This window comes from Mesoplodon bidens, assembly GCF_964165515.1.
Source record: "Mesoplodon bidens genome assembly, chromosome: 10".
In the NCBI taxonomy this organism is placed as follows: domain Eukaryota; kingdom Metazoa; phylum Chordata; class Mammalia; order Artiodactyla; family Ziphiidae; genus Mesoplodon; species Mesoplodon bidens.
The window spans coordinates 3,002,012-3,145,249 of record NC_138172.1 but is presented as its reverse complement, the minus strand read 5'-3'; the positions used below and the strand labels follow the sequence as shown (position 1 = coordinate 3,145,249).

Sequence of the window (143,238 nt, the reverse complement as noted above, 5' to 3'; positions counted from 1 at the left end):
AGGATAAACCCAAGATTATTCACACAAAAATACTTAACAAACAAACTCCTGAAAACTAAAGGCAAAGAAAATATTGTGAAGTCAGTCAGAGGAAAATGATGCATTTTGTGTAGGGGAAACAATATTCAAATTACAGTACATTTGTAATCCAAAACCATGAGGCTCAGAAGAAATTGGAACCACATTTATAAAGTGTTGGGGAAAAACCTCGCAATCCAGAATTTTAATTCTGGCAAAACATTATTTGGAAATGAAGATGAAATAAAGACATTCTCATATGAAGGAAAACTAAGAGACTTCATTGTCACCAGGCTGAGTCTAAAAGAATTGCTAAAGGGAGTTCTTCAGAAGGAAGGGAAATGATATCAAAAGAATATTTGGAACATGAAGAAAGAAGAAGAAAAGATTCAGAAATGGTACATATTGGTAAACTTAATAGACTATTCTTCTCTAGAATTTTTCAAAACATGTTTGATGGGGGAAAGCAAAAATTATAGCATTATCTGATAGGTTTTTCCATGTACATGGATGTAAGACTGAAGACAACTACAACATAAGGAGAGAAGTTAAAGTGACCCATACAGTGATAAGTTTTCTTCATTCCACTTAAAGTGGTAAAATACTGATTTTAAATAGACTCTGAAAACTCAATAATGTATACTATAATCTCTAGAAAATCTACAAGAACAACTATATAAATATGGTCAAAGACAGTGGTAGATAAATCAATATGGAATACGAAAAAAATGTAGAAATAACACAAAAGGGGACAGGACAGAGGAAACAAGAGGAACAAGAAGTAAGAGGAACAAACAAACAAAAAACAAATGAAAAAACATAAACCCTAGCATATCATTAATTACAATAAATATCAATTGTCTAAAAACACCATTTAAAAACAAAGATTGTCAGAATAAAACAAACATGATCCAAATAATGCTGTCTACAAGAAACTGACTTCAAATAAAATTATATATATATGTATGTGTGTGTGTGTGTGTGTGTATATATATATATATATATATATATATATAGTGAAAGGATGGAAAAAGATATACCATTCAAATACTAATCAAAAGAAAGCTAGATTCAACATACATTTGTAATAACAACTCTCAACAAAGTGAGTATAGAGGGAATATACCTGAACATAATAAAGGCCATATATGACAAGCCCACAGCTAAAATCATACAAAATGGTAAAAAGCTGAAAGCTATTCCTCTGTATCAGGAACAGACAAGGATGCCCAGTCACCACTTTTGTTCCACATAGTATTGGAAATCCTTGCCAAAGCAAGTAGGCAAGAAAAAGAAATAAAAGGCATCCAAATGAAAAGGGAAGAAGTGGAACTGTCCCTATTTGTAGATGACAATATATTATGTATAGAAAACCCTAAAGACTCCACCAAAATACTGTTAGAACTAATAAATGAATTCAGTAAAGTTGTAGGACACAAAACCATTATACAAAAATCAGTTGTGTTTTTATACACTAACAACAAACTATTAGAAAGAGAAATTATGAAAACAATTCCACTTACAATTACATCAAAAAGCAGAAAATACCTAGAAATGAATTTAACTAAGGAGGTGAAAGATCTGCACACTGAAAATTACAAGACATTGATGAAAGAAACTGAAGACACAAATAAATGGAAAGATATTGTGTGCTCTTAAGTTGGAAGAATTATATTGCTAAAACGTCCATATTACCCAAAGCAGTGTACATATTCAATGCAATCCCTATCAAAATTCCAATGGTATTTTCCACAGAAATAGAACAAAAAAAATCCTACAAATTGTATGGAACCACAAAACATTCCAAATAGCCAAAGCAATCTGGAGAAAAAACAAAGATGGAGACATCATGTTTTCTGATTTCAAACTATATTAGAAAGCTATAGTAACCAAAACAGTCTGGTTTTGTTATTAAAAATAAACACATAGCTCAATGGAACAGAATATAGAGCTCAGAAATAAACTCATGCATATGTTGTCAATTAATTTACAGCAAAGGAGACAAGAATTTATAGTGGAAAAAGGATAGTTTCTTCAAAATGACGTTGGGAAACTGGACAGCCACATGTAAAAGGATGAAACTGGACCACTACCTTACACCACACACAAAAATCAACTCAAAATGGACTAAAGACTTGAACATTAGACCTGAAACAATAAAACTCCTAGAAGAAAACATAGTGGTAAGCTACCTGACATTGGTCTTGGTGATTTTTTAGATATGACACCAAAAGCAACAAAAGCAAAAATAAACAAGTGGGACTATATCAAAGTAAAAAGCTTCTGCACAGTAAAGGAAACCATCTACATAATGAAGAGGCAACCTATGGACTGAGATAATATATTTGCAAATCATATATCTGATAAGGGGTTAATACACAAAATATATAAAGAACTCATACAACTCAATAGCAAAAAAAAAAGCAAACAATCCAATTAAAAAATGGGCAGAAGATTTGAATAGACATTTTTCCAAAGAAGACATACATATGGCCAATAGGTACATGAAAAGATGCTCAACATCACTAATCATCTAGGAAATGTAAATCAAAACCACCATGGGATATCATCTCACACTTACTAGAATGGCTATTATCAAAAGGACAAGAAATAACAAATGCTGGCAAGGATGTGGAGTAAAGGGAACCTTTGTGCACTGTTCGTGGGAAGGTAAATTGGTACAGCCACTATGGAAACAGTATAGAGGTTCCTCAAAAAATTAAAAGTAGAACTGTATGATCTAGCAATTACTCTTCTGGGTATTTATCTGAGGGCAATGAAAACACTAACTTAAAAAGATATTTGCATCTCCATGTTCATTGCAGCATTGTTTACAATAGCCAAGACATGGAAACAACCTAAGTGTCCAGTCATGGATGAATGGATAAATAAATGTCATATATATCTATAATTTATATATATTATATGTATTATATATATATATATATTATTCATCCATAAAAAAGAAGGAAATGCTGCCATTTTTGACTACATGGATGGACTTTGAGGGCATTATGCTAAGTGAAATAAGTCAAACAGAGAAAGACAAACAAACACTGTATGATGTCACTTATATGTGGAATCTAAAACAAAAACAAACGGGAGCACATAGATACAGCAAGCAGATTGGTGGTTGCCAGAGGCAGGGGTGGAGGGGGGGCAAAATGCTTGAAGGGGTCAAAAGGGACAGACTTTCAGTTTTAAGGTAAACAGGTCCTGGGGATGTGAGGTACAGCATGGTGACTCTAGCTAATAATACTGTGCTGCATATTTGAAAGCTGCTAAGACAGTAGGTCTTAGAAGTCCTCATCACAAGAAAAAACTTTTATAACTATGTGTGGTGATGGATGTTAACTGGACTTATTGTGGTAATCATTTCACAATAGATACAAATATCAAATCATTAAATTGTATACCTGAAACTAATATAATGTTATATGGCAATTATACCTCAATAAAAAAAGGTAGACCTGGATTAGTTGCAAATGTATATTGCAAACTCTAAGGCAACCACTAAAAAAGTGTAACTGATATGCTAAAAAAGGAGAGAAAATAGAATCATATAAAATGCTCAGTGAAAACCAAAAAAAGGCAGAAAAAGTGCGGAAGACAAAAATAGAAACAAAGAACAAGGGCAACAAATAGAAAACAGTAACAAGTACAGGAGATATTAATCCAACAGTATCAATAATCACTTCGAATGTTAATAGTCTGAATATACCAGTTAAACAACAGCGATTGGATCAAAAAACAAAACCCAATTAATTACATGTTGTTGACAAGAAATCTACTTTAATTACAGAGACACATATAGATTAAAAGTAAATGGATGGGGACTTCCCTGGTGGTGCAGTGGTTGAGAATCCGCCTGCCAATGCAGGGGACATGGGTTCGAGCCCTGGTCCGGGAAGATCCCACGTGCCGTGGAGCAACTAAGCTCGTGCACCACAACTACTGAAGCCCGTGTGCCTAGAGCCCGTGCTCCACAAGAGAAGCCACCACAATGAGAAGCCCGCACACCGCAATGAAGAGTAGCCCCTGCTCACCGCAACTAGAGAAGGCCCACCCACAGCAACGAAGACCCAACACAGCCGAAAATAAATAAATAAATAAACTTATTAAAAAAAAAAAAAGTAAATGGATGGAGAAAAACATACCACGCTAACACTAATCAAAAGAAAGCAGGAGTAGCTGTATTAATTTCAGATAGAGCAGACTTCAAAGCAAGGAAAGTTATCAGGGATAAAGAAGGCATTACATAATGATAAAGGGATCATTTCTCCAAGAAGTCTCAACAATTCTTAATGCCAGGTACCTAAAAATGGAGCATCAAGTTACATGCAGCAAAAACTGGTAGGGCTGCAAGGAGAAACAGATGAATCCTGCATAATAGTTGGAGACTTCAACACCCCCTTATTAGAAGTAGACAGATCCAGCAGGCAGAAAATCAGTTAGGACACAGTTAAACCCATCAATACTCAATCAACAGGATATAATTGACATCTATTGCTTCCATTGCCCATCTGTTCTTACAAATTGTCTACTTTATCCACTAGAGCCCTTAGCATATAAGTCATAGTTGTTTTAAATTCCCAGTCTAATTCCAACATCTCTGCCAGGTATGCTTCTGATGCCTGATTTGTCCCTTCAAATTATGTTTTGATATGCCATGTAATTTTTCTTTGATAGCTGGACTAGATGTACCTGATAAAAGGAACTGCTGTGGAGGAAAAACAGCATCTTTGGCAGTGTGAGTTTTTCCTTTTTTTCTCTCCCCCCAATTTACAACTAACTGGATGTCCATAACCAAACCAAAGTGCCTCTGCACATTACGCCAGGACATCCAGGAGTTTCTACCACCTGTGCATCCAGCATGGCAGACAGGCCTTCAGTGGGGCTGTGGGTCCACGGGAGTTGGTGAGCCTGCCCCACACCCACTTTTCACACCAGGAAAAGGGAAACCTGGAGAGTGTAACACAGGGCACCATTCGTGGGAGATATCGAGAATCTGTGGAGGTCCATCCAACCCGATGGGAGAAAGTGGTGTGCCATGAGAGCAGGACAGAGATGAGTTTGGAGGAAGAGAAGACAGAGGAACTCACCAAGCAGGTCCCCCTCCCCAGGGTGCCACTGTGAGGTACTGCGCATTTTGCTGGTAACGGGGACAGCCGTGACCTCCCTGGCAGAGGAGTCGGATGCAAAAGCGGTGAGTGACTCAATGCCCGACTGAACACGCTGCAGCTGAAGGGACCCGTTTCTCTACAGCAGCACCTGGATTGCTGAGGAGAGACCTCTGTGAGGGGGATGGGGGTGGGGGAGTGAGAGAAGAGGGAAGGAGGCAGACAAGAATATCAAAGCGCACTGAAGGAATGCATTTCGTGCTGCCTGCTCCAGGATTTCAGCAGGAGGTCTGCCTATGCACCTCTGGAGTCTCCCGTTCGATCCCCCAGCAGAGCCAGGGCACCCACAGCCCCAGGTGCTAAGGCCACACCTCCCTCCCCTCTGCTGCCACCTCTTCCTGCACGCCCAGGAGTACTGCTCTGAAAGCCAGAGCCAGTGAGAGAAACCAAAAACGTGAGCTACAGTGCCACCTTCTGAAATACAAAAGAAAGCTTTCTAATTGCCAGCCTGCTGAACTGTAACAGCTAAAAAAGCCCAAATCCTTGCCAAGGGGAGTGTTTGCTACTTCGAATGTGAAAGCAGAAGTGCATATCCTAAAACACTATGAAGAATCAGGGTAATACGTCATCAAAAAAGAAAATGATCATTCTCCAACCGTTGAATTCAAAGGCATGGAGTACTGCAATCAAACTGATAAAGAATTCAGAATAGCTGTTATGAAGAAATTCACTGAGCTACAAGCAAACTCAGAACGGAATTCAATAAACTCAGAAATAAAATCAATGAGCAGAGGAGTTCTCTACTAAAGAGACTGAAATTTTAAAAAAGGAACCAAGCAGAAATTCTGGAGCTGAAGAATTCAGCGATTGAGATGATGCATACATTAGAGATCATAGGTAATGCAGAACAGATGGAAAAAAAAATAAGTGACTTATGGGAATTTAGAAATGATTCAGTTGGAAGAGGAGAGAAAACTAAGATTTTTAAAAAGTGAAGAAATTTTATGAGCACTATCAGATTCAATCAGAAAAGAAAACATAAGAATAACTGGTGTACCAAAGGAGAAGATAGGGGGAAGGGGGCAGAGAGTTTACCTAAAGAAATTTTTTAAAATAAATAAATATATAGAAGAAATAATAGCTGAGAACTTCCCAACCTGGAACATACAGGTCCACAAAACCAACAGAATACTCTATTACCTCAATGTAGAAAGATCTTCTCCAAGACATAATATAACGTAGTATAACTGTCAAAAATCAATGGTCAATAAAGAATCTTAAAGGCAGCCAGGGGAAAAAAGAAAGTAACCTATAAGGCAACCCTCATGAAGCTATCAGCAAATTTCTCAGCAGAAGCTCTACAGTTCACGAGAGAATGCAATGACAAATCCAAAATGTTGAAAGATAAAAATTGCCATCAGTAATTCTTCATCTCACAAAGTTATCCTTCAGATATGTTTCCAGACAAACAAAACGTTTGGGAGTTCACCACCTCTACACCTGCCTTGCAAGAAATGCTAAAAGGAGCTCTTCAAAACAATGTGAAAAGACATTAATTAGTGACACAAAGCATATGAATGTAAACAACATGCTGGTTAAGGTGAAAAATAGACACTTAGTATTAGAAAAAGTAACTCCATTAGAATACTGTGTTAACCACTTAATTATAGTATAAAGTTTAAAGAAAAAGAACACTGAAAATAATTACAGTTATGATAATTTTAAAAATTCACAGCATAAAAAGAGGTAAATTGTGACATCAAAAATAAAAGGAGGGGGGCCTCCCTGGTGGCGCAGTGGTTGAGAGTCCGCCTGCCGATGCAGGGGATACGGGTTCGTGCCCCGGTCTGGGAGGATCCCATATGCCGCGGAGCGGCTGGGCCCGTGAGCCATGGCCGCTGGGCCTGCGCATCCGGAGCCTGTGCTCCGCAACGGGAGAGGCCACAACAGTGAGAGGCCCGCATACCGCAAAAAAAATAAATAAATAAATAAGTAAATAAAAGGAGGGCTTCCCTGGTGGCGCACTGGTTGAGAGTCCACCTGCCGATGCAGGGGACACGGGTTCATGCCCCGGTCCGGGAAGATCCCACATGCCGTGGAGCGCCTGGGCCCGTGAGCCATGGCTGCTGAGCCTGCGCGTCTGGAGCCTGTGCTCTGCAACGGGAGAGGCCACAACAGTGAGAGGCCTGCGTATTGCACAAAAAAAAAAAAGGAGTAAAAAGGTGGAGTCTTTATAGATGAATGAAGATAAGCTGCTATCAGTTAAAAAGGGACTGTTTTATCAATGAGAAGTTTAATGTAAGCCTCATGGTAACCACAAAGCAAAAATCTAGAGTAGATTCACAAAACATAGAAAAAGGGGAAACTGAGCATATCACTACAAAACACCACCAATTACAAAGGTAGGCAAAAACAGAGGAGAAAAGAAATGGTGGAGACACAAAACAACCAGAAGTCAAATGATAAGATGGCAAAAGTCAGTCCTTACATACCAATAATCACTTTAAGTGTAAATGGATTGAATTTACCAATCAAAAGGCATGGAGTGGCTGAATGAATCAGAAAAATAAGAACCCACTATATGATGTCTATGGGAGACTCATTACAGCTGTCAAGACATACATAGGCTCAAAGTGAGAGAATGGAAGAAGACATCCTAGCCAGTGGGAACCAAAAGAAAGTGGGGACAGCCATAGTAATATCAGACAAAATAGACTTCAAATTGATAGTAGTAACAAGAGACAAAGAAAGTCATTACATAATGATAAAAGGGTCAATATGTCAAGAACATATATCAACCATAAATATATATGCACCCAACATTAGAGTACCAAAATATATTAAGCAAATACTAACAGATCTGATGGAGAAATAAACAACAATACAATAACAGTAGAGGACTTCAATATCCTACTGTCAGCAATGGATGAATCATCCATACAAAAAATCAACAAGGAAACCTTGGAATTGAACCATGTTTTAGACCAACTGGACTTCACAGATATATATAGAGTATTCCAACCAGCAGCAGCAGAATACACATTCCTTTCAAGTACACATGAAACATTCTCCAGGATACAGCATACGATAGGACACAAAATAAATCTTAGCAAACTTAAGACTGAAATCATACCAACTATCTTTTCTGACCACAATGGGTATGAAACTAGAAATCAACAGCAAGAGAAAAGTTGGAAAATCTACAAATATGTGGAAATGAATAACACGCTTCTGAACAAATAATAGGTCAATAAAGAAATCAAAAGAAAAATAAAATATCTTGAAACAAATGAAAATGGAAACACAACATATCAAAACTTACAAGATGCAGCAAAAGCAGTTTAGAGATGAAAGTTTATAGAGATAAATGCATATACTGATATATTCGAAAGACCTCAAATAAACAACTTAACTTCACATCTTATAACAATAGAAAAAGAAGAACAAATTAAGCCCAAAGTTAGCAGAAGGAAGGAAATAATAAAGATCATAAAGGAAATAAATAAAATAGAGACCGAGAAAAAAGACCAATGAAACTAAGAGTGGTTTTTTTGAAAAGATAAACAAAATTGGAAAACCTTTAGTTAGACTCACCAAGTAAAAAAGAAGACTCAAATAAATGAAATCAAAAATGAAAGAGGAGGGCTTCCCTGGTGGCGCAGTGGTTGAGAGTCCGCCTGCCGATGCAGGGGACACGGGTTCGTGCCCCTATCCCGGAAGATCCCACATGCCGCGCAGCGGCTGGGCCCGCGAGCCATGGCCGCGGAGCCTGTGTGTCCGGAGCCTGTGCTCCGCAACGGGAGAGGCCACAGCAGTGAGAGGCCCGCGTACAGCAAAAAAAAAAAAAAAAAAAAAAAAAAAAAAAATGAAAGAGGAGACATTACAACTGATACTGTAGAAATACATAGGGTCATAAGAGACTACTATGAACAATTATATGCCAATAAATTAGATAACCTAGAGGAAATGGATAAATTTCTAGAAACACACAACCTACCAAGTCTGAATCAGGAGGAAATAGAAAATCTGAACAGATCTATAATGAGTAAAGACATTGACTCAGTAATCAAAAACCTCCCCACAAAGAACCCCAGGACCAGATGGCTTCACTGGTTAATTCTACACAACATTTAAAGAGGAATTAACACGAATTCTTTTCAAAAACTTCTGAAAAATTGAGGGGGAGGGAACAATTTCAAACTCATTCTACAAGGCCAGCACTATCCTGATATCAAAGCCAGATAATAACACAAAAGAAAAAAAAACTATAAACCAATATCCCTGATGAATATAGATGCGAAAATTCTCAGAAAATATTAGCAAACTGAATTGAAGACTACATTGAAAGTGTTACACACCACGACCAAATGGAATTTATCCCTGCGATGCAAGAATGTTTCAACATATGAAAATTAATAAATGTAGTATATCACATTAATAACATGAAAGATAAAAATCACATAATCATTTTGATAGATGCAGATAAGGCACCTGACAAAATACAACATCTTTCGTGATTAAAAACCCTCAAAGAGGGCTTCCCTGGTGGCGCAGTGGCTAAGAATCTGCCTGCCGGTGCAGGGGACATGGGTTCGAGCCCTGGTCTGGGAAGATAGCACATGCTGCGGAGCAACTAAGCCTGTACGCCACAACTACTGAGCCTGCGCTCTAGAGCCCAAGAGCCACTACTACTGAAGCCCGAATGCCTGGAGCCCGCGCTCCGCAACAAGAGAAGTCACCGCAATGAGAAGTCCGCACACCACAATGAAGAGTAGCCTCTGCTCGCCGCAACTAGAGAAAGCCCGCATGCAGCAATGAAGACCCAATGCAGCCCAAAATAAAAAATTAATTAATTTAAAAATTTACTATATGATCTCACTTGTACGTGTAATCTAAAAAAAAAAAAACAACGAAACAAACAAACAAACAGAAACCAAGACCTCAGCTTACAGATACAGAGAACAGATTGGTGATTACCTGAAGCGGGGTGGGGGGCAAAAATGGGTGAAGGCCTTCCTACATTTATTACACTTATAGGATTCTTTCCACTATTAATCTCTTGAGGTCTTACAAGGTTTGTTATGACTGAAGGTTTTCCCACACTGACTACATCCCAAAAGTTTTCCTGCTGCACAGGTTCAGCTATTGTAGAGTACTTTCCCTCACTCATTAAGTTCATGGGAGTTCACACTAGCACAGGTTCTCTCAACTTTGCCTAAACTACATGAGAAATGCCCGCAAACAACTATGGGATATTTTTCTTAGAGGAATAAACTCTGAGCTTACATGAAATTGGCTTCCAATTTTACTACATTCGTTTCCTTCCTCCACCACAGTCAATGCTTTACTGAAAATGAATGTGACTGGTTGAGATCTCCTTTTTAAATAAATAACACAAATAACTATTCTTTGTGAATATTCTTATAATCTACCTAGGTGTATCCTTGGTCAGAAGTGTCCTATTGTGTGTATGACATTCTGGTTTCGTGTCTACTTTTCCAGAACCAAAGAAAGCTTAAGTGCAAATAATCCTTTCCCTATCTGAAAAAATACCTGACAAAAGACAATCGGTACAAAAAAATTTTGGACAATTTGGGGAGGAGAACATATGAATTACTTCACATATGAACTTATATTATGCAGAAAACCCATAAAGTACACACAAGAAGTAAGCAGAAAAGAGTAAAAGAGAAAATGCACAGATTGGAGAGTTACTAGAAACTAAGGAGCTAGGGAGACATCAGGGGGATGACATAGTAAGTGCCCCCAACATACCCTGCTTCATAAAAGTGATGACAACACCAGCAAAAATAGTCAAAATCAACTCTTTCAGAACTCTTGACATTAACAAGGCTTGTAACAATCAGGAGAGCATTTATTCAAGAAAGGTAAGAACAGCCAGCTTTGTGGCATTTAAATTGCTCTAGGGCTTCCCTGGTGGCGCAGTGGTTAAGAATACACCTGCCAATGCAGGAGACGTGGGTTTGAGCCCTGGTCCAGGAAGATTCCACACATCATGGAGCAACTAAGCCCGTGAGCCACAACTACTGAGCCTGTGTGCCACAACTACTGAAGCCCACATGCCTAGAGCCCGTGCTTGGCAACAAGAGAAGCCACTGCAATGAGAAGCCCGTGCACCGCAACAGAGTAGCCCCCACTCGCCGCAACTAGAGAAAGCCCGCGCACAGCAACCAAGACCCAACGCAGCCAAAAATAAAAACAAACAAATACATAAATATCTCTAAATAAATAAATATCTCCCTTTACTCCACCTGTGGGTATCTTTGAAAATCAAGAGCCAGCAATCAGGGTGAAAATCTACAGTCCAGCAGCCACTGAAGGGGAAGGACTGGGCTGGAACACATTCAAAGCCCCGTTCCAAGAGAACTGTTATTATTTCACCTGCCTGGAAGTTCCCGAGATAACCCCACTCAAGGGCCTTCTCTTATTTTACCTTACTCAGAATCACCCACTGTGAAAAGCATTTTCTCCAGGTGCATCTGTCAAAAAAAATCAGCAGCAATTGAGCTAGCTGAGATGGTGATAACAGGGTAAAAAACAAGCTAACCAAAAACTTTAAAAAAGTAAAATCTGGAGAATGAGCTGTTCCTAGGGGGCTTTGAATTCCTGGGGGATATAAAAGGCCACAAGCACACACACGGTAGTGAGCGTACTCAGGGCTGTAGGTATGCTAGAAAAGACATTTTGCACAAACAGGAAGCAAAGACTAAAAGTTATAAACTGCCTCACCATGTTGAAGGCATGTCCCAACACACAGAGCGCGTCTAAACTACAAGACATATTAGCTCCCTGTTTTTAAGCAAATCTCTCTCCAGTTATGAGCTGACCAATATGCTAACACAGCAGAGATTTCAGTGGCCACAAATGAGGAAAAAAATGCAGATTTTACAAAATTACGTGAATCCCACAGCTCCAAGATCAACAATGTTAACACCCTGGGCGGGTATCCTTTTACCTCTTCTCCTTCATCAGAAAAATATCACGTGTTGCCTTCATGTCCTCCACCCACATTCTCCCATCAACTCACCCAACTGGCTTCTGCTCCCAACACCTGAAGGACACTGGTTCCATCGAGAGCATCCGTAACCTCGTTGGTGCCAAATCTAATGGTCTCCTCTCCATCTCCCTCTGCCCGCTCCCAGTGGTCCTGGGCTTGAGGTGGCCCCACCTGTCTTCCTGAAATCATCTCTTCTCTGAAATCCATGCCATTACGCTTACTTGGTGTGTCATCTACTGACCGAACGTCCGTTCTCTGTCTCTTTCAGAGACTTCTCTGTCTCTAAGTGTCCTGTGCCCCCGGATTCAGGGCGAGGCTCCCCAAGCTTCTCTAATTGGTCACCCTGTGTTGACCCTTGAACAATGCAGGGAGTTAGGGGTACCGACCATCCACACAGTCGAAAATCCACATGTAATTTAATAGTCGGCCCTCCCTATAAGTGGTTCCTCCCTATTCGACATGCAGCCTCTGGGGATTCAACCAACCAGGGATCATGCAGTACTGCAGAATTTACTATGAAAACAATCCAAGTAGAAGTGGACCCATATGGTTCAAACCTGTGTTGTTCAAGGGTCCACTGTAAATATTATCCAATGCCCGTGACTTCCTGCCGCCCCGCTGACCTGCAGTCCTGGCCACACGGATATCTAATAGTATCTCAAACTTAACAGTGCAAACACAGAACTCTCCAACCCCAGGAAAAACCAATAATATTTTTCCTGCCCCAAGTCTCCTCCCCTCTCTGTCCAGTATCAGGTGGCATGAACCACCTGTGTTGCCCAAACCAAAAACTCAGGAATCAACTTTAGTTTCTCTTATCCCTTATTGGTCACATCCATCTCTCAGCAAACCCTGCCTAATCTAGAGCCAAAATAATCTATATCCCAGATCCAACCACTCTTATTCTTCTCTCCGCTAGTCATGCCGTCACAGAATACAATATATATTCTACTGATACCCAGGACTATTCTGGCGAGATCTGCTGGATGCTCACAAATCCCCCCCACCGCCCAGATTTCATTCCCAGTCTCTCTTGCTATTACTTTAGACCATATGACTGAGTTCAGGCTGCTGGAATCTGGGGAAGGAAGTAGCATCAACTGCCTCCAGCCTGGCCCCTAAAATGTCCCCCTCAATCTTCCTTCCACAGGACAATTTCTCTCTGGAGAAAAACCACCTAAAAAAGGATGGCATGGGGCTTCCCTGGTGGCGCAGTGGTTGAGAGTCCGCCTGCCGATGCAGGGGACGCGGGTTCGTGCCCGGGTCCGGGAGGATCCCACATGCCGCAGAGCGGCTGGGCCCGTGAGCCATGGCCGCTGGGCCTGTGCGTCCGGAGCCTATGCTCCACAACGGGAGAGGCCGCAGCAGTGAGAGGCCTGCGTACCGCAAAAAAAAAAAAAAAAAAAACAGAGCCGGACAAAGAGAAGGGAATGTCCCCAACCTTGGCCCAAGTTCCCTAAATCATCCTGGCAACGGAAGGTGCGGGAAGAGGCTGTGAGTTCGGACTGCGGGCCAGGTTCTGAGTACAATTACATGGCTCGCTCTCCGAGGGCTTTGTGATGGTACTGAAACAGTATGGGCAGGTAAGCTGTATAATACTCCCATCTCTGTTTATCTCTGGAAAATTAATTAGATACATAAAATTCATTGACAGCTGTGCTAAAAATATATAAGCTGTTAATAAAACAAGTTTTAAGTGGCTTCCTAAAAGGTCCAACAACCAAGCCAGTTTCCAGGAAGCCCATGCTCAACGGCCACTAGAGAAAGCCTTGAGTACAGTTCTGGCGCCATCTCGTGTCAGTATTGAGCTCAGCACTTCTAAACAAGAACAAACAAACAAACAAACAACCCAGAGCAAAGGGATATAGCAAAGCGTTCCTGAAAATTTGCGGAGGGAAAGGAGGTGCCACGGGAGAGGTAGGCTGGGGGAGCCCTGAGGGAGGCCTTTATCTCATAGCACTGAAGGGCTCTTAGCACCTAAGGGACATGATCAGATGTGTGTTTTAGAACAATTCAGGTGTAGGAATACAGGCTGGGACTGCGAGAAGGGATCAGATGCCTACGGGGACAGCGTATCCAAGACTATGCTTCTGCCTGAATTTGGGGGCCAGACCACAGGAATAGTTGCCTCCTACCAGGATACAAGCAGGGATTACTGACTTGTTTGTTCGCGTCTGTGTCCTCACTGCTTAGAACAGTGCCTGGTACATAAGAGTTTTTATTAAAAATCAAAAGGGGTGGTATTTTACTATATAAAAGACCACAGGATAATACTGTCAAAATCCTGATCCCCTACCCCAATCATCCCCAAAGCTCCTTTCTGAAAATTCCGAAGTTAGCTCCGGGCTGCACACCAGCCTGAGAGGCAGGGGTGTCTCCTCACCTTGCAGGCGAAAACTGAGGCTCGGGGCGGCTGCCCACACCTGGGACTCTTTTACCGCCCAGACCCCAGGGAGCGCCTCCTGCTTCATGTCAAAACGCCGGCCTTTGGGCGCAGCCCAGGCTCAGCTGGTGTCGGCTGTGTCCCACTCCCTGCTCCGGACCGGGGACAGTACCCGCCGCACGACGAGGCGAGGACACGCTCTCCGAGCAACGTGACGGAGAATTTCTGCCCCAGAGAACCAGTCTTTTAAGCGACATCCCCAGAACCCTTCCCAGGTTAACTGGACCCAAGGGACCCCACCGAGAGAGGTGACAGCCAGTCCCACCAGAAAATGGGAAAGGTCTACACCATCCCGTGAGTCGGAGAGAGGCTGAGCCCCCAGCGGCTTCCGCCCCCATCCACGGCCTCAGCTGTGCAAACGGGGAAACTGAGGCCTCCACAGGAAAAGACTCCTCTGAGGTTACCTCGCAGGCTTGGCAAACGAAATGCCCTGCTTTCCCTGTTTAGCCTGAAAAGACGGGGTCTAAATGCGAAGGACCACAGGACTTCCAGAGCAGCCTCACCTCTACCGGTAAACTCCCGCTGCCTCCGCAAGGCGGGACCCTTTCACCCTCCTGGCGGTCATCAGCTCTGCTCCGCGGGACGAGCTCGGCCCCGCTCGACCCCGCTCGGCCCCGCTCGGCCCCGCTCGCCTCCGCTCGGCTCCACTCGGCCCCGCTCGGCTCTGCCCGACAGTCTCTGTCCACGGACTCGGTCCCGCTCGGCTCCACTCGGCCCCGCTCGCCTCCTCCCGACAGGCTCCGTCCACGTGCTCGGCCCAACTCGGCCCACGTGCTCGGCCCACGTGCTCTGCTGCTCTCCAACCATAGGACAAATTCGATTTGCACGCTTGCCACGCTGGGCCTTACGGTCGTGGCTGGGTCCGGCTCGGTTCTCTTCGGCCCCCCTCGGGTTGTGTCCCGCACAGCCGCCTCCACCCGCAGCCTTGCCCCCTTCTCCAGTCACCTGAGAAGCCCCCCGGCACCTTCCCACCAGTCACCGACCCGGCCGCTCCGGGGGAGCCTGTCGCACAGGACCCGCAGGGTTCCCCTGGCTTTACATCGTCGCTGAGGCCGCGTGGGCTGAGGGGTGGCCCTGGGTTCTGGACCATCGCAGACTCGACCCACATCGCAACTGGATGACCCTGGGGCCTCTGAATCTCCGTCTCTCCTTATGCAAAATGAAGCTGCTGATAACCCCGCTCTCCCGGGGCTCGTGGCGGGGCTCGTGGGGGAGCAGTGAGTACGTGTTGCGCGCTGTCGGTGTTTCACGCCGAGGGTGGACGCAGGAGAGAGCCTGGGACAAGAGAGCGAGAGGCCTGGCCCTGAATGCAGAGAGGCGCACGGAGACCTGGCCCTCTAAGCCTGTCCATAGCTGTGTGGCTTCGAGCACGTTGCTCAGATGCACTGAGCCCAGTTTCCTCTCAGTAAAGGCCTAACTCCTGGGCAAGCAAGAACTATCTGTGTGCGCCCTGCCTCCAGCCCCAGACGTCACAGAATGAGGCTGCACAGGTGTCAATCCCATTCGTCGTCCTTCAGGAGGTTGGGTTGACGGAAGGACAGCCTCTTACAATGACTTCACTGTGACTGAGTTTCACCCACAAACCTTTAATAGCCTGGAACTCAATGTTGGGGAGACAGGGCAACAGTTGGGTACTTGAATTGCAAGCTGCAGAAACTGACCTTAGGAATTTAAATGAAAACAATTGTTGAAAGGATAGTCAAGAGATAAGGAATTAAGGGAGGCCTGAAAACAAGCGTCAACAAGGCAGCAGCTGGGCTGCCCCAGGTGGTCTCAGTACCCCAAACCTCTCAACAGTCACCCCTGGACACTGGGCTGCCACTGTTCAGACTATGTGTCCAGAGAGAGGACCTGATTAATGTGGTGTCAGGAAATTCTTCACACTGGAGTAGCTTTTGAAGGATAATAGAAATTTGCCAAAGGGAGAGGGAAGGCCTTCCAGGTAGGAGAAGCAGGTCCAGGGCATGTCCATGAGAGGGCAGGGATCTTGGGGCCATCGCAGAATTCTGCTTGCCACACTATGCCAGATGCTTTCCTGGCCCTCTTGTTCAGTGCTCACAAGACCCGACAAAAATAGGTGCTATTAATTTTGGGGAAAATGATTTTATTTTCTCTATAAAATTGCTAAATGCTTTCAAGCTTTACAGCAAAAATGCTGCAAAAACGAGGGGTGGAGAATCACTGCGAATATTAGTACCCCAACTATCCAGTATTAATATTAGCAGCGTCCTTCCAGATATCTTTCTAGGCATGTATATGACAGGAGGCAAGGAGGAGAGAAGAAAGGAGGAAGGCTGTGTGGAAGGGAGGGAGGGAAAGTAAAAGGAAGCAAGGAAAAGAAAGAATTCTATAAAGTGGGATCACACTCTATTTGGTAAATTTCAAAATACATGGAGCTTATTTATACTTGAATGTAACAAAATAAAAAGAATTTAAATGACCTGAAGGCAGTTGCTAATCTTACTTATTGTTTGTCACCGTGACATGTTATTTCCTACAAGACTCCCCCAAGATTATGAAGAACATTGAGAGGTTGGGGCTCATTTATTTTCTTAAACTACATGTTTCGCTCTTGGCTCAGTTTTTCCCTACTGTGGAGGATGAGAAAAGTAAGTCTCTCACATTCTCTTCCGTGCCCACGCCCGACATTCTGCCGTTGGGCTATTGTTTTCATAATGCCAAGGTCTTCAATATCTACATGTACTCTGCCACCTCCCTTCCCTGGGATGTTTAGTCCTAGTTCTGGGTTTATTTGGAAGCATTACTCACTTCTATCCCTGTTACCTTGGCTCTTCCCTCTCCGAGTTCCGTGTTTAGATTTATCTCTTGGTGGCCATAGCCTCAACTGACAAATGTGAACATCGCGATTTGTTCAAAGACACTTTGCCCACGGCAGATCAGTGCAGGAGTCAGTCCAGTGCAGGATTCAAGAGCCTGAGCTAGATTTTCCTGACTCCAGAGACTGCTCAGGAGATGGGAGCTTTTGGTATGAGGCTGGCCTCTGGGGAATGAGACAGTCACTCTCTCTTCCTGAACCTTCTGGGAGGCCAGAGGAGTCTGGACAGGACACAGGGCTAACTCTGCCCAAGGGGTCAGATTTGGGGCAGGGCTCCAGGGGTTTGAGGAGGGAATTAGTGACATCGGCTGCTGATCTCGTCCTACATTTACCTGGAGGCTGAGGACTGTGGGCAGAAAGTAGGACAATGAGGAAGTTCAAAGCATCTGTTTTCCTTCTACTAGAAACAAAAATTCCCAACCAGGGGTCTAAACAATGACAAGTTTCTTTCACTTGGGGGGGAAAAAAATAAAGCCCAGAGGTGGGCAGTCTGGGCTGCTGTGGCAGCTCAGCCATGTCCCCAGATCCTTCTTGTTTTCCATTCTGGCCTCCTTCTCAAGATGGCGGCCAGAGGTTGGGGAGGAAGACAGAACCCCAGGGACTAGGAGCCCGGAGACTTGAGTCTCATTGGCCAGAGCAGAGGCCTGCAGAGGATGCTGGGAAATGTAGGTTTTTAGGTCAAAAGACAGAAGCCTTATCTTCATGATAACTGATATTTCATCATCACTTTTTTTTGTGTGTGTGTGGTATGGGCCTCTCACTGTTGTGGCCTCTCCCGCTGTGGAGCACAGGCTCCGGACACACAGGCTCAGCGGCCATGGCTCACGGGTCCAGCCGCTCCGCGGCATGTGGGATCTTCCCGGAACGGGGCACGAACCCGTGTCCGCTGCATCGGCAGGCGGACTCCCAACCACTGCGCCACCAGGGAAGCCCTCATCATCACTTTTTAATATACAGTAACGACAACAGCTGCATTTATTCACTCATAGATGTTTGTTTGAAGTGCCAGCCGTGGGTCAGGCACAGAGCCAGCTGTTGGGTATATAGTGGTGACTAGACAAGGGTCTGTCCGCACACGGGTCACTTGGGGGCTGTGTGCTGAGCACCTGATAGTGATTCCTCCCTTTAATTCTCCCGGTAGCAATGGGAAGTAAGCACTATTTTCCCCATCTTATGGACAAGTAAACGGAGTCTCTGAGAAGCTAACGGTCTATTCAAGGCTCCGTAATTATATAACAGAGTCAGAATTCAAACCCATGTTGGTTTACTTTAAAACTTCGGCTCGGGCCTCCCTGGTGGCGCAGTGGTTGAGAGTCCCCCTGCCGATGCAGGGGATACGGGTTCGTGCCCCGGTCTGGGAGGATCCCATATGCCGCGGAGCGGCTGGGCCCGTGAGCCATGGCCGCTGGGCCTGCGCATCCGGAGCCTGTGTTCCGCAACGGGAGAGGCCACAAGAGTGAGAGGCCCGCATACCGCAAAAAGAAAAAAAAAAAAAAAAAACAACTTCGGCTCTTTACAATTTTTCCATTCCTTGCTGTGCCCAGTGCCTGGGACCTGCCCCTCAGAAATGCTGACTTAATTGGTTGGAGGGGTAGAGCCTGCGCATCAGTGTACTTGTATTACCTCATTTAGCCCTCACAGCAACTGGAGATGGTATTTTTGTCTCTGTTTAAAATTGGGGAAACTAAGATCCAGAGAGGTAGACTCACTTGCCCAAAGTCACACAGCAAGTTCACGGTGGAACTGGGATGTGTGTCCACATCTCTTTACCTTCTCCAAAGAGCTGTCCTTGGCTCCAGAAGAAGATTGCTTCCATAAAGTTGGGGGGTACACTGGCCAACCCCTCTGCCCCAGCCAGCCCAGAAACCTCCCTGGGAATGTGTGTGCCCGAGGGGCAGGGCACCACGTGGCAGCCGGGTGATAAAGGGCCGGGCCAGGCCAGGATGTGCAGCGGAAGCCCAGCCCGCTGAAGGCAGAGGTGTGGCTGGGCCCAGGTCGGGCCGGACGTGGGGATGCACTTTTTCCCCAGCACAACAAGCTGTGGGCTTCCTCCTCCCTAGCTGAGCCCTGCCTGATATGTCAGGCCCAGAATGGGTTCCCTAGTGAGGGAGTGGAGGGCTGGCAGGCGGGCAGGGGCCCAGGGCCAGTCCCCGGAGGAAGTCACGTGGTGGGGGTCACAGGCCTGACCCAGGAACGGTGGAGGGAGGGAGATATTTCAGGCCTGAGAGGAAGGGCCCAGCCCACGAGATGAATCACCAGGGACAGATTATCCTGAGGAAGACCTTGGGGGTGGAATTGTGATAAGCACCCTCCTCCCAAGGTGACCAGAGCCCACGTCAGCCGCCAGTGATCAGTGAGGCCACGTGTGGCTCGAGCACTCAGCTGTGTCTAAGAATAGTTCCAGGTGCTTTCCAGAAGAGGCTTCTCAGTGACCTTACACCATGAGGATGAACACCTCCACGTTTGAGGTGAGGAAAAAAAAAAAAACAGAGACTTGGGGATAAGTCACTCGTTCAAGGTCACATGGGCAGAGATGGGATCTGAAGTGGGAGTCTGCCTATCTGTTGCCACCAGCTCCTCCCAAAGCAGGGAGCTCCTGCCCTCCCGTTCCCGCCGCTCCCGGCCTGGATGTGAAGTCTCACAAATAAAACCACAAGCTCTAGACTCCTCATGGCAAACCAGGCCTCGAGTCTTATGCTTGCTTCTAGAAGAGGCACTAGACTTGTCCAAACCCCTTGACGTCCACATGGGAAGGGTAGAGTCCAGAGGGGGCAAAGGGGATTCTGATGCCACTGAACTCCAAGCTCCCCATTCTCCCACCCACACTATAGTTAGTGTGAAATGGCCAAGTTCAGTGGAAAATCCCATGTGATGACCCACCTACAGGCTCACAAACCATGACGGTCCTTGGAAACCAACAGGGACAGTGTTTCTTCTCGAATTTGAGAAAGCTGTCTGTGTGCTCCTCCCCTGGACCAAATGGTGGTTTGACCAATTTTTATTACAGGCATACCTCGTTTTATTATGCTTTGCAGATATTGTTTTTGTTTTGTTTTTACAAGTTGAAGGTCTGTGGCAACCACGCGTTGAGTAAATCTGTCAGCGCCAGTTTTCCAACTACATTTGCTCACTTTGTGTCTCCGTGCTACATTTTGGTAATTCTCGAAATATTTCAACTTTATTATTATATTTGTTAAGGTAATCTCCGGTGCGTGATCATCGGTGTTATGGTTGCAAAAAGCTCATGACTCACTGAAGTCTCGGTTGATGGTTAGCATTTTTCAGCAGTAAAGTATTTTTAAATTAAGGTGTGTACTTTTTTTAGACATAATGCTATTGTACACTTAACAGACTATAGTATAGTGTAAACATAGCTTTTATATGCACTGGGAAAGCAAAAAATTCTTGTGACTCGCTTTATTGCGATATTTGCCTTACTGTCTGGATTTTCAGTGGTCTGGAACCGAACCCACAATAACTCAGAAGTCTGCCCGTATTCCATTGTTTAATATACACTATCATAAAACTAAGTATAGGCTCTTCTAAAATCAGCAAGTTCCAGATTAAATATAGACAACTACAATCAACACAGAGACAAACTCAAGCAGGGAACTCAGCAGACGGTGGCCCTCAGTCAGAAAGCTGTCATCCCGATCGTCCAAGATACGTGGATGTTAGATTCACATTGAATTGAAACGACAATTTTAAAATTCTCACGCTTGGAGCCTTGAGCCTGTCTCTGGAAAGCGAAGGGCCTGCAGAAGTCCCTTTTGGGGAGATGCAGACTTGGGGCAGCCACAGCTGGCCCCATGTCTGAGCTGGAAAAATCAAGGCCCAGAGAAGGTGGGGACCCACTCTTCCCTTCCCTGATCCCTCTGACCCCCATCAGCTGCTTTCCCGTTGGTTTGATGAAGAACCGTGAACCCGCCACTGCTGTCCTCGAATGCCAGGCGCTCACCTGAAGTGAAGTAAGCTGCACTCCCTGAGAGAGGTCTGAGCACAGTGGCCGCCACTCAGTAGGGATGGCACTGAGGGAGGATGGGCGCCGCGTTAGGACTGGGCGCAGCAGGGCTCCCGAAGGCCCAGCTCCCCAGACGTGGCCGGCACCTGGGGAGCTGGTTATAACCAGAGAGGTGACGACCTCCGCCAGGAGGGGGACCTGGGCATCTTTTTATTTTTGTAACTAAGTTATTCTGATGCCACGGAAGTTTGAGAAATACTGACTTAGATGACCTTTAAGATTCCTGAAGGTCCTTAAGGGCTGGATTCCAATATGCATGTTACCCCCGAAATCATCATCATCTTCTTCACCTGCATTGTTACCATCATTATCGTCATCAAGTAGCTGTCATATGTCGCACGCATGGTATATAACACACTCTGCTAAATGCTTCACACATACGACTGCATGTAATTCATGAGGTAGCCTTATTATCATCATCCCAGTTTACGGAGGAGGAAGCTGAGGCTGAGGGAGGTTAATCACTTTCCTGAGGTCACACAGCAAGTGGCGGAGCCAGGACTCAAGGCTGGCCTGCCGCCCCAATGCCCTCAGCAGCGTCTCACATCTGACCCTGCCTCAAGCTGGCCATGTGTCTTCGGAGCCTCCTGTAGCGGCTTCAGTATTCAGTCTCCTCAAGTATGGGTTGGACCGTCTCTTGCATCCTTTGTGCTCCACGATCTCTGTCCCAAATCTGCAAACAGGCCTTTTGGGTTTTCTGCCTAGGTGGGCAGTCAACAGGACTTTGGCAGCAGGAGTGAGGCGCTGCTTTTCCACGTTCCAACTCCTCCTGGCCAGGATGCTTGTGCCCTATCGTCCTGGCCCCCTGTGCTCAGCACTGAATCACTCACCGGAGAGTGGGAGGGCTGGGATGTGGATGAAAACGGCGTGGAGGCCCCCATTCCTGGTAGGGGTGGGGAGATGGGGAGGGGGAGACAGGAAGGGAATTGACAGTTAGCTATTAAGCACTGACTGTGTGCTGGGCACCCAGCTAGGTGCTGGGCAAGGGACTTAGCCACTCAGCAGCTCAGTGTTCTCTCCTGGAAAATGAGGGTGTTATAAGGAGTAAATGCGATCCTCTCAATTACTAACTTTCCAGTGATCATCCAGTGAGGTCTGACCACGTGCCAGCCATCGTTCTGGGAAATGCAGCAGTGAAGTGACAAATATGCCTACCTCACAGGGCCAGTAGCGCAGGAGAAAACAGACAAAAATGTCAACAAATAAACATACCATGTAAAGTTGGGGGTGGTGACAATGAATGCTAGGAAGAGAAATAAAGCCAGGGTAAGAGGTGTCTAGAAAGTGCCATGAGGGGCAGGATGGATGCTCGGGGACTAGTTGGATGGAGTGACCACTGATAAAACTATCTGGGAGAAGAGTGTTTCCAGGGGGCAAAGACACAGAAAGGGTCCACTGGCGGGGGCCTGGCACGTAGCAGGGGCTCAGGAAACGGCGCTGGCCTAGCTCTGAGGGAGGGGCGGCTCCTTATCGTATCAGATGGCCCATCTCTGTTGCGGCCGCTCCCAGCTGTGGGAGTGTGGCCTGCAGGCCCCCTTCTCGTCGCATGTGCTCCCATCCTGGAAGAGAGGACCTGGGGGGGAATCCACAGCCCTGAGACAGGAGAAGAGGGAGGAAGAGCTTCCATGGGAGGGGCTGCCCCACACCCACCGGTCTGACCCACAGCGGGGGCTCCCCCAGCAGAGACTGCTGTGTCAGTCCCAAGGGGGCCAGGTGCCAGGCAGCCACAAACCAACGGAGGCTTGCTTGCTCGGAAAACCCACACGGGACTGTCACTGCCCTCCCTGCTCACGTACAGCTGACATGGACGAGGAAGAAACAAGGGGCCCAGAACGGAAGGCAGGGCCCCTGCAGCAGCCAGCGCTGTGAAGGAGCCGGACGGGCAAAGGGATAGAAGGAGGCTGGTGAGGAGGCCACTTGAGGCTGAGTGGCCTGGGCAGGTGGCTCTGAGGAGGTGACATGTAGCGACTCCCTTGAAGCCATGCAGAGTAGTGACAAAGGAGAATGTCACTCTCTTGGCTCCCACACGGGAGCTCTGCCCCACACCCCACGGCCCTGTGCTCCTTCACGCTGAAAAGGCCCGCACTTTCACGACAGGCTGCCCCAGGCAGCAGGTCACTGGGGGCCTGGCTCTCAGGAACCTCCATGCACTCCCCCCTGTTCCCAGCTGCTCCAAATACAGCAGCCATGCAAGCCTCCCCTCTGATTTGGGTTGCTGACATTTTCCTATAAGCCCAAATGAAGGCAGAGACTGCCTTAAACACGATGTCCTTTCCTGATCGGTGGTGTCACCAAGGGGTGGCTGTGACCTCCCTATTAACTGAATGTCCCAAATGCATCCACGGCCCTCACCGTGCTCCAGGCAGCCTTCTAAGCACTTTACCTTAGCATCTGAAACCTCACAGCCACCCTCGGAGGTAGAATCTGTTACCACCCCCAGTTTACAGACGAGGCAAGGAGACATGTAAGGAGCTCTCCCAAGGTCACAGAGATAAACGTGGACCCAGCTTAGAGCCCACACTTAGAGCAGGGTCTGGCAAGCAGCCGACCCAGTGTGTTAATACCGGCTAATGCCAGCCTTGGGATCCAAGCAGCCGCTCTCTGCGTCCAGCAGGGGGCACCAAAGCCCCCAGCCCCAAGCCCTGCCCCAGGCCCGCTAGGGGTGGCTGAAAGGGAAAGCCGCCGAAGAGAGGATCTTTGAACGCCAGGGAGCTGAGTGTGTTCCCTTCTCAGTCCTTGCCTCCCCTGCAGGGTCTGACCCTGCAAGCCCCTTGCGCCTCCCCTGCTTCCCTCAGGGGCTCCCAACCGGTTCCCGAAGCTCCGGCTCCCAGCTTGCTCTTTACACCACGCTCAGCCCCTGTGGCTCCCGCACAGCACCCCATCCCCGCCTTGGCTTGACGACTGCCCGCTTCTAGCTGCGGAGACCCCGGGCACCCTCCCTCCTGCGTGCCCGGCACACACGTCCACCTGTCGCTTCTGTGACCCACAGACACACCCAACTCGGCACCTCCAAAACCAAGTCCATGGGCCTCAGACCAGCTTCCCCTGGGTTGTCCTCATCAGCCACACTGATCCTGTCCTGGGGCTTCCTCACTGTCTACCCTGCCTTCAGACCACCTCCGGTCCCCCCACTTCTCCCCTTGACTCTTGTCCGGGCCGGGCCTTTTCTCCCTGGATAACTGTTAAGACCTCTGCCTCACTTCTGCCCCCTTCTACTGGTCCCATAACAGCTGCCATGAGCCTTCTGAAACACAAATCAGGTGCCGTCACCCACCTGCGTCCCTTTCTGAGAAGGCCCAAACTTATGAATACACTCTGAGTGTATCCCCAGACCCTCTCTTGGGCCTCATCTCTGCAACCCTCCCCCACTCCGTTCCTCCATTCTCTAGGCCTGCTTCCCCTGGCTCCAAAAACTCTACCTGGTTCACACCAACACATTTCTTCCGGATCCCCGTTTAGGTATACCTCCTCCAGGAAGCCTTCCCTGACCCCCCATGCTGGATTTGGAGCCCCCTTCTCTGTGTTCCCACAGTTCTCTGTGTGTCCCCCATCTTGAGGCCCGATACCATTTCTATTGCAATGGCCCAAGTCTCTCTTCTCCAGGAGATGGGCAGCATAATTGAGGGGCTAAGAGCAGACGCTAAAGCTAAAAACTCTCCAGGTTCAAATCCCAGCTGTGCCATGTACTGGCTGTGGGAGTTTGGGAGTATATTCAATCCCTCCACGATTCATTTTTCCCATACTGTAAAATGATGATAATTCTGACAATCATTGTATTAGCTAGAAGACTAACACCTATCTCATAGTATTGTTAGAGGACTAAATGAGTTAATACACTGACGCTCTTAATGACAGCAGCTGGCACGTAGCACTTGCTACCTATGTAACTGATCATTAAATTGGTCCTCAAACTAGTTGCTTCTGGAGGGCGGACCCTGAATTTATTTGATCCACTGTTATGTCTCCGGCACCTGCTCCAACGTCCTGGTCGTGAACATCCCCTAACATTTGTGACGTGAGCACATCTTTGGCCTAAGAATGACAGCGCATGTAGAGTAGAAAGAGCACATGTGAGTGACGTTCTGGAGGCAGACTGCTCAGGGCTGGGAGAAAGACAGGAGGCAGGAGATGGCCAGGACAGACCTGTGACTTCTTCTCCAAATCCTGGTGGCTCCGTCCCCGCCCCAGTCACTCACTGCCGCCTCTCTCCACGCAGGCACCCCAGCCAGCATGGAGGACACTGCTGCTTCCTCGCTTCTCTCTCTCTCTCCCTCTGCCCCTCCCCACTGACTCCTTCCAAGTCCCATCAGAGCTGCTCGTGTGCCAGCCTCCTCCCTCCTATCTGCACCCCATGTCCACCCTAGTTGTTCCAGTTACAATTGCTATGCAACAAGGGACCCCAAGACACAGTGGCATAAAATAACCATTTCATTATACTCCCAGGTTATGGGGCTCGGAGCTTGGGCAGGGCACACTGGGATGACCACAGAAGCCACTGTCCGCAGTGCCTCTGCCGGGAAGATGGGAAGACACGATGGCTGGTGGCTGGGCTCTCCTAGAGGCTCCTTCACCCACACGTCTGGCGCCTGGGCTGGGGTAATTCCAAGGCGAACCTCAACGTGGATGGGGGACTGGAACGCCCCCCACAGCCTCTGCATGTGCCTGGGCTTCCTCACAACATGGCAGCCTACAGATTCTTCCCCTGGTGGCTCAGGGCTGCAGAGCAGTGTTCCAGGCAACAAGACAGAAGGGGCCTTGTGGTGTCACTCTGTCACCTTACTGGGCCAAGCCCTCACTGGCCCGCCCAGACTCAAGCAGGGAGACACGGAGGACCCACCTCTCACTGAGAGGCCACACAAAGTGAAGCCACCCATGTCTGGTACCTGGACCACAGGGTAGCCTCCTCTCTGGTCTGTCCCACTTTGCCCAGCCCTCTTCATGCCCCCTGTGGACTCTCCACAGGGCAGCCTTTGAACACACAAGTCACATGAGTCCCCCTTTCTTTGATCTCTCCAACGTCTTCCCACCAAACTCTGTGCTGAAAGCTGAGCTCCGCACGTGCCCACACAGCTCCGGGGGATCCGCATGCCCCCACCTCCTCCCTAGGGCCCGCTGCGCTTCCTTCTCTTTCTGGAGCAGCCCCTGGCCCTCCTGGGGCCCCGCCCACCTCTGAGCCTTTGCACTGCCTCCTCGTCGTGTGCTGCTGGGCCTGTGGCTCCCGTGTCCTTCAGGCCACCTCCTCACATCTAAAATCAACCCTCCAGCCCCAGCAGTGCCTCTCCCATCACTCTGCTTTATTGTCTGCACTTGCGCCTGTGATGTCTCAAATGATACATTTGTTTACTTCTGGTCTGCCTCTTCCACCAGCTCCGAGAGCAGGACGTTGTCCTTGTCCCTCATTGTATCCATGGTGCGCACCCTGGTGCGTGGCACAGAGATCTGTGGAATGGGAATGAAGGCAAGAATAGTGGTTTTCAGGGAACGTGTATGATTTTCTTTTTTTTTTTTTTCCGGCTGTGCCATGCGGTTGTAGGATCTTAGTTCCCCAGACTGCGAGATTTTGGTTCCCCCAACCAGGGATCGAACCCGAGCCTCCAGCAGTGAAAGAGCGGAGTCCTAACCACTGGACCGCCAGGGAAGTCCCCACGTGTGTGTAATTTAGAAAAGCAATTCAGAAGTAATAGCCCTGGGGAGGGGGCTGTTAACTACAGTCAGGCACGCCTTGTTTCCAATCTAGCGCTGCCATTCACCAGCTGGTGACTGTGGGAAAACACCTTTGCGCCCCTGAGCCTCGATTTCTTCAGCTGAAACTTGAGTCCAACCGCCCCCTAGCTCACTGGACTGGGGTGTCTCTCACAGGAAAGGATCAGGACCTCTGGTCAGCCTGGACGCTGTCCCCGGGAGCGAGGCGGAGCTGCACCGCCCGTCGCGCCCGCCAGGTGTCGCCGCGAGAGCGCGCTGAACAGCCGGCTGCGCCCGGAGCCTTACGGCTACTCGGGCGCCCCACGTCTGGGTTGCGTGCGGGGCATCCAGGCCTCAGCCCGACTCCGACTTTCCTCTAGGAGCGGGACTCCAGAGGAGGCTGTCTCACCTGGGCACCCACCTGCCTCCCCGCCTCGAATAGACGGGGGCGGGGAGGAGTACTCTGAGCCAGTCGTCCCCGCACCACCAGTAGCCCTGCGTAAGGGGGCGCCCTCCCCTGAAGTTGGGCTGGAAGCCAAGGGAGGGAGGAACCTGGGTGCGCCCTAACACCCCACAGCTCCGAGCGCTCGGCCGGGCCGCGGGGACGGGGACGCAGGCCAGGGCGAGAGGGTTCTCGGCTGAGCCCCGATTCCCGCCAACCTGAGGGCAGTCCCTGAGCCTCCGCTCGCCCCGCAATTTACGAGTTAGCGTCGGGTGGAGCCCCTCCGGACTCCCACTGCCCCGGACCAGCTCCGCGCCCCGGAGCCAGGAGGGGGCGCCGCGGGAGCGGGTGGGGCAAGCGCGAGCGCGCTTGGAGCAGGCGGCCCTGTCCCGCGGGCGCGGGGGCGCGGGGCGGGCGCTCCGGGGAGGCGGGTGGGGGAGGGGCGGGGGAGGGACGGGAGAAAGGAGGGAAGGAGGGAGGGGCGGGGGCGGGAGGCTGCAGCGCCCCCGCACTCTCCGCGCCTCGCACACTTGCACCGGCCGCTCGCGCGCAGCCCGGCGTCGCCCCGTGCCGCGCTCGCTCCTCCCTCCCTCCTCCCGCTCCGTGGCTCCCGCGCTCCCGGCGAGGCTCAGGCGCCGAGCGCGCGGACGGGCGCACGACAGACGGCCCCGGGAAGCCTCGGCCCGCGCCTCCCGGGCGGGCTATGTTGATTGCCCCGCCAGGGCCGGCCCGCGGGATCAGCACAGCCCGGCCCGCGGCCCCGGAGGCCAGCGGGGACTATGAACCGGAAAGCGCGGCGCTGCCTGGGCCACCTCTTTCTCAGCCTGGGCATGGTCTACCTCCGGATCGGGTAAGGGCCGCTCGCACCTCCTGCACGCGCGTCCCGGCAAAGTTGGCGTGGCTTGGGGAGGGGTTGCGCCGCCCGCGAGCCGCCGCCGGTCGCCAACTTCCTTGGCTCCTCAGAGACGCCGGGTGGGCGCGGTGCGGGAGCGGTGGGCGCACAAAGGCCCCCCTCGGGCGGGAGCCCCAGGGGCGCGCACAGCTCCAGAGACACGGGCAAGGGGACCGGCCGTTCTGAGAACGCCTGAGGCTGGAAGCCCCCCAAACCAAGGACAGCCAATAGGGACGCTCCAGCTTGGGGGACTCTGAAGAGGGCTAGCCGCTGCAAAGGTCAGCGTCTCCCAAGGAGCCTTCAGACCAGGGCATGGGAACAGCAGGTCCAGCGGGAACACCCAGCCAGGACCACAGCCGCTCGCAGGGAGCTCAGCCCCCAGAGCCCGAAAGGAACTCTGTACACAGAGGCGCGGGCACAGCCGCTCCTAGTACAGGGCAGTCCCCGGGCGGCAGGCGGGGCCGGTCCATGAACTGGGAACAGGTACCCGGAGGGAGGGACGTTCGCTGGCAAAAACACAAAACGCTCCTCAGAGCCTTGGCACCACCCGGTTCCCAAGGACCCTCAGACTCCCGGAGCCCCATCCCAGGCGAAGGGGACAGCGCCAACCACCCTAACAGACGCACACAAAGGTAGAACTAGAGATGGCCCGAGACACCCAGGGAGACAAGCTCGCAGAGCCAGCGCCAGAGAGAGGCGGGGCACCCCGCCCCCTAAAACTGGGCACCCGAGGCGGCCGGCTCGCCCGCGGAGCAGCCCTCCCTGCCTCACACCAGCCTTTCTAGGAGGTGGGGCCGGGGCGGCGCGCTGGCTGGAAGGTGGGAGGGGGCGGCTCGGGACGCGTCTTGGAGCTGCATTTGCGCGGCCAGTCACCCTTTGTACTTCGGAGATAACGCGCGTGAAGCACAGGAGGTGGGGGCGGGGGCTTTAGGGATGGGTAGAGGTTCTGACGCTCAAGGGCCACCTTGGCAGGTTTCACTCAACCTGCTCCCCCAGCTCCGCTCGGGTAGAGGTCGGACTGCAGGGGCTGCGGCGATGGTGTGTGTGTGTGGTGGATCCTTTGTGTTTTGTCACTACCACTCCTCCGCTTCCCCACCCCGCGGCTCTGACGTGGGGATTTCTTAAGTTGACCGGCCGTGGCGGCCAGCAGGTGCGCACAGAGCGGACCAAGCGGCTGCCAGCTCTGACCGCGGGCCGAGACGCGACCGCGGGCGGAGAGGCGGCTGCGAGGCTCGCGCGCTGCCTGCCTGCCGGTGTGTTTTAAGTGTTATTGATTCGCCCGCATCTGGGTGGCTTTTCTTTTTTTCCCCCTGCTTTAATCTTCATCTTGGCCCGCGCCCCGCCGTCCCGCGCGCATCCAGCATCCAGGAAGCCGGTCGGGCTGATTGGCGCTGGCCGCGTGCGGCTTTATCTCCTTTTTAATTAGAAACGGGGCGGAGGGACCCGGGAGGGGAGAGAGAAAGGGAAAACAACAGAAAATAACCTCCCCTGGCCGCCCCGCCCGCCCGACCTCCCGCCGGCGGCGCCGAGACCTCATAGTCCCCGCAGGGGCCCATCTGCCCGGAGGGAGGGCGCCGGCCTTCCGCCCCGCTGCCGCCCTTTGGGGTGGGGAGAGGGCCAGGTCGGGAGGAGTTGCAGGGTGGTTTGGGGCCAGGCCCTGCTGCTGCTCTCTGCACCTAGGGTTATCCATCTGTAAAATGGGCATGGGAGGCCTTTCGGTTCCTTGGATGGATGGTAGGGCACCTGTGGTGTTCTTATTTTATTTGGATAATTCAAGTGACTCAAGCACTAGCCTTTTTGTAACAATCAGATGCAATAATAACAACTACCACAGCAGCTCACTTATTGAGTACTCACTGTGTGCCTGACACCTTCGGGGCACTTCCCATGTTTTGACACATTTAATTTTTCAGCAGCCCTATGAGGTGAGGTCTAGTTAATATCCTCATTTTAGCGATGGGAAAACGGAAGTACAGAGAGTGTATGTAACTTGCCCAAGGTCACACAGCTACTAGGTGAAGGAAGCTTAGATGGCACCCTAGACCTGAGCTCTTAGCTGAGAGACTATGGTGCCTGTGCATTTTTTACCCCAATATATAGTTTCACTCTCTGCCGGTGTAGGGATTTCCTGGTGGTCAACTAGGTGTCGAGAGGTTCCTCCTGACTTGTGGCCAGAGCATCTCCACTTGACCTCCTCTTTCTGTGCTGCGTCTTCCTGAAACATTTAAAATGTCCTAGCTCCGTGTTAGACTCCCTTTGAGTGGCTGAGACGAATGACCGAGAGCTCTTGCTAGGGTCCTGTTTTAGAACCATCACCTGCTAGCCTCCAGGCCTCAACCTCGGTGAGCCTTGGTTCTCAGCTACGCAAAGTGGAGATGTGAAATGGAGATGGTGATTCTTGCCCTATAGGGCTGTTTAGAAAGGCCGAGTGGTCTAGAGTTAGTGGTAGGACCTGCCATACTGCATTTGCATATAACAGGGCTGCTGCAGAAGTTCCCGGGTGCATTCAAGGCATAACTAGGGGCACCTGCTGTGTAATAGGCGCTCACCCTGAGTGACATTTTTGAAGCTCCACAATCCATTTAGCGAGCCAGCAGACAGCCTCCCTGTCCTCAAGGAGCTGATGGTCTAATGAGAAAGACAGGTGATAAACAAGCAAGCACACAGGTTAAAAACAAACACATACATTAAAACATTTCAGAAGACCATGAGTAATCAAGAATATTAAGTAAACAAGACAGAGATTGTGATGGAAAGTTAGGAGGGATGGGGTGGAGAGGCAGGTTCCCTTAGGTGGGATGGTCAGGGAGGTGACCCTTGAGGTCACTTGGATGGTGGCAAGAAGCCAACCGTGTGAAGGTCAGGGGGTGAGAGGGCTTCCAGGGAGAGGGACCAGCAAGGATCGAGGGACTGAGGCAGGAAGAGGGCTGGTGTGTGGCAGCGGCAGTTACGTGCTTCGAGCGGAGTGGGGTCACCTCAGCTCTTGTGGTGTTGGTCAGGGGACCCTCGCCTTGAGAAATCCCAATTCCAGAACAACGTCCCACAGCTGAGCCTGGACTGGAAAGACGCGGCACTTAGCCCAGCTGTTGATCATGGCCCATGTAAATGGGAGCTCATTATTATAACCAGAGTGAGACCTTCTCTTTCAAAGGATGCTTGATGACCTTTAAAGGATTGTACAAAAGGAAGCTCCAGACAAGTGGGCCATCTTTGTGTAAAGGGAGGGCTAGCTGCATTGTCAGGGCTACCATTGGAGCCTCTTTGGGGTTATCTTGCTATTAGGAAATGGGCCCACCCTCAGGCCAGATACCCACGAGTCACACTGACGCCTCTCTTTCCCTTGTACCTTTCCCCAGCCCTCCCATCGGCTCCACCTCATCCATCAGTGAGCTGGGTCACCGCCATCTGCAGCCACCCCCACTACGGCCACCAAGGCCAAGCCACCTCTGGCCTGCCACTCTCCCTGCTCTTGTTCTGGAGCCCTTCAGTCCTCTCCCCACTGGGGCTGGAGACGTGGGATCCCGTCAGTAACCTGCTTCCAGCCCTTCGGTGCTTCTTGATGTACCGAGAAAGATCAGCCCTGAGCCATCCCCTCTCCCCAGACCCCCCCCCCCCACCGAGCCCTGGTTCTGCATTGGGTTCTGTGGGTTCTTTCTGTTCCTTGGCGATCCCAGGCTTGTTCCCTTCCCAGGACTTTGCATCTTCTGTTCCCTCTGCCCAGAATACTCTTCCCCAGACCTTCCCATGGCTGGTTCCTGACCATTCAGGTCTCTTCTGCACTGTTACCTCCTCAGGGAGGCCCTCCTTGACCACTCATTCTAAAGCAGCCCCTCTCCCTTCCCTCCCAGACCCACCACTACTTGTTATCACAGCATCTTCATTTATTTTCTTTGTAGTGCACGTCACTGAATGTTGTGTTGTGTTCATTTGAGACATTTGCATGGTCTCCCTCCATAGCCCCTCGAAGGCAGGGCCTTGCCTGTCTCCCAGCATGGTGCCTGGGAGCCTGGTGCCCTGCTAGGTGCCTAGTACGTACCTGTGAATGCGCTGGGAAGACAGAACCTCACTGCGATAGTCATAAGTGTCCTCTAGGCCAGTTATGCCTGGAGTGGGATACACATATTCCATTGGCATGCAGGAAGGAAATACTACAACTTTTATTCACAGTTAAAGATTTTTAAAAAATAAAACATATACATACATTATGTTGTACATATATAACATGTCTGAACAGTTTTTTTTTCTTTAATCAACATCTGTGCACCCATCCCCCTTTCGGAGGCAAATGCTACGTGAAACTTGGTGGTTACCTTTGCAGTTTTACCACCCAGAGATGACCCCTAAACAGTGCAGTTCCATTTTGCATGATTTTAAACTTCATCTCAGTTGAATTCTCCCATAGATGCAAAGGCAACTGGCTTAGTTCATTTGACAGTATGTTTGTGACATGCATCATCTTTCTTTGTATCTAAAAAAGAAATCAAGCCTCACTAATATTGAATATACACATGGTACAAGTACTGATGGGTATTATAAATGAGTGAACATGGGTTGGGGGTGCAGTATGAAAAAAGTTGAGAGACCCGTGCTGGGAGCAGTAGCAGGGGGAGGGCAGGGCTGGACGCCTAGGGAGGGCCTGTAGGTGTGCCCCCCACCTTGCTGGCCTAACGCTCCGTCTCTCTGTGTCCCCTGCTCCAGTGGCTTCTCCTCGGTGGTAGCTCTGGGCGCGAGCATCATCTGTAACAAGATCCCAGGCCTGGCTCCCAGACAGCGGGCGATCTGCCAGAGCCGGCCCGACGCCATCATCGTCATAGGAGAAGGCTCGCAAATGGGCCTGGACGAGTGTCAGTTTCAGTTCCGCAATGGCCGCTGGAACTGCTCGGCGCTGGGGGAGCGCACCGTCTTCGGAAAGGAGCTCAAAGTGGGTATGTGCTCACCCAGACACCCCAAGCGGGGTCTTGTAAACTATGGGGAGACCAAAATGTCTCGGGAGTGCTCTGGGACCCCGTTCTCTACCACGGGCTGGAACGCCCTAGATATGGGATCCTGCAGGTGCCACAACTTGAATTTAGGTCTGCTGATGAGGGTCAGCTCTCCGATTGGAATCCACCACCAACTGTTCCCAGTAGAGTTGCAAACCAGCAGCCAGTGGTCCAAATGCTAACTGGTTGATACAGCACCGATACTGTTTTTTAAATTGAAGCCCAAATTTCAAAACTATCTGTTTCACCTAAAAATATGAACTTCTGGCTCCTTTTGAAAAATTGGCAGATCTACGGATAGCTTACACCTGTGCCCACTTAGTTAATAATGGGCTGCAGCTGAGAACACAGCACCCTTTAGGTGGAGCCTGGGCAGCCCATTCACTGCCACAGTCCCCACCCTTCTGCATTGCCACGCAATCCCCTTATATGACTTGCCTGGCCGCTGTGGGCATTTGAATTTCCAACCCCTGTTTTATGGGAATGGTGTGTCGTGCAGATATACACATACAGACACGCACACAGAGTGTTGGGCCACACATTTGGTTTCCAAAGCAATTGTGAGAAAAGCCTGGTGGAAAGGGCACGGGAACAACGTTGGTTGCCAGGAGGTCCCGGTCGATGTGGGGAAGGCCATGTTGTGTGTCTTCTCGCTTGTGTGCGTCTGGACTGGGGGGCCGGGAACCCTGCAGCTTCACTGCTGAATCGAGCAGTGAACTTCCCTGAAAGTTGGGTCAGCCTCAGGTCCCTCGGCTGCAGTGGTTCACCCAGCCTGCTCGACTGCTCACAGGGCACCCCTGGGTTCTCTGTCTCCTTCAGCCCGGACATCAGCAAATCCAGTTCATGTTGAAAAGATCCACCCCAAGTCTGGCCACTGCTCCATGCCCTCACTCGCTCCCCCTCGGGTCACGCAGGTGGCACCTCCCAGCCTCCGTCTGCCCCCGGCCATCCTGCAAACCCTCCTGTGGGCAGGGTTGTCCTTTGTAAATGGAAATCAGATCCTGTCGTTTCCCCGCTTAACCTCCTTGGGAGGCTCCCCCTTCCCTCAGAATGAAATCCCAGCTGCTCACTGGTCCGCCGCTGCCTCTGTTGTCATCCGCTCCCATCTTCCTGTTCCCCTTGCCCACCCAGCCTCATCCTGTTTCCCAAGCACACGGCATTGGGTCCTGCTTGGGGGCCTCGGCTTCACGCATTCCTCCCATCTCCCACCATCCTGCGCACCTTCCCTTGTGATCGCTGTGGTTTTCCTGCCTTCTCCTGCTCACACCCATGCCCCCTGTTTCTGGGACCCAGGCCTGGGCTCTGGCATTATTTTGAGCTGTGTCTTTGTTGACATATGAGATGTTACATATGGGGAAACTGAGGCTCAGGGGGACTTGCCCAAGGTCAGCAAAAAGTGAGTGGCAAGGTCTCCTAGGACTGGGCTGATCCCAGTATCACTCGCAGTCTTGGAGTAGCTAGCCCGTTGGTGGCATTGTAATAACGCCTGCCAGGGTGCAACAGGAGGGCTCCAGTGCAGGGAGCCCTGGGATGAAGGAGTCCCAGCTGTCCAGAAGCCCCCAGCTGCCCAGAGTTGTAGGACTGAGGGATCCGTTGCACCCTGAGGCGGGGGAATACCGCCAGTATGCACCACCAGTTTGTTTATTTATTTATTTATTAAAAAAATTTTTTTTATTTTAATTTATTTATTTTTGGCTGCGTTGGGACTTTGTTACTGTGCATGGGCTTTCTCTAGTTGCGGCGAGTGGGGGCTACTTGTCGTTTCAGTGCATGGGCTTCTCGTTGTCGTGGCTTCTCTTGTTGCAGAGCACGGGCTCTAGGCACGCGGGCTTCAGTAGTTGTGGCTCGTGGGCTCAGTAGTTGTGGCTCGTAGGCTCAGTAGTTGTGGCTCGTGGGCTCTAGAGAGCAGGCTCAGTAGTTGTGGCGCTCGGGCTTAGCTGCTCCACGGCACGTGGAATCTTCCCAGACCAGGGCTCGAACCTGTGTCCCCTGCATTGGCAGGTGGATTCTTAACCACTGCGCCACCAAGGAAGCCCCCACCAGTTTATAATACCAGTATACACTGAGCAGGAGCAGAGGCCTGGGGCAAGGAGCATTCTTTGAGAGGAGGACTTGGGTAGGATAGCCTCAGGGGATTTAAGCAAACAGAGGCGCCAAGAAAACCCCTGGGATTGCATGCTAGAGCAGCAGGCCTGCGGGACCTGGAAGGGAGTGGGAGCCAGAGCCTGGAGGTGTGTGGGGTCAGGGCTCGCAGTTTCGATTTCTAGGTGGTAGGAGATATCGGGGAACTTTGAGCAGGGGCATGACTGCCACAGTAAGGTTGCACCATATGAAATTGCCACAAGTCAGTGGTTTTAGGCCCACAAAAATAGCAACATTATATGATTCAATCTAATGGGAATTCTGGAAGAGTCACTAAAGAGTGGGTACAGAATTCATTCATTCACTCACTCATGCGTTCAGCAAAAATTTCTTGAGTGCTCTCTGTGGCTGGAGGCTGCCCTTTCAGCCTCTGTGGTCAGGGAAGGCCTCTGGATTTGTGAGGGAGGTGTCTGAGGGAAGACAAAGGGGACGGCAGGTGCAAAGGCCCTGAGGCAGGAATGTGCTTGGTGGTTTGACAAACAGCACGGAGGCCGGTGTGGCTGGGGTACAGAGAGACTCAGAGGTCAGAGAAGGAGCCAGGAGGCAGACATTGTGGCACCTGTCAGGTCAAGTCCGGGGTTTGGATTTTCCTCTGGTGAGTGGAGGGGCAAGTGTGGGAGTGAGGAGTCTGGTCCAGTCTTCCAGGCAGGAGGTGGCCAAGTGGTAGCAGTGGAGACCCGCTTTGGCCGTGAGCTGCCAGGATAGAGAGAGACTGAAAATCTGGAGGCTGGTTAGGAAGGAGTCACCCTGGTCTGGGCTTCTCAGGTGGTGGCAGTGGGAGCAGAGGAAGGGGAGGTCAAGATGAGATCCCTGCGAGTCTGAGGAGTCACTTGCCCTCTGAGCCTTGGCTTCCTCATGTGTAAACAGGCATCCTGCTCCAGGACAGCAAGAAGCAAGCCTCAGATTTATGCTTTCCAGGCTCTTCAACACTGCTCTGCCCTCATGGGATTGCCTCTTTCTGGGAATGACCAGCCAACTGGGGCAGCCTTGTAGGGGTGAGGGATCAGGAGTGTAGTCTTTGGGCACTCTGGCCATCAAGTCCACACTCTGGACGCAGGACACATCGCTGGCCTTTGCAGAGACTTCCCAGAAGCTCCACCCCACACCTCTGCCTACTTCCCATTGGCCAGGACCTAGTCACATTGACACACCTAGCTGCAAGGGAAGCTGGGAAATGTAGTCTTTTTTTATTTTTATTTTTATTCCGAGCGGCTGTAAGATAAGCTAAGGGTCTGTGACGGAGCAGGAAGGAGGAGATTGACATTGGGGGGCGGGCAGCAGCCCTTCACGGGTTCTGCATCCCGTGCTGAGACCCAAAGGCTCACCCTTCTCTGCCTCCTCACACCCAGTCTGGTCCCCGCTCTGCCTATGTTTCTGTCTCCCCTCCTGAGTGTTCTGGATTTTACTGTTTAGATCTGAGGAGAGGGCCCCAGGGCAGGACCACGCAAGGCCCTCGTGGATGCTAGAAACCGAAACCCAATTCAAGCTGCCTCAGGCGGGAAGGGGAATTGTGCATCCTCGGGAACTGAAGGTCGGGGTGCCGACTTGGGGGAGCCCTGGGACGTGAGCTGGCATCAGCTCCTTCTGGGGCAGAAAGGTGTCTGTCAGGGGGGTCAACCTCCAGGCTCAGGTCCTGCAGGAAAGAGGCTGACCTTTCTGTGGCAGCGCCTGCAAGAGCCCTGGAGCTCACTCTGATTGGATCTGGGGCCTGACTTCTGGGCGTGTGTCCATCCCAAACCATCACCGGGACCACTGACAATAGGGCTGTTGTTGTCCAGGCCTGGGAGCCACACCTGCACCAGCTCCCAGGGAGGGGGACTATTTGTGGGGCTTTCAGGCAGCTCGGGCGGCCGGAATGAGGACTGACCTCAGGTGGGGCGACTTCCACACACAGTCCTGGGAGCTGAAGTCCAAGATCAAGGTGCTGGCAGGGTTGGCTTCTTCTGAGGCCCCTATGCTTGGTGTGTAGAGGGTCGCCTTCTTCCTGTGTCTGCATTTGGTCTTTCCTCTGTGCACGTGCCCTGATGTCTCTGTGTGTCCTCATCTCCTCTTCTAACGGCGCCAGTCAGGTTGGAAGAGGGCTCACCCGAATGGCCTCATTTTAACTCAATCACCTCTTTAAAGGTCATACCTCCAAATACAGACACATTCTGACGTAGTGAGGGTTAGGGCTGGGCATATGAATTCTGGGGGAGGGGACACAATTCAGCCCATAACAAGCAGCCAGAGAGCAGCATGGTCTGCACTTTAGGGAAAAGCATATGGGGTGTGGTGGGTGCTCGGAGGTGAGATTCCCAGGTGGAAAGCGCAGATTGGACCAGTGGAGATGGCCTTGGTCTGGGTCTTGAAGGGTGGGAAGAATTTCATGGGTCAGTGGATGGGATCCCAGGCAGAGGGAACATCAGGGCAAAGACGACGTGTGATTGCTAAGGGGACGGGGAGCGGGGGTCTGCAGCCTCAGGTAAGGTGACAGCCCGGCTCTCGGGGGTCTTAAATGCCAGGGCTTATGTGACCCCACGACAACTTTACCAACGGCTAACCAGGCTCAGTGTGGCCCTCGGGGACCCAAGAAGGCGTTCACCCCCCTCCAGGTTTTTCCTTTTCTTAAATAAAACAAGGAACTCCCCCTTGAATCCACCACCAGCTTGACAATTAGAACAAGGACCGGTAGCTTGCACCCCTGTGAACATCCCTCAGGCAACTCCTGCTTCCGCCTGCCAAGTCACACTTTCTCTATCCTGAATCTTGATGTCTAATTTATCCTGCTGATCTGTTCCCCAGAAGTACATTATTTAGTGGGAGTTGTGTTTAATTTTACAGAGGAAAGGCATCACCCTATAGGCAGTCTTCTGGAATTTACTTCTTTCCTCTCGCTACTAACAAAGCTCACCTGTGTTGTTCCTCTTAGCTGTTGTTGATTCATTTCAGCTGTGGTGAATAGACCCCATCTGTGCACCCATGCCTTGGTTGAGGGGCGTCTGGGTTGTCTCTGAGCACCTGCTGTCACAGTGCCACCGTGGGCCTCCCTGTGCGTGTCTCCGGGGGCCCACGTGTGTGCTTCTCTGGGGTATATGCTGAGGAATGGAATTGCTGGTCGCAGGGTATGAGGATGGCCCTGATTTCTGCAGTGACCGTGCCACGTGCCACTCCTCCAGCCGGCAGTGTTGACCTACGGCCTCGCTAACACACGGGATTGCCCAGATGTCTTCATTTTTGCCTGGGGGATGGGTGTAAAATTCTTTGTCACTGTCCTCTTGATTTACATTTCCCGGAGAAGTCGTGTGGTTGAAATCCCTTCCTATGTTTACTGGCCGTGCAGGTTGACTCTTCTGTGAGTTGCCTGTTCGTGCTTGTTGCCCGTTTTTCCATCCGGTTGTGTGCGGTCGTGTCACACGTAAAAGAGTGAGGGCTGCATCAGGCAGGACCCCAGGGAGGGTGGGTCACATGGGGCTTCACACCCCTGTCTTTCATCTTTTCGTGGAGGATCGGTGGGTGAGGGCCAGGAGCAGAGGCAGCCCTTCCTCATCCATCACCTCGTGAGTCTTCTCCATCCCCGAAAGGAGGCATGTCCACCTACAGCTCAGCTCAGCGCCACGTGGAGGCTGACCAAGTCACCTGGGTGTTCTGTGGCAAGACTGAGATGGCCGGCGAGTTCCCTGCTGCTGGAGGGGTTCTTGTTTGTGTGGTCGTGCCAGACGTGAGATTCTTGGGGCCGCCGCGTGTCGGACAACCCCGTTTTGTTGGTGGGCCCTGAGGCCGCCACGCGAGCGCCGGCATCCGAGTCCCGCAGCCCACCTTGTCAGGTGGTGGCAGCGTTCACAGGACGCAGGACCCCGGCACCTGGTGGCTTAGGGCCCTAAGAGGATGTCCCGTCACCCTTCCAGGAGGCCCGCGCGCCTGCCCCCTATGCAGAGGAACTCAAGGACCTGGGGATGCTCCAGATTTTATTCCTGGTGCAGCAGGACAGGAAGATATGGAGTACAAAGGGGAGAAGCTATTGGTCCCATTTCTAACCTGAGCTCGTCCTGTTGATTCTACAAAGTGTATCCGCCTGTCTGTCCACGTCTCACCACCTCCCCCATCACCCCGTGGTTCAAATCTCCATCTTCAGGGAGTTGTCACCCAACTCCATCAGCCCCCTAATGTACCCCCCCAACCACGTGGCACCCAGCAAAGAGTCTCCCCACGGTCGCTGTGACCACGGTGTCTCCCTGTGTAAAACCCTTCCTCTCGCTCTGAGAATAAAATGCCAACAGGTCCCCTGGTGCTTTGCTGACCTCCATGACCCGCATCCCAACCCCCTCTCCACCCCAGCTCTGCCACCCTCTTCCCACCCTCACACGTGACTAAGTCCTTCCCACCTCAGGGCCTTTGGCCCAGCTGGTCTCTCTGCCTGGACGCTCTCCCGTCCTTCCACCCTCGGCTCACATGGCAGCCGCTCACCAGGACCGCCTGTGTAGTGTAGACCATCCATTCTCCAGCTACCCTTCACCTTCCATGTTTTTCTCCTCATCACTTACTACTCCAGGGCACATTCTCCATTTATTTGCTCATTTGTGCCACCCAGAATAACAGTTCAACCCTGCAGTTACCTGCCGGTTCTCTTCCCAGCTTCCCCATTGCCTGGCTGTGGACCAGGACCAAACGGCAATGATAATATACCCATCTTGCAGGTGTGGGCAGCTGAGATTACTTACACCCCACGAGGCACCCAGGACGTGCTCCATAAATCACAGCTATGTTATACCTGTGTCTCTCCAGCCAGAAGGGCTCAGTGGATGTGGTGCACCCCCGGGTACTGGTGCAGACCCCCGCCCTAGCTCCTTCTGGAGCCGAGGTCAGAGCAGAATGCCCACAGAGAGAAGCTGCTGAGTGATGGTGGGTAACCTGCACACCCCAGCATTATGCAGGCCTCCACCCAGATGCCACCTCCTCCAGGAGGCCTCCTTTGACCATCTGGCCGAGACAGCCTCCCCCGTAGGTCATGCTGTGCTGTTGTCTTTATAGCACTTACACTTCCAGAAGTGACTTTGCATACTTTTGCAAGGCTGTGTGTGTCTGCCATCGGTCCCTGGCTGTGGGGAAGTCCATGGAGCCCGGACCTGTCAGTCGTCTTCTCTCTGTGACCCCCAGCACCTGGCCCATGGCCTGGCACACAGCAGATGCTCAGGAAACACATGGAGAGATGCTCGCCCCCCTGGCAGGCCAGCTCCTCTCTACCCTACACGCCCAGCTGCTCTGAGCCCTCCAGGGTCTTCTTAGTCTTCTGGCCCCAGGTCTGGGTGCACCACAGACATGGGAAGCACTGTATTCTCTTTGTTGAGTGAATGCTTTTCATTTCTGACCCAAAATACAAGACTGATCATTCATTCCTGCATGTGATCATTTCGATCCATGTTAGGCCAGCGTTCTGTTAGCTCTCCTCCCACATTTGCATTGGCTTCAAATGGGATCAAATGTTGACTAGGTCAAGGCCTAGGGGAGATCCCCCCTCCATGGGGTGACTCAAGAGGACCTGTTCCCCAGTCTGTTCAGCGGACTGGTGTCTGCCCCTCCCCACCCCCACCCGCTGCTCTGGGGTAAAAAGGAGGGCTCCCTGGATGTTAAATTTGGGAACTCAGCATGCTATACTCCCTGCTTGAGAGAGAGCCAGTGTATTAAAGGCTCTGAAAAGTCCTGCAGACAAGAGAACAGCTTGAGGAGGCTTCCCTGGAGGTCCACGTTCCTCTGACCTCAGACTCACTGGCCATCTGGTGGAGCTGCTCTTCCAAGGCACCCACACCAGGAAACACTGCTCTGGAGACCCTCACAGATTGGCCATGCTTGTACTGTGGCTTTTGGACTAACCAGGAATTCACCAAAAGTGTATTCACCCACCCCCAAGTCCGACATCCTTCCACAAGGGCACAGCGGAGGCACGTTCCAGTATCTGATATGGACGTGGACGATGAGATCTATACGAGTCAGCATCACTCTGTAAAGTCCCTGAAATCAGCCCCAAAATTCAGAATACCTGGTTTTCTGTACAAATACAGGAAAACATTCACGTGTGTGTATAATGTATATACAGTAATGCACCAAATATATAGAATGAAGATGCACCCTATCCAAAGTATTCATACACTATTTTTTTTAGTTCAATTTTTTTTAAGATTCCACATATACATGAGATCATACAGTATTTGTCTTTCTGTGTCTGGCTTATCTCACTTAGCGTAATGCCCTCAAGGTCCATCCATGTTGTCACAAATGACAGGATTTCCTTTTTTATGGGTGAATAATATTCCATTGTATGTATATACATATATATATATACGCATATGCGTGTGTGTGTGTGTGTGTGTGTGTGTGTATCACATCTTCTTTCTCCATTCATCTGTCGATGGGCTCAGGTTGTTTCCATGTCCTGGCTATTGTGAATACTGCTGTGGTGAACATGAGGATGCAAATATATTTTTGAGTTAGCATTTTCATTTTCTTTGGCTAACTACCCAGAAGTAGAATTGCTGTATGCTAGTTCTATTTTTAATTTTTTGAGAACTCTCCATATTCTTTTCCCATAAAGGCTGTACCGACTTACATTCCCACACATACAGTATGTTAAATTTACTTTTCCCTGGGTGCATTTGGTTGAATTCATGTAAGTTAAGTGCTCATGGGACACCCCCCTGCCACCCACAGTATGTCCACCCATTCATTCATTGGTCCCACAGATGTTTACTAGAATCTTCAGTGTGGTAAAAGGCTGATGAATCAGCCAAAGGGTCTGCCCTCGGCGCTCTCACCGTCTATTGGGGATAGACAGCAGAGTCGGGGCTGCATGTGCTCTGAGGGGTCTGGTAGAAGAGCAGAGGGCACCGGCCGGGTGGCACTGGACTGGAACATGGAAGGCTGCCTGCAGGGTCACCTAAAATGGGCCGCCACAGCCCAGGAGAGGAAGGGTGTGGTGGGGATGGGCAGCCGCAGCAGGCTTGCAGGTGTGACCCAGCCAGAGCCGGGGATCCAGAGTGATCCGGGCACTGGCTCCAGGCTGGGGGGCAGGGAGGGCAGAAAGAGGCTGGAGAGAGCAGTGGAGATAAACCCATCCCACAGGGTTTGCCTGGGAGGGGAGCTGTCCGAAGAATCTCTCTCCCTTGTCTCCGGGGAGAGACAGGATGTGGGAAGATGATCAAATTCTTAGCACATATAGAAATTTGCTATGAGGCCAGCATTATTATCAACAAAGAAATGGTGATTTCCTGATGTGCGCTCCTGGGGACGGCTGCATTCTTTTTCAAATACTCACGACCTCCTGTTTGGTACTCCCCTGTGGAATTTTTCCAGGGAAGGGCACAGATGACCTAGGATTCAGGCCCTAGGGGCCACCCTCCTCTGTCTACCAACCGGGGAACTTGGATGCCTTTCTGGGCTTCTGCTCCTGCCCCGTTTCACCGCTTCTCCTCCCGGGTGGTCACTTCAGCAGCTCGCCCCTCTCCCTCGGGTGACCGGCTGGGCCCAGGATCCCAGGTCTGAGAATCTGTATGCCTCGCACAGTGGCTCCGTCTTTTCACCCGTCTCGGGCGGGGTGGGTGGATGGAGCACATGTCTGGTGAGCTGATGACTGCTTGGAGGGATGATTTGAAGACCTTTCCGGTGAGAGAGACAGAAGCAAGGGGCAGGCCAGCTCCACTTTCTCTCTGCCATTTCTTAACAATGCGCCATCTTGCCAGAGCAAAAGACCTATTCTTTCCCTATTCTTGCTTAGAACGCAGCTAACAAAGGACTTTTTGTCTCGCGTGCATTTTTTTTTTTTTTGCAAGCCTCAGTTCATCCTGGGTTTTAGCTCTCCTGACACGATTCTTTGAGATGAGTCTTTTGTTAGAACGTTCTCTTGCCAGCTTTCTTATGGTCGACAGACACACACTCACACACTCCCACACCTTTACATGCACAGTCATTCATTCATTCAACTGTCGAGGCTTCGCACATGAATAATCTGGGTCCTCACAACCTTGTGGGGAGAGACTGATCTTGCAATTCAACACAGAGTAAGGATGGCGACGGTGCTGAGTCAAAAGCCGAGGAGGGGATGTCAGGGAGGCCCTCGGAGAGGGGACCCCGAGCTGCGTCTTGATGGAGACAGTTAACCAACGCCATGCCTAGTAAGAGCTGCTGCGTACTGATCCCTTCCACGTGTGGTCTTGGCTTGGTGGCTGGTGCCTTGGCTTGTTTCATCTTCCTAATGACTTTAGGAGGCAGGTGCTTTATTATTCCCATTTTACAAAGGAGGAAGCCGAGGCCTTGAGAGGTCCGTCAACTCACCCCTGGTCCTTCCCCCCGGGGAAGTGGAGCCAGGATGTCAACCCAGCTTGACTGGTCCCCCAGGGCCCTGCTCTGAAACCACTGAGCTACATGGCCTCTCACCAAGCCCGTGGGAGAGGAAGGGCATTTGCCGACTGCGGGAGCAGCGTGTGGAAAGGCTTGGAGGCAGGACGGCTTGGAGGAAGGAAGGAATGCCGTGAGCATTTTTTTTTGTAAAAAAAATTTTTTTTATTAAATCAGAAAAAGATAGAGTTTACATGATATCAGTCCATCCTATGGCTCCTTTGACTTACATTTTAATACACGCCTGGTCCTATTTACTCCTCTGTACAAGTATTAAAAAAAAACTCAGGTATTTGAATAATCTTCTGTAAGTTGGTTGTTGACCCTTGGCGGGTGGCAGTGGTGCGCTCTGGCCTTCCTTGCTGGGAAGAGATGCTTGGCTAGAACGGAGGTGGGAGAGGAGGGTGGGGCTGGGAGACCAGAGTCGTCTCTGTGGGCCTGTTCCGTCAGCCAGGCCCCTCCCAGACACGTGCCCCCGTTCTTCTGTGTCTTCATCCAGAGGCCCCCCAGCTCCTGTGCTCCAAGACAGCCAGATGTGGTGTTCTGAGCCCAGAAGGGCTGTGAGTGTCATGCCATGGGGCTGGCAGAGGCAACCTTTTTCCGTCTGTGTATTTTCCAAATCATCATATATTTCAGCTGGTGTCACTGCAGATTGCTCACCCTCTGACCCGTTGGCTTTAAATAGCAAAATAGAAAAAAATACAATGCACTTTGTGGTTTCCAGTAAGATACTGTAAATACACCCAGATAATATTCCGGTGCAAACCATTTGCAGTGGCTGCACAGGGCGGTGGAATGGAATCTTTCAGGCAGGCTTGGACATCAGTTTATTTCCTCTGTACCCGCCGGGGTCGTTATGGAGCTGGAATGCGGGGAGGGCGTCAGCCGGGCTCCCCGGGTTCATCTCAGTGATAACAACGGTCTTTATTAAGCACCTTCTGGGGAACGGGGCCTCTCTGTACACAGAGGTTTCGTTTCGTCTTCAGGGCAGCTTGGCAGTGTCCTCCTGGTGGATCCCATTTCACAGGTGGGGAAGCTGAGGCCGGGGAGCCAGCATCCTTGCTCAGGGTCACCCCGCCCTGAGTAAGAAGCAGGGTGGAGGGACTAATAGGCTGCATCTTACCCAAGTTCTGAGCTGAGGCCGCCTGAGCTTCTGCATGGAAAGTTACCTGGAGATGCAGGTGGATTGAGAGTGAAAGAAGCCGTGGTGGAGGTGAGGGCAGGACTCCACGCTGGGAGCCAGGAGACCCTGGTCCTAACCCCCCAGGTCTCGCTGCTGAGTCACTGATGAGCCTGGGCAAGTTTCCCGGCCTCTGTGAACCTCTTGTTCCAGGATGAACCCACGGGCCTTATGGCTGTGGCTCTGGGAGACTTTTCTCTGGTTCCGGGCACAGAGGGCCCTGTGCCGGGGCAGGATGGTAGGGCTGGCAGGACCTGCCTCTGCCCCAACAGCCTCACTTCCTCCCAACCCCCGTGGGCTCACCTGCTCCCGCCACTGCCCAGGCCGGGTCAGGGCCACCGCGGGGACTGCCCGTCAGCCGGGAGCCCCCTCTCCCCTCAGAGAGCCTCATGGCTGGCTCCTCCCGGCTCAAAAGTCCCCACCCCAGGTGGTCCCTGCTCCCGTCACCGCCCTGTCCTGCGTCTGCAGAGTCCTCGGCTGCTGCTGAGTGAGTGGTATGATCTTGCTCTCTGTCCTCTCAGAAGCCAAGGCCAGGTCTGAATCCCTCCTCTCAGTTTCCCCAGCCCCCAGCACAGTGCCTGGCACATAGTAGGTGCTCAAGCAATATCTGTTGAGTGAAGGAACAGGGCACGTGGCTCGGTCAGGGGGGCCGAGGAGAGGCAAGGTGTGATGGAGGTTCTTCCTCTGCTCGTGCACAGGAGGGAGAGGTGGGTGGTCAAGGCAGCAGGGGGCTAGGTCGGTTCTTGGAGGGGCAAGGGTCAGTGATGGGCAGTAAGCCAAGCCCAGCGTCCGCTGCTTACTGGCCCCACGTGGAAGAGTCGGGGAAGAGCCTGGGCCAGGAGTCAGTAGGACTGGGGTGGGTGTCGTACCCTTAAGGCAGGAGAGAGGGTCAGACTGTGGAGCCAGGCTGACCAGGGTTGAATCCTGGTCAGAGTACACGCCTCTCTAGGCCTCAGTTTCCACATCTGTAAAATGGAGATAAAAATGCCCCACACCTCATAGTGTTGTTGCCAGAATGAAGCGAATTGATCTGTATTGAGTGCTTAGGAAAGAGACTGGCAAGTAGTTAGCATTTTATGACTTTGCTTTTCTTCTTATGAACCGTGTGCCATTGGGACCATCACCTCATTCTGTTTCTGCAGCAATAAGACACACCTTAGAATCGCCCTTGCAGACAGCCAGTAAGAGACAAATAGACAGCTTCGGGAAATTGCCCAACTGGAGGGGCTTCCCCAGGCTGAGAGTGAGGTTGTCCCGGGAGCTCCGAGCATGGTCAGGGTCGGGGGTGTCCTCCGCAGTGGTTGGAGGCCTGTGACCCCTAGGTTTGCATCCTGGCTCTGTCTCTGTAAGTCCCCTCCTCGAGCCTCAGTTGCCCACAGATACAATGAGGAACTGCTGCTTACCTGGGGTGGGCGAAGGAGGCATGGATGGATGGAGGTTGAGGTAGCCTCTCATGCAAGGAATCTGCGGTGGTCAGATTCTGGGCTGCTCGCCTACCTTCTTTCTGCCATCAAACCCTGTTCTCAGGAGGCCATCCCATTTGAATGCGTCCTATAAATTATTTATTGATGTTTTAACCGGTAACAGTCGAATGGCAGAAATCAAGGCATTTTGATCAGGGTTGCTGCCTTAAGGCAAAGGAATCTCTCTCAGCCATGGGCTTTGCCACGCAGCGAGGAGCTGGAAGGGTGGTTGGACCAGGGGTTGAGGGAGGACGCTGCCAGCTTGGGCCTGGAAGCCCAGTTCTGGCTGGTTTCTGGCTTGGCGGCCTCAGTGAATCAGTTTACTTCTCAGAACCCTGGTTTCCTCATCGGTAACACTGTGGAGAATGGTGGCCACCGAACGGGGCTGTTGGGGATCACCCGCAGGGGTGGGTCTGGCACATGGCAGGTGCTTAACAAAGGTTACTTTCCTTCGCCCTCTCCCTGCACCGAAAAGCCCCGAAACCTCAGGCCGTGGGCAGACTCTGTCCTGACGCCCTGGGGGAGGCCATGCCGAACGGGTGGGGCCCGTCGCTGCTCCGCACCTGCCTGGTCAGAGCCTCTCTGAACCTCAGTCAGCTGGTTTCCCTATAAATAGGTGACCACAACACTTTCCCAAAGCGCCTAGCGCGGAGCCTGGCCAGTAATAAGCACTAAATGAAGCTCACCTGGTTTTTGGCCACTGCTTGGAGCATTCATTCATTCATTCACTCATTTATCTATCCATCCATCTATTCATCTAACAGATATGTACTGAGCACCTCCTACATGTCAGGCCCTGGGGACACGAAGGGCACATGACAAAGCGCTGCCTTCAAGGACATTATGCTGTAGGGGCAGCAGGAGTGGTGGCTGTGGTGTGAGGAACAGACGACAAACAAGTCTAAAATGGCAGGAGGGCCGTGGAGAAAGCTGAAGCGGGGGAGTTTCCCTCTGTACCTCTCAGGGGGCCTGTAATTCCATCCATTGTAATTATTATAATACTCACTACCGTTTATTCATGCACTGGTCCCAGGGCTCACAGATACCTGGGACCCCCACCCGCTGGGTGCCAGCTGGGTGAGATTCACAGATACAGACATGGAGGATCAGAGAGGCCCAGTGACTTGCCCAGGGTCACCCAGCTTCTGGCGGGGTGGGGTTGGCCGTGAGGTCTGCTCATTCATTCATCCGTCACACACTATCGTGGGGGCTGTAAACAGCGGGAGACAGACAGACATGGGCCCTGCTCCCTCGGGACCCCCCAAGTCTGGCTGGGCAGCCAGAGGCTGGGTCAGCCCCCCACACTGGCCTCTGTGTGAGGCTATCGTGTCCTTCAGTGCATCATGGAGCTCAACGAGGCAAAACGGACTCGGTGGTAATCGTAATCACAGCAGCAGTGGCTAGTGTTTACGGAACACGTACCCCACGCCAGGCACTGTGATTCAGTCCACTCACCAGCCCGTGATGCTGTTAAGCCCACTTCATGGAGGAAGCAACAGAGGCTTAGACAGGTTGACAGGCCTGACATTAGTTACACGTCCAGCCCACTGCCCAGGGCAGCTTTCCTGGTGGTCAGTGAGGAGGGGGAAGTATGGGGACTGGGCAGTCCTAGTGTAACACTGGTGGGCAAGGCCCAGGTCAAGGTCAATGGCAGGAGTCAGCAGTGACCCTTTAGCATCTGGAAGCATTGGACTGCAAGAGCCAGAACCTGGGTCCCGGGGAGCTCAGAAGCTAAGAATAACGGTCCCTCTGTTTCTCGGGGGCCGTGGGTGCGGAGGTGAGGGCCAGCTTGGTGGGGAGGGAAGGCCGTGGCCCATGATGGACTTCACTCTGGTCTAGGAGTGCACCTTGGACTCAGGGGAGTTGTGTGTGTGCAGGGTGCAGCCGCCCTGCTCCCACCCACCTTGGGATGTGCTGGGGGATCCCGGGCAGGAGCAGAAGCCACCTGCATTGCATGCGCTGCTCAGAGGGCTCACAGATACCTGGGACCTCCACCTGCTGCGTGGTAGAACCCCACACACTTGTCCCCAGCCCCACCCCCCAGGGAAGAGCCTGGGGGAAGGGCAAGTCTCAGGTGGCGGGCCAGGCTCCGACCCTTCCTCAATTTGCCGCTCTGTTCTGAGTCTGATAAAGGGGATACAGTTTCCCTTTAGCTGCCGGAGGCGTCCAGTGAGGCCGCTGCACTTTGCAGTCATTTGCTCCCCGGAGAAAGTTCTTGGTCTGAACAGGGTGTCCAGAGGCCACGACTGCAGCTCAGCGCTGCTGCCCACCAGTTGGGTGGCCTGGGTGAACCAGACTTTTCTCTTGGCCTCAGTTTCTTCAACAAACGAAAACTCCTACTCCTTACCTCACAGCCTTCTTATAAGGGACCGTTATTACCATCGTCAATAGAAATCGTAATAAATCTAATATTTGAGGTCACTGTCTCATGCTTGGCCCTTTGCTAAATGCTTTACCTTTGTTAATTCCTTCTAGTTCTCTCGACCTCCCTAATTAAAGTGAGTGGTTGTCATCCTATTTTGTAGAGGAGGAACTGGAGCACAGAGCAGTTAGGTGACTCACCCAAGGTCACACAGCTAGAAGGTGGTGGAACAGAGATTTCCTCCCCCCATCTTATTCTCTGTATACTCTGCATCTGATGGTTCTTTCTCTGATGTCTGTGAGGGTCTAATCTCACTGTCGCCTGGTTCCTCCAGTGTATACTTTTCTCATGGGTTTGATTCTCAGTAGTGTGAGCTGGTGCCTGGAGACTGAGGCTCAGGCGGAGGAGGAACTGGTCCAAGTCACGGTCAGTCAGTGGCAGAGCTGGGGTTGAATCCGGGCATATGGGCTCCAGCACCCCTGTATTAACAGGGCCGCCGTGGAATGTCAGGGCCAGGTGTCGGCACAGTGAAGCCATCGGTCCAGCAGGTGGACAGGTCTACGTGTCTGCAGGGTGGGGAAGCGGTGGCCGGGGGTCAGTGTGGAGGTTGCTGGCCTCCTAGCAGCCTGGGTGAGGGGCTGTGAAGTGAAGGAGGGACGGGTGAGAAGGTCCACCTGAGTCGAGGTGACGGCGTCCTGAGACACTTCTCCATCCCCGGGGCCTCTTCCTCCAGGGTGCTTCCCTGACCCCCACCCACCCTGGCTCCAAGAGCGAAAGCGCTGAGCGCCCACACTAGGCACGGGGTCTGGGTTCATCTCCATCCCGGCAGGAGGTGCTGCTCTGGGACCCAGGGAGGCCGGGAGGCTGGGTGGCAGGGCGTATCTGCACCAGGCCTAAGTGACTGCCCCCCACTCGTGCACCCCAGCTACTCAGGACCCTTCCACCCCACTCAACAGCCCAGCATCGCCCTTGTAAATTCTTAACCTGTGGCTCCCAGCCCCCCAGCAGGGCCGTCTCCACTTCCATGTAGCTGGGAAGCCCTGCGGGGAAGTGACACCTCAGCAGCTCCCCTGGCCCCCAACTGACCCTTTGCTGTCCTGTCCCTCCTGCCTGCCCGCGAGCAGTCCCTCTCCCCTCCCCCAGCCCTTGTCCCCTGTGTCAGTCAGAGTCCTGAGGATGAAGGTCCCAGCCTTCTCTGGAGATGCTCACAGTTGAGTGAGGGGGCCACGGGAGTCCACACCTCTAAACAGCAGGTGACACAGCACCGATAGCAAGGCCACGAGCCCAGGAGCTCTTGTGTCAGGCAGGTGCCATGAGCCAGGCAGGGCGCTGAGAGCTTCACGTGGACAAACTCTACTCTCTTATCGTGCCCGTGAGAAAGGGACTATTGCTGTGTCCCCACTTTCCAGCAATGAGACTGAGACACAGGGAGGGGGTGGCGGTGGCTGAAGGTGACAGGGCTACAGACCGATGTTCTGGGGTTTCAGCCTAGGCCTCTGGCTCCAGAGCCTGGGTACACTGTGGTGGTCAGAGTGCTGCTTTACAGTTTATCACCAGATGCCACGAGTGCTGTGCGTGTGTGCAGCGGCCATGGCCACATCAGCCTGGGGGGAGTGGGTGGTCATCCACAGAGTCGTCCCTCTTCTGGCCTCCAGCCTTTCTCCTCCGCTGCCCCGTCGACTCCCCAGGGGCGTTCAGTGACTGGGGATTGAACGGGAATGTGCGTGATGGGGGTGCCTGGGACGGAGCTTTCTCGGAGTGAGGAACGGGCGCTCAGTCAATCTCTGTGGGGCCCCGACAGTGAGCTCAGCCTCCCTTCCCATCCCAGGACACTCTGGACCTGAGCCCAGCCTTTCCACTCTTGTCCCCGCAGGGAGCCGGGAGGCCGCCTTCACCTACGCCATCATCGCAGCCGGTGTGGCCCACGCCATCACTGCTGCCTGCACCCAGGGCAACCTGAGCGACTGCGGCTGCGACAAGGAGAAGCAAGGCCAGTACCACCGGGACGAGGGCTGGAAGTGGGGTGGCTGCTCTGCCGACATCCGCTACGGCATCGGCTTCGCCAAGGTCTTTGTGGATGCCCGGGAGATCAAGCAGAATGCCCGGACTCTCATGAACTTACACAATAACGAGGCAGGCCGAAAGGTAGGCAGCTAGGGAGGGGAGCCGGGCGGCTCTTGCAGAGATGCTGCAAAATGGCTTATTCATAACAACTGGTGTTGGGTCTCTGGCGATGGGCCACAGGGCTCTGTCCGTAGCCTCATTCTGCTTGCATCTGTGGTCGATTTGCTGATGGTCAAGATTTCTGTGTGGCATGACGCTTGTCAGTGACCGACAAGGTTGAATAATCGAATCTCTGTTTAAACACTGGATGTAACTGAGCAAGATGGAACGAGAGTCGGATGTGAACTGTCATCCTCGGGCCCACAGAGTCAGCTGTACAAAACTCTGACTGTGGGGAGGAGTTGAGGTGAGCTCAGTAGGAGTCATTGCTGTAGGGCAGATGCCGGGGTTGGTGATGTATCCTTGGTCACCTTAACCAAGATCTGGAGCTCAAAATAATGGAGGGGACCATTCCCTCTTCACTGCCTCCTCAGATCCTCCTAGATTCTGGGCTCAGCTTAGAAGAGAGTCCCGGCTGTCCCAGGATGTTTCCAATGGAGGTGGCTGGCTTACAAAGGGGATGGACACCCCATCCCCTGAGGCAAGGGAGCAGACAGGTTTGCCGGCAGAGTACAGTGAGGGCCTGTGGGGTGGGGCTGTCCCAGGAGGGTGGGTCCTGCCTGTGTGAGGACCCGCAGGCCCCGGAGGTACTGGGCAAGGAGGGGCTCTGATGGGCCAGGCCAGACAGGGAGGGAGGGCTCCATGCCGCCGGGGTGGAGGACAGACCACTGCAGTGGCAGGGTGTGTGTGGGCACCACTGTGGGGGGCCAGGCAGGAGCAGCGGTGATGACAATGGGGGAAACCGTGCCCAGGGCTGTAGAGACCAAGGAACGCAGACCCCGTCCCTGGGACCCCCAGCTTGGCTCCAGCCCGTGGAGGCTATGCAGGAATGCCAGCCCAGGGTGGCCTCATCCTCTGGTTTTAGACCCAGATTTTCATGCACAAGCACTTCTTTTTTTAGGCGTTGGCATTTAAAACTGGTAGTCACCAGTGACTCTTAAAAAATGTAGAAAAAGGGAAAAAGAAAGAAGACTACTATAGGAGCTCAAACACACACGTGCTGGCTGAGGGTGGACCTCAAGCTGCCCATTTGGGTGCCAGCTGACTTGGTTTTGCTAGAACATGTCCGTGGGCCACCAGTCTTCTCACTCAGTCCTCACAGCGTCCCTGTGAACGGTAGCCTCATTATCCCATTTTGCAGGTGAAGAGATGGAGGCACAGAGGGATTGTCACGTGCTAATCGGGAGCAAAGCCAGGATGTGAAGGCTGGCGTCTGGTTCTCGGGGTGGTGTCCTTTGCACAGTGCGGGCTGGCGCTGGGCTGCCTGGGTTCAGATCCGAGCTCTGTCTCTCGCTTCTTCCCAGGAAGAAAGCAGAGCTGGCAGGAGTGTCCTCGTGGGGAGAAGGCAGGAGAGCCCTTCCCCAGGGCTGGCACACAGCTGGTCCTCAGCACTGGGTGGGTGTGACCCCAGACCGAGGGAGGGAGCTGTCTGGTGAGTGGTGTTGCGGGGTGGCTTGCCCACCCGTGTACAGACGAACGGGAGGCACCAGCAGCCCTTCCTCCTGCCTTGGGATTCCCTCCCTCCCTCCCTCCCTCCTCTGCAGTCTCCGGCCACATCCGCTGTGTCAGAGCCTCCCAGGTGGCCACAGTGAGTCACACAGCAGGCTGCTCACCTGGTCTGTCCTAGGATGATGGCCGGGGTAGACTGCAAGGCCCTGCCGGCCCTGCCCTGCGCCGGGAGCTCCTGCTCAGGGTGGCACATTCCTCCAGGGTTCTCAGCTCTTCATTCCTCTCGATTTCTATGGTCAGGTCACTTCCTAGGGCTGAGGTCATAGGTCATGGGGCCCCTCCTGACCTTGAAGCTCCCATCCCTGGGAGTGGACAGGAGAGGGACAAGTGGCTTCGCTCTCCCCCCGATTCCTCCTGTGTGGCTACCTGGTCCAGCCACAGTGAGAATGAAGGGAGAGAGCGCTTAGCTGGGGGCAGGAGGGTCCCATGCACATCAGGCGGGAGAGGGTTTCTTGTTTGGATTTCCTTCCCATTTAGGTCACCTCAGAGCACTGAGTAGAGTTCCCTGTGCTATACAGCAGGTTCTCATGAGTTATCTATTTTATACATAGTAGTGTATATATGTCAATCCTAATCTCCCAGTTCATCCCACCCCCCTTCCCCCCTTGGTGTCCATACATTTGTTCTCTACATCTGTGTGTCTATTTCTGCTTTGCGAATAAGTTCATCTGTACCATTTTTCTAGATTCCACATATAAGCGATATTGTACGATATTTGTTTTTCTCTTTCTGACTTACTTCACTCTGTATGACGGTCTCTAGGTCCATCCACGTCTCTGCAGATGACCCAATTTCATTCCTTTTTATGGCTGAGTAATATTCCATTGTATATATGTACTGCATCTTCTTTATCCATTCCTCTCTTGATGGACATTTAGGTTGCTTCCACGTCCTGGCTATTGTAAATAGTGCTGCAGTGAACACTGGGATGCATGTGTCTTTTTGAATTATGGTTTTCTCCGGGTATGTGCCCAGGAGTGGCATTGCTGGGTCATGGTAGTTCTATTTATTTATTTATTTTATTTTATTTTATTTTATTCTATTTTATTTTATTTTTGGCTGTGTTGGGTCTTCGTTGCGGCGAGCAGGGGCTACTCTTCGTTGCAGTGCATGGGCTTCTCACCGTGGTGGCTTCTCTTGTTGTGGAACATGGGCTCTAGGTATCTGGGCTTCAGTAGTTGTGGCCCTCAGGCTCAGTAGTTGTGGCTCGCGGGCTCTAGAGCGCAGGCTCATTAGTTGTGGTGCACGGGCTTCGTTGCTCCGCGGCATGTGGGATCTTCCTGGACCAGGGCTCGAACCTGTGTCCCCTGCATTGGCAGGCGGATCCTCAACAACTGCGCCACCAAGGAAGCCCTGGTAGTTCTATATATATATATATATTTTTTTTTTTAAGGAACCTCCATACTGTTCTCCCTAGTGGCTGTACCGATTTACGTTCCCACCAACAGTGTAGGAGGGTTCCCTTCTCTCCACATGGGAGAGGGTTTCCTGAGCCACCAGCTCCAGCAGGCATGAGGGCTGTGCTTGCTGTTCTGGGCAGCTCTTGGGTGATGCAGATGATGGGACCGTCATACGTTGTAAGGTCAACCTCAGGGGCCTTTTTGGAGTAGGTGGGCCCCAGAAAATGAGTGAGGTTTGGCTCGGCAGAGAAGAGAGGTGGAGGCAACCCAGGTAGTGGCCAAAGGCCCAGGGGAGGGGCTTGGGGCCAGTTCAGGGACCCAGACTGGCTGGTCTGTGAGTCCCTGAAGCGGTGGCTGCAGCCAGAGGGCTGCAAGGTCACCTTCCAGGCCAGGGAGTGAGAGCCGTGGGTTTTCCCCTCAGGGCTGCCCTGTCCTTACTGCTTGAGTTCCAGCTCCGATATCCCCTCTTCAGAGAGGCTTCCCTCTCAACCCCTTCCTAGCCTTTCCCCGGGCAGTGCCTTGTTCCGAGGCCTTCTCCCCTCCCCAGATCATAAGCTTGATAAGGACAGAGACCTCATGCATCACATTCACAGCTGCACCCCAGGGCCTGGTGTATAGAGGTGCTCTGTGTACGTACGGAGTGAATGGTTGAGTCCCCTACGGTCACTGGGGAGCCACTGATGGTTCTGGAGCAGGGGGTCAGAAGTCACAGAGACTGACTCCAGGGCAGCAGAGTGAGGCCTTGGGCGGGGTCAGGAACGGGGTGTGGGCATCCTTGGAGGGGTGCGCAGTTTGGGCCTCACTTGACACTTCGGAGCAGGAATGGTTTTCCCAGCTCAGGGTGCCCCCTGCACTCCCACCATCCCCTGCTGCCTAGCTCCACTCTGGTTCAGGAGGACGCTTGAGGGTCACCTCCTGGAAGGGCAGTTCAGCCAGGCACTATATGTTTTCCAGAGCCAAGAGGTAGAATTTGGGACTCCCCAGTGGACACAGGAAAGGCCTGATTAACCACCAGTCTAGGCCCTTTGTGATTTGGGGGTGCAAACAGAGGCCCAGAAAGGATCCCAACTGGCCCTCAGCTATGCAGGGCAGTGGCCACACCCCTCGGCCAGGGCACAGCAGGAAGGTGGTCTCGCAGCCTAGCCCCTCACTCCCAGACATGGGGCACCCCAAGGGCCCAGACACAGATCCGAGCGGCCAGGAGCAGGGCAGCCGCCTAGCCTGGGGAAGGTAAGGCTCAGTGTGTATCATCTCTGGGTTCCATCCCCTCTGGGGGGCTCAGTTTCCTCATCTGTCACATGGCACTATGATCCTTGATTTGTTCTGGATCCCAGGTGCCAGTCAGGGCCAGGCGAGGGCACACACTGGAGACCTCCAGGATCCTGCAGCCTGCCATTTATTCAAAGGCACGGGACCCCATTCCAGAAACTCTGCCCACAACAGGCTTCCGTGGGCCCCATGCACAGTGGAGCTGGAACCGGCAGGAGGAGAAGGGCCAGCCCGCAGCCGCTCCTGGCTGAGCGACTTGGGAAGTATCACAGATGTGTTTATCACCGGCTCCCTCCTCCTGCTGTGAGAAGACAAGACTCAACCTGACCACAGGCTCTGGGGCTTGTTGGCAGCTGGTTCCAGAGAAAAGGGGGAGGGGGAGGGGGGGAAGGGGTGTGTGTCCCAGAGCCAAGGTGGTGGCCCGCTGAGTGAGCGGAGACTCAGGGCTTGTCCTCCGGGTGGCCCTTGGGGTGGCAGGGTGTCCCCGACTCAGCTGGCAGATCAAGAGGAATAATGCCGCGGGGGGCACCTGCCCTCACAGGTCTCCGGTTTGGGTCCGGCCCAGGCAGAGCCAGGGTTTCACCTGCAGATGTGGCTGCAGGGCTGGGGGTGTCTGTGCTCTGCCTGCCCCCCACTGTCTTGTACAATTGTGTGGTCTGCAGGGTTGAATCAGAGGGGTCACGGTAGAAGACAGGAATGGGGGACGCCAACAGGTCCTATGGGGACGTGATTTTTGAATCAGAGTCTCTCTCTATTGGAATTTTAGGGCCATAGATTTTGGCATTGAAATCACAGACGGTTCAGGTTGGGACTGTAGAATGTTAGGTTGACACCCTCACACGGGGGGCTTGGAATCAGGATCTTTGGTTGGGAGGGAGAGAGGCGTCAGAAGCGGTGGGTTGAAATCTTTGTTTTTTTTTTTAAGTATAGCTACATTTTAATGAAATCATTTTTTTTAGATTAACTTGAGTAATTACACTGCAATTTAAAAAAACAAACAAAAAATGATTCACAAGAAATTTGCACTGGAGTAACTTTGAATTGTATTTCTTATTAATGGTTGAAAGTATAGCTCGCAGTTGGTGGTAGTCCGAAGGAGCCAATAAGAAAACTTTAAATTGCTGTTTGAAATCTTTGTTTTTTTTTTTAAATTTTATTTATTTTTGGCTGCATTGGGTCTTGGTTGCTGCGCACGGGCTTTCTCTAGTTGTGGCGAGCGGGGGCTACTCTTCGTTGCGGTGTGCGGGCTTTTCATTGCGGTGGCTTCTCTTGTTGTGGAGCACAGGCTCTAGACGCGTGGGCTTCAGTAGTTGCAGCACGCGGGCTCAGTAGTTGTGGCTCGCGGGCTCTAGAGTGCAGGTTCAGTAGTTGCGGCGCACGGGCTTAGTTGCTCCGTGGCATGTGGGATCTTCCTGGACCAGGGCTCGAACCCGTGTCCCCTGCATTGGCAGGCGGATTCTTAACCACTGTGCCACCAGGGAAGCCCCGGGTTGAAATCTTTGGATGGTGGAATCTTTGTGGCTTTGAATCATTTCTTTCCCACCTTTGGGGCAGTGAGGATATGAACTCACCGCGCTTCTTGCCGTCAAGGTGCTCTGTCTGGTGACAGAGGCGGTTAAGAGGAGCAAAAATGATGATTCAGGGCTAAACACCGCAGGAGAAATGCAACACAGAAGGTGCATAAGAGCTCAGAGGAGGGAACGGTTTCTTCTCGGAGGAGTGTGGACACTTCTGGGGCAAGAAGAAGGGACCCTTTAGTAGGGCTTTGAAGGATAAGTAGGAGTCCACCAGGTGGACAAGGCAGGTGGGAGGGAGGGCAGTTCACGGAGAAGTAACGGCATCTATAAAAGCATGAAGTCCTGAAAAAGCATGGTCAGGTGGGGGCGGACTGCGTGTATCTGGGGAGAGGGGATGATGGGTGATGAGACTGCAGAGGCGGCTGGGGTCAAGTGCAGGGCCTTGCCTGCCAGGTCCAGGAGCAGGCTTCCCCCTTAGGCTGGCAGTTCCTGAGGAGACTTTGCAGGAGGAGTGCCGTGTTCAGGTTTCTGGCCCTGCCTGGGACAAAGCGGAGAACAGAGTGAAGGGGGCAGGGTGGCAGCTGGTGCCCCAACCCAGCAGGGACCACAGGTAGACGGGAGGGACAGCTGTTTTGGAGCAGAAGAGGCAGGACCCGCCTTGGGTTGCACTTGGGGTGGATGGGTGGGCGCTCCACCTCACTGGGGCCAGGCACTGCGGCATGTGGAGTCTGGACTTGAGGGGAGATGATTATTAGGGTGCTCTTGGGCATGTGAGTGGGAGAGCCTGTGGGCATCACATGGGGATGCCCAGGGGCCACTGGTGCCTGGAGAGAGGTCTTGGTTGGAGCCACTCCCTGGCAGCCACCAACGCGAGGCAGTTGCCAAAGCCCTGGCATTTGGCAGGATTGGCCAGCAGGAAGATTCTAGTGGGAAAGCCCAGAGCCGGGCACAGCCCTGAGGAAATGGGCACTGGGGCAGGAGGGCCATGGGACACAGAAGAGCAGACAGGGAGGTGGGTCCTTGTGGATGCATCCCTGAGCACTGAGCTCAGAGCCAGCTTCTGCTGCATCCTGGCTCTGGAAGCTGAACTGCGGGGCCGGGGGGCCGGGCTCTCCGCGCCTCGGTGATGCTACTGCACCGGGCCGGGGGCGCCATCGAGGCCTTGCCAGCCACTGAGGGCAAAGTGTGCTGGGAGCTCTGGGGGGCCCCGGGAGGGAGGGGGCCTCCACAGCCCCTTCCTGGGAGTGTGGTGACTGAGCCCAAGAGAGGCAGCCCTGGGGATGGGGGCCCAGCTGGGACGGGGCTGGCCCCTGCTGGAATGTGCTCCAAGGGAGGTGAGCTCAGGGGGATGGAATTCCACCCAAACGAGAGTCACCTCCCAGTCCCTGCCCAGCCTGTGCTCGAGGAGGGTGCTGGTCTTGTCCCTTCCTGCCCTGCCCTGTCTGGTCTGGGTGCTCCTGGGAGCTGGATTCCCACCCTGCCCTGGCTGCAGGCAGGCCTGTGAGTCAGGGGACACCAGGGACCTGGCCTCTGGCAGCTGGGGCGGGGCCCCGATAAGGCTTGCTCAGCTATGCTCTCCTCTGCTGTCCCGAGGGCCACTTGCATATTTGACCGGATAGAATGGTCAGTGGTGGCACGTTGAGGGCCCGAGGAGCCAGGCCCTGCCTGGCCTGAAGCCAGCTGACCAGGCCGGGCTGTGAGGAGGCCTCCGCAGGCCGCCATACCCTCCCTTCCTGCTCCAGATCTGGTGCAGATGTGGGTTCTTCCCTTCCCAGATGCAAAGGCTTCCATCTGGAACTTGAGGGACTTGGACCAGGGGTGGCCTTGGGCAGATCCCGGCCCTCCAGGGCCTCAGTTTCTCCCATGCTGGGACCTCATGTCTCAGAAGGGTCTTCTAGTTCTGACATGTTGGGGTAGGGAATACAGGGTTCTTAGGACCACTGGACACCAACTATGTCTCCAGCCACACGCTCCTGGAGTCCGCCAAGCTTGTTCCTGCCTCAGGGCCTTTGCACATGCTGTTTCCCCTGTCTGGAAGGCCCTTCCCTCAGATGTTTGCATAACTAGTTCCTGCTGTTCCTTCAGGTCTCTGCTCAGAGGTCACCCTCTTGGGGAAGCCCTCTCTCACTTTCTGACTTTCCTCCCCTTTCTCCACCTCGGCTCTGTCTGTACCCTGTCTTGCTTTATTTTCTCTATAACACTTAACACCATATGAAATGATTTTATTTGCACAGTTCTTTACGTCTTTATTCCCTCTCTCCTCCCACTACAATGTCAGCACCACGAGGGGAGGGGTGGCCTGAGTTTACAGCTGTATCCCCTGTGCCTAGAACAGTGCCTGGCACATAGTAAGTGTTCAAGAAATATTTGTTGAGTGAATGAATGACATGACAGGTGTCTCCTCTTACCTGGGGCAATTTCCCAGGAGTAGGGTTGCCAGATAAAAACAGGACTCCCAGGTAAATTTGAGCTAACAAACATTTTTTAGTACAAGTATGTCCCAAATATTGTGTGGAACATACTTATAGCAAAACTTTATTCATTATTTATCTCAAATTAAAACTTAAATGGGTTTCTTGCACTTTTAAATTCAAATTTTCACGTTGAGATATTGTCAGCTCGTGTGCAGCTGCAAGAATTCAGAAAGATCGTATGTGCCCTTGGCCCGGTTTTCCCCAACAGCTCATAAAATTATATAGTATCCCAACCGGCTATTGATATCAGTATAATCACGACACAGAACATTCCACCGTGAGGATTCCTGTGCTACCCTTTTGGAGCCAGATCTACTTCCCTCCCTCCTTTATCCCCTCCTAATCCCTGGCAGCCACTAATCTGTTCTCCATTTCTACAGTTTTATCATTTCAAGATTGTTATATAAATGGAATGGTACAGTGTGTAATCTCTTGGGATTGGCTTTTTTCACTCAGCGTAAGCCCCTCAAGATTCATTCAACTTGTTGCATTTATGAATAGTTTGTTCCTTTTTATTGCCGAGTGGTGTTTCACAGTATGGAACCGTTCATCTGTTAAAGGCCGCCTGGGTTGTTTCCAGTTTGGGGCTATGACAAATAGGCTGCTGTGAACGGTTTGGGACAGGTTTTGGTGTGAACGCAGGGTTCCATTTCTCTGGGGTAGATGCCCAAGAGTGTAACTGCTGGATCGTACGGTAGTTGTATGTTTAGCTTTGGAAGAAAGGGCTAAACTTTTCCAGAGTGGCTGTACCATCTTACATTACCACCAGCAATGTGCAAGGGATCCTGTTTTGCTGCATCCTCTCCAGCATTGACGGTCGTCACTGTGTTTTGGTTTTGCCATTCTGAGAGGTGTGTGCGATATCTCACTGTGGTTTTAATGACCGTTGCCCTAACAGCTAGTGATGTGGGCTGTCCTTCCACGTGCGTACTTGCTGTCTGTCCATCCTCTTCAGTGGAATGTCTGTTCGTGTCTTATGCCCATTTTCTAATTAGATTAGGTTTTTACAGTTGAGTTTTGAGATTCCTTTGTATGTTCTGGATCCTAGTCTTCTGTCAGACACATGGTTTGCAGTTTTTTCCTCCCAATTTATAACTTGTCTTTTCCTCCTCTTCATAGGCTCTTTTGCAGAGCAAAAGTTTTAAACTTTGATAAGGTCCAATTTATCAGTTCTTCCTTTTACGGATAGTGATTTTGTGCTAAGAACTGTTTGCTGAGCCCTAGGTCCTGAAGATTTTGCCCTGTGTTTTTTTCTAAAAGCTTTGTAGCTTTACATTTTACATTTAAGTCTTTTGTTTTTTAAAATTAATTACTTTTAAATCAACTAACTAAGGTTTGTTTCTTTTTTAAATTGATTTTTTTAGTTTGCAAATTTGATTTTTTGATTTTTTCTTTTTTTCTTTGGCCGCACCTCATAGCATGCAGAACTTTCCTCACCAGGGATTGAACCCACGCCCCCTGCAGTGGAAGTGCAGAGTCTTAACCACTGGACCACCAGGGAAGCCCCTTAAAATTGATTTTTAAAATGTATTTATTTTTTATTATAGTAAAATATCCATAACATAAAACTTACAGTGCCAACCATTTTTAAGTGTCTGGTTCAGTGGCATTAAATATATTCACACCGTTGTGCAGCCATCACCACCATCCATCCCCAGAACTTTCTCATCTTCCCAAACTGAACCTGTCGCCATTAACCACTAACTCTCCTCCACCCTCCCCAGGCCCTGGCAGCCACCGTCCACTTTCTGTCTATGAATCTGACTGCTCTAGGGGCCTCATATGAGTAGGACCTGACAGTGTCTGTCCTTTTGTGGCTGGTTTATTTCACTGAGCAGAATGTCTTCAAGGTTCCATGACCCATTTTGAATTAACTTTTATATAAGGTGCATATATTAGTTCAGGGTTATCGTTTTGTCTGTTTATGTTCTCATCCTGGCAACCCTGCCCAGCCCCTGCTGCCCCGTGGAGGAGGCTGGTCTCCAGACAGTACTGAGAAAAGTCGTTTCAGAACCAGATTCCCTTCCTTGGGCCCATTTAATAGATGCGAGACTGACACCACCACGGAGGCCCTGCCAAGGCCACACACAGCAAGGGGGGGCGGGGCAGGATTCACACCCAGGGCCTGGCTCCCAGGTCCTCCTGCCCCCTGCTCCCCCCATGACTGGCCAGGGCACGTGGGGCTGGGCGGGGCTGACATGTCCACTGGGGAATGCCCACTGGGATGACCAGGCCGGGATGTGCAGGCCTGGAGGAAAGAGTCAGACAGGTCCGGAGCGGAAGCCACTGAGGAGGGGCTGGAGGGGAACCAACTCGGGCCGGGTGGAGGACGCCCACGAGGCCTGAGGGTTTTTTTCCGGTTTTCTCCGATGACACAGCGAGGGCAGGGCCCAGCCAGGTCCGGTGGGTGATGCTGCAGTGATAGCAGTGGATGGTGCCAGGGAAGGGAGGGGATGAGATGGGGGGACGGGGGTGGGGAGCAGGGGCGGGGCAGGAGCGGCCCTTCCCACAGAGAAGGGAAGTGTCTGTGGGTCCCCAGCTCCATGAGGCCTGGTCCTCTACTGAGGACTTTGCTCTGGGATACTGAGACCCCCTTCCCACCCCAGTCTGGGTGGGCGTGGGTGGCCTGGGGCAGGCCCAGAGCGGGCGGCTGGACACACCAGCCTGGGAGGGGCTCGGGAACTCAGCCTGGAGCGGGCCACCTCGGGGGGCTGTCACTGTCCTGCAGTCAGTGAAGGGCTGGCGGCGGGGGCAGTGGGAAGGCGGCAGGCAGGAGCAGGACCATGGAGTAGAGGCGTGTGGGAAGATGCAGGTCGCAGCTCTGATGAGAAAATGGGATAAGCCGGAGGGCAGGTGCCTGTTTGCTGGGAGAAGGTAGACGATGGGGTACATACTGACTTCACCTCCACGAGTCCTGTGAGGTTGACGTTCTCCGTTGTTCTCTCCATTTTACAAATGGGAAAACGGAGGCCCAGAGAGGTAAAGAAATTTGCCCAAGGCCACACAGCTGGCAGGTGCTGCCCTACGCTCTGAATCCAAGTAGTCCGGCTCCAGACCCAGTTCTTAACCTCTGAACTGTTTCACCAGCCCTGGGGCTTCTTGGACTCAGATATGTTTATCCTCAGACCCAGTTCTCACATCCTGCCATTCCAAAATGTTGTCCTAAGATTCTCCAATCCCCTGTTTGGGGCAACTTGGAGACTCTGGGGTCCCCAGCCCCCAAAAGGCCCTGGTGTCTGGTGGTTTGGGGACTGTAGATTATTCTGGCACTGTTCGTGCTTCCCCCTCGTCGTCACTGCGGCCCTGGGACAGTTCTTGGGCCACTGTGATCTGCCTGAGAGAGGACTCTTGCAGGCCAAGAGGGAGCTTGGCCATGTGGAGAAGACGATTCTGTGCATTGTCCCTCCCCAGCAGGAGAGGGGGCCTGGACTGCCATGGGGGGTGCAGGGGCTGGGCAAGGAGGTGCCCAGGAGTGCCCACACCTGTGCAGAGACCCGGCACACCTCCTGCTGTCACGGGTTTTCTGGGCTGGCTCAGCCTAGGGAAGGCAGTGGGGGACTCACATCCTGTCCCCCTACTGGGTCCTCTCATCCTTTTGGGCAGGCGTGAGAGGCACCTCGCCATCTTCCAGAGCCAAGCCTGGAGCCTGGCACCCAGTGGGTGCTCTCAGCAACGTGGCGTGACGTGAGTGCAAGGCCGGCGTCCAGAAGGGGACTTAGAGGATTGGCAGGCCTGGGGGTTGGGAGTGCGTGTCCTCTGCCTTCCTGGGCACGGCTGTGCAGTGGATGGGGATGGACTGAGGATGGCTTGTCCCGGTGTGGGAGGCGGCCTCCGGAGACCATTCCCGGCTTCCCTGCTTCTCAGCTGTGTGGCCTTGGGCATGTTCACTTGCTTCTCTGTGCCACAGTTTCTCCATCTGTAAAGCAGGGACAATGATTGCTTTGTAGAGTGTTATGAGGGTTAAAAGATTAAATGCATTTAAAGTGCTTGAAGCTCTGCTGTCCTATATGGTGGCCACAGGCCACGTGTGGCTATTTAAATGCAAATTAATCACAAATGAATAAGATTGAGCATTCAGCCCCTCAGTCCACATGTCCAGTGCTGGGTAGCCACGTGGCTCGTGACTTGCTGCAGGAAGGTCCAGTGGACAGGCCAGCTTGGAGCGGCAGGCGCTGGGCTCGGGCTTCGGTGTCACTACTAAGGGGACCCGGAAAGGTCTCAGCAGCGAGGGGAGCAATCCTTTCACCTCCCTGGGCCCCTGCCAGCCCAAGGCAGGGTCTCCAGTCATGGCCGTGTCACTTCTGTTGGAAGGAATCCCCACCGTGGCTGTTGGCCCTTCAGAGGGGGCACATTTGAAACCGGCGAAGGTGGGAGGGGGCGGCGTGGCGAGGCCCCGGGAGGCCTCCCAGGTGAGGCGCAGCCGAGGGGGCTCGGTTACACCACGGTGAGACCAAGTCAAAAGGCGCCCACCGGGGACAATCACCGCCTTTGTCCTCTGCAGGGGGAGTGGGACTCTCGGGTGTTATCAAATCTGCCCAGACAGGGGACGGGGAGCCAAGTGGTGGAGGGTGGGCAGGGGCGGGGCGGGGCGTGAGGAGGAATTGGCACCCAGGCGGCAGCGTCACTTGCCTTAATCTTGCACACTTGTGTGTCCTTTGAGGAGAAATCCAGGTACTATTATGTCCCGAAAAAGGACCCCTTACCTGACACCAGGCCTTCTTCAAGTCTTCACCCTGCAGTGTGCCTTCGAGACACTAATGCCGTTCTCTGTCTACACGAGTGAATCCGTTTCACTGGCCCGACCACCTTGGGGGTCCTTGTGAACTCCATTTCACAGATGGGCAGCTGAGGCCCAGCCAGTGACTTGAGCAGCATCCCAGGGCAGCCCCCGCTGCAGCAGATCAAGGGCTCACCTGATCTCAGGACCTCCCCAGGATGTCGTGTGAAGGGGGCAGGCCCAGGGCCAGCTGGGGGTGGGCAGGGCCAGGCCAGCCCTCAGCTGCTCTGCGCGCCTCTCCCAAGGCCTGATGCACCATGTGCTGCCCCACGCCTAGTGCTCTCCATAAATGATCCCCCAGGGAAGGTGTGGTCAGTCCCATTTTACAGATGAGGAGAGTGGAGGTAGAGTGGTTTTACTGAGGATTCCCTCCCAGCCGTCCTGCTTCTGTAGCCCATGCTCTGCCCGTCCTCTCTGGGTCTCTTCTTAGCCCTCAGGTGTGTGTGTGTGTCTAGTTTAGACCTGGGAGGATTGGTAGTATTTTGAAATAATGATTCTCACAACGTTTGTAAAAACACTTTATAATTTGCAAAACCTTTTCTAACACTTTTCTGTGGCCAAGCCTCACAACTTTCCTCCAAGCAAGCAGTGTAACTGTGCCCGTTTTTCAGGCGACATACCTGAGGCTCAGGCCAGGCACCGCTCAGCCTGCAGGGTGGGTGGCTCTGCGGGGCATAGAGTCCTGGGTGGGGGGGGAGGCTGGGGGCTCCCAGCAGGAATGACACGGCTGAGAAAAGTGACCAGAAAAACCCTGACTTTGCAGTTTGTTTGCTGCGTGCCCTTGGGTAGTCTCCCCCAGCCTTGGTTCCCTCAGTGGCAGAAAGGCCATGATAACCTGCACTTCTCAGAGCCATCATGCTGAGTGAATGAGATGAGGGCCGGGGAGGACCGGGTCCCACACTCTCAGGTGATGAGTGCTCAGAAGGCAGTAGCTGTTGGTATGAATATTGTTCTTACTCTTCTTAGTGGTGGTAGCAGCAGTAGTCATGTTAAAGCCACAGTTAGGTTTTAATTCCTATATTCCATTCCACAGGGTCTTTCTAGCTCTAGCTCCATGTTTCCCACGTACCATTTGTGTAGCCTGCTAGGAGGACTTGGGGAGGAGATGTCTGGGAATCCATGGAGATTTGTCACTTCACTGAAAAGAGGGGGTCGCTGGGGACAAAGCTGTTGCAACACCACATTGGCCCTCCTCACTTTGTGACAGGTGAAGTCCATCTCTCGGGGGTATCTGAGCTGCTCCCTGTGGAGAGAGCCCACCCAAGCCCGTGCCACACTCTGGGACCTGCAAAGTTGTCCGTAAGGTCCAGTCTCCAGCCCAGACTTCCTTCCAAACTCAAACCTCGTGCATCCAGCTGCCCCCCGCCCCCTGCCCCTGGATGTCTGCTGGCCCAGAACCCACCTGTTCCAAACCTCGCTGCTGGTCCTTCACCCACAGCCATGCTCCTGCCTTCCATCCCCTGCCAGCTCAGGAAACAGCAGCCCCGTCCTCCTGGTTGTCTGGGCCCAAAACCTTGGCTTCATCCAGACTCCTTTCACACCCCACATCCAGCATGTTGGCTCTGCCTAAAACATCTGTCCAGGACCCTCCCCGTCTCACAGCCCGCGCCCCTGCCCCTGCCCCCATCATCTCCCACCTGGAGCAGCACAACAGCCTCCTAACCCGTCTCCCTGCTTCCACCTTGGCCCCGGCAGCCTCTTCAAATGTTAAGTTAAATCATCTCCTCTCCACTCATAACCTCACAGTGGCTCCCAACTCAATCAGAGGAGAAGCCGAAGTCTTCACAAAGGCCGACAAGGCTCGTGACCTGGACCCCTGGGCCCCTCTGACCTCATCTCCTACATCCCCTTCACTCACTCTGTTCCACCTACATTGTTCCTTAAACACACCGGGTGTGTCCCTACCTCAGGGCCTTTGCACTTGCTGTTCCCCCTGCCTGGAACGTTTGCCGTCTGGACATCCACCCCCCTCCCCTCCTCAAGTATTTGCTCAAATATCACCTTCTTAAGGAGGCCTTTCCTGACCACCCTATTTGAAATTGCCCCCCATCTGCCTCACCACTTCCTGTCCGCTGTCATGTTTTCTTTTTCTACATGGCACTTATGACCACCAGACATAATATTGGTAAGTCGCCAAATGATCCCAGCGTGGCTGGGGAAAAAGTGCTGTAGGAGGCGTCTGTGGGAACTGTACAGGCTCAGACAGAAGCTTTCCTCTCACCTGTGTCTTCAGTATTTGTTCCAGGGGGCCGGTAGTAAATAGAGATTTTATTTTTAAATTCCTATGTCCCCTTATCTTACTCCAGGCACTATTCTAAGTACTTCATATATATTAACTCATAAAATTCTGATAAGAACTTAGTGAAGTAAGTACTATTTCAAAAAAACTTTTTTGAAGTCTAGTTGATTTACAATGTTGTGTTAATTTCTGTTGTATAGCAAAGTGACTCAGTTATATATAAATATATATATATTCTATTTCATGTTCTTTTCCATCATGGTTTATCACAGGACATTGAATATACTTCCCTGTGCTATACAGTAGGACCTTGCTGTTTATCCCTCCTATATATAATAGCTTGCATCTGCTAATTCCAAACTCCCAATCCTCCCCTCCCCCACCCCCCCTTCCCTTGGCAACCACAAGTCTGCTTTCTATGTTTGTGAGTCTGTTTCTGTTTCGTAGATAGGTTCATTTGTGTTGTATTTTAGATTCCACATATAAGTGATAGCATACGGTCTTTGTCTTTCTCCTTCTGATTTATGATGTAAGTAGTATTATCTCACTTTTACAAACGAGGACACTTAGGCACAGAGAGGTTCACTAACTCACCCAAGGTCACACAGCTAAAAAAATAGCATCTGAATCCAGGCAGTCTGGCTCCAGAGTCCCTACTCTTGCTATAGTTCTTCTCTTGTGTGCATTCATTCACTCAATCATTCACTAAATATTTATAACATATCTACTTTGTGTCAGGCACAAGATTTTAGAGACCAGCAGATGACTAAAAAACGGTCTCTGCCATCTCACACCAGTTAAAATGGGCATCATCAGAAAATCTACAAACAACAAATGCTGGAGAGGGTGTGGAGAAAAGGGAATCCTCCTGCACTGTTGGTGGGAATGTAAATTGATACAGCCACTATGGAGAACAGTACGGAGGTTCCTTAAAAAACTAAAAATAGGGCTTCCCTGGTGGCGCGGTGGTTGAGAGTCCGCCTGCCAATGAAGGGGACACGGGTTCGTGCCCCGGTCCGGGAAGATCCCACATGCCGCGGAGCGGCTGGGCCCGTGAGCCATGGCCACTGGGCCTGCGCGTCCGGAGCCTGTGCTCCGCAACGGGAGAGGCCACAATGGTGAGAGGTCCGTGTAATGCAAAACAAACAAACAAAAACTAAAAATAGAATTACCATATGACCCAGCAATCCCACTACTGGGCATATACCCAGAGAAAACCAGAATTCAAAAAGACACATGCACCCCAATGTTCGTTGCAGCACTATTTACAATAGCCAGGTCATGGAAGCAACCTAAATGCCCACCGACAGACAAATGGATAAAGAAATGTGGTACAGTTACACAATGGAATATTACTCAGCCATAAAAAGGACTGAAATTGGGTCATTTGTAGAGACGTGGATAGATCTAGAGACTGTCATACAGAGTGAAGTAAGTCAGAGAAAAACAAATATCGTATATTAACGCATATATGTGGAACCTAGAAAAATGGTACAGATGAACTGGTTTGCAGGGCAGAAATAGAGACACAGATGTAGAGAACAAATTCATGGACACCAAGGGGGGAAAGTGGCGGGAGGTGGTGGTGGGATGAATTGGGAGATTGGGATTGACATATATACACTAATATGTATAAAATGGATAACTAATAAGAACCTGCTGTATAAAAAAATAAAATTCAAAAATTCAAAAAAAAAAGGTCTCTGCTATCAGGGAGCTCACAGTCTGGTAGGAAATGCAAAACAAATAAATAAGGGGAAGGGAAAAATATATTCATTCAGCAAACATTCACTGACATCTACTAAATGTCAGCCCTCTGTTAGGCACTGGATATCAGAGATAAGACACAGTTTCTGCTTTCAAGGTGCTTACATTCTAATAACAGAGGGAAAGTGTGAATTACTGCATGTAATCAGGACAGCATGAGCTGAATAGGGTAAAGGAGAAGGTAGGGGACTCTGGGACCCCGGGATAGGAGGTCTAACCATCTGGGGATTGGCTTGGATGGGTCGATGGCTGAGTGGTTGGGCGGATGGATATGTGGATAGTTGGATGGATAAATATATGATGGACAGTATTTTGAAGGATGGTTAGATGAATGGTTATATGGATGGATGAACAAATTTATGATCAGGTGGATAGATATTAGAAAATGGTTGGATGAATGGATATATGGATGGATGGATGGATGGATAGATAGGTAGGTATTTGGAAGGGTAGGTAGATAGATAAAAAGAAAGTGTTTGGAAGGATGGTTGGATGAATGGTTATATGGATGGACAGATAGACGGATGAATGGATAGTTATTTGGAAGCATGCTTGGGTGAATGGATGGGGAAAAAGCTGAGCTCATTGCTGGCAAGTTGGACATCATCCCAATGAGATCACCAGAACAACTGAAAGAAAGGGATGGAAATCCCTTCATTCTTTCAGCAAATGATTATTAAGCACCTATTTATGAGTCTGGTACCATTTTAGCCTCTGGAATTGGATGGTACTTGCCTTTATGGAGCTGACATTCCAGAGAGCAAGCAGAGGACAAACAAATAATCAAATATATATAGAATCTGCTGTCAGAGAGTAATAAATACTATGATGAAAAAGTAAAGCAGGTCAAGAGGGCAAAGATGATGGAGGGAGCATTTTATATTAGGGAGTCAGGAGAGACCTCTTTGAGAAGGCGAGTTCTGAACAGGAAGTGAGGAAGTGTGCCGCCTGGGGAATAGCATTTGAGACAGAGGGAACAGCAAATGTAAGAGCCGGAGGCAAGGAGGCCAGTGTCACTCACCGAGTGAGGGAGAGAGGAGATGAGGTCCCAGATGGTGTGTTTGGAGTCTGGGGTCTGGGTGGGAGATATGGGCAGATCACCTTCTGGGCCCTATAAGGAGTGTGTGTGGGTTTGGTTATGTCTCGGAAAACCAATGGCAGACTTTGAACCTGGGGCTGATTTGTGTTTGGAAAGGCCCCCCCCACCCCCCACCCCCCGCTTCCCTGCTCCCCTCAGTGGGGGTCCCAGCCCTGCTTCCTCCTGACCTGTTCACAGCTGGGAGGCTGTCAGCATTTTGATTACAGCTCCCAGCTTCAATGGTTTACAGCTCAACGGTGAAACAGGCCCTGGGCCACGGGTGGCACCTCGGAGTGATTTACTTGCTCACCATTTCTATATTTAGTGCTGTTTAATGCCTCTAGGCCAAGTTTTCAGAAAGAAAAAGGAGGAGGAATTTAGGGGGAGTTGGTTACTTTTTTTTTTTTTTTTTTAACATGTAGATCCATTTTTCAGTTGTTTTCTGAGATTATTGCCCAGACTTTCAAAAAGTTGCGGGATGCCGACTAATGGTGTATTCTGGGACATCTTTCGTTTCTAAGAGAGCCTAGTCTCCGCTAAGCTGCCCTTTTCTCTTGAAAGCTTGTGTCTGCTTTCTGGTGAGAGCGAGCTGGACCGAGTGTGTGACTCAGGGGGCGAAGGTATCCGTTACTTAATATTTCACAGAATACCGCTGGACTTCAGGCCGTTTGCTCTCACTGACCCCTAAAGTGGGGTCCCTCAGACCCCCAGCCAAGGCATCTGCAGGGCATCTCAGATTTTAATTTCCACACGAATCACCTGAGGAGTGTGAAAATGCAGCTTCTGATTCTGCAGGTCTGGGATGAGGCCTGAGAGTCTGCATTTCCAACAAGCTCCCGGGTGATGCCCTGGGACCACCAGTCTTTGAGCACAAGGATTTTGATCAGTGCTGTCCAATAGAAATCAATACGAGCCACACAGGTAGCTTAAATTTTCTAGTAGCCACATCGAAAAGATTAAAAGGATGACAGTACACTTAATAATATCTTTTATTTAATCTAATATGTCCAAAATATTGTCATTTCCCTATGTAATCGACATGAAAATACTGAGATGGTTTGCGTTTTTTTTTTTTTTTTTCCCCATAATAAGTCTTTGACATCTGGCAGTTGCTTTACACTTAGAGCACATCTCCATTCAGACTAGCCACAGTTCAGGCGCTCGCGTAGCTGGTGGCTCCCCTCTTGGACGGCACAGATCTCAATCTGGCTTGAATACCTCTGGTGACAGGGAGCTCCCTCCCTCCTGGGACATTCACTCCATCCCCACAGGCTCTTAGTTGAGATTTGCCCCCAGGCCAACTGGGAAGAGCCAGTTTCACTCCCCGGGTCCCCGAGCTGGTGGGCATCCTCTGCGGAGAACCGTCCTGCAAAAATGCGGAGGGCCCCTCGAAGCCCTCCCCTCCGGCTCCCTCCTGTGAGCGGGCCCTTCACACACTCCGCCTCAGCGATGGTCTCTGTTGTTGCTGTTCTTTCTTGTTGAAGAACCGGGGTCAGGGAGTCTCAGTGCTGTTCCCCTGATCACCCAGCCAGGAGGTGGCAGAGCTTGGGCTCCAAGTAAGGACACTGAGACCTCTCCTCCCTCTGCTGTAAGAGGCTCCAGGTCCTTCATGACACAGTGTCAGCCGATCTTCCTGGACCACTCGAGCTCCTCCAGGCACACGGGGCCGGCCCACCTGGACTGACGGAGCCGCAGAGCTGGCCGGGAGGGTGGGCATCTGAAGCCACACGGCCCCGGGGCTCAGCTCCTGTGTCAGCTCCTTGTTGCCGTAGAGCAGTAAGAAGCAGCTCCTCCCCCCACCATGCCCACCCCCTGCCCGGGGGAGAGCCCCCACCATCTCGGCTGGAAACTGCCCTGGGATAGAGATAACCCAGGGTGTTTTTCCCAGTCGCCGGGCTGGAAAAAAACCTGACTCCACTGGGGGCAGGAAAGAGGCTGTCTCAGGAGAGGTGTCCCTGCGCCCGTGTCCTCAGGCCTGGCTGCAGGGCAGCATGGAACTGCGGCCCAGGCCAGCCACCCTCCTGGACACCAACACAAAAGGAGCTTCTGCTCTGGGATGGGGGCTTCAAAGGGCTTCAGTGGTACCTGGTCCCCCGGGTAGGGCCTTGCTGAGATCAGGGCAATTCATCTGGGGGTGGCCAGGGGCACAGATGGTGGTCAGCCAGAGGGCGGGTGCCCCTGTGCTCTGGGGCATCCGCTCCTATGTCCTCTGTCCTAAAGCCCCTCCCTGGGGGCTTCAGCTTGATCTTCTGTGGACTAAGTCAGGGCCTCTTCTACCAGACCCCACCGGGAGGGAAATGGCCATCCAGGCCCCTGAGCCAGGGTGAATTCATTCATTCACTCATTCGTTCATTAGGCAAATGCTTGCTGAACATCTCAGCCTCGTCTTGGTGCCTCCTGAACGAGACAGATGAGGAACCAGAAGAAGGGTGTCACAGGCAGAGGGGACATCAGGTGCAGAAGCCCTGGGGGCTTGGAGTGGTTCAGAAGGACCTGGCATTACGTGTGCACAGAGGGATCCACAGAGCTGCACAGCCATTGACACAAGCAATTCTAGAACTTTTCATCGCCCCTAAAGGACCCCCCGTACCTGTTAGCAGTGACTCCCCATCCCCCTTTCCCCCAGTGCTGGGCAACCAGTAATCTGCTGTGTCTGTGGGTTTACCCATTCTGGACATTGTGTGTACACAGAATTCTACAATATATGACTTCAGGGGTCTGGCTTCTTTCACTGAGCATCATGTTTTCAAGGTCCATCCATGGTGTAGCAGGTGTTGGCATTTCATTCCTTTTTATGGCTGAATAATACTCCCCTGTATGGCTAGACCACATTTTGTTTCTCTGTTCATCCGTTGATGGACATTTGGGTTGTTTCGCCTTTTGGCTGTTTGCATAGTGCTGCGGTGAACACGCGTGGACAAGTTTTGTGTGTTTCTGGACGCGTGTCTCTGGTCTGATTGTTGTGCTGCGCTGTGGTCAGTACCACACATCCTTGAAGTCCATCCTCTTCAGGGCTGTCCCTGAAAAAGCCCATGTCTCTGGGTCAAGAGAGGAGGAGGGTCTGGACAGACGCGGGCGGGACCTGCACCCTGAGTACTCTGGCTGTGCATCCCCGTGGGGCTGGCCAGAGCCCCGCAGCCCAGCAGGTGCTGTGGACACTGGCTCGGCCTCCGTCAGCTGGTTCACGGGGGCCGCCCCTGGAACGCGGCGAGCGGGCCTCGGCTTCTGTACTTCCTGCTCCCCATCTGTGGTTCTGCCTGGCTGAGCCACTGTCCTACTGCTTCCCGCACCTGCTCAGGCCTCTGGCCTGTCCCCACCATGGCTGCCTGAGGGAGCCTCTCCAGTGCCAGTACCCTGTCCTGTCTGGCGGTGGGTCGGCCCTCCCCACCGATGGCTGGCTTCCTTCCCGTTTCTGGGCTCCCCCTGCTCCCTTCTGCACTGCCCTGCACCCATGCCATCCCCTCTGCCCGGCCTGCCCTTTCCTGCTTTCTGTCCAGCCTGGCCCTCCTCAGGTCCTGTCTCAGCTCAGGGGTTATTTCCTCGCCTCCTCATTCCAGTCGGGCTCCTTTGTTCCTGCTCTCAGCCATTCACTCAGCAAGTATTCACTGAGCACTGGCTGTGCTCTGGACTCCAGTCGGAGTGCTGGGGCCACAGCAGGAGCAGACAAACCGAGTCCCTGCCCTTGGGCAGTTAGCATTCTGGTGGGAGACAAGAGAAACCGAAGACAGAAATGTGTGCTATGTCAGATACTGATGCCTGTGGGGAGCAAACCAAACCAGGGCGGGGGTCAGGGAGAGGGTGGGAAGAGTGTTCCAGGCAGAGGGAGAGCTGTGCAAAGGCCCTGAGGCAGGAGCATGCCTGGTGTGTTGGAGGAGCAGCAAGGAGCCCATGGCGATTAGGGTGGAGTGAACAAAGGTGTAGGGGATGAGGCCAAAGAGGTAGCAGGGACCACGGGGTGTAGGTGGAGAGAGAACAGTGTAAGGGGCCACGGGGTGTAGGTGGAGAGAGAACGGTGTGAGGGACCACGGGTTGTAGGTGGAGAGAGGACGGTGTATGGGACCACGGGTTGTAGGTGGAGAGAGAACAGTGTACGGGACCACGGGGTGTAGGTGGAGAGAGGACCATGTACGGGACCACACAGTGTAGGTGGAGAGAGAACAGTGTAAGGGACCACACAGTGTAGGTGGAGAGAGAACAGTGTAAGGGGCCACGGGGTGTAGGTGGAGAGAGAACGGTGTATGGGACCATGGGGTGTAGGTGGAGAGAGAACAGTGTGAGGAACCACGGGATGTAGGTGGAGAGAGGACGGTGTACGGGACCATGGGGTGTAGGTGGAGAGAGGACCGTGTACGGGACCACGGGTTGTAGGTGGAGAGAGGACGGTGTATGGGACCGTGGGGTGTAGGTGGAGAGAGAACAGTGTGAGGGACCACGGGAAGTAGGTGGAGAGAGGACGGTCTGAGGGACCACGGGGTGTAGGTGGAGAGAGGACTGTGTACGGGACCACAGGGTGTAGGTGGAGAGAGGACGGTGTGAGGGACCACAGGGTGTAGGTGGAGAGAGGACGGTCTGAGGGACCACGGGGTGTAGGTGGAGAGAGGACGGTGTGAGGGACCACGGGGTGTAGGTGGAGAGAGGACGGTCTGAGGGACCACGGGGTGTAGGTGGAGAGAGGACGGTGTGAGGGACCACGGGTTGTAGGTGGAGAGAGGATGGTGTATGGGACCACGGGTTGTAGGTGGAGAGAGGACGGTGTGAGGGACCACGGGGTGTAGGTGGAGAGATGACGGTGTACGGGACCACGGGGTGTAGGTGGAGAGAGGACTGTGTATGGGACCATGGGGTGTAGGTGGAGAGAGAACGGTGTGAGGGACCACGGGGTGTAGGGGGAGAGAGGACGGTGTGAGGGACCACGGGGTGTAGGTGGAGAGAGGACGGTGTGAGGGACCACGGGGTGTAGGTGGAGAGAGGATGGTGTATGGGACCACGGGGTGTAGGTGGAGAGAGGACTGTGTATGGGACCACGGGGTGTAGGTGGAGAGAGAATGGTGTGAGGGACCACGGGGTGTAGGGGGAGAGAGGACGGTGTGAGGGACCACGGGGTGTAGGTGGAGAGAGGACGGTGTGAGGGACCACGGGGTGTAGGTGGAGAGAGGATGGTGTATGGGACCACGGGTTGTAGGTAGAGAGAGGATGGTGTGAGGGACCACGGGGTGTAGGTGGAGAGAGAACAGTGTATGGGACCATGGGTTGTAGGTGGAGAGAGGACCGTGTACGGGACCACAGGGTGTAGGTGGAGAGAGGACCGTGTACGGGACCACGGGGTGTAGGTGGAGAGAGAACGGTGTACGGGACCACGGGGTGTAGGTGGAGAGAGAACAGTGTGAGGGACCATGGGAAGTAGGTGGAGAGAGGACGGTCTGAGGGACCACGGGGTGTAGGTGGAGAGAGGACGGTGTACGGGACCACGGGGTGTAGGTGGAGAGAGAATGGTGTACGGGACCACGGGTTGTAGGTGGAGAGAGGATGGTGTCGGGGACCATGGGTTGTAGGTGGAGAGAGGACCGTGTACGGGACCACAGGGTGTAGGTGGAGAGAGGACCGTGTATGGGGCCACGGGGTGTAGGTGGAGAGAGAACGGTGTATGGGACCACGGGGTGTAGGTGGAGAGAGGACTGTGTATGGGACCATGGGGTGTAGGTGGAGAGAGAACGGTGTGAGGGACCACGGGGTGTAGGGGGAGAGAGGACCGTGTACGGGACCACAGGGTGTAGGGGGAGAGAGGACCGTGTACGAGACCGCGGGGTGTAGGTGGAGAGAGTACCGTGTATGGGACCACGGGGTGTAGGTGGAGAGGGAACAGTGTACGGGACCCCACGGACCCAGCACAGAACCCCAGCATTGGCCAACAGCCATCAGCATTGTTCTAGTCTCCACCACCAGGCTCCCACAAACTGGAACGGTATGGGGTGAATCCAACAAGATGCTATTTCACCTGCTGTGTATTTCTAATCAGTAAGGGTTTTAAGAACATAACAGTGGCAGCGTTATCACTTAGAGCAACGTGAACAATCCCTCAGTGCTGTGTAACACCCCACCTGACTCAGGTTCTTCCATTGTCTTGGAAACATTTTCCAGTTGGGCTGTGGAGCGGGGGACCGCTGGGGGCCTGTGACCACAGGAGGGGCAGGTACGCACTTCCCTTCAGAGCCGCCGATGGTGGAAGCTGGCATTGGCCTCGTGCCTATGTGACAGCTGGATGCACGGCCGCCTTACCCCCCAAGAGCGTAAGCTTCCAGAGAGCAGGGGCCTGGCCTCTTTCTGCCACCTGGCCACCAACCTCAGGCCCGCCCAGGCCAGGGACTAAATTAACATGTGGTAGAAAAATGAATTAGTGAGTGAATGAATGAATGAATGCCAAGGCCAATCCACTGATGCGTCAGAGGTCGGGAGGAACGTGTGTTTGACGGCTCCACCCACTCCCGCTGGCCTCCCTGCCCCTCAGGCGATAGTTGGGGTCCCTGACTGCCTCCCTCAGCCGCAGTCCACACTCCAGGGCGGCAGACCCCGTCAGAGGCCACCCCCAGGTAAGACAGCAGCAGCCAGAGCGGGGGCAGGGCTGGGCTGGGGCAGGGTTGCCCGTGGGGCTTGTCTGTTCCACGTCGGCAGTGGGCCGTGCTGGCCCCGGGTACAGGCGAGTGCAGCGGAGGCTGCCCGGGCCGTGGCGGGCAGCGCGGGGACCCCCCTGCTGGCTTCCACCGTCCAGGAATCTGTGTGTGAGCTTGTGTCGGGGGTGGTGACTGTGAGAGCCACGTCAAGAAAGACAGAAGTCTGGGGGTGAGGGGTGTCGGTCCCCGAGAAACGGTTCCTCCGAGACCCCGGAGCTGGCAGAGGCCAGTTCATGGAGGCCTCGAGAGCCAGGCCACGGACTCCGGGCTTCAACCCCCGGATGACTGGGAGCCACAGACAGCGTTTGAGCAGCCGTAATCCGGCAAACGCTCCTTACAGGAGGTCCCAATCTAAACCAGGAAGCTCGTCCCTCGGGATGGGGTTGACACCCCTTTTCCTGAGGCCCTGGCCGGAGTCCACGCCTCCCGTGCCGTCGGGCTAACCCAGCTGCATTCCAGCGGCCTTGTTCTGTGGAACGCAGCTTCCCCTGCCATCCCCACCCGAGGCAGACGGGAATACTTGCTTGAAGTCGGTGCATCCAGTGTGACTCAAAGAATGTGACCAAGAAGAAAATACGCCAAATGTTTACTAAAAAAAAAAAAAAAAAAAGCTGTCTTTTTCCCCTCTTTCATCTGAGTTGCCCAGAGGAATACAGCTGCAGCTGAAAGAAATGAAGCTTTCTGCTCATGATGGATGGACGTGCAGGAGGGGGGCAGCTGGGGGAGGAAGAGGGGCGGGGCAGCGGGAGAGCAGGGGCAGCACTGTCAGCTCTGGGCCCCCAGCCTGCGGCCCCCTCCCAGGGCGGCGCTCACACCTGGGTCTCCTGTGTATGCTTTGTGAGGGCAGTGTCCACGGCTGCCTGCCCACTGGCTTCCACGTTGTCTTAGGTCAGCCTCCTTGGAAAGGACCGCTGCGTGCAGGGCATTTCCCAGGAAGCAGGAGCGAAGCTGGGCTGTGATGCAGCAGCTACAGAGGCTTCAGCTGGTCTCATGAGTGGCTCTGGGCTGGAATGGCCCTTTAGAGTTGTCCCCAGCATCAACCAGTGGATTGGCCTGGCCCAGGGCACACCGGCCGAATGCAGCCGCGTCCCATTCAGGTTGGGTCTGGCCAGTGGAAGACACTGAAGGGAGCCCTGAGGGCAGAGCAAAGTGGCCTGGGCCAGGCCACTCACTCCTGGGGCTGCCATGATGAGGGGCCACGACCGCGGGTGAGGCTGCTCCCGTGATGGGAGGACGGTTCCAGGAGGGACGCGGCTGAGGGTGTCAGCAGCTGACACTCCGGGCAGCCAGGCAGCGAGTGCGTGGTCCTGGGGGAGGACCTGGGGGGGCACCTTGGCGTCCACAGCACTATCCAGTCCTATGACCATGGCCTGGGGGAGCGACGCCATCCCGGCACACCCGCCTTCGTTCTGTTCAGCTGCATCCCGTAGTGCTACAGCCAGACTGCCTGGGTTCACATACCAGCCCAGCACTTCCCATCTGTGGCCCCTGGTGCCTCAGCTTCCTCACCTGTAAAATGGGGATGATGAGGATAAATCTGCCTCATGGGGTTACCGTGCGGATTCAGCGCGTTGCTGTCTGTTAAGAGCTTGGAAGGCCAGCTGATGCCGTCAGTGGCTTTTATTGGAGTTGGGCACGGTTCCTGCCCTCGTGGGGCTCACAGCCTGGTGGGAGGGATGGGCGTGCAGACCGGAAGTTATGACACAGGGCAGTTTGGCATGGAGCAAGCATGGGGCTGTGTGTGAGCAGCTGTCCCTCCTCTTATCCAGGAGGAACACGGGGAGTGCACGCAGCGCCGTCAGTAACCTCAGCACCGTAATGACACAGCTGCCCCTCCTGAGGGCTCCTCCGGCCGGGCACCACGCCTTTGGTCACTGGGTCCTGGTGCTGCCGCCACTGGCTGTGTTCTGGTGAACAAGGAGACACGACCGAGGCCGGTGGGGGGGTGGCGCCCACCCAGCGTCCCCGCGGGGTCTGGTCAGTGGCGCCGTTGGGATCCCGGAAGGAACCTGAACAAAGGGGTTACTTTCAGGGCGTACGTAGCGTCCAGGCTGTCCTCCGAGGGGTGCTGCAGCACCTGGGGCCGGTAGCCGTGGGGAGCTTGTGCTGCCCGGGGCCTGCGGGGCAGAGAGGGGAGCTGTGGACTGGAGGGCGAGCAGCTGGAGGAGAGGGGCCGCCTGGCGGGAGCCGTGGCCCCAGGTAGAGGAACGGGGTAACGGCCACCACGCGGCCCTACAGAGAGGGGAGCCGGGGAGATGTCCCTGCCCCTCTCTCCTCCTGCCGTCCAGTCTCTTGCAGGACGCCCCACTCCCTGCTCCCCACTGCCGGCTGGGCCTGGCCAGACGCTGGAGGACGGGAGCCTGTGGGCGCAGGGTACACAGGTGAGCCTCCAGGGCCGGAGAAGGGGGCACAGAGGTGCCCAGCACACCCAGGCCCTCAGCCTTGACTGCAGCATGGCCCCCACCTTGTGGGTCTCCTTAGGCAGATGGCATGAGGGCCTCAGCACAGGGCATGGCTGTAGCACGTGCACAGTGAGGGACACCTTGTGTCACACACACAGGACGAAGGACCAGTGCTGGCCTCTGTTGTTGAAGGTGGTTTGGGTGACGTGCAGCTTGGAGACGAGAAACACGGGCAGCTGGGGCCTGGAGCCCTGGAAGAGGAAAGCAGCGGGACGCGGGGACCATCCTTCTGCCTGCGTCCCCTGAGTCTGGCCCAGGCAGGGCCTTCTATGGAAACCACACAGCCCCGGAGGAGGCGGCCTCGGCGCCCAGCACACCTGCCCCCTGCTCTCTGTGTTCTCCCCGACGGTGCCGCCTCTCCCAGGTGGCCCGGCTGCCTCGGGTCGGGTGGGGAGTGGGTTTGGAGAAGGTTCGGGAGCCAGGTCTCCTGCTGGGGGAGGGTGCTGGGAGCTGAGAGCGGGAGAAGGCACAGCGGCAACACGGATGGGCAAGGCTGCTGCCGGGAGTGGGGCAGATGGGGTGAGGGAGGAGGAGGTGACCGAGGAGGCTCTCCCGTGCAGGTGGCAGGAGCGCAGACGCGCCACAGGAGCTGGGGTGCGGGTCACACCAGGACAGGCATCTGCGTGTGGGAGGAGGCAGGAGGCTTCAGGGGGCCCACTGGCCACTCACGGTGGCCCCGGGGGGACGGTCACTCCCTCGTGTCTCTGCACTGCCGCACTACCCAGAGGTCGACTCCCACCCGGCAAGGTCTGGGAGAATGTGCCCTCCTCGTCCCTCTGTGTCACTGTCTTCTCTCTTGGAAATGCCCCTCCGGCGCCTTCATTGTACAGGTGGGGGAAACTGGGGCCCAGAGAAGGAAAGGGGCTTGCCCGCAGCCACACAGCAATGTGGAGGCAGAAGCAGGACCAGCGCCTGCCAGCTCCTTCCACCCCACAACCCTGCCCCCCGCCCCTCCAGCACCGCGCCACGCTCACCCTGGCATCCTCAGCATTCGTTGTGTGGAAACGAGAAGAACTCGCGGGTTAGGGGCCTATAGTGTGAGACGCGCCACACCAGGCCCTGATAGCCCTTCTCTCCTTAATCCCCACCATGTCCTCTGAGGAAAGAACTGCTCCTACTTTACAAGCAGGAGCAGATCACTGAAGAGGCTTGGGTGCCAAGTGACAGGACGCTTAACCACATGTGGCTTCACTGACAGGAGCCGGCTTTGTCTTGCAAAATGAAAATCTGGATGTAGTTTCTTTCCGACGTTCAACAATCTATTCGAGGCCCAAGCTGTTTCCCATCCTTCCGTCTGCAGATTGTCACCTTGTTGGCCCCTGGTTCTCTTGCCTCGGCTTCACAAGATGGCTGCCTGAGCTCCCAGAATCACGCTTTCACACCACAGCATACAAAGACGGAAAACAAGAAGTTGCTCTCTCAGGTCTCTCTTTTTATCAGGTAGTTTCCTGTGTTTTCAGCCTCTGTGGTCAGCAGCAGGCAAGGTGTGGTTAGGCCGTGGAGGGCCGGACAGGGAGTGTGCCCTGTTCCCTCTGGCTATTTCTGCCATCACCAGCATGTGGTGGCCAGAGGTGGGATTCGAAGCGGGTTCTTGGGCTGCCTGGCTCTGACACTGGTGCCTTCTCCCCTGCTTCAGGCTGCCTTTTGTCACAGTGTGCTGCCATGTTGAGCCTGATTCTGACTGCCTGGGTCACTGCTCACCAGCTGGGGTGCACATGGCCCAGAACTGACCTCTCCCTGCAGAAGAGTCAGGCTGGCCAACACTGGGGGGTCAGACGGACAGAGCAGCAGATGCCCAGCTAACCCGCAGCCTCCACCTTCAGGGCCTGGCCTCCCCAAGGCCCTCAGATCTGCTTCCTGCTGTGACTTCAAACCCATGAACTAAGACTGGCTATTGGGTCTATGTAAAACATTTTACTGCACAGACGAAAGGACCTCTGGGACAGTTAGGACATTTTAATCCATAAAGGACAGAAACCCAAGCCAGCTTAAAAACAAAGGAAATTCGTTAGTTCATGGAACCAAATGGTCCTGAGGTAATGGATTCAGGGCCAGCTTGATCCAGGGTACAAATGATACTCCCAGGAAACAAGTCCACACACCCCTCATCTCTATTTCTCAGCTTTGCTTTCTTACTTAGACCCACATGGCTGTCAGATGCCTGTCCACAGCTGTCCACAGCTCTGCCCTCTGTATCCCATCCTGTTCCTCTGGCAGGAAATTACCAATAGTTCTTGTCTTCTCTTCACACCAAATCCCCAGGACTCACTCTGATTGGTCCTGACTTGCCTGAGTCACCAGCCCATACCTAGCAATGGCCAGAGGGAACTGAGAGTGATGACCGGTGGGAACTGGGAGTGGTGACCCGTGGGATCTGGGAGTGATGACCCGTGGGATCTGTGAGTGGTGACCCGTGGGATCTGGGGGTGATGACCTGTGGGCTCTGGGGGTGATGACCAGTGGGAACTGGTGGTGATGACCCATGGGATCTGGGAGTGATGATCGGTGGGATCTGGGGGTGATGACCGGTGGGAACTGGGAGTGATGACCCGTGGGATCTGGGGGTGATGACCAGTGAGATCTGGGAGTGATGACCAGTGAGATCTGGGAGTGATGACCGGGGAGATCTGGGGGTGATGACCGGGGGAGATCTGGGGGTGATGACCGGGGAGATCTGGGAGTGATGACCCGTGGGATCTGGGAGTGATGACCCGTGGGATCTTGGGGTGATGACCCGTGGGATCTGGGGGTGATGACCAGTGAGATCTGGGAGTGATGACCGGTGAGATCTGGGGGTGATGACCCGTGGAATCTGGGGGCGATGACCAGTAGGAACTGGGAGTGGTGACCTGTGGGATTTGGGGGTCATGACCTGTGGGCTCTGGGGGTGATGACCGGTGGGATCTGGGGGTGATGACCGGTGAGATCTAGGAGTGATGACCGGTGGGAACTGGGAGTGATGACCGGTGAGATCTGGGGGTGATGACCGCTGGGAACTGGGGGTGATGACCCATGGGCTCTGGGGGTGATGACCAGTGAGATCTAGGAGTGATGACCGGTGGGAACTGGGAGTGATGACCGGTGGGAACTGGGGGTGATGACCCGTGGGCTCTGGGGGTGATGACCGGTGAGATCTAGGAGTGATGACCCATGGTAACTGGGGGTGATGACCTGTGGGACTGCTTTAGCGTCCGCGGCTGGGGAAAGGCTCACCGAGGAGTCAGCGTGCAGAGCTCGGAGGCCACACTGCGCTCGCTGTAAAACAAGGCACAAAGAGAAGGGCATCAGGAGTGGGAGAGGTCGGGAGAGGTCCGAGCTGGAGGAGTCCTGCTGGGGCTGGGTGGGGTGCGGGCAGGGCGCTCTGAGGAAGAGGTGGCATTTGCCGAGGCCCTGGAAAGGCTGGGATGGCCCGGGCCATGCCGGGATGAATGGAGGTGCATTCCTGGAGGAGGGCAGGTAGGAGGACCGGTTGCCCTGAGGTGGGGAAATCCTCCTGGGCTGTGTTTTTCCTGGGGACTGCAGTTTGGTGGGGAGGTGAAGGGGGGCGGTGGAATTCAACACTGGCAAACAGCTTTTGGCTTTAATACTCAGATGCCTCTTACAATGCTACGGCGGGTGACAGAGGCTCCTGGTCCCAGGAGCGCCATGTGGCAGGGACGTGTGGGAGCCAGAGGTCGCTGTCTGACCTCCCTCCCCTGAGAACCCCTCCTCCTCCAGGAAGTTCACCCCTAGATCATCTGGGCAGCCCTGAGAGTTTGGACAGCCCAGGAGGCCAACCTTGATGGTATCTGTTGGGTGTAATGAATCAGGAATCTTTCTGGAGCCAAGTTTCTCCGGAGGCCTCTCCCAGGCCTGGGAGCCCCGCCCTGGTAATTCTGGGCTCTGGGCAGCACCTGGTACATTGTTGGCACTTCCTGGGGGACCTGTCAGAAGGAGATTGATTTTCTTCCCTCCAGCGGTGCAGAAAATCCTTCCTACTGCTCCAGACAGGTTTGGGGCTGGGCTGGGGGACAGAGAAGCAGGGTGAGAGCAGCCCTGCCCCACCTGGTTCAGGAATCCCCACTGCAGACCCCACACCCTCCCAGGACAGGTGCTCACCGCCCCCCCACCCCCCGGCGGCCCCTCCAGTGCTGGTCAGCCTAGTGGGGACGGCTGGCATCTCACTGAGCTGGTATCTGTTGCCTATGACTCCCCTCCAGCTGGGGTCCCAGTCCTGTCCTCGGGACAGACACACAGTCCCTCCCATTCACCCAGCCCCAGGACAGGCCTGCAGAATGTATGGGCCGGTGACCAGGACCCTCCAGGCGGGGCAGCTCCAGCTCCTTTAGCCTGCGCTCTCCAGCCCCTTCCTCTCCACGTGTGCTCTGTTCTGTCCATCTGCTGGGGCGCAGCCCAGTTCTGAAAACGATAGAGCAAGACCATCTCCTCTCGTATTGTGAGCGCTAGACCTCTGTTAATACGGCTTCAGATGGTTGGCTTTTTAGCAGCCTCTTGGTTCATGGTGCTCTGGTGGTCAGCTAGAGCTTTTCATCTTTCTCAGTCTCTCCTATCTTGTGCTTCCGCAATCTTTTTTTTTTTTTAATACCAAAAATTATAGGTGTTCGTCCTACTTCTGGCTGTTTTTAACCACACGTTTTATTTAGTCTTTGGAAGTGACTGAATCCTGACTGCGATTATCCACTGTGGACACCCAAGCTGGCTGGGGCCAGATTTCAGTGGCACCAAAAGACCCTTCTGCTCCCCGAGAGGCCCCTTTTCCTGGCCACTCACTGTGCCCCGAATTTTCTCATCACACCCTCAACACATGCCCTTCCCCAAGCCTGGCCCCTCCTCCGGTCCCTCGTCTCAGTGCATGGCCTCCATATCCATCAGAGGCCCATGAGCCACCCCTGGGCCCCGCAATCCTCCCCCACCCAGTATTGCCTTCTCTTCCCTCCACTGCACCCTCTTCATCGGAGCTGCCATCATCTCTGGCCTGGGTGATGGGGACATTCCCTCTGGATCTCCATCCTGCCACTCTGACTCTCTGACCTCATTTCCACTCTCTTTGGCATGATCTTTCCAAGTGTCAGACCTCCTCACTCCCTGCAACGAAAGCCCCTTGGCTCACAGGTACTCCAGGTGCATCCCTGCCCTGAGCGTCCAGCCCCGCCACCTCCCTGCTCCATCTCTTCTCACACGGCCCCAGCCATGCCTCCTCCGTTCCTCTCGGGGTCGGGCTGCATCCCTCCCACCTCTGGGCCTTGGCGTGTGCTCTTCCCTGGTTTGAACTACCGTTGCCCCATTCCCCTAAGTTTGGCTGATTCTTTTTTTTTTAATTTTTATTTTATACTGGAGTATAATTGATTAATAATGTTGTGTTAGTTTCAGGAAAGTGGTTCACCTATACGTATACATGTACATGTATCCTTTTTCAAATTCTTTTCTCACTTAGGTTATTACAGAATATTGAGCAGAGTTCCCTGTGCTATACAGTAGGTCCTTGTTGGTTATCTATTTTATTTTATTTTTTTAATGTCAGGTATTTATTTAGAAAGATGTTAGTTTCTTTTCCTTTACATTTTTACGTTTCTTCACTTTTCTCAGGTTCCACAGAAATTTTTTAAAAAACATTATTCCAAGTTTGAATTTAAAAAAATTTTTTATTTTACATTGGAGTATAGTTGATTAACAATGTATTAGTTTCAGGTGTACAGCAAAGTGATTCAGTTATACATATGCATGTATCTGTTCTTTTTCAAATTCTTTTCCCATTTACGTTATTACAGAATATTGAGCAGAGTTCCCTGTGCTGTACAGTGGGTCCTTGTTATCTGTTTTAAATATAGCCGTGTGTACATGTCAATCCCAAACCCCCAATCTATCCTTCTCCCCTGGTAACCATAAATTCGTTCTCTAATCTGTGAATCTGTTTCTGTTTTGTAAGTAAGTTCATTTGTATCTTTTTAGATTCCAGATATAAGTGATATCATATGATATTTATCTTTGTCTGACTTATTTCACTTAGTATGATAATCTCCAGGTCCATCCATGTTGCTGCAAGTGGCATTATTTCATTCTTTTTTATGGCTAGTATTCCATCGTATATACGTACCACATCTTGTTTATCCATTCATCTGTCGATGGACATTTAGGTTGCTTCCAGGTCTTGGCTATTGTACATAGTGCTGCTGTGAACTTTGGGGTGCATGTATCCTTTTGAACCATGTTTTTCTACGGATATATGCCCAGGAGTGGAAATGCTGGATCATGTGGTAGGTCTATTTTTAGTTTTTTAAGGAACCTCCATACTGTTCTCCATAGTGGCTACACCAGTTTACGTTCCCACCAACAGTGTAGGAGGGTTCCCTTTTCTCCACACCCTCTCCAGCATTTGTTTGTAGACTCTTTAATGATGCCCATTCTGACTGGTGTGAGGTGATAACTCGTTGTAGTTTTGATTTGCTTTTCTCTAATAATTAGTGACATTGAGCATCTTTTCATGTGCCTCTTGGCCATCTGTATGTCTTCTTTGGAGAAATGTCTGTTTAGGTCTTCTGCCCATTTTTTGATTAGGTTGTTTGTTTTTTTGATATTGAGCCGCATAAGCTGTTGTAAATTTTGGAGATTAATCCATTGTCGGTCGCGTCGTTTGCAAATATTTTCTTCCATTCTGTGGGTTGTCTTTTCATTTTGTTTATGGTTTCCTTTGCTGTGCAAGAGCTTTTGAGTTTAATTAGGTCCCATTTGTTTATTTTTGTTTTTATTTCCATTTCTCGAGGAGGTGGGTCAAAATGATCTTGCTGTGATTTATGTCCTAGAATGTTCTGCCTGTGTTCTCCTCTAAGAGTTTTATAGTATGCAGTCTTACATTTACATCTTTAATCCATTGTGAGTTTACTTTTGTGCATGGTGTTAAAGAGTGTTCTAATTCCATTCTTTTACATGTAGCTGTCCAGTTTTCCCAGCACCATTTATTGAAGAGCCTGTCTTTTCTCCATTGTATGGTCTTGAGTTTGGCTGATTCTAATATGTCCTTCCTGGTATCTGGCCCTTGCTGCAAACAGAGCAGCTCCTCCTGGGTCAAGTTTTCTTCGCTCTCTGTGTCACTCCTTCACAGCACTCACCAACTTGTAATTAGATTTGGGGGGAGTATTAATTCCATGGCTGCTTCTGGTGTGGGTCTGCAGGCTCAGAGAAGGCAGGGGCAGCATCTGTCTGTATCATGGTCCTCCCAGGGCCCCCACAGCAGGAGCGATGCCAGCAGCACACAATAGGTGCTCAATGCAAAATGAGTAAGTGAAGGAATGCACATCAGAGCAGACACACAGTAGGTCCTTCTTTCCCTTCGCAGTTGGCCGGCACCTGTTCTACGCCAGGCTCTCTGCCCGAGGCTAGGAGGTGGAGGGGAATGTCCTGGCCCCAGCCCCCCAGGAGTGTCACAGGTAGCGTTCTCCAGGAGGAGAGGCTGAGATGGAATTCGGTCTAAGCTGTTGATTAGGGGTCAGTGAAGAGGGCGGGAGGAGCAGGACAGGGCCGAAGTGCAGCTGTGATGCTGGCCTGCAAAGCCGCGGTGGGAGCTCGGGAGCTCGGGAGCTCTGGATCTGTGGTGGGAGTGGCCAGACCTTGGGACCCCCGCCTCTCTCTGTCCCCGGCTGCAGGGAGGGCTGCAGGGATCTGGAGCTGGGACAGACCCTGCAGCATCTGACAGCTGGAGGCTGCCCTGTCCCGTGGTGTGCTGGTGCCAGGGCTTATCACTCGCAAGACGCAGTATTAAATAAATAATATTAGAGATTTGCAAGCTGATTGGGAAACCACCGGTAGCTTAAAATTGGCCATGGTGGGAGCATTTATCCCACAGGAATTGGCAAACACTACAAAACAGGGCTTTTTTTTTTTTTTGAGAGCCTGTTCACCAGCACATCTCTACATGTAGCTGTGAAGCAAGACCTCCCTTGAAGGGGGTTTGGGTGGTATATCTCCATGTCCACCACAGAGAGCTGCTGGCCTGATGGGGGAAGCTAACAGGTAGATAGTCATCACAGGGACAAAGTGAAAATTACCCAACAGCCCAGGACAGTTATGGAAACCATGAGGGAGTGAACGACTGCCCTGGCAATCGGAGAAGGCTTTGTGGAGGAGGTGACTTTTTTTCTGACAGTGTAGAATATTCAAATGGTACAAAGAACAATCCTATGAAAAGTAAGGCCCCTGATACCTGGTATCCTCCCCGGAGGCAGCTACTCCTACCAGTGTCTCACGTACTCCTCCAGGGATGTTATTCTGTGTTCTTAGCAACACGCACGCACAGGTCTTTTCTGTCTCGTACAAACAGCTCCTGCTCTGCATACCTTCCTGCACCTCTGTTCTCTCCACTATGTACCTCACTAGAAAGTACAGAGCTGCCTCATTCTCTCTGGCAGCTGCAGGACATTCCAGTTTATCGGTGCACCATGATTTGTAGAACCAGTCCCCATTGGTGGATCTTTAGATCCTTTCGGCCTTTTGATATTTCAGATAATGCCTCTCTGAGGCTGTCATTTTACACATGCATGAGCCTCCCCGGAGGGTACATATTCTGTGGTGGAATTGTTGGGCTGAGCCTCTATAATGGCAGTAAAGATTGGCCTTCCAGATAAGGGCCAGCAGGTGCAGAGCCCAGAGGTGGACAAAGGGGAAAGAGGACAGACTGGGAGTCCCGGGGTGGGCTCGTGCTTGGCTGTGCCAGGAGGAATGGTGTGCAGCGCCGGGGTCAGGGCCCATGCAACGGGCACATTCAGACTAGGAAATTCGGGAGAGTTTTAAACAGAGACTGCAGGCCAACAACTGATGAATGGGTGGATAGAGTGCGGCGTACCCCTACAATGGAATATTATTCAGCCGTAAAAAGGAATGAAGTGCTGACACCTGCTATACCATGGATGAACTCTGAAAGCATTATGCTGAGTGAAGGAAACTGGACACACAATAGGCCACATATTGTATGAGTCCATTTATATGTCCAGAACAGGCAAATCTATAACGACAGAAAGTAGATTAGTGGTTGCCAGGGACTGAGAGGAAGGGAGAAACAGGAGCGACCACTGATGGGCACGGGGTTTCTTGTGGGGTGATGAAAATGTTCTAAACTTAGTGGTGATGGTTGCACGGCTCTGCATGTACTAAAAACCACTGAATCGTGTACTTTAAGACAGTGAATCGTATGGTATGTGAATTATATTGCAACAAAGCTGTTTTGTAAAGGAGAGGTTGCTAATAAAACAAAGGACAAAGTTTAAGGAAACAAGGGGGATGGTGCAGCACCCTGGGGCTGGCACCAGGGTCCCGTTACTCCTTAGGGAGGTCGGGCTGCTAGAACCCAGGGGGACTCACAGAGAGGATGTGGGAGCCGTGACCTCTGCTAGAGGAACACAGCCACCCTGTGGGCCAGCAGGGAGGAGCAGGAGGAATACTAACCAGGACTTGGCTCTGCCCTCAGGGCTCCCTCCAGGGCCTTCCACTGGCCAGACCCACCTGGAAGGGGCGCGGCTGCATTCCCCGGTGTGCCCTGGGCCAGGCCACTCACCGATAGCCATCAGGGAACTAGGTCAAGCTCAGGGGTGCCACCCTCTGGTCCAGCCTCCTGGGGAAGGGTGGGGAGTGCTCTGGAGAGACGTATGGAGGAGATCCAGCCTGCTCTGTGGTCTTAAGTCCCTTCCTTTCTCTGAGACTCAATTTCCTCACCTGTGAAATGGGATGGATATGCCCATCTCTCGGCAGGTGTCAGACTACCAGATGCCATCAGAACTCTGAAAATGCTTTGTCTGGGTTAAAAAGCAGTGTGGATATGAGGTCAGGATTCTCAGAGAGAGTCAGAAGCAGCCTCATAAATCATTTAGTTCAAACCCCTTGAGTTCAAAATGGGGAAAACCCAGGCCCAGCGAGGACATCCAGCCGGTCAGCTGCAGAAACAGCCAAATCTTGACTCCAGAAAAACTCCCTCCTTCTCTCCTGGGATTTTTTTTTTAAATAGACTATTTTTTTCAGAAAAGTTTTAGGTTCACAGCAGAATTGAGGAGAAGGTACAGAACTTTCCCATATTACCCTCCACCCCAAACCCAGTCATCACAGGGACAAAGTGAAAATTACCCAACAGCCCAGGACAGTTATGGAAACCATGAGGGAGTGAACGACTGCCCTGGCAATCAGGGAAGGCTTTGTGGAGGAGGTGACTTTTTTCTGACAGTGTAGAATATTCAAATGGTACAAAGAACAATCCTATGAAAAGTAAGGCCCCCCCACACACATTCTCCCAGCACCAGTGTGAGTGGTGGATTTGTTACAGCCAACGTGAGGTCTTTTTAAAATCGTAAATCCTGCTCCTGGCCACCACTGGCCGCCCTGTCCACACACAATAAAATCCCATCTCCTGGCCCAAGGAGACAGGATGACTAAATGCCATGTGGTGGCCTGGATGGGATCCTGGAACAGAAAGGGGACATACGGTATCAACCAAGGGAATCTGAATAAAGTACGGACTTCAGCTCATAATAATAAATATTAGCTAATTAATTAATTTACCACACTAATAAGTTTACATTTACCACACTAATGTCAGATGTTAGTCATAGGCAAAACCGGATACAGGATGTATGGGAATCCTCTGTACTATTTTCACAATTTTTCCGTAAATATAAAACTTTAAAAAAAGTTCAATAAAAAAACACAGAATAATAAAAAAAATCGCACCTCCTTAACATGGTTGGTAGAGCCTCTGGGGTGGGCCCCCCTACCTGTGCCACCTGGGCACCTGCACTGTAGCCCGGGCACCGCAAGGCCTTGGCCCTATTGTGCAGAAGCCTCGGGCCCTTTGCCCTGCCTCAGTCCATCTTTCAAGTGGAGATGAAACGAGGGGACAGGTCTGTGCTGCCCTCTGCTCGGGTGTCCCCCTACTTTCAGTGTCATGTAGCCGCCCCTGCCTCCGCCCGCGCTCTCCAGCCCTGATCCTCTTCCATCTTCTCCGTCTCACTTTTTCTGTTATCTGAAGTGGGTGCCTGCTCCCCTCTCCCCACGTGCCTGCTTCCCTCTCCCCACAGCCTATCTTCTTTACAAGGGCGGCAGCTTCGTGGCCTTAACTTTACCGAGACCCCAGTCCTTGCATGGTGCCGGCACACAGTAGGTGCTCAGCGTGTCCCAAGCTCTTCAAGTGTAAGCGGGGGGTGCCCCGGAAGTCCCCCTGGGCAGCTTGGAAGCTGGAAGCCAGCCTGGCCTCACGGTGGGAGCACAGCGTGGCTTTGTCCCACACACTTCCTCTGCTGTTGTCCCCTGCTTTGGGCAAAGGGCGCGGTGCCCGTCTGGGTGACCAGCCCTGGCCAGGGCGGCTGTGATTATGCCCAGCTTAATGTGGACATAATGCGATCACTGAGGCTCTCAAAATGCAGAGTTTGCAGCATTAAGGGGCTGCGTGTCAGCTGATTAGGGGCCCATACAAATGCCACCACGGCCTCAGGTCATGGGTGGCCACAGAAGAAGAGGAAGGCAGCTGCCTGCCCAGCCCGGGCGCCTGGCCCTGGTTCTGGGGCTTGTTGCTCAGGGGCCACCACCGAGGACACATTCAGTGTCACAGATGCGCAAATACAACCCAACGCTTCTTCACGACATCCTACCAGGGACTTTTTCTTAAAAAGCCAACTTGATTAGTCTAATTCATGCCCTCACTCAGAGTGTACAGGTCAGCACTAATATATTCACAGATATGCGCAACCATCACCACAGTCAATTTACCTCAAAAAGAGACCTACACCCTCTTCGGCCGTCTCTCCCCGTTTCTCCAACCGCCTCCCAGCCCACTAGTCGACCTTCTGTCTCCATAGATTTGCCTCTTCTGGACGTTGCCTATAAATGCAGTTATACAATACGTGGTCTTGTGTGTCTGGCTTCTGTCACTGAGCAGCATGTTTTCGAGGTCCATCCATGGTGTAGCAGGTGTCGGCACTTCATCCCTTTTTATGGCTGAATGATATTCTGAATGGATGGGCTTCATTTATCTATTAATCAGTTGGGTTCATTTATCTGTTCATCAGTGGTCATTTGGGTTGTTTCCACTTTGGGGCTATTTTAAAGAATGCTGCTATAAACTTTGTTTTATCCGTTTTTTATGTGGATGTGTGTTTTCATTTCCCCTGGATATATGCCCAGGAGTGGAATTGCTGGGTGTCTTAGTGTGCCTGAGTGGCTACAACAAAATGCCCCAGACTGGGTGGCAGAGAAACAACAGAAATTGATTTCTCCCAGTTCTGGAGGCTGGGAGCCCGAGAGGAGGGTTGAGTCCTGATGAGGACCCACTTCCTGGCTCATAACTGGGGCCTTCTCACTGGGTCCTCACGAGTTGGAAGGGGCTGGGGTCTCTCTGGAGCCTCTTTTATGAGGCGCTAATCCCATTCATGAGGGCTTCACCCTTGTGATTTAAGAACCTCCCAAAGGCCCCACCAAATACCATCACTTTGGGGGTTAGGATTTCAACGTATGAGTTGAGGGGTGGGGAGCGGGAGACCCAGACATTGTGACCACAATCCTGGGTCATTTGGTAACTGTATGTTTAACACTTTGAGGAACTGCCAGGCCATTTCCACAGGGGCTGCACCGTTTCACATTCCCACCAGCAGTGTTCGAGGGTTCGTTCCCTTTTCTCCACATCCTCGCTAACAACTGTTCTCCCTGTATTTCCTCTTGTAGCCGTCCCAGTGGCTGTGAACGGGTGTCTCACTGTGGTGCTGATTTGCATTTCCCTGGAGCTGATGTTGAGCATCTTTTCGTGTGCTCGTGGGCTACTGTGCCCACTGCATTTTAATAAATTGCAAGTATAGCTTACATGCAAAACAGCACTCAGATCATCCATGTGGATTTAAAAGAATAATTATAAAGCACTCATCTCAAGGAACAGAATGCTGCCAGGAGCCCCCTGGGTGATCCTCACCCACCACAGCCCCTCACCTCCTACCCGACGGACAACCACTGCCTTGATACTTATGACCCTCATTTCTTTACTCTCCATTGCACTCACCGCCTCTGTGTGTGCCCCTAAACAACACAGTCCAGTTTTGCCGCCTTTGAACTTGACACACATGAAATCATTCTGTGGAAATCATCCACGATTGCCTCTTTCCCTCCCCACTATATTTCTGAGGTTGATCTCTGCTGCCATGGCTGGTCATGGTCACTGCCCTCGGGTGTCCTGTTGAGCCCACACGCCTCCGCTTATCCATTTTACCGTGGATGGACATCAGATCATGCCCAGTTTGGAGCCACAATGAATGCTGATGCTCTGAACATCCTTGAACCTGTTTCCTGTGCACACAAGCATATGATTCTCTAGGGCATACATCTTGGAGGGGACACTTCTGAGTCACAGCTCTGTGCATCTCCGCTTTCCAGGTGCTCTGTGGCCTCACCCACACTCAGTGTCAGAATCTGTTCTCAATGCCCCCTGCGCCCAGGCATCCGTGTTGGAGCCTCTGACGCACTAAGATCTACCAGCCAGGCCGTGAAGCCTCAGAAATGCCTGCCCACCTCTGCCGCCAGCACACATCACACCTCTGCCCCTCGCCCTTCCCCACGCTTTTTAGGCCAACACGGAAAGGTGACATTTGGGAACTATCTCCTCACTGATGACCAAAAGGGACATCTGGGGCTTCCCTGGTGGCGCAGTGGTTGAGAGTCCGCCTGCCGATGCAGGGGACACGGGTTCGTGCCCCGGTCCAGGAAGATCCCGCATGCCGCGGAGCGGCTGGGCCCGTGAGCCATGGCCGCTGAGCCTGCGCGTCTGGAGCCTGTGCTCCGCAACGGGAGAGGCCACAACAGTGAGAGGCCCGCGTTCCGCAAAAAAAGAAAAAAAAGAAAAAAAAGGGACATCTGTGTGACTTGAGTGGCTGCTCACCCACCACCAGCTGCACGTGTGTGGCGGTTGCAGGACAGTACGTGCTCTGTCGCTCTAGGTGTCCCGGAACCAGACATTCAGCCGACCAGAATCCATCCCTGTCCCCGAACACTCTGGATGCCCTGGCCTCGCTGGCTTGTTTGAGTGCAGACAGTTTGGTCTTCCCTTCTGTTGAGTATACTGACCAGCGCTGGTCACCTCCTGCTGGAAGCTGAGCATCTAGGGTTGGGACGACCCTGGACATGGGGCCCTCCTTGGAGATGGGAATCTTATCTTGTCACCTCTGTGTCCCCAGCACCAGCAGAGGCCGAGACCCAGAGGCAGAACTAATGGCTATTTTGGGGATATCTGATTTTGTTCCAGCCCTCTCACTTTTGTCAGAAAAGATGGAATTGCCTTCACTCCGTGTTCACTGAAGGCAACTGAGGCCCAGAGAGGGGGTGTGACAATCCCAAGGTCATAGAGCAAGTAAGCAGCCACCAAGCACTTGATTCGCACCCCTCGGCAGTAAGACCCTCGTTCCTGAACACCTCACAGACCAGCTCTAGGAGTCAGCCGAGCCTCAGTTTTTGCCTTGTTAAATGGAGTCACACTAACTCCACGGAGTTAAGTAAGACGCCACGTATAAAAGCATGGAGCCAGTGTGTGGTGTGCACAGGTGACAAATAGATGTCTAGTCATTTACTCATTCATTCACTTATTCTTTCACTATGTAACAGGCAAAGGCAATTTGGCAGTCTGGATGAAGAACCAGGAAAGTGACCCAGAAACCACGTCACTAATACATCCCCATCCCAGTGCCTGGCACACAACAGCAAGTGTCCATTAGGATGAAATCAGGCTGAAGATGAGGAGGAAGTAGGAGAAGCTTTAGTTCTAAAAATGCCTCCTTACACATTACATATAGTTTTTAAAAAAACAGGAAGAAAGGAGGGAAGAGAAAAATTGGAAAAAAAAAAGAAAAAACCTGAAAACAATATAAATATCTTGTACTAGTGGGGGTTTGGTAAATGGTGTCTTCTTTTATTGCTGGGATATTCCAAAGCAGGGGTCAGCAAAATCCAGCACGTGGACCATCTCTGGCCCACTGCCTATACATGTAAATAAAGATTAAGTGAATATATACAATGGAATATTACTCAGCCATAAAAAGAAACGAAACTGAGCTATTTGTAATGAGGTGGATGGACCTAGAGTCTGTCATACAGAGTGAACTAAGTCAGAAAGAGAAAGACAAATACCGTATGCTAACACATATATATGGAATTTAAGAAAAAAAATGTCATGAAGAACCTAGGGGTAAGACAGGAATAAAGACACAGACCTACTAGGGAATGGACTTGAGGATATGGGGAGGGGGAAGGGTAAGCTGTGACAAAGCGAGAGAGTGGCATGGACATATATACACTACCAAACGTAAAAGAGATAGCTAGTGGGAAGCAGCCGCATAGCACAGGGAGATCAGCTCGGTGCTTTGTGACCACCTAGAGGGGTGGGATGGGGGGGGGAGGGAGGGAGATGCAAGAGGGAGGGGATATGGGGATATAAGTATATGTATAGCTGATTCACTTTGTTATAAAGCAGAAACTAACACACCATTGTAAAGTAATTATACTCCAATAAAGATGTAAAAAAAAAAAAAAAGATTAAGTGAAAAACAGTCGTTAGCTTTGCCTGTCCTTGAACTTCCTATCAGTGGAATCACACAGTATATTCTCTTTTGCATCCAACTTCTTTCATGCAACATTACATCTTAGAGATCTGAGCTTCTTGTGTGTGTTAGAAGTTCATCCTCATTTCTGTCCAGCATCTCATTGTATGATTATAAAGAAGTACTATCATCCTCCCCGTTCTGCACATGGGGAAACTGCAGCTCCGCTGAAGCAAGTTGCCTGAGGGCACACAGCAGGTTCATGCTAGATCTGGGATTTAAACCCAGGGTCCAAATCTCTGCTTTTCACTCCCTGTACAGTGCTGCCCCTCATGCTGTGATGATGCCTGAGAGGTGCTGGGAACTCGGAAGAAGGAAAACATCATCCAGGCTGGGAGTCAGGGAAGGTGAAATCAAGAGTCAGGGTTCCCAGACTCAGATGTGTCCACAGGGCCTGGCAGCTGCCACAAGTGATCAAAGCAGACGACCTCTGAAAAAGCATAGCTTGCGGTCAGGGAAGCGATAGGGAGTGGTAAGGACTGTGGCGAGTTGAGGGATGCCGACCCGTGAGGGAGGCAGGTGCTGATAAAACTCCAGGTATCATGCTGTGCGATGATGCTGGCTGAGGGGAGCCAGATGCAGAAGGACTGCCGTGCTGGCCTCTGTGGCCAGCAGGTCAGTGCCCAGCTGCACTGGTTATGAAATAATGAGTATCACTCCAGAGTTGCCAGATGCCCTTTCTGTTTGCCAACAAACCTGGCAGTCTGTCTTTGAAAGTCTCCCGGTTTTTAAATGTTGGCTCAAAAATGATTTTAAGCCTGTGCAGCCCCGAGAGAACCTATGTGTGGTCTGGACTGGCCTGAACTGATCTAAGCACCGGCATGAGGACCACTCAGGGTGGGCGGGCAGGGAGGGGAGGCGAGTCCTGGGGAAGGCACAGCTCAAAGGCTGCAGGTGAGAGTGGTTCGAATCCAGGTCTCAGTTTCCTGCGCCAGAAAGAAAAACACACGCCAAACCCAGCCAGGCGGGGCAGGGGTCGGGCGGGCCAGGGGCCCCACTCGGCCGGCCATGCAGTGACGCGCTGTGCTCTCCCTGCCACCCCCGCAGATCCTAGAGGAGAACATGAAGCTGGAGTGTAAGTGCCACGGCGTGTCGGGCTCATGCACCACCAAGACCTGCTGGACCACGCTGCCGCAGTTCCGCGAGCTGGGCTACGTGCTCAAGGACAAGTACAACGAGGCCGTTCACGTGGAGCCCGTGCGCGCCAGCCGCAACAAGCGGCCCACCTTCCTGAAGATCAAGAAGCCGCTGTCCTACCGCAAGCCCATGGACACCGACCTGGTGTACATCGAGAAGTCACCCAACTACTGCGAGGAGGACCCAGTGACGGGCAGCGTGGGCACGCAGGGCCGTGCCTGCAACAAGACGGCCCCCCAGGCCAGCGGCTGCGACCTCATGTGCTGCGGCCGTGGCTACAACACCCACCAGTACGCCCGTGTGTGGCAGTGCAACTGCAAGTTCCACTGGTGCTGCTACGTCAAGTGCAACACATGCAGCGAGCGCACTGAGGTCTACACGTGCAAGTGAGCGGCGGGGCGGCGGCCCCACTGGCCGCACGCAGGGCAGCGAGGACCGGACGCTCTCCACGCCGCGGGCACGGCCCAGACCTCTGCAGCCGCGCTGAGCTTGTCTTATCTGCTGTGGGATCCCCTGCGGGGGACCCCTCCGGGGCCCCGAGTTGTCCACACCACACCCAGCGCCACTCCCTCGGCCCCAGACGCTGCCTGGGGCCTCCTTGGCCAGAGCAGAGCCTTCGCACCAGAAACTCTGGGCTCCGGGGCCTCAAGAGAGCAATATTTAACAATTTATTCTGATAAAAAATAATATTAATTTATTTAATTAAAAAGAACCCTTCCACCTCGTCGGGATCCGTTTTCTGCAATCAAAGTGGACCGCTTGCTTTCCTGTGGGATAATTCTGTCGCTAGGACAAGAAGCCGAGTAGAACTGTACATAATGATTCTTTCTGCAGATACTTGTACTAGTTGATTTCGCAAGTACCCCCTTGCCGCACTAGATGTTTAAGTGCAAGGGCAGACATCCTGTATACCTATGTAGACATATACACACACACTTATATTTTTTTGCTGTTTGCTGCTAATTCTCCAGAGATTTAAGCTGGTCCAGAAATGGAGACGTTTTCCAGGATACGTTTCCCATCCTGTAGTCCTCCCCAGCTCAAACATCACCATTAGAAAAGTCCAGTTTGGAATATATAGAGAGAGGAAAGGTAATACTAAAACTCCCAGCAGTTTCCATCTTTTGGAAAGTGAGCCACTGGATAAGAGAGAATATTTTGTAAGAGACTATTTTTATATGAATATTTTATTTATATTGAGTCTGCCTGTATCATTCCATGGCTTGTGCTTCTTCTTAATTCCAGTACTCCCGTTGGGGTGAGGAGGGGTGAGGCCTGGGTATGGGGTCAGCCCCATGGAGACCCTCACATGGCTGGGTTCTCAAGTTCTGTTGGCCACGTGGGCAGAAGCGGCCCCAGATGCCTGGGCTCCAGTGTCATCGGTATCCCTAGGAAGGAAGCAGGTCCCTGGCCACAGCCTGCTGAGCTCAGGCCTTTTGAGCAGGGTCCCTGAGCAGTAACCTTGAGTTGAGCTATGTAGTGGGCAGGCTCCTGCCCTCGGCTTCACATGACCATCACAGGGACAGGTCATTGTCACTCAGCAGGAGCCAGCTAAGGGAGCCCACTCCTCACCAGGACTCCCTGCCTTTGCCATGTATCCTCAGTTATGGGGCAGCAGAGCTGGGGTGAGGGGTCCCACAAGCAGCAGTAAGTTAGTGGATGGGTGGTTGGTGTCACGGTCCCAGGGCAGAGAGAGGTGTGGATGAGGCCTCTCTACACTGGGTCCAACTCCATCCAGTGCCTCTCAATCTGGAAAGCTCTCCTCCAGAAGGGTGTGGTGTCCTAATGTGTGTCCATTTGCATTTCCCTGTGTGTGTGTGTGTGTGTGTGTGTGTGAGTGTGAGAGGGAGAGAGAGGGAGAGAGAGAGAGAGAGAGAGAGACAGACTTCAGGGATGCTCGGGGTTGCCATGTGACGGCACCCTCGAGCACCTCCCGGGTGCTGATGTGTGTACGTCTTGTGTGCTCCTGCATGTACACAGCTATCTGTGTATCTCTCTCCATGTGCCTGCGAGATTCAGGTTGCTGTGTGCCCGTGCATCAGCTGGTCCCGGGTTGTCTCTGCTTGCGGTTGACGGCTTGTGGTGTGAAGCAGACAGCGGGGACCTTTGGTGATTGTGTTGAGCCACCAAGAGATGGCACCTCTGAACTACATGCCCATAGACACTGATGAAACTCAGATACCTCTGAGACCACAGCCCCATGGCCCCACACACTGGGAGCCCCTCAGTGTCTAAGCTGTGTTGGACTCCCCAATGTTAGCACTGGGCCTGGATCACAGCACGGACAAATAAAATGGCTGGACAGTTGGTTGACTTCTTCCCTTGGACCATTTTTTTCTTCTTTACATGGTGTCAGGATGGGTAGGCATGTGAAAGGATGAGTGGATGGATGAATGAGTGAGTGGATGGATGGATGGATGGATGGATAATGACGGGTGGGTCGGTGGATGGATGGATGGATGGATGGATGGATGGATGGATGGATGAGTGGATGGATGAGTGGATGGATAATAGACGGGTGGGTAGGTGTGTGGGTCAGTGGACAGGTGGATGGATAATGAATGGGTGGGTAAGTGGATGGGTCAGTGGATGGGTAGATGGATGGATGGATGGGTGCGTGGGTAGATGGATGGATGGATGAGTGAGTAGATGGTGGATGGATAATGGATGGGTAGGTAGGTGTGTGGGTCAGTGGATGGATGGGTGGATGGATGAATGGGTGGGTGGATGGATAATGAATGGGTGGGCAAGTGGATGGGTTGATGGATGAATGGATAGGTAGATGGATGGATGAGTTAGTGGATGGGTGGTTGGATAGATCGATGGATAATGCATGAGGGGGTAAGTGCGTGGGTCAGTGGATGGTAGATGGATGGATGGATGGATGGATGGATACATGGATGAGAGCATGGATGGATAAGTGGATAGATAGATGGTTGGATAATGGATGGATGGGTAAGTGGGTGGGTTGGTAGATGGGTAGATGTGTGGATGGATGAATGGGTAGGTGGATGGATGGATGAGTTGATGGGTGGATGGATAATTTGATGGATAAAGGATGGGTGGGTAGGTGGGTGGGTCAGTGGTTGGGTAGATGGATGGATGGATGAATGGGTGGGTGAATGGATGGATAATGAATGGGTGCGTAAGTGGATGGGTTGCTGGATGGGTAGATGGATGGGTGGATGAATGGGTGGGTAGATGGATGGATGAATGGGTGGGTGGATGGATGGATGGATGGATAGATGGATGGAGGGATGGATGGAGGGATGGATGGAGGGATGGAGGGATGGATGGAGGGATGGATGAGTGAGTGGAAGGGTGGATAGATAAGTGGATGGGTGGATGGATAAGTGGATGGATGGATGGATAGTGGGTAAGTGGGTGGGTCAGTGGATGGTGCATGGATGGATGGGTGGGTGGATGGATGGGTGGATGAGTGGATGGATAGTGGATGGGTGGGAAAGTGGATGGGTTGATGGATGAATGGATAGTAGATGGATGGATGAGTTAGTGGATGGATGGAGGGATAATGCATGAGTGGGTAAGTGGGTGGGTCAGTGGGTGGTAGATGGATGGATGGATGAATCGGTGGGTAGATGGACGGATGAGTGAGTGGATGGGTGGATGGATAAGTGGATGGATAATGGTTGGGTGGGTAGGTGGGTGGGTCAGTAGATGGGTAGGTGGATGGGTGAGTGGATGGGTGGGTGGATGAATGGGTAGGTGGGTGGGTGGATGGATGGATGGATACATGGATGAGAGCATGGGTGGATAAGTGGATAGATGGTTGGATAATGGATGGATGGGTAAGTGGGTGGGTTGGTAGATGGGTAGATGGATGTGTGGATGGATGAATGGGTAGGTGAATGGATGGATGAGTTGATGGGTGGATGGATAATTTGATGGATAAAGGATGAGTGGGTAGGTGGGTGGGTCAGTGGATGGGTGGATGGATGGATAATAGGTGGGTGGGTCGGTGGATGGGTAGATGGATGAATTGGTGGGTAGATGGATGGATGGATGGATAATGGATGGGTGGGTAAGTGGGTGGGTCAGTGGATGGGTAGATGGATGGATGGATAAGTGAGTGGATGGGTGGATAGATAAGTGGATGGATAGATGGAGGGATAATGGATGGGTGGGTAAGTGGGTGGGTAGATGGATGGATGAATGGATGGATAGATGGATGAATGGGTGGGTGGGTGGATGGATGGATGAATGGGTGGATGGGTGGATGGATGGATGGATGGATAAGTGGGTGGGTGGGTGGATGGATGGATGGATGGATAAGTGGGTGGGTGGGTGGATGGATGGATGGATGGATAATGGGTGGGTGGGTAAGTGGGTGGGTTGGTGGACGGGTAGATGAATGGATGAATGAATGGATAGATGGATGAATAGATAGATAAGTGGATGGATAGATGGAGGGATAATGGATGGGTGGGTAAGTGGGTGGGTAGATGGATGGATGAATGAATGGATAGATGGATGAATGGGTGGGTGGGTGGATGGATGGATGGATGGATGGATGGATGGATGGATGGGTGGGTGGATGGATGGATGGGTAGGTGGATGGATGGATGGGTAGGTGGATGGATAGATAGATAAGTGGATGGATGAATAATGGATGGGTGGGTAAGTGGGTGGGTCAGTGGATGGGTAGGTGGATGGATGGATGGATAAGTGAGTGGATGGGTGGATAGATAAGTGGATGGATAGATGGAGGGATAATGGATGGGTGGGTTGGTGGATGGGTGGATGGATGGTTGGATGGATGGATGGATGGATGGATGGATGGGGTGGGTGGATGGATGGATGGATAATGGATGGGTGGATAAGTGGGTGGGTTGGTGGATGGGTAGATGGATGGATGAATGGGTGGGTGGATGGACGGATGGATGGGTGGGTGGATGGATGGATGGATAAGTGGATGGATGAATAATGGATGGGTGGGTAAGTGGGTGGGTCAGTGGATGGGTAGATGGATGGATGGATGGATAAGTGAGTGGATGGGTGGAGAGATAAGTGGATGGATAGATGGAGGGATAATGGATGGGTGGGTAGGTGGGTGGGTAGATGGATGGATGAATGGGTGGGTAGATGGGTGGATGGATGGATGGATGGATGGATGAATGGGTGGGTAGAGAGAGGGATGGATGGATGGATGGATGGATGGATGGATGGATGGATGGATGGATGGATGGATGGGTAAGTGGGTGGGTTGGTGGATGGGTAGATGAATGGGTGGGTGGGTGGATGGATGGATGAATGGGTGGGTAGATGGGTGGGTGGATGGATGGATAATGGATGGGTGGGTAAGTGGGTGGGTTGGTGGATGGGTAGATGGATGGATGGATGAATGGGTGGGTGGATGGGTGGATGGATGGATGGATGGATGCATGGATGGATGGATGGATGGATGGATGGGGTGGGTAGATGGATGCATGAATGGATAATGGATGGGTGGGTAAGTGGGTGGGTCGGTGGATGGGTATATGGATGGATGGATGGATGGGTAGATGGAGAGATGGATGAATGGGTAGGTGGGTGGGTTGGTGGATAAGTGGATGGATGGGTGGATGGATGAATGGGTAGGTGGATGGATGGATGAGTTGATGGGTGGATGTATGAGTTAATGGGTGGATGGGTAAGTTGATGGATAGATGGATGGATAAAGGATGGGTGGATGGGTAGATGGATGGGTGGACTGATAAGGGAGGAGAAAACATACGGAAGTTTCTTGAAGCCCCCCACCCCATTTCTCAGTTTATCTCTGCCTTGGAAAACCTACAGTGTCTACCGTGAGCAGAGACTTCCCAATCCTGTGGTCCTTCTGCTCCTGGACTCATGGCCCCTGAGAATGGGGGAGTTTCTGACCAGACTCCCCAGATGACCATTTAATGCTAATCACATAACATGATATCAGAAATCACCCCATGATTCCCCTTCAATCCGGGTGAGGAGCGGGCGTGGCATGAGGGCAACCAGGCCTTTGAGAAGAATGCCCAGGTCGGCTGCCAGGCTTCCCGTGGCCCCTTAGAATACTGTTAGTTCCCAAGCCTGGGGCCTGCCTTCTCTCTCGAGGTGCCCAGCTCAGCTGTGCTCTGAGACTCAGCTTCTCCATCTGTAAAGGGGGAGAATAATCTCTCCCTCACAGGGCTGTTGTGAAGGTCCTCCCTCCCGGTAATGACTGCACGGCCCTTTGAGTAGCAGAGCAACAGATCAATGCTAAATATTAGTATTGTTAATTATCACTACTACTATTACTATATTCTTCCCATAATGATGAGATTCTTCAAACATGGCTTATGGTAATAAATATTTGGCTCTGTGTTGGGCAAAGGTATTTTTCCCCTCTTTGGTTTATTCCTAAAGTGGCTTTTCCAGAAAACTGACTTTAAAAAGGCCAAAATCATAAGAGGCTGAATCAAAAATTAGAAAGGCCCAGGACTGCGGTGCTGAACACTCAGATGCCAGGGCCCAGGTGTAACCAAATTGTGGGAAGTGAGCTGCTCAGCACAGGCCCATTGCAGCCACACGCGAACGTGGGCCACCCCGTGGCCAGATCTTCTGGTTTTTCAAGCAGGGCTGAACATTTAGGTCTTTAAAGTAAAATCTACTTTTTCTGTATGTTGACAAACACCATGAGGATGGAGGAAAACATGACTGCAAGCTGAACTTGGCATTTGCATCGGCGGTGTGCAGCCTCGGACTCGGACCAAATCTCTTGTTTTAGAGACAGAGGAACTGAGGCCCAGAGAGAGGCAGGATTCTACCCCAGACCACAGAGCAAGCACAGTAGAGGGATGACCAAGGCCAATCTGTTGTTCAGGCATACATATGTGAGTACGCGTGCGTGTGCACACTCTCACATGCCCCCTGGACTAAAGTTTAAAATCAGCTCAAGGCTCCCCAGGGAGGGATCTGAGCCTTCCCACGGCCCCGCAGGGATGGGCTGTGCCCTGCACCACTCTGCAGGGGGTGCCCTGGCAGAAGGCCTGGGACCACCCCCCAACCTTCCCACGCTCCCTGCCCCATGCCCCTCCACTCGAGGGACTCCCTCAGCAAGACCCGGGTCAGGAGAGTCCTGGGACAAAGCTTTCTCCACCTGAGGTACAGCCATCCCCTGCCAGCTTCAGGCAAGTCCGTGACATGTTTCCTGAGCCCCTAGGAGGCTGCTCACTCCCACGTACAGGTGAGAATCTGTATTTCAGACTTGGCGGCTATAGGCTAATCTAGAACAACTTTAGCTAGGATGGCTGGGTCCTTTTCCACATGATCTCATCCTCCAGCAGGCCTCATTCACATCAGAGAAGAAGGATTCCAGAAATAGGAGCAGAAGTGGCCAGGCTCCTTGAGGCCAGGCCCAGCACTGGCACTATGTTAATTCTGCTACATGCTAAGCGCCAAAGCAAGCCACAGGGCCAGCCCAGGTTCCAGGAACTGGGAAGGAGACTCTGTCTCTTAATGGGAGCTGCTGCCCAGCCACACAACAATGGGTGTGACACCGGGAGGGGACTTGGGACAGGACCCCTGTGAAGACACTGGCACATGCTGTCCTGAGCAGAAGACAGTCTTAGCACTGACCATGTGGCAGGGACACAGCCACTCTGTTTGATGGACCCCCACTCCCACCCCAGAGCCTCAGCCACCTCCACCAGCTGCTTGGTCCTAGAGTCAGTCTTGGGTTTTGTCTTCCTCCGCTCCCCCAGCCATCAGCAAATCCCACAGGACTACTCTCTGTCTGCAAACCCACCATCCACTGATGTGGCTGGATCTGGCTGAATTCCTGCCACACAGGTCCTCTTCCTCCAGGTGACACTGCTGGACCACACTTCCCATCTCCCTTGCACTTGGAAGTGGCCATGGGACTAGGTTCTGGACTGTGAAGTAGGGGTGGTGTGCTCCACTTCTGGGCCCATCGGCACCCCCCATACTCTTTCCCTTCCACTAGCTTGACACAGCAGGCCATGAGGTGTAGGCAGTGGAGCCCCAGAAGGAAGAGCCCTGGGTCCCTGAATGGCCACCTGGAGGACAGCCACCTGCTGATCAGGAACACCCAAGGGCAAGAAATACATGTCTGTTGTGGGGAGCCACTGAGATTTTGGAGTTCATCTGTGACAGCACAGAGCCCCTCCCTCACTAGGCTCCAGCCTCAGAGGCCTTCCTTCTGTTCTTCCAACATGCCATGTTCCACCCTGCCCCTGGGCCTTTGCATGTGCTATCCCCTCTGACCTCTGCATGGCTGGCTCTTTCTGGTTAATGAGACTCAGCTCAAATACCAACACTTCAAGTATATACCTCTACCACCCTGGCTTCCAGCACCCCTCATCCACTATTTTTGTCTCTCTGTGGCATTTACCACTATCTGAAACGTTATCTCTCATTTACTAAAGGTTGTGCAGTATAGGTGGTTAAGAGCATGTACTCTGGAGCCAGATACTCTTTTTCTTTTTTTTTTTTTTTTTGCGATACTTGGGCCTCTCACTGATGTGGCCTCTCCCGTTGCAGAGTACAGGCTCCGGATGTGCAGGCTCAGCGGCCATGGCTCACGGGCCCAGCCGCTCCGTGGCATGTGGGATCTTCCCGGACCGGGGCACGAACCTGTGTCCCCTGCATCAGCAGGCGGACTCTCAACCACTGCGCCACCAGGGAAGCCCCAGATACTCTTATGTTCAAGTCTGCCTCTGCTATTTATTGCTGTGTGGTTTTAGGGCAAGTAACATAACCTCTCTGTGCCAGTATGTCCCTATTTGTAAAATGGGAGCAGTAATAGAGCTATCACAGTGATTAAATGAACTGACACAGGTAAATTGCAAAACACAGTGCCTAGTACACTATAAGAACTGAGGAAGTGTGAGGTTTAATTAACATGTTTATTGAATTTCCTGGGGGCAGGACTTTGTTTCTCTTTGTGGCCACTGGGTCTCCAGTGCCCAGCACACAGCTGGGGGTTAATATTGGTTGACTAAGAATGCATGACAATAAAAGGGACAACCTAGAAGAAACGGATAAATTTCTAGAAATGTACAATCTCCCAAGACTGAACCAGGAATAGAAAATATGAACAGATAAATTACCAGTAATGTAACTGAATCAGTAATTTTAAAACTCCCAACAAACAAAATTACAGGACCAGGGCTTCCCTGGTGGCGCAGTGGTTGAGAGTCCGCCTGCCGATGCAGGGGACACGGGTTCGTGCCCCGGTCTGGGAAGATCCCACATGCTGCGGAGCAGCTGGGCCCGTGAGCCATGGCCGCTGAGCCTGCGCATCCGGAGCCTGTGCTCCGCAACGGGACAGGCCACATCAGTGAAAGGCCCGTGTACCGCAAAAAAAAAAAAAAATTACAGGACCAGACAGCATCAAGGTGAATTCTACCAAACATTCAGAGAAGAGTTAACACCCATCCATCTCAAACTATTCCCAAAAATTGCAGAGGAAGGAACACTTCCAAACTCATTCTAGGAGGCCAGCATCACCCTAATACCGAAACCAGACAAAGATACTGCAAAAAAGAAAATTACAGGCCAATATCACTGATGAACATAGACGCAAAGATCCTCAACGAAATATTGGCAAACCAAATCCAACAATACATTAAAAGGATCATACACCATTATTAAGTAGGATTTATCCCAGGAATGCAAGGCTTTTTCAATATCTGTAAATCAATCAATGCGTTCCTCACATTAACAAACTGAAGAATAAAAATCATATGATCATCTGAATAGATGTGGAAAAAGCTTTTGACAAAATTCAACATCCATTTATGATAAAAACTCTTCAGAGGGAGCATACCTCAACATAATAAAGGCCATAAATGACAAATCCACAGCCAACATCATACCCAATGGTGAAAAGCTAAAAGCATTTCCTCTAAGACCAGGGACAAGACAAGGATGCCCACTCTTGCCACTTTTATTTAACATAGTTTTGGAAGTCCTAGACACAGTAATCAGAGAAGAAAAAAAAAATAAAAAGGCTCCATTAAGAAGTAAAGCTGTCACTGTTTGCAGATGACATGATACTATACACAGAGAATCCTAAAGATGCCACCAGAAAACTACTAGAGCTAATCAATGAATTTCGCTAAGTTGCAGGATACAAAATTAATGCACAGAAATCTCTTGCATTCCTATACACTAATGATGAAAAATCTGAAAGAGAAATTAAGGAAACATTCCCATTTACCACTGCAACAAAAAGAATAAAATACCTAGGAATAAATCTACCTAAGGAGTAAAAGACCTGTACTCAGAAAACTATAACACACTGATGAAAGAAATTGAAGACGACACAACCAGTTGGAAAGATATACCATATTCATGGACTGGAAGAATTAATATTGTTAAAGTGTGATATGATATCACTCATATGTGGAATCTAACTTAAAAAAAAAGATACAAATGAACTTACTTACAAAACAGAAACAGACTTACAGATATTGAAAACAAACTTATGATTACCAAAGGGGAAACGTTGGGGGAGGGATAAATCAGGAGCTTGGGATGAATATACACACACGACTATATATAAGATAGATAACCAACAAGGACCTACTGTATAACACAGGGAACTCTACTCGATGTTCTATGATAACCTATATGGAAAAAGAATCTAAAAAAGAATGAATATATATATGTATAACTGAATCACTTTGCTGTACACCTGAAACTAACACATTGTAAATCAACTATACTCCAATAAAATTAAAATATTAAAAAAATATATTGGCAAGTGACCATACTACTCAAGGCAATCTACAGATTCAGTGCAATCCCTACCAAAATACCAAGGGCATTTTTCACAGAACTAGAACAAATAATTTTAAAATTTGTATGGAAACATGAAAGACCCCAAATAGCCATAACAATCGTGAGAAAGAAAAGAACTGGAGGAATCATGCTCCTTGACTTCAGACTTTACTACAAAGCTACAGTAATCAAAACTGTCTGGTACTGGCACAAAAACAGACACCTAGATCAATGGAACAGAATAGAAAGCCCAGAAATAAACCCACACACTTATGGTCAATTAATCTATGACAAAGGAGGCAAGGATATGCAATGGAGAAAAGACGGTCTCTTCAACAAGTGGTGCTGGAAAAACTGGACAGCTACATGTAAAAGAATGAAATATACAAAATAAACTCAAAATGGATTAAAAGACTTAAATGTAAGACCAAAACTAAAACTCTTAGAAGAAAATATAGGCAGAACACTCTTCGACATAAATGGTAGCAATACTTTTTTTGGATCCATCTCCTAAAGCAAAGGAAATAAAAGCAAAAATAAAACAAATGGGACCTAGTTAGACGTAAAAGCTTCTGTAGAGCAAACGAAACAAAATGAAAAAAACAAGCTACTGAATAGGAGAAAACATTTGCAAATGATATGGCCGATAAGGGGTTAATATCCAAAATATATAAACAGCTTATACAACTCAACATCAAAAAAACAAACAACCCAATTAAAACAATAGGCAGAAGACCTGAACAGACATTTTTCCAATGAAGACATACAGATGGCCAACAGTCACATGAAAAGATGCTCAACATCATTAATCATCAGAGAAATGCAAAAATCACAATGAGCTATTACCTCAGAGAGAATGGAACCCTTGTACACTGTTGCTGGGAATGTAAACTTGTGCAGCCACTGTGGAAAACAGTATGATGGTTTCTCAAAACACTAAAAACAGAACTACCATATGACCTAGCAATTCCACTCCTGGGTGTATATCTAAAAAAATGAAAACACTATTGAAAAGATACATGCACTCCCATGTTCATAGCAGCACTATTTACAATTGCCAAGATATGGAAGCAACCTAAGTGTCCATCAATAGATGAATGGATAAAGAAGGTATGGTGTACACACACACACACACACACACACACACACACACACACAATGGAATACTACTCAGCCATAAAAAGGAATGAAATTTTGCCATTTGCAACAACATAGATGGAATTGGAGGGCATTATGCTAAGTGAAGTAAGTCAGAGAAAGACAAATACTGTATGATATCACTTACATGTGGAATCTAAAAAATAAAACAAACTAGTGAATATAACAAAAAGGAAACAGACTCACAGATATAGAGAACAAACTAGTGGTTACTAGTGGGGAGAGGGAAGCGGGAAGGGGCAAGACAGGGGTTGCGGATTAAGAGGTACAGACTATTGTGTATAAAATAAATGAGCTACAAGTCTATACTAAAACACAAGGAATACAGCCAGTATTTTATAATAACTATAAGTGGACTATAACCTTTAAAAATTGTGAATCACCATGTTGTACATCCGTACCTTATATAATACTGTATATCAGCTCTATCTCAATAAAAAAAATTTAATAAAAATAAAAACAGGGAAAAAAAAGAAAGAATGAAGACCTGGGTCTGTTCTCAGACTTGCCCGGCCCCTGCCCCGATCCAGGCTGGTGGGCAGTGGGCTCAGGCAGGCTTCTGGAGCCCAGGAGCTGGGGGACAAGAGGTAGCCTGTCCTGAGGGTTGTCTGCCTGCTCAGGGAGTGGCTGGGAGTGCAGAGACAGCTCAAGCCCCCTGGACGTGGTCACAGGCGCATCTGTTCCATTGACAAGGTGGCCACTGGTTGCCATGACGACGCTCCTGGCCCCAGAAGAATGTGTTGAAGACGACGGGAGAACTCTGCAGCCACCCCCAGCTTAGCCTCCAAGATGGCAAGTCACCTCTGACCCAGAGTAAGTGTCACACCACATGCTCATGTGCAAGCACACACGGACCCATGGTCACAGGCGGACTGAACAAGACACCCAGAGGGACCTGCACACACCCCGAGGGCCGCACGCCCAGGGGGAGGCCAGACACCCACACGGGAAGGGCAGACACACATCCGCCCTGACCAGAGCCCCAGACAGACGCCCGCAAGAGGCCCTGAGACGCGCACAGGCCTCCCCAAGGGGCACAGGTTCACTCACAAGATGGACGCCCACCCAGAGGCCAGACACGGACTAAGCAACCTGAATCACCTGTGAGGCCACGGCCTGACCTCGCCATTCACCTGTGGTCCCTGGGACCTGCTCTGCGGCAGGCCCGCAGCGAGCGTGTGAGCGTGTGAGCGTGTGTGCGTGTAAAGAGAGACAAGCCCTGAGGCTGAGCCCTGCCCCCACAGAGCAGTGTGCCCCGCACCAAGCCCCTGCTCTCAGCCCGACGCAGGGTTCCAACCACAGCTCGCCCCCTCTTACCTGGAGAGATGGGGTACACGGATGATGCCAGGCGGGGCTCCCTGTTGCTAGCAGCGCAGTCAGCAGCAGCGCCCGGACCACCTCGACACCGCAGGCCCGGGTCAGCCCCACCGCCATTGTGGCCGGGTGGGTTCAAGGGCCGTGCGGGCCGGCGGGGGGGTAGGGTGGGGGTGGCTTTGCCCCAAACGAGCCTCAGACAGAGATTCTCAAAGCGAGGTCCTGGCGGCGCCTCTCTCAGGGGATCAGGAGATCAAAAGGTCAAACTATTTTCATGGTAATAACTCGGATACTTGCATCTTTCACACTCACACGCTCACAGGCGTCCCGTGGAGTTTTCTAGAGGCTATGTGAGGTGTGATATCGCGAGAGGTGGAAAAGCCGGGGGCCGGTGTGAGAATCCAGCTGACTTCTATTAACCACACGTTCAAGAGATTTGCAAAAGTGAAAAACAGTGCCACCCTTTTCGCTAAGTTTTATTGTATTTCACTGGTTTTAAAAGAGCTATTTTTCATTAAAAATGTATTATTTCTGTAAACACAGTGGGTTCATTGTCATTTAAAACGAATGCCTAAATATTTATATTTTTTCTCAGCTTTAATTTCTATCACTGTAAATAATTGATAGATATACACGTACACAACAGCTCTGGGTCTGCAATAATTTTTTTAAAAGCTAAGGGGCCCTGAGACCCCCAATGTTTGAGACCTGCTGCCTTAGACACATGGCTAATGACTGATTATAGTTCTTCTGTGCACCCGAATTCAGTGAATAATAGGGAGCATGTAGTGAGTACTTACTGTGCCCAGGCCCCATCTGAGGGCTTTACAAGGGTCATCTCAGGGAATCCTCACGCCAGTCCTATGAAGATGGTGATGTGAAGACGAGGAGGAAACCCAGGCTGAGCTTCCAGAAACCTGAGGGGACTGACCGTGGGCCCAGTAAGTGGCAGAGTCAGAACTGAAACGCAGGCAGTCTGGCTTGAGAGTCCCCCGTCCGAACCCCCACCATCTTCTTTTTTTATTTTATTTATTTATTTATTTATTTTTCTTGCGTTACACGGGCCTCTCACTGTTGTGGCCTCTCCCGTTGCGGAGCACAGGCTCTGGATGCACAGGCTCAGCAGCCATGGCTCATGGGTCCAGCCGCTCCGCGGCATGTGGGATCCTCCCAGACCGGGGCACGAACCCGCGTCCCCTGCATCGGCAGGCGGACTCTCAACCTCTGCGCCACCAGGGAGGCCCCCCCCACCATCTTCTACCCTCCCCTGTGCTTAAGTTTCCAAATAAGATAAAAGATGCCCAGTGAAGTTTGAATTTCAGATAAGCAAAAAAATTTAGTACAAGTACGTACCAAGCATTACATGGGACATACTTATACTAATGCATTGTTTATCTGAAATTCAAATTTAACTGGTGTCCTGTATTTTTATTTGCTAAATCTGGTGACCCCAGCTGTGCCAGGCCTGCTCTGGGTGCTCAGGGCCCCTGCCTTCTGGACATCTGTCCTCAGCAGCATGACCTGACCACTTTCTGGATGTGCACCCCAGGGACAGTCCCTCCACCTCTCTGATCTGCATTATAGTCCCTCTCCCCACAGCAGAGATGAGGGGGTGGCAGGAGCAGAGTTGTAGTGATTGTGGGCACATTTCATTCCAGTAACATTCTCCCTAAAATTCAGTGTCCACAACATCCACTCACCCACCCTACACACCTGCCCCTGTACCCCACACGCTATAGCCAGTCAGGTCTACTTGGAGAGGTTGTCCCACAGCTGCTGCAATCTGCTCTCCCACCCTCTCCCCAGCCCTGGATGACTGGGAAGGACTGTGTCCTCTGCAGCCTTGCTTTGACTCTCTGGCCTCCAGCAGGGCATGGCTGGGGAGGTGCCACCAGGCAACAGGCTCTTGAACGTCCACAGGTCCTGGGGCTTCCCCATCACAGTGACACCCACTTTACAGAAAAGGAAACTGAGGCTCGGCTCCCAGGGCCTGCAATTTAGCACTTAATTAGGGGCCAGGCGGCTGCATCCTGAAACGCCACGCCCTCCTCTCCACGGGAACGTCTTCTGCCCAGAGCAGCCTCCAGCCCACCTGCCAGCCCCCACAAGCCGGCAGACCTGGATGGTGGCAGAGAGGTGACTTACAGCAGACACTCTGACACAGCTCTAGCCACTGGAAGGCAGCCAGGGCTGCACATCTGACAGGGACGTGGCAGTGCTGAATCACTGAACACACTGGTGGACTTTTCCACTTAATATATAATTACTTCCTTGAGTAAGATCCTTCTTCCGCCAGCCTGGCCCCCTTCTCTGCTGTTTCAGTTTTTTCCTCTGACCTCTGAAAGGATGATCGATTGGTGTGGTTAAGCACCAACTACAGGCAAAGAAGGCCCAGGGTGGCAGGAACCCCACAAAGCGTACTTGGAGAGAACTTAGATTGGAGTTCAGTAGGGTGATCAAGAGATCAGGAGCACAGGAGCTGTGTGATCCTACGCAAGTTGCTTGACCTCTCTGGGCCTAAGCTGCCTCATCAATTATTGTGTGCTGGTGTGGGCCAGGCCCTTTTCTAAGCACTTTCACACATCTGTTCTCATGTAATCCTCTCCATGTGAGATAGGTACTGTTATCAGCCTTGACATATGGGTTTACCAAGGCTGCTGTAACATAGTACCACAGACTGGGTGGCTTAAACAACAGAAACTTCTTTCCTCACAGTTCTGGAGGCTGGAAATCCAAAATCAAGGCATCAGCAGGCTGGTTCCTTGTGAGGGCTGTGAGGGAGCATCTGTTCCAGGCCTCTCTCCTTGGCTGCTACATGACACTCTTCAACCCGAGTATCTGCACACTGTCTGCCTTCAATGCATGCCTCTGCACCCAAATTTCCTCTTTTTATAAGGACTCCAGTCATACTGGATTAGGGCCCACCTTAATGGCTTCATCCCAGTTTAATTACATCTTCATTGATCCTCTCTCCAAATAAGGTCACATTCTGAAGTTCTGGGGGCCAGGACTCCAACATATGAATTTGGGGGGAAAATTCAACCTGTAACACTTAGTTATAGGTGAGAAAACTGAGGCTGAGGTTAAGTGACTGGTCCAAGATCACACATGCTTTAAAAGCTAGAAGCAGGATTCAAACCCAGGTTCCAGAGGACTTCTCTCTCTCGAACCCTCAGCAGCACTGCTGGTTCAATACTGAGCCAACCACTCCTGCCTGACAGGGCTGGGCTGGGGATTAAACATCATGAGCCACAGAAAGCATTTCAAACGGTGCCTGGCACAGAGTAAGTACTGAACAAATGTTAGCTATTAATACTATGGTCCGCCAGGCCTGGGTTCAGATCCTGCCCTGATTTCTCATGCTGTGTGACCTTGGGGGGGCTCCACCTCTCTGGGCCTCAGCCTTCTCACCTGTGAAAGGTGGGGTGGATGACACGTGTTGCCGGGTGCCTGGACCGTGCTGACTGTGACCCCTCCTTCTCCCCAGGTGCTGGGACCTCTCCAGGCCCAAGGCTCTCTGGGCCTCCATGCGGCCTCCCTCGGGGGTGGCAGGAGGTCTGACCCAGGGTGCACGTCAGCCTTGGCTGGCAGAGGGAGGAGAGAGAAGAAGCAAGTTTAATTCAGGTGCAGAGGTCCAGAATCACTGGGGGTTGTCTGCTCTGGCCAAGATGGAGTCACCGGGACCGATTTATCACCTGAAACAAACTAACCAAACAGAGCAAATACATGACTCGGCGATTATCAAGACACTGGCTTGAGGCCACAAAGGACCATGATCACTGCAACGCGGGAAATGAACACAGTGAGCTCTTATGATTACCCACCTTGCTGCCTTGAGAGCTTCCAGGCCGGGTCGTGGGGAAGGGGAGCTCACAGGGCTCAGAGAACTCCTGGGGTACCCGGCGACGACAGCAGCCACGGTTCCAGGGCAGAGCCCAGGAGGAGAGAGTGCCCAGAGGGAGGACCTGCTGATCCAAGGAGGGGCCCCCTTGAGCACCAGCAGGGAACCTGTGCAGGTGTGCGAGGATGCTATCTGAGGCCGGGGAAGAGCCAGCTGAAAGGGTCAGAGAGACGGTGGCCTGGTCTCACACAGGACTGGGAATGGTGCCTGTGTCCGCCAGCCAGACCAAAAGCCTCCCATTTCGCAGGGCGGTGACTGGAGCCCTCAGGAAGGCCTGGCCTCAGGAGCCGGGGGTGACTAGCCATAGACTGAGCCTTGCTCCAGACCCACCGACCAGGTCATAAAAGCAGGACCCGAAAGCACCAAACCATTTCCAAGTGTCTTGACTGCATCTCTGAGTCAAGGTCAAGAAGATTCATAGGACACAAAAATACTAGCACCCAACCAGGTCAAATTCACCATGCCTGGCATCCAAAGACCACCAGGGGGGCAAAGAAGCAGGAAAACACAACCGTGATGAAGAGAAAAAACATCAACGAAGCAAAACCAAACCAGGACGGACGTAGACCCTAGAATTAGCAGAGAAGGATGTTAAAATAGTTACTGTAACTGGGTGCCACGAGTTCAAGAATTTTAAATGTGGAAGATGTCAAAAACACCTTCCCAAGATAAGAACTATGAGGTCTGAGATGAAGAAATATACTAGACAGGGATAAAGGCAGATTAGACGCTGCAGAAGAAAATATTGGAAACTTGAAGACACAGCAACAGAAACTATCTGACATGAGAGACACAGAGAAGAAATTTAAAAAAACTGAAAAGTGCATCTGTGAGCTGTGAGACCACTTTCAGCCACCTAACATACAAGTCATTGGAGTCTGGGAAGGAGAAGGCAGGGAGGGAGGCAGAAAAAATACTTGAAGAAGTAATGGTTGAAAACTTTCTAAATGTCATGAAAATTTATAAACCAATAGGTCTAAGAACCCAACCAACCCCAAGCATAGGAAACACGAAGACAATCACAGTAAAGCAATCATATCAAATTGCTCAAAAGCAGTGATAAAGAGAAAATCTTAAAAGGAGCCAGAGGAAAAAAACATGCTACTTTTTCAAACACACAAAAACTACACTATTTCATCACCAGCAAACAAACACTACAAGAAATGCTAAAGAAGTAGCATTTAGTCTTTTCGGAGGAAGGAAAATGACACCAGATGGAAACTTGGATTTACACAAAGGAACAGATTGCACTGGAAGTGGTGACTCCATGGGGAATAGTAAAAGATGATATTTTGCAGTATTTAAATGTCTTTCAAAATAACCGACTGTTTAAACACAAGCAACGACGCATCTATTGTGGGAGTTATCATTTAGACGAGGAGCACGTGGCAGAGAAAGGTTAAGTTACCTGCCTAACAGGTGAAGGCAGGTGTGAATCCAGGTCTGCTTGAAGCTTAAGGGTTTGGTTTTATTTTTGGTGGAAATAAAAGTATTATAGTTACGAACACTTGTATATACATACATATATATGAATCTGTAAGTGTATAATTAATATATTTACCTGTGATTTGCCTGTAAGGTGATTCACAGTGATTTTCCCCCAGGTGGTGGACTTGCGCATTTTGTGTTCTCTTTCCTTACCTGTATTTTGTAATGGTCCTTTATTCCGATTTGGTGTAAAAACTTTCAATTACTCTGAGAGGAATAAAGCTCTCGGTTACACTGGCGTGTGGGAACTGTTTTCACAATCTGCTTCCTTTCTTATCCATTTTTTTTGAAGTCGATCCCACAGGGTTCCCTTTTCAGGAAGGCCCAAGGCAGCCACTCCTACTGGGAAGTGTTCTGACCCATGTGGCCGGAGACCAGGGTCTGTAGCACCAGGTAGGACCTCCCTCCAGAGTTAGCTCTCCAGCTGCCCTCTGGATGTTGCCACCTAAATAGTGGTACAGAAAATAACAGCATCGAACCTGAAAATGAAAAGCTCCCCAGTGTGCCAGGCAGAGCAGGTGGTGCAGTGGTCCCCAACTTTGGCTGCACTTGGCCTCATCTGCCAAGCTCTGGAAGGACAATGCCTCGCCCCCACCCTGCGATTGAGTGGGGCTGGGGAGCCGCTGGGGCGTGGGGTTCTCTCAGAGCTCCCTGGTTTTCTTGTGAGCAGCTGAGGCTGAGGGCCATCGATGCGGCACATAGGTGACATCAGTTAACACCCCCCGCCCCGGCCCATGCCAGAACTTTGCAAAGTACATAATATTCATTCCCAGGTTACAAGTGACAAAATAAGGCTCAGAGAAGGACTGGCTTCTGACTTGTCCCAGACCGTGCAGCCAGGCAAAGGCAGACCCAGGTTCGAACCCCACAGGCCTCCAGTGAAGCAGCACAACGTCCCACCAGACACCACGTGGTCAAGCCTATACTCATCATTTTCTGCCAAGATGTTTCTGCATCCCAGCTTCTTTTTTTTTTTTTTTTCTTTTCCATTGTGGTCTATCACAGGATATTGAACACAGTTCCCTGCGCTGTCCGATAGGACTGTGTTGTTCATCTTGCATCCCACGTTCTGAATCTTCCCTTCTCAAGCTTCCCAGTTACCCCAGGTGGGACCCCCAAAGTCACCCTGGGTTACCCCTTCTCCCAGCCTCCAAATCCAATCAGTCACCAGGTCCTGCTGATCCCAACTCCTAAATCCCTCCCCTCCAGCCCCACTGTTATAGTCAGCCTTCATCATCTTTCCCTGGGACTGTGGCCCAGGTCTCAGAGCTCTCCAAGCCCCAGGCCCCTCTCTGGGCAGCTCTGACCTCTGTGCTTCTCTCTCACAGTGGATAGAAACTGCCTTCCCCACCAGGCTGGCACAGACACCTGTGCCAAAGCCCCTGTACCCCACACAGAGCAGGGTACTCTGTGGGCACTAAATAAATGCTTAGTGGATGGATGGATGATTAATTCATTAATGACCAGGCCTTTCCTTTCTTCCCCACGGGGCTCTGAAGTCTTCACAGTTAGGGATTATTTCATTTGGCTCTGTGTGCTGTGCTCTCAGCACTTGCCCAGCCCGAGTAGGGCCTAATGAGTGCTTGTCGACTGAGTGACAGAATGGGCCTTTGCACGTGCTCCAGCGTCTGGAATGCTTTTCCCAGACATCCCCATGGTTCAGCCCCGCACCTTCTTCAGTCTTTGCTCAAATGTCACGTTCTCAATGAGGCCTGACTGCCCTACTTAAAACCGAAGGGCCTCCTTCCGTCCAGGATGCCAACCTCCCCTCCCTGACTCTTGTTTCCACCTACTCACTGAGGCTATCCCTCACTCATTTATTATGTGGACTGCTTATGTCTCTGTTCCCATGACCACCAGAAAAAATAAAGTTTGTTTTAAACACAGAGCTTTTTGGCTCCGTTCTGTGTGATTTCTCCAATGCCTAAGACAGGGTCTAGCACACAGTAGCTATTCAATAAACAATCGTCAACCAAGGGAATGGCTCTTATTCTGCCGGTGACTGCCCTGTGGTCTGGGGCCGGCTCCTTGGTCCCTCTGAGCCCAGGGTTTAGAATAATGAAAAGTGATGACAGTGATGAAGGAGGCTGGCTGGGCAGGCAGTCACTGGCGCTGCTCATACATAGGGGGCCTCTCCATCCTCCAGGTGCATCCAGGGCCGTGCTCCTCCCTTGGGACTGGCCATGTGACCTGCACTGGTCAGTTTCAAGGAGAAGTGACGTGTCTCACGTCCAGGCAGACACTCTAAGAGCCAGTAGCAACCCCTGCTCCCTTGTCTCTGCCACAGCAACTGGCAGTGTTCCTGACGCTGGCGGCCCCATCAGCCTGACTCGATGACAGAGCAAAGCCACAGCTGAGCCATTTGGGGCACGCTGAATGGGGGGAAAATAAACTTTTGTTGTATTAAGCCCCTGGGATTTGGGCTTTTGTTACCGTAGCATAACTTAGCCTCTCCTGACTGACAGTCCTGATGAATGGGATGCCGTGGCTCACGTGTTCCCCAGAGGGCTTGGTGGACGTGCAAGAATCACAATGAAAGTGGCTTACCTGTGTCGTGTGCCTAACGCAGCAACTGCCCTGCTGCGTGGTCACAGCAACCCAGTGCCTAGGCCCCGCTGCTGTCCCTGTGGTGGCACAGGCATGCGACACCCTTGCCCAGGGAGCCGTGGGAGATGCGCAGGCCGCGAACCAGGCCGTCTGGCCCCAGTGCCTGGACACTTCACCGTGAGCCACCCTCCGCTGGTTCCTGTTTCTTCCCTGACGGGCTGAAGGTTCCAGCCACCCCAGCCCGGTGGCCAGCTTGCCCCCCGAGGAAGGCTGGCAGCTCAGTGTCTGGCCTCTCTGTTCTGTTTGGGCCCAGGTGGAGTGCAATGGGTGTCAGGTCCGAGGGTCTTTGCTAAGGCAGTTATGTGGCTGAGGCTCCGCTGGTGAGAAAAGGGCTGGGGCCTCTGGCTGCTGTGAACCCCTCAACATGCCCCCACGTTGGTGTGAAGGTTAGTCCTCACTCCCCTGGGAAGTCTCCCTCTACCCCCAACCCCGGGCTCTTTCATCAAGAGCACCCAGAGCTCCTGGCCCCCAACAGGAAGCATTGCTTGGGTCAGAGAGTGTCAGCTCCCCTGGACCATCTGGCCTAATACTGGGGGCACAGAGGCCCGAGAGTGAAGGCCTCACAGCTGAGTCAGCCTGGATTCAACTTCTGCAAAACCAGTTTCTATGATTCCCCGGCTGAGAAGCCTTCCTTATTGAAATTTGGGGTGGTGATGGGAGAGTTCCCCCATGTGCATGGGGAGTTGGGGAGAAGGGGAAGACACATCAGTTGTGTCAGGGGCTGGATATAAGAAACCCACTAAGGGGACTTCCCTGGTGGCACAGTGGTTAAGAATCCATCTGCAATCCGGGTTCAACTCCTGGTCCGGGAAGATCCCACATGGCTTAGGCGGAGCACTAAGCCCACGGGCCACAACTACTGAGCCTGCGCTCTAGAACCCGTGCACCACAACTACTGAGCCCGCACGCCTAGAGCCCGTGCTCCACAACAAGAGAAGCCACCGCAATGAGAAGCCCGCGCACCGCAACGAAGAGTAGCCCCCGCTCCCCACAACTAGAGAAAGCTCGTGCGCAGCAACGAAGACCCAACACAGCCAAAAAAAATAATAAGTCAAAATAAATAAGTTAAAAAAAAAAAAAGAAACCCACTAAGGCCTCTGAAGTGGGTCCCCCTGTGCCCACCTCACAGGTGGGAAGCCTGAGGATGCCCAGCAAAAGGGCAACTTGTCTGAAGTTGTGGGGCTGCTGAGTAGCAGGGCCATGACTCACACCAGGCTCCTGACAATGGCCAGGGCGCAAGACCACCTCCTGCCGCCTCAGAGCCACCATCCCTGCAGAAGCTGCCCCTGTGATGGGGAACGGGGTCAGGAGCTGAAGCCACCGGGACAGCTGACTCTGAGTCAGACCTTAGCTCTGGACACTCAGTGCCTTGGGCCAGGGGTCCCACCTGCTGAGCCTCAGTCTCCTCGGCAGTACAATGGGCACAATAGAGATTCTTTCTGCAGTGGAATCATGAGGTCAAGTGCACGGCACAGTGCCTGCAAGTCACAAGTGATGGGCACCCAGGTGCCTGCAATGCTCGCTGCCCCAGACAGCACCACAGGGCGCCACAGGGACCTGTGAGGAAGTCTTGGGACAAGTGTCCAGGAGCAGAATTGCTGAGTCCCAGGACGGGGGCACTTCATTTGCATGAGCCCCAGAGGTGGCTCTCGTGATTGGCTCCAGCAGCTGCTGTTCCCACGCAGGGCACCAGGGGTCCTCCACACCCACACCCATGCCCGCACCTGGCAGCACCCAGCCCTGTCCTTCCCAGCTAGTGGATGAAAGTGAGACTGGTGAGTTTGCCCATCTCTGCACGTGCTTTGGGGCCTTTTCTGTCTCCTCTGCTGTGAATGGCTTTGCTTACACCCTTGGCCTCGTTTCCCACCAGGGCCACTTACACTACCTGAGAAAACCTTTCCGAGCTCCCTGCCTGGCCGAGCTCCCTGCTCCCCGGCATCGTCTCCTTATGTCTGGGGGGCTTCTGGACTCGGGTGGTGCCCTGCGCTTGGCCTCTCCCTGCTGGGGACAGACCACGCTGCATTCTCACCCCTGTTTGCTCTTTTGCCTCATTCATTCATCCACTGGTTTCCCATCACAACTGGAATAAATTCAAACTCCTTTACAGTGGCCGAAGGGGCCCCGGGACCTGGCGCCTGCTGCAGCCCACCTCTCCTGAACGGCCTGCTGGTGGCCTAAGCCGGGGATTCCAGGCTGGGTTTGACCTGCCACGCTCATCCCCACTCTGGGGACTCTGCCCGTCCTCCCCTCCAGGCAGGTCCCTGTTCCCAGAGGCGACCCCCACCCACCCCAGCATGTGCCCTCTGCAGACTTAGGAAAAGCAAGGGGCTGGCCTCGACTGCACGAAGTCACCAAGATGCCGAGGTTTCGCTATTGGAGCAGCAGGAATGACCAGCTGGAACAGTGGGACTGGGGCCGTGTCCATCTCATCAGCTTGGCCTGGCCCTAAGTCTGGTGACAGCGCTGACAGACGGGATGAATCGAGCAGCCCTTCCCTCTCCTGTGCTTGCTCCAGGCACAGGAGGGACGCCCTCTTTCCTTATATCTTCAATAACAAAAGTTAATACTTGTTCCCTGGTTTAAAAACACACAGAAGTGTCTAAAGTAAAAGGTGGAAATATGCATGTCTCCTCCAAAATCCTACTCCCGGGAGGGAAGCCCCAGGACCGCACTGTGTCTCTGTGAACACGGACATGCACATCCTCATCTCCACCCCACCCCGGGCCTGTTTCCCAGGCTGTTCCGCTAACTTCACCATCCATGTACGCAGACTTACCTCCTTCTTTTAACCAGCCGTAGAGTATCTCATGGCACGGAGGGACCCAAACGATTTCATCAGCCTCCTGATGACAGACACAGGAAAGGGCTCTGTGCACTTTTCCACCATCACAAACAACACGGTAACAAAGACCCCTGAACATTGACCTTTCTACGCTGGTGTGAGCCTTGCTGTAAGGCTGCCTCCTAGAAGTGGGGTTTCTGGGTCAAATGGTGGGGGCTTCCCAGGAAGGGGGTTGATCATCCCCTAGGATGACCCTGGATCAGCCCTGAGGTAGTGAGCTTTCCTTTGCTGGAGGAATTCAACGGATTTTTAAACCACCACTCGACAGGGTGCCGCTGACAGGGGCTCCTCCATCAACATCTGAGTTGCCCTGGACGACCTTTCATTTGTCCCCACTCACAGCTTTTATTTTTGTACGAACCTACTGCAGGCTGATCCTGGCTGAGACCTGCATGAGGTTCCTTCACAGCCATGATCTGAAGCGGGGGTGGGGTCTGCTGAGGGAACCAGAGCGGCCTCAGCCTCAGGATGACACTCCCCCATCCTCCCCAGGGAAGGCCCTGTGAAATACACACAAGAAATGCACAGCCTTGTAGAATCACTGCCACTGTTTGTCACCAGATGTTCAGAGGCAGGGGTGATAATTTATGCAGACAAGTAGGAAGGGGAGATGGGAGGGAGGCTGCTAGGAGGACATGCGGGCTGGGGAGGTGGGAGAGCCTCACAGTGGGGCCGTGCAAGAAGATGCATCCTAGGAGGGACTGAGCAGGAGGGGGACCTCAGGACATTCAGGGGCTCCCGGTAGTGAGACGTAACGAGGCTGTGAATAAGGATCTCCGATTTTACTACAAGATCTTGTAATACCATGGAGAATTTCCATCAGCGGATTCCTGCATCGTACGACTCTGCTTTAAAATGCTCTGATAACGTCATTCTGAGCCTCTGATTCTATGTTAAAGCTCCAGGGGGGGCCACACAGAGCGGGCAGCTTTGGATCGAGGTTCCTGTAACATCCAACTCCCAAGAGTGGTGAGAACTTGGGCGCTCGGCCTGGTGGCTCTGCGCCTCGGTTTCCTGGCTTGTCGATGGGGACAGAAGCTACCAGCTCAAAGTGTCCCAGGGAGGGTCCAAGGAGCTCACCTACGTGGACTGCTGCAAAGGGGGCCTGGCACACAGTGGGTGCTCGGCAATGCTGGCTGCAGCTGCTTTACAACTCGTCTCAATGGCCAGGAATCCAAGAGCCGAATCTGGGAGCTGAGACCAGGGGCTGAGCTGTTCTGAGCGGCCTCTGCAGCTCTGGAAGCATCTGGGGCTCCAGGGCCCGGGTCCACTGGGTGGCCAGCCCTCCACAGCAGACAGCTGCTGGGAAGTAAAGCAAACACGCAGAGGGAAGGAAGCTCCCGGGGCTGCAGGAAAGCAAACAAGGGCCACTTCCTCCAGCCGTGCACTGTGGACAGCCAGCCTTTCCCAGGGCTGCTCCTTGGGAGTCCTCCTCGGGCGCCTGGCCCGTGTTTGGACAGCTTGAGGGGCGCGGGGCAGAGCAAGCAGAGATGCAGACAGCCAGGCCCGGCCAGACCCTCATCCTGCCCGTCCCCCGGGCAGGGCACTGCCCAGCAGCCTTCCTGGCCACACGCTCAGCTACGCCCATGGGGCCCCCAGGATGGGGTGCTGGGGCTGGGAGTACAATAACATCAGTAATAATAATTAGCGTTGATTTAATGCTTACCAGGGGCCAGGCACTATTCTTAGTGAGGTATGCAGAATATTTCATTTAATCTTTTTTTAGTTTATTTATTTTTATTTATTTATTTTTGGCTGCGTTGGGTCTTCGTTGCTGCACGCGGGCTTTCTCTAGTTGCGGCAAGCGCGGGCTCCTCTTCATTGCAGTGCGCGGGCTTCTCATTGCGGTGGCTTCTCTTGTTGCAGAGCATGGGCTCTAGGCACATGGGCTTCAGTAGTTGTGGCACGCGGGCTCAGTAGTTGTGGCGCACGGGCTTAGTTGCTCCGCGGCATGTGGGATCTTCCCAGACCATGGATTGGGCCCGTGTCCCCCACATTGGCAGGCGGATTCCTAACCACTGTGCCACCAGGGAAGTCCCTCATTTAATCTTTTTTTTTTTTTTTTTGCGGTACACAGGCCTCTCACTGCTGTGGCCTCCCCCGTTGCGGAGCACAGGCTCCGGATGCGCAGGCTCAGCGGCCATGGCTCACGGGCCCAGGCGCTCTGCAGCATGTGGGATCCTCCCGGACCGGAGCACGAACCCGTGTCCCCTGCATCGGCAGGCGGACTCTCAACCACTGTGCCACCAGGGAAACCCCCTCATTTAATCTTAATAACATCCCATCACCACTGCAATTTTACAGATAAAGAAATCCTTATGAGTAATTTTACAGCCCAGATGGTCCAGTTCTGGGCACTACACGCTCAAGAAACCACATACTGCCTTTCAAGAGATAATAAGAATGATGCCAACAGGGGGCATTTTCTGAATAGTCTGCTTGCACGATACCCTATTAGGTAGGTATCATTATGAGACCCTTTATCCAGCTACAGTAAACTGAGGCACAGAGAAATGGAGCCACTTGCCCAAGAGTATCCACTCAGAAAAAGTAGTAGCTGGGGGACTTCCCTGGAGGTCCAGCGGTTAAGATTCCATGCTCCCGGGCTTCCCTGGTGGCGCAGTGGTTGAGAATCTGCCTGCTAATGCAGGGGACATGGGTTCGAGCCCTGGTCTGGGAGGATCCCACATGCCACGGACGTGAGCCATGACTACTGAGCCTGCGCGTCTGGAGCCCGTGCTCCGCAACAAGAGAGGCCGCGATAGTGAGAGGCCCGCGCACCGCAATGAAGAGTGGCCCCCGCTTGCCGCAACTAGAGAAAGCCCTCGCACAGAAATGAAGACCCAACACAGCAAAAATAAATAAATTAATTAATAAACTCCTACCCCCAACATCTTCTTAAAAAAAAAAAAAAAAGAAAAGATTCCGGGCTCCCAATGCAGGGGGCCGGGGTTCAATCCCTGGTCAGGGAACTAGATCCCACGTACTGCAAGTAAAGATCTCACATACCGCAACAAAGATCCCGCGTGCCACAACTAAGACCCAGTGCAGCCAAATAAATAAATAAATATTTTAAAAAAAGAAAAAAGGAAAGGTAGTAGCTGTATTCAAACCTATTTCTGTCCAGTGCCAAAACCCATGATGCTGACCATTATGCTAGTGTATTAGTTTCCTCTTACTGCTGTTAACAAATGACCACAAACTTAGCGGTTTAAAACAACACAGACTTACCCCCTTACCGCTCTGGAGGTCAGAAGTCTGGAATCACTTTTACCGGGCTGAAGGCAAAGTGTCAGCTGGGCTGGTTCCTTCTGGAGGTTCTGAGAAGAGAATCCATTCCCTTGCTTTTTCAGCTTCTAGTGGCCGCTTGCATTTCTTGGCTCCTGGCTCCTTCCTCTGTCTTCAGAGCACATGGCTCCCTGCCTTCCTCAGAAAGCCATTAAGATAACATCAGGCCCACCTGTGCAGTTGAGTATCAACCCCCCCCATCTCAAGACCCTGAATCTATTCACATATTCAAAGTCCTTTTGCCATACAAGGTAACATATTCAGGTTCCAGGTATTGGGACACAGGCATTTGTGGGGGGCCATTATCCTGTCTCCCACAGCTAGGTTGGGCTGTGTCTTGCCAAAGTGAAGGCAGTGATCTCCCCGTCCCCGGAGGTATGGAAGCACATCTTAGGCCCACTCAGAACCCTGGTGGTGGGAGTCATGGGTGCTTAACTCAGACCTGAAACCTCGGAACTCACTCTCAGCCCATCCTGCACATTTTGGGATAGAGAAACTGAAGCATCCCTTGCCCCAGTAGGGGTGACTCCTCCCCACCAGGCCCCCAGCCCTCGGCCGGCACCTCCCTCAGGGATCATCACACCCCAGGGCCATGTTACCCCACATGCATCCGCTGCCTGCTGCGAGCCTGCCCAGGGCCCAGCTGGCATCCCCTCTCTCCAGTGCTAGCACAGTGCATGCCCCACACATGCGCGTGGGAAGAGCAGCAGTGAGGCTGGAGGGCGCCTGTGACCGGCCAGCTCACGGACAGCCTGGATGGGGCCTGGCACATGGCAGGTGCCCAGCAACTGTGTGTTGGTTCACCCTCTGCAGGCTCTAAAGCAGCGCCACCCCAGAGAATGTTGTGCAGTGTCCAGGGTGCCAGAGACAACCATGCCTGGCTACTGAGCTCTTGCAATGCGGCCAGTGCGAGCGAGGAACTAGTTTTTATTTTATCTTTCTTAAATGTGAGTAGCCGCACGTGACAAGCAGCTCCTGCATTGGATGGTCTGGCTCTCCCAGGACCTGGCTCTCCCACAGACTCAGAGCCTGTTGTTGAGGACAGGCTGCCACTTAGGCTGAATCCTCTCAAGAAACGCCAGTCCTGGCCTGAAACTGGGCCTCTTCAGGCCACCCTCCCCACTGCCCTGAAAGGTGTGGCTTTGAAGGTCTCAAGCCCAGTGCTTGGAGCTGAGCTTGGCCTTCTCGCTGCCCCCGTGTGAACACCCTCACACCTGACTGTGCGGCTGCCAGGCCTGTTGCCACCGCTGCCAGTGGGAGCTGAGGGCCTACTGTGCGCTGGCGTGAACAGGCAGGCCTGCAGCAATGAGGCAGGCAGCCGTCATCATCACCGACCTGCAGGTGAAAAAGAGAAGCTTCAGCGAGGGCCGGAGGCTTCCCCCATTCATCCAGGAGAGCTTGGCCCCGCCGGACCCCAAATCCCAGTCTCCCAGGTGCTGCTGCGGAGAAATTCCTCGAGCAAATGAGCCCAGCATTTGGGGGCAGGAAAGAGACAAAATCAGGGCCACCTGAGGCGACCGAGCACCCTGCCTCACCACCCCCACCCCGACCTGCCTCCTGGGCCTGGGACTGGTGTCCCACCGAGCCGGTCACAGCCCGAGGGCCGCGGGGGGCAGGAGGCTCCATGGGCAGGGGCAGGGCAGGCCCTCGCTGGGCCGGGCCCTGTTTCGTCCAGGGCCGGGAACAAAGGGCTTTCACGGGGTGTAATCCAGGCTGAGGGGAGAAGAATGGTCAGGTGTGTGGAGAGGCAGGTTCACATGGAGGGGAAGAGGCCGCTGTGCGGGCCCGGCTGGCACGGGGGCCCGGGTTCCGGCCGCTCCCCGGGCGCTGGCAGCCGGTGAAGGCCCCGTTTGTGCGCCGTGTCAGCAGGGAGGGCTGGCCTTCTAAGGGGCGAGATCGTGTGGCCCGATAGCTCGCAGGGGCCTCTCCCTGGGGGGGCCGGGCCCCCCGTGAGGACTGTCAGCCATTGTTAGCTGCCCTCGTGTGAAGGAAAACGGGACACAGGTGGTCAGCTGATACCTGTGCGATCCGGCGCGGGACTGGCTCCCCGGGCTGCGGCTCCGGTTACACGGCCGGGACAGGGGAGGGGGGCGCCCGCCCCAGGAGGGGCCACGATGCTGCTGGCCCTGCGGGAGGCCCCGCCCATCCACGCGAGGGAGGGAAGCGGGAGAGCCCCGAGGCCACAGAGCCCTCACCCAAGACCCCTCACCCGGAGAGGAGAGGACGTGAACACACCCTCCAGGACCGTGCGGCCACATCCACCCGACCGTCAGCGTGGAACAGGAAGTCGAGGAGAATCTGGGGAAGTGGAAGAGGCCCCATGTGCCGTGTTTGTCAGCGTCTATGGTGTAAATGAAGGCGGGCGCCCACTGCACCCCACGGACCACGGGCACTTAGCCTCTCACCAGCACGCATGGGCATCCGTGGCCACTAGGGAGGGGCAGTCACAGCCCAGCTGGTAAGTGTGCTTAGTCCTCACGTGATAGGTGCTTAGTCCTCACGTGATAGGTGTTCTCATACTTACCGCCCCCATTTTACAGGTGAGGCACAGAGAAGCTGAGTCATTTGCCCAAGGTCACACGGCTGTGACATGGCCGCGATGGAATTTGAGTCCAGACCGTCTGGCTCCAGAGTCCATGCTATTGACCACTGCTGTACCCTCCCCACCCGCATGGCCCAGTTAAATAACAGCCACTTACCGTGCACTAGTGATGGGCTGGCCACACCGCTGGATGAATTCTCTCATTTAACCTGTTCAACCAGGTGTAGCTCCTGTGATCACTCCCATTTTACAGAAACCAAGACTCGGCTATGGGAAAGGGTGTGCCTGGTGCATCAGGCAGGGTTCTGGCAGGAAACAAACAGCACCGTCAAGCGGGTAATTAACACGGGGGACAGTTACAGAGGCGTCGGCAGTGGCTAGAGAAATCAGTAGGGATGGTGAGGCACCTGGGGGCTGGCAGCAGCGGGGAGCTGTTCCCTCGAGGCCTGAGGCGCAGAAAAGCTGTTCCTGGGGCCAGCGGCAGCAGAGAAGTGGGCTGCCGGGCAGGAGCCACAGGCCTTGGTGGACGCAGCCATCTGCCGCCCTGTAGGAGGGCCAGGGAGCCCCACTCACGCTCTGACCGGCAGCTGGGAGGCTGTGGACAGCCCCAGGGCCAGCCCCAGGACGCGAGGGGGTCTGGAGGGGCTGATGGAGAATAGCCAGCCCAGCTGTCTCCACAGAGCTGGCGAAGGCCAGAGCTTAGGCTCCCGCAGGGCACACGCACCTGCCCGCGCACCCGCTTGCCAGTGGTCCCCAGCTCGCCTCACCAGTGCTCAGCCCTGGCACTGGCCACAGAGATGACGCAAAGTCCCAGGAATATGGTGCCTCCATTTCTTCCTGTCCAGGGGACTGGAGGCACCGAGCCAGATGCTAGCTGGACACAGAGTGAACCAGGTAGAGCCGTGGAGGCTGCAGAAAGCATTCCATCCTCCATCCAGCGATGGAAGCCGGCTTAGCCAGGCATCCAACTGGCATCTTCGGGGCACAGTCTGGACACGTACATGGCATTTTTTAATGGTTTTTACAAATTTTATATATGTACGTACATACATATGTATATACATGTATACATGTATTATGTGAATGTGTACATATGTGTATATGTATATATGTGCACATATACACTATATATGTGTGTATAGGATTATATTATATGTGCACACGCACTGGATATATGTATGTGTATATGTGTGTGTGTACATGTGTGCATATACACAAGCTTGTATATACCAAGCTTACTCATGGATGAGGGTATCACACAAGCTGCTACAAAGCTGCACACGTGCGGGTGGGACCTGGGTGTTAGATCCAACCGGATGAGGTGATGATGCCAGAGTTTCAGGGCGATGAAGTTAAGGAGGGGCTCCAGGCTTGGTGAGGACCCCCTTGGGGCTTACCACGACCTGACATCCCGGACACGGGGGTGGCCGCCGGCATTGCTACCAACATGAACGCCCTGAAGCTGCAACCCAGCTCTGAAGCCTCCACCCAGCTCTGAAGGCTCCTGGTCTCTGCCTTAAACCCCCGCATCTGGGGGCTTTGTTTTCTAGAGTCCCCGCACCGAGATGGGGTCCTAGCACAACCACCCAGCAGGGTGCCTTCAGCAAGCCCCTCCCTTCTCCCTGTCAGTCAGACTAACGGTATGGACATCATGTCGGGGTGTTTTGTCAGCTGAAATGAGTCCCCATGCTCTGTCCACAGCAGCTGTTACTGTCCTTGCTACTCTGTGGTCACACATGTTAGTTCAATGTCATTTCCAGTAGAAATACAAGGCAAGCCACATAGTTCGCTTAAAATTTTCTAAAAAGTGAAAAGAGGGAAGGGATATGGGGACATATGTATACATATAGCTGATTCACTTTGTTAAACAACAGAAACTAACACAACATTGTAAAGCAATTATACTCCAATAAAGATGTTAAAAAAGATAAATAAAATAAAATAAAAAGTGAAAAGAAACTGATGCAAGTAACACTAACAATATGTTATTTAACTCAATATTATTTCAAAACATGGTACCAGCCACATTTTAAGGACTCAGTAGCCACATGTGGCCCGTGACTACTGCACTGGACAGTGCAGGGTAATGAATGCTTGCAAACATGAATGAATGAATGAATGAATGAGTGTTTGCCTCAGGCTCGGACACTCAAGAGACTTCCTGTAGGAGGAACTATTGGCGCTGGATATGCAGGGTGAGCTGATTTGGACATGTGGGGACGGGGAGGGTCGCCAGGTTCATGCCCTTCCCATTCTAAAGATGGAGAAACTGAGGCTCAGAGAATCTGAGAGCAAGAAGCCTTGGCATGAATTGCAGAGAGAAGGCACCATATTTAGAAGGTGAGTAGGGAACAGGTATGATCCCTACTGCCAAGTACAGGGTTGGTGAGAGGGAGGGAGAGAGGGAAGGAGGGAGGGAGGGAGCAGTGTTAAGGAGACAGGGTGGCACAAGGGGAAGGGGAGGCTGGGAAGTGAAGGAGGTGTAGACCCTGAAGAGAAATCATCTATGGCTTTAAAAGGTCCCGCTGCTGCTTAAGATGCTCAGCCTGCTGTCGCCCTGGTAACGGGAGAAAAATCACAGAGCAATTTGTAATCAGTGGTGGTTCCTGCTGCTTCCTGGGAACATTGTTCCCCGCTGGAGGCCGCATCTCTGAGCAGGAGGGGCCCTGCGGATCGCCGAGTCCAGCCCCCACCCAATGCCGGAGACCACTTGCATCACCCTCCAGGTGAGGCTCCCTGCACAGGGAACTGCCCCCTTACTGGTCAGCCAGCCCCACCCCTGCTGAGTCTGCCTGGGATGATGCTATCCTTCACACCAAGCTGGAGCCTGACTCTGTGCTCCGGCCGCTGGAGCCCAGCTTGGCCCTCTGGGCCCACGGCCCACCTCCTCCCCTGCCTGGGGCAGCTGGCAGAGACTCCAGATGGAGCTCGGCAGCTCCCCAGCCCCACTTAGAGAATGGTGTCTGCAGACTCCTCCCAAAGCTGGTTGGTTCCTTTCAACCAGCCCCAGACACAGGATCCAGGAGGGGTCTGAGCAGCCTAAAGCACAACTACACCTCCCTCATTCTAGGTATAGACCTTGATTAACAGGACCCGAGTTCAAGTTGGCCCGGCTAAGAGCCCATCCTCCCTGCTCTCTCCGTGTTTGTTTCCAAGTGATCTCAACCATTGCTATGAGACACCCACCCCAGTGAGATCAGGCCTCCCACTGCCTGCGTGTCCTGTCCATTTGAAGGTCTCACAGGCAACCTGAAGAGGCCAGTGTGGAAATGCTGCTTATCCCCCAGACCTTCCTGCTCAGACCAACTTCAGCAGTGTTCCTCACTTTTCCCTCAGCTCCCATGTCTGACCCTTGAGCCTGCCTTTCCGCGCTCCTAATAGATCTGGAATCCATCTACTTCTCCCTCCCCGTCTCCTGCCACGTGGACGCACCACCACCATCTCTCGTCCAGGTTATCGCCCTGCTTAGAACAGCTCAGGACACCCCACCCCACTGGGAACAAAGTGACTCCGCACCGCGGCCTGTCTCTGCCGTTGACTCCTGCCCCTCCCCGCGGCTCCCAGCCACACAGGCCCTTTCTGTTCCTGGGCTCTGCTCCCACTCAGACCCCTGGCACGTGTGGTCCCTCTGCCCAGGATGCCCTTCTCCCAACTCTGCTGTCCAGCCTCAGCTCCAGTCTCCTCTCGGAGGGCGCTCCTTAAGCCCCTGTTCCCCACCGATAACTTTCTCATTTCCTCCATCACCGGTACAGGTTTTCACCAGCATTTGTTCCTTTGTCCCTACTCGGTGGATGGGGTCCCCAGTGGGCTTGGAGCTCCTGGGGGCTGGGACTGGCCTACAACACCTGGTGCTCAGTACACAGCAAGTGCTCAATAAATGCTCCAGGAATGAGTGTGTGGCCCCCAAGTGCCCACCGTGCGCTGCAGGCAGATGACGGACCACAAGCTTCAGGGCCTAGGGACGTGCTCACGCTCCGCCTGGGCTGCTCAGCCGCTCGGTGACCCTGGGCAGGCTTCCCTGGGGACCCCGGATCACTCTGCAGCACCCCACCTAGGGGCCTTTCCCCCAGACTGTGTCTGGGCATCCTGTCCTCCCTTCAGGTATCAGCAGAGCCCAGGCCGCCTCTGTGGTCAGGGGGCAACTCCAGGGTCTGGGCCCCAGAAGCTCCAGGGGGCCAGGGGGACAGAGGTCCACCCTTCTCGGGGCTACCCCAGGGCTGGCAGGACCCCCGCTTGAATCTGGGCTCCAGGATCCAGCATGCCAAGTGTCAAGGCTCAGGCAGGCGTGCCCGAAGGGCAGAGGCCCTAACAGGCTTTCTCACATCGTCCCCAGTTGCTCTGTGACCGGGTGTAAAAATCATTCTGCATTTTACACATGAGGAAAGACTCATGCGAGAAGTGATTTGGTTAACGTCACACAGCAGGTAAAGGTGAAGCAATGGGCCCAGCACCCTCCAGCAGGCAGACCCAATCCAAGGCCAGGGAGAGAGCAGACTTAGGAGCCTCAGGGCTGGACCCCGCACCACTGGAGCAGGTAGGGGGAGGGCTCATGGCTCAGGCTGCTAGGAGGATCCCCAGGCACCTCTGCACCAGGACAAAGGACCTCAGACTCTAGAGGTCACTTATTCTGTGACCTTGGACAAGCCCCTCCCCTCTTCCAGGCCTCATTCTTCAATTCTGGATAACGGAGCCACCCAGCCCACCTGGGGTACAAGGGGGAGAGGACTGCAGGGAGGCTCCAAGGAGACTGGGGCGTCGGGGAGGGGCTAGGCAGGGAGGCGAAGGGTGGAGGCATTTCACACCTGAGTGCCCCCAGCCCCCATCACCTCCTCCGAGGTGGCCCCCCCGTGGCTGCATAACTCACTCTGTGGTCCATTACTGCCTGCCCCACTCCGGCCCTGGAACTTGTCCAGTCGCAAATGGAAGGGAGCCGAGAGCAGGCGAGCCTGTGGTTCTGAGGACAGGAGCCTCCTGCGATCAATGGGGTCTGGCGAGGGTGGTGGGGGAGGAGAGAGAGGTGCTGTGTCCACACCTGCTCCCTTTGCCCTCCCACCCCTGGCCTGGGAACGGCTCTTCACAGCTTGCAAATGTCGCCCTCCCTGCCCTGGATGCCAAGACCCTGGACTTGCCCGTCGGAAACCGGAAACCGGGTGGGGAGGGCAATGACTTACCTACAGTTGTAGATCATACACACGGAGGCCGGAGGCCGGAGGCCACCTGATTCCTGATGGCAGGCCCCTGCCAGTTGCCCCACCCTGGGTTTTCACCCTAGGCAGTAGTGGCATTTGCATCTGTAACTGAAGGAGCTTCACCAATCGCTGAAGAAACTGGAGTGGGGACGACTGTTCTACCTAAACGTTTGCAAGAGGCAGGTCAAAGAGTGGCTCAGCCATGCCCTCCCCCGTGTCTCTGTGCGAGTGGGCCTCTGTTTCCACATCTGCAAAATGGGTTCAGCAAGGGGAGGTTTAGCAAAGGGAGACCATCTTGGGACTGCCGCCGGGCTTAGGAGATACTCATCTAGTTCACCCCAACCTGCATTACCTCAGCGCTACCACCCCAGCCCCCCAGAGGAGTGGGACAGAAGCTGGTGCCTGGAGAGAGGAGGGTCTGGGGGGAAGGCCCGTGGTGGGGGGCGTGGCTGCAGAATGATCAGGGGGCCCAGAGAGGGCCTGGCAGAGGGCCTACGCATGAGGTGCCACGAGCCAGGGTCCCGGGGATCGCCTTGCTCCTCTCTATCACCGGCTGTGAAGGGAGCTCCAGAGGGGGAACTGATCCCGAGAGAGGCGGAGCGCCCTGCCTGGGGTCACAGCGTAGGTGAGCAGCCCTGGCAGAGTGTGGGCGTGCCCGCTGGTCCCCTTTAGAGCTCAGCCGTCCAGCACGACAGCCAGCAGCCACGTGTGGACCCTGGGCACTTGCAAGGGGATTGAGATGTGCAGTGTGGGTCCAATACCCACCAGATTTCAAAGGCTCGGTATGAAAAAAGTCAGGTGAAATGTCTTGTTAACGGTATTTTCAATATAGATTACGTGCTGAAATGCTATTTTGGGTGGAGTTCCATAAACTATCCTATTAAAATTCATCTTATCAGTTTCTTTCTACTTTCTTTTAACGTGACTACCAGGAAGTCTGAGATGACATGTGGTCTGCGCCCCTTTTCTGCTGGACAGCGCTGCCCCCGCTTTGCACCCCGCAGTCTGGGGGCCCCCCAGCCACGGCCTCCCGCACCCCTCCATGCCACTCAGAAACGCTGGCTGTTGGGTGGTGATCGTTATTGCTGTGGCTGAGGCCCAGAGAGGGGAGCACCTGTCCTGCCGTCGTGCAGCAGGGCAGGGGCGGCATCAGCCTCTCTGGGGTGGCGGTCTGGGAGCCCCTCCACCGCACGCACACGCCCAGGCCTCGTGGCGGGAGGAGGGAGGGAGGGAGGGGCTAGCTGGGGGACCCTTTGAATTGCTCAGGTCCAAGCTCCTGACACAATGGAAGTACTGACCAGGCCAAGGCCGGGTGGCCCAAGGCGGGCCGGCCCCTGTCTGCTTAGCATACGAGGCGGAGGCCCCCGCCCTTCCCGGAGAGGGTTCCAGGAGCAACTATAATGTCCTGATTGTCGGACAATGCCATGATGGAGGGCCCTGTCACATTTTTGTCCCGGTTACTGGGGTCCCCATTCACGGCCACTGTCACTGAGCTCAGAACAAGCCAGGCCTGGCAGCCTCCTTTGCATTAAAATGGGATGAGAAATAAGCCTTCTCCGCTGTTCAGCTGGGCAGAAAACGGGATTAGGCCGGGGGGACAGGGCTGCAGGGCCCCGATGGGGGCTGCTCCGGCAAAGGGCCCCTAACCCCCCCACCCCAGGCCCAAGCAGGGCCTCAGCCTCCATGCCCCTCTCCCTGGGCCTCAGTTTCCCTGGGTCTAAAACATGGAGAGAGAAGAGCCTTTGGACACGGTTCTGTAGCTGAGAAACTCCACATTTATAGTAAAAAATATCCACATAAAACTGGGCAAAGCAGAGTTGCCCCAGTTGGCTGGTGGTGATAGGGGACGGAGACGGCAGAGATGTACCTGTCTGTCCATCTTCTCACCCTCGAGGGTGTTTCCCATCAGAACCGCGGAGCTCCTGAACGGTGGCGGGAACCACAGGGATAAGGCCCTTTCTAAAGCAGTACAGAACGAACACTAAGCGGCTAAAAGACCCGCGAAACAGCAAAGGACTGAAAGCAACGGAAAGGCCCAGCAGTGGGGGGCAGGCCGGGCCAGTCAGGAGACCTCACCACTGTCCACTGCTTCACCACCTGCAGATACGCATGCCGAGGGGTATGTACAGAGGTGCTTGTGCAGCCTGGCTTGGGGGAGCAAAAATCAGAAACAGCCCAATGTCTATGAATAGGGGGCCAGCTAAATAAATCATGAGGCATCCGTACCTTGGAACTCCATGCACCACTAAAACAATCTGAAATTGAAGGATGGTCAAGAAATATTAGCAAATGAAAACAGGAGATGCAGACACGTGTGTTTTGAGGGTCCATTTGTAGAGAAATATATACTGCATGTAGATGTATAGAAAATGTCTGCAGTGAAGTACTAGAAACTATAAACACTGGCTGCCTCTAGAGAATACTAGAGGTTGAGAAGGAAAATTTTACTTTTAACCAATATAATTAGTTACTGTTAATACATACATTTTTCCTTACAAACATGTTTCCTTTTAAAAAAAATTAACTAAAAAGCATCTACCCTGGCAATGAGTCCTGTGAGGGGCCTCCTTGCTTGCTACTTCAATAGGACCAGTTCAACCAACATTTAGCAAGTTCTCCTGGGTGCCGCGTCCAGTGTGGTTATGATGCCAGGCACCAAAACACTCCCGAACACTTCCACTCAGAGACAGAGACAAGCCAATGGCCCCCTGAACTGGATGCCACCAGAGCAGCCAGCATCCAACAGATATTACCCCAGAGGAGGAGGGGAGCAGCCAAGACTGGACAGAAGAGGAAAAAACCAGCTGGGTGTTGAGGGATGAATAAAAGTTCTTCAGGCAGATCAGCCAGGGAAAGTTTTCAAGGAGAGGGAGAGGAAACTCATGCGCCTGTGCAGGAAACTGAGCTATCCTGTCTTCCACTTTACCCACAGCTCCCCGCACACGGTAGGTACTCACAGCTAACATTTCTTGAGTGCCTACTGTGTGCCAGGCACTATTTTAAGCCCTTCCTATTCATGAACTCATTCCATAAACCCTCTGAGCTAGGCAGCACTCTTTACAACCATCCTCACTTTACAGATAGAGAAATGAGGGTGTCCAAGGGTATGCAAGTTTGGAAAGTTCACAGGTGCCAGGGCTGGGATGGGCACCCAGGTAGCTGGCACCAGAGCCCACGCTCTCATCCACGATGCTAGACTGCCTCTTGCAGCTGGAGAACATGTTGGCTGACCCTGAAAGCTGGGCATTTTATACATGTGCATAATCTCTCTCACACACGGACAGGCTCAGGGATCCTTTTCCTTGCCCAAGGCCACAAGAGTGTGGATTTCAATCGTTGGGGGTCCAGCCCCAAAGCCCATGTTCCTCTTACCAGAGTCTCTGCCTCTGGAAGCGTGTGGGCGATTCAGTACCGCCGGGGCCCAGGCAGTAAAGGTGCAAGTGAGGGTGAAAGACAGTGGGCTGCAGGGTGACCGCAGGGGTCAAGATGGGATGTGGTTACAAGAGAGAGGGCGCCCCGTCCAAGGCTCTCAGATCCGTTCCTTCAGAACACTGTGCAGCCCAAATAAAACACCTCCGTGGCCACTGGTTTCCAGCCTCTAACTGGTCCACCCCCTGCGAGTACAAAGAAAGCCAACCCAGCCAAGCAACTGTCTCCTGGCTCCCACCTGCCCAAACCAACCAGCAGGCCGAGCTTCCTTCCCTTCCTCCAAGCCCTTCCGGATCAGCCTGGGTTTGACCTAAGTCTCTCTTGCTGCAGTTTAAACTGGGGCCTATGTGCAGGCCACTCTTCATGCATGGGGGAGGGGGGGAATGCACGGCAGCTGGCATTTGCAGCCCAGCATCCTGCTAGTCACCTCCTTGGCTGTGACATTACAAGCCAAATGGAGGACGTCCCTAGCATCCTGCCCTTGTCTGCGCCCCACGTTAGATTAAATGGCATTTACAGCAACCGTAAGCACGTTTGAGTTGATTACCCTGTAATTTGTATGCAGTTGCAGGTCATTACCAAAATTACAATTAAACACCGGCATCCTGTAATTAGATGTTTTCATGAATTAGGTCCTGCGGTATTAATGTTCAATTTCCATGTTCTGCTCCTCCCCCGACTCCGATGTCCTTCCCCTGCCAGCCAGGGACCCAACGCCCCCTTCAGCTCTTCTGAGCCCTGGGCTGGCTTCAGCCAGAGGCTCTGCCACCTCCCAGATGGCAGTCACCAGTTCCTGCATCTGTTGTCACCACAAGAATGTGAGCTCCTTGAGGACAGAGACAGCTTCCCACATCCCTACTCTAAGCACACGGCATGTGTTCCTTCCCTAAGTCTCTATTGAGAACCTTCTACGTGCAAAGCACTCACCAGCTGCTGAAGTTGTGGCACTGGATATATTGGATAAAAAACAAACCAAAAAAACCCTGTCCTTGTGGACAAACAGTAACCATGAAGATGAGTAATGTACTTGGGGTGTCTGGTGTGTTAGAGCACAAAAAAAGGCTAAAGAGTGACCATGAACCTGGGAAGGAAGATGCAACATGTCCTGGAAGATGGTGAGAAGTTTCAGACGTGGTGCCCAGAGGAAGTGTTCCTGAGGCCTGGGCTTCAGGCTCTGTGTGTGCGCATCTTGGAGGAGTGTCACCCACCGAGACGTCACGCCACACGGGCCTGAAGCTGTCTCCTGGGAACTGGCTTCCCCACACCCCAAGGCTGCTGAGGGATCCCCCGAGCTGCCACCACCCCACAAGGTAGTGAAAGGGCGCTTTATGAACCCACCGCGGCCTGCACTGCTCGCGCCCTGGCTCCGCCCGAAGCCCACAGTGCGTCCTTCCTCATCCCCGAGAGACACAGCATCTCCGGCGGCCCTGCCAGGCTGCCCTCCCCACACTCCAAGCCCAGAATTGGCCCGGCTTCCTGGGTGGCAGACAGCAGGGCTCAGGGGCAGGGCAAGATAAAAGAGGCCCAAGCGAGTCCCCAGAGACCCCAGGCCACCTCCTGAAGCGCCTGCAGCAGCTGGGCTCAAAGCTGGCACGGGGCGGGGGTGGGGGGGCAGCTGGGCTGCTGTCTGGCACCCATCAGGACGTGCCCCGTCTTCTGCTCCCCACTGGACCCCTTCCTAGTCGGGCTGCTCCCCGTCACAGGGCTCAGCAGGGGAGCAGCCTGGCACTCCTCAAGCGGAGGTTTCTGGGTTGCTGGCAGCAGAACGACAGGGCAGGCCCCTGGACGTGGGGCCACCTCTAGGTACACCCGTGCTCTGTGGTTATTAGGAAACTACAGCAGCCCAGTCAGTACAGGCAGAAGCACGAGTGGCACAGTTCACTCAGGAACACAGCCACGAGGCCAGGAGCCACGCTCAGATGAGAGCCAACGGGACACGAGACGGCGAGGGCAAAGGAAGCTCCAGACGCAGCTGAGGCCACAGGGCGGCTAATGGCAGAAATGAGGACTAGGCTCCATGTGCATTTTTCTTGCTTTCAGATGAATATCCTTGTATATATTAACCCATTATTTTTCTCCTCCCCGACCCCCCAACTCCATCCTGTCGAGATACAAGACACACGAGTCTCAGCATTCAAGTCGCAGTGTCAAAGGGCTCGTGGCTCGGCTGGAAGAGACCCAGTGACAGATGCCACGCTTCCTCTCCGGGGGTGGGGGGCACTTTGCCTTCCGCTGGTGGAAGGGTAGGTATAAGCATGGCGCTGGTACATCGCGAAACAGAAGGGAACACGTTACGCACGTCTGGGGAAGCCGACGGGACGAAACATGGCTGTCGCCCAGCCTCACACCCCACAAAGCCTGGGAACAGCGTTTCCCAGGGTCCCTTCCCCGTCCCATTGGAGGAAGAGTTTCCTGGGAGCGCAATTCCCATGAGACGGGGTGGCAGAGTGGACGTGGCTCTGGCGTGGCCTGGGCTCACGTGGCAGCTTCCACAGACATCCACACAAGCTCCCGAGTCGTGCATGGTTGACTCTGGGAAGCCAGACCTCAGAGCTCCCCAGACTTCTCTGCTTTTCCTGATTGGAATTTCTATACCAGCTGAGGCGTGATAAACGTCTCTGCAGGGTGCTGAGGGGGCAGTGTGGGAATCTCACCCCCGTGGGTGGGGGCGTGATCAAGTGGCAGAGTCCAGGGCCTCACCTCAAAGCTACTACACTGGCCAAGGTTTCTCAGGGTCAAGAAATGTGCAGTTTGAACAAGCCACGCCCCTCCAGGCAACTGGGGAGCTGAGGAGGCCGGGTGGGAGCAGAGACGGAGGACTCGGGCCTGAACGCCTAAAAGTTCTCAACATACTGAATCGAAGAGCGATCAAGGAGGCAAACAGTTCTGACGGCTATGAGGACTCTCTGTAAACGATAATAATAAAATAAACCGGAGCAACATTGCGCAGTTCCAAAGATCCTACACGATCTAAAGCAACACTTGTCAAAAGCGGTGCACATCGCCCTGGAGGGCATCGAGTTGATTTTACGTGGAACAGGAAAAAAGCTTTTCCATTTCAACAGCTATCGCATATCAAACCCATCATAATTCGGGGGACTGTGTTTCTTATGGTTGGATTAAGTCAGGCAGTGAATTTAAAAAGGGGATCCATTTCAATAAAAATACAAATGACAGCAGAGGTGGAGACCCCTGATAAGATGCTCCAAGAAGCATGTCTGCAGCATCTTTACCAATAATACGTCACCTCCTTCTAATCATGAGAAAACACCAGACAGATTCACGCTGAAGGTCCGTCAACAAAATAACTGACGGGCATTCTTTCACAACATAGAACAAAATATAAATGACCAAAGACCAAAGAAAAATACCAAGTTGGTAGAGACAAAGGAGACATTTGAAAAACCCTGCTCTAAGGCATCTGAACACTCTAGGGTTTGAACAGTTCTTTAAAAATCAAGACACTTACAAGTTGTACGGAGTCTAAGCATTCTCCCCTCCCCCTGAGATCCCCCTAAACAAGGAGATGTTTCTCCCAGCCATGGGCTGCCCTGGAGGGAGTGGAGATGTGTGAGCTGTGGTTGGACAGGCATCTGTGTACCCAGAGATGAACTGCGGGCTGGCCGACCTCCTGGCATCCTCTCAGCAGGCATGCCTGGGCCCTCTGGTTGGCTCTCAGCAGACTCCGAGCAGCAGCTGCCACAGAGCCCCGGGGCAGGCCGGGGTCCCCTCGAGGGGGACCCACCACCAGCAGGGGCCGTGGCTCCAGCGTCACCACCTCCTTGCCCACGCCACACCACGCCCCTCCATGCCTTTGCTCAGCTGCCCTCAGGTGCCACCCAGCCTTCCCTTCCCAGGGGAAACATCACTTCCTCTGGGAATCCTCTGCTCAAGCCAGGCAGAGGCCACACTCGCCTCTGGAATCCCGCAGCCGCTCTCTGCGGACCCCCTGCCCTTGCCTCACTTCTTTGGAATTCTCGAGACCCCTGTCAAGGAGGAGGACCAGGCCATGTCCACCTGTGTGTGTCCCCAGGCCCCTCTGTCTGGCCCCTGTCCCCATACCCCAGAAGGTGCGGGGACCTCCTGCCCAAATCGCCGGCTCCTCCATTCCCACTGCCCGCCGCGGGGCCACGGTAAAGGTGGCGGTCCCCTGGGGCACTGGTCGCTCAACCATGCTGCCCGGTTCAGGTGTGAATCAGCGGAGACGGCAGCTTCCCCAGACTCTCCCGCCCGCCGGAGCTCACAGCACAACCCCAGGGAGCCCATCAGAACCTCTGCGCAGAACGAGGGCCTCAGCGGACAGACAGTCAAATGCAGAGGGACAAAGCGAGCCAGGGACACTGCTTGGACCCCAATCCCCGTCGTGCTCTGTCCCCCGACCCCTGTGGACCCCAGCCCTCCTCCCCTGACTCTCCACCCCCACCCCAAGTTCAGATGCTCAGGAACAAAGCCCAGGGCAACGCCAGACACAGAGCAGGCGCCTCGTTCAACAACAGCTACTGCCCCGTGCGCTGGGCTACAGCCGAGGGAGCAGGAGCGGATCTGTCCTCCTCCTGGGAGGCCCAGATCGTAGACAGACAGGCAGGGGCACCTGTAACAGGCAGGCGGGTGAGCGCTGGGAGAAAAGAGGTCAGAGTGAAGGCAGCGCCACGTCATTCTCAATTTTCTCACGGCCACTTGGAAGAAAGTGAAAAGAAAGACAAAATTAATACTAATAGTATATTTAATTTAATCCAGTAGATCCAAAATATTATCATGGCAACATGTAATCGATACAAACAATTATTAGTGATTTGTGTTACATTTTTTTTAAACACCAGGTCTTGGAAATCGGGTGCCTATTTGACACTCATGACACGCCTGGATTCTGAGTCGCACATTTTAAGTAACTGGTGGCTGCTGTCTGAGACCAGGTCACATCACGGTGGCCAAGGAAGGCCTCTTGGAGGAGGTGATTTCTGAGCAGGGACCTGGAGGAGACGGAGTGAGCCAAACAGGTAACAGGAGAGGAGCATCCCAGGCAGTGGGCCCAGCAAGTGCAAAGGCCCTGAGGCAGCACATGGGCGCTGTGGCCACAGTGAGGGCTTTGGCTTCTCCTCTGAGCAGGTGGGAGCCATGCAGGCAGTTGTGCAGACAGCAGGCCCTGCCTGGCTTGGGTTCCAGCGGAGCACTCTCCATCAGTGTGTGAGCCCTGGGTGTGAGTCCTGGCTCTGCCAGGCCCCAGGGGTGTGACCTTTGGGGCTTGTGGCAGCACTTAGTGCCATACAGGTCACGACAGTGCCTGGCATGCGGTGGGCACCCCCTAAAAGCCAGCGTCCTCCACTGCTCTGTGAGTCTGAGTCTTCGGGCGAGACTTGCCTTCTCCAGATGCCAAGGGTCTGGGCTCTCTGCTTCTTGGAGAAAGGCGGGGCATCCCCGCTCCCCCAGCCTCCCTCCCTCCTCTGGCTCCGCATTCTTGGAATTGCTGCAGGTGATAAATGGCTCCAAAGCCAGGCTGCCCTCAGGCATTCTGACTTGGTAGCCTCCACTTCCTCTGCGATGATGGCTGCATGGCTGCCAGGAAGCCCCTCCACTCTACCCTGGCCCCCGACCCTGCAGGGACAGCCCAGCCTCTGATGTCCAAGCCTTAGACGCTGGGCGAGGCCTCCTCCTCCCTGGTCTGGCCCATCTCCCCGCCTCTCCACATGGCACTTCTTGCCTCTTTCATTCCACAAGCAGGAGCACCTGCCCTGGGAGCCCTGCTGCAGGCCACTGGGATACGGAGCGGACAGGATAGGCAGAGGCACCTGCCTCCCTGGAGCTGGTCTTCCAGGTTGCCAAGGTTACTTAGTGACCCTCCAGCCCTCATTTTATGGGGCTCTTGGAGCCCCTGACCCTCTGACCAGATTCCAGTGAAGACCCTCTTTCTTGCCCACCACTGCAACCCAGGACGGCAGCTTCTCGGGGGTCCACTGCTTTGGAGGGCAGGACCCACAGTGAACCCCATAAGAGGGATGTAGGTTAGAAGCAGGAGGACTTACTCATCCCCTGGGGATGGGTCCTGAAATAAGAAAGGAAAAGGTGGGACTTCCCATTGCCTGCGGAAGTTTAAGGAAACGCTTTGAAACCACACATGAGTAGAAAAAAGAGAGGAGGTCTGCTGGCCAGACCCCAGGTACAGTAATAGCAGCCATCTCCTGGGGAGGGGTGCAGGTTAAGAGCCCTTCTCTGCTTTCTGCTTTTCTATTTTCCTGACTTTATATGATACTTACGTGTCTACAGTACCCTCAAGGGTTTAAAAAGAAGAAACAAAAATGTGATAAAACAATCACAGTATTAAACCTGGCACGTCTGAGAACCTCCTGCAGTGACTGTATCTCGCTGGCAGGACCAGGAACCCACCAGCCAAGGGGGGATGGGGGGCAACAGGGACCCGGGGGCCAAGGCAGCCGGGGAGCTGGGCCTGTGGAAAGGGAGAGAGGGGCTGGGCAGAGAGAGTAGTGTCGTGGAGCAACGGGGACAGCAAGACCAGGCCGGACAAGGAGTGGCCAGCAGGTGACGTGGGTGGTGGAGGGTGAGGAGGACATAGGGGTCAGGGGACCCAGCGCCCTGCATTGGTCCCACAGGCACTGGGGAGCCACTGATGGTGTGTGAGCAGGAGAAGCTGTAGTTTGCAAAGAACAGTGGGCATCTCCTAGATTCCGCTTCCCTCTGCTTTAGGACGTTGATCCTATACTTCTTTGCTGTATAAAGATCCTGAGCATTTGTCCTCTGGAAGGCAGGGTGATTCCATGGTTAGAAGTAGTGGCTGCACAGCCTGACAGGTTCGGATCTTAGGGCTGCACTCTGCAGCTGCGTGTGGCATCCTCAGGCCACGACCCAACCTCCCTGGGCTTCAGCCCCTCACCCCAGGGTTGAGAATGGCCATAAAATACCAGCCTCCTGGGTGGTGTGGTTGAGGCATTAGATGACTCAGAACAGGTGAAGCATTTAAAACGGGGGCTGGCACATAGCGAGCGCTCGAAAAACCTGGTCCCGGCTACCCCCCCATCACTGTCATCCTCCCTGCCTTCATCTCCCGCATTGCTTCCAGGCTTCCTTGGGGCCAAAGACGGGCTCAGAGTCTGTCAGCAGGCAGACGCCAACAACAGCCGTCCTGTCGCCTGCCCTCAGGATGTGGCATCCCCATGCTCACTCTCTCCCCATCCCCTGTGCCTGCACAAGCTGGGCCAGTGCCGGGGAGCCCCTGATTCAGCTACTTCTCTTCTCACTTCATCTTCTCAGTGACGCTGTTGGGGGGCCGGAGGACGTTCGTTCTTACCCCCATTTTACAGAAGAGGACACTGAGGCTCAGCGAGGTGAGGGACCTGCTGTAGACCACGCCCGCCAGCAGTGCATCCTATCCAGGGGCCCCTGAAGCACCCTGTGCAGCCTGCACCCACCAGGCACCTGTGATGCCCCTTCCAAGGCAGAAGGGACCCAGCTGGAGAGGCGGGCCCCCGTGGGGCACAGAATGAAAGAGAAGCACCTTGGTTTCCCAGAATGCTCTTGGGTCCTGAGCTCCAGGTGGGCAGGGGTGGAGGTGGGGGGCACCTCTGGCCTTTCATCTGGAGCCCGAGGCCCCTCCTCCCCCGTCCTCAGTGGGGGGCCCCCCATCACTCACCTGGAACCATAAATGAGCTGGTTCTGAAGCCTACCTGTTGCCTGACAGGTATGCCAGGACCCGAGAACAGGAGGGGTCCCCAAGAAGGAAGCGTCACCCACCTTGAGCTGAACCTTGCCAAACTTCTGAAGCCCCATAAAAGCTCACAGAGCTTCCCTCCGCCAAACCTCACCTGCCTGCCTGTCTGCCACCCCTCCCCCAGCCCAGCTGGGGATCCATTCACCAGAGACTGGACCTCTCCGAGCCTCTGCTTCCAATTCAGGAAAGGGCAGAGGGAACATTCCAGGGTATCTCAAGGAGATGACTCCGGTCATCCGAGTCCACTATGTTGCCTGCCTGTGGCCTCGCGAGGCCTTTCCTACTGTGTGGAGGAAGCTGGCACCCTGGCAGCGGGCAGTTGGCTCTGCGGTTTAGAGCTGGAGTCCGCCCTGTAGCGGGCAGGCTGGCTGGGTGGCCTGTGGGGAACCAAGCCCAGACACCAGGCCCAGCCTTTACCTGTGGGCTGCACGGACTCCGTCTGCTCTGTCCCGACAGGAGAGGCCAGGAGCTCCGTGTACTGAGTACTTGTCATACGCTGGTTCCAAGGGACGCATCACCACCCTCATTTTGCTGAAATCCGGAGGCTCACATAGGCAAGGCCCGGCCAGGGTCGCTGGCCTTGGAATCCTAAGTCCTATCTGAAGCCCAGCATCCCAGCGGCAACTGGGAACCGGTTTTCAGCAGCTGGGGCCCCACCTAGAGGGAACCCAAATGCGCCTCTCCTTGCTCTGTGCACCGAAGTTGCCTGGATTTCAGAAGTTGGATTTTCTAGAAAAACAGGTATGTAGTGGAATGGGGACACAGCCTGCCCTAGCAGAGGGGAGAGGTAAGCCTCCAGGTAGTAACTGTCCCGATAAGGGACTACTGCGTGAATTTCCTTTCTTTCTTTCTTTTTTTTTTTTGTCTTCAAAGTGCTTTGAGGAACCCAGGCTAATTAATTTTCCCCAGAGCAGCAAGGACTGTCACCTGTCTCCTCTCCAGTGTCCCACTCCAGCCCCCAAGCACATCCGAAGGAAGCAGGGGCTGCTCCCGGAAGCCCAGAGATGGCAGAGAAGATGTCAGCTGGCAGAGGCCTGGGGAAGAACTCGGGTGGAACTGGCCCCTGGGAAGCTGCCGCCCGAGACGCAGGGAGAGCGCGGAGATTGGAGAAAGCAGGAGGGCTGGGAACAGGCAGGCCTGCACCTGCCCCGCCTTCCCGGGGCATCACCTCCAGAACATCGGAACAACCACGGTGCCAGCACCACCTCTGCGCTGTGCTCTGCAGGGGAGGCCAACCCAGCCTTTGCCCTCAGTCTGGCAGCTGAGGACATTCATTCACTCGCTCCCTCCCTCACCAACAAAAACCATTAGCTTCTGGTCTGAGCCCTCTGGTCCTTGACTTAGGAACAGGGACCACAGGTAGAAATGAAACCCAGTCCCTGGAAGGCCCTCAACTGGAGAGACCATCCACTAATGGGAGGGAGTGGCAGGGCAGCACAAAAGAGACACCGGAGCAGAGGTCTGGAGAAGTTTCACACAAGAGGCAAGACTGAATCTCAAACTGGGCTTTGAAGGGTGAGTAGGAGCTTGCCAGAAAGAGCTGAGCAAAGAGGGAATTCAGGAGGAGAGAACAGCAAGTGTAAAAGCATGGAGCTAGACAGGGCCTGGGGTTGTCTGGGGAATCATGAGTAATTCCAAACAACTGGAGCAGAAGGTGATCACTGAAGATGGGCACGGTTGACAACAGTAGGATGTTGGACTTGCTGGGCCTCAAGGAAGGCTTCCCAACCTTCGCCCCATCCCTCTCGGGTGTGCAGAGGGATGATATTGTGGGTTGGCTACCGGGGGAAATAGAAGGCACTTTTGAGGTCAGAAGCTACCAGTCTGGGACTCCAGCCACTCAGCCTGCTCTACTGCCTGAGGCCTGCGGGAAGGCATAATTCGGCACACCTATAACCAGTAACACCCGTTA

At 52.8% G+C, this 143,238-nt stretch overlaps 1 protein-coding gene across 1 annotated transcript; it reads left to right on the top strand.

The window, feature by feature from the left end:
- Positions 1-28,223: 28,223 nt before the first annotated feature.
- On the top strand, positions 28,224-97,387 carry WNT7A (Wnt family member 7A). The gene is made up of 4 exons (XM_081246819.1): positions 28,224-28,430; positions 33,171-33,397; positions 50,839-51,110; positions 95,001-97,387. Exons 1-4 carry the CDS (start codon positions 28,360-28,362, stop codon positions 95,478-95,480), a joined length of 1,050 nt encoding a protein of 349 aa, XP_081102945.1. The 5' UTR covers positions 28,224-28,359; the 3' UTR covers positions 95,481-97,387.
- The last annotated feature ends 45,851 nt before the right edge of the window (positions 97,388-143,238 follow it).

Excerpts from the sequence above, each read along its gene's own strand:
- WNT7A (XM_081246819.1), top strand. The coding sequence starts at position 28,360 with ATGAACCGGAAAGCGCGGCGCTGCCTGGGCCACCTCTTTCTCAGCCTG. Across the intron at positions 28,431-33,170 it reads ATGGTCTACCTCCGGATCGG|TGGCTTCTCCTCGGTGGTAG; the intron begins GTAAGGGCCGCT and ends CCCCTGCTCCAG. Across the intron at positions 51,111-95,000 it reads ATAACGAGGCAGGCCGAAAG|ATCCTAGAGGAGAACATGAA; the intron begins GTAGGCAGCTAG and ends CCACCCCCGCAG.